The 133,955-nt window shown below is 47.0% G+C and overlaps 4 protein-coding genes and 1 non-coding gene across 22 annotated transcripts; 1 reads left to right on the top strand and 4 right to left on the bottom strand.

Annotated features, from left to right (window-relative positions):
• Positions 1-2,193: 2,193 nt before the first annotated feature.
• PNMA5 (PNMA family member 5) lies at positions 2,194-3,522 on the bottom strand. Its single transcript, XM_045820467.1, has one exon. It carries the CDS (start codon positions 3,520-3,522, stop codon positions 2,194-2,196), a length of 1,329 nt encoding a protein of 442 aa, XP_045676423.1.
• Positions 3,523-13,028: 9,506 nt separating this feature from the next.
• Positions 13,029-65,778, bottom strand: ZNF185 (zinc finger protein 185 with LIM domain). 16 transcript variants are annotated; one of them, XM_045820513.1, is made up of 25 exons: positions 65,592-65,777; positions 62,196-62,377; positions 50,823-50,984; positions 50,502-50,625; positions 50,026-50,091; positions 48,852-48,893; positions 48,670-48,747; positions 47,931-48,020; positions 46,928-47,014; positions 45,859-45,942; positions 45,508-45,549; positions 43,919-43,999; positions 43,403-43,492; positions 38,432-38,518; positions 35,070-35,174; positions 33,968-34,066; positions 31,586-31,681; positions 30,625-30,714; positions 25,197-25,391; positions 22,683-22,787; positions 21,512-21,592; positions 19,092-19,163; positions 17,874-17,976; positions 16,265-16,363; positions 13,029-15,263 (listed from the first exon to the last, which is right to left on the bottom strand). In XM_045820513.1, exons 3-24 carry the CDS (start codon positions 50,854-50,856, stop codon positions 16,265-16,267), a joined length of 1,950 nt encoding a protein of 649 aa, XP_045676469.1. In that variant the 5' UTR covers positions 50,857-50,984; positions 62,196-62,377; positions 65,592-65,777; the 3' UTR covers positions 13,029-15,263. The 16 variants fall into 16 exon arrangements, with proteins under 16 accessions (XP_045676469.1, XP_045676470.1, XP_045676472.1 ...); XM_045820514.1 differs by having other exon boundaries at positions 50,823-50,901; XM_045820516.1 differs by lacking the exon at positions 62,196-62,377 and having other exon boundaries at positions 45,508-45,546; positions 50,823-50,901; positions 65,592-65,778.
• Positions 65,779-79,010: 13,232 nt separating this feature from the next.
• On the bottom strand, positions 79,011-79,132 carry LOC123807077. The gene has a single exon (XR_006783591.1). It is a non-coding gene; the product is annotated as a small nucleolar RNA SNORA27 (small nucleolar RNA).
• A 20,256-nt stretch (positions 79,133-99,388) lies between these two features.
• On the bottom strand, positions 99,389-120,213 carry NSDHL (NAD(P) dependent steroid dehydrogenase-like). Of its 3 annotated transcripts, XM_045820505.1 has the most exons (8): positions 120,057-120,213; positions 116,206-116,320; positions 112,111-112,269; positions 109,368-109,514; positions 105,909-106,037; positions 102,620-102,762; positions 101,228-101,330; positions 99,389-100,062 (listed from the first exon to the last, which is right to left on the bottom strand). In XM_045820505.1, the coding sequence occupies exons 2-8, from the start codon at positions 116,305-116,307 to the stop codon at positions 99,730-99,732; spliced, it is 1,116 nt and encodes a 371-aa protein (XP_045676461.1). In that variant the 5' UTR covers positions 116,308-116,320; positions 120,057-120,213; the 3' UTR covers positions 99,389-99,729. The 3 variants fall into 3 exon arrangements, with proteins under 3 accessions (XP_045676461.1, XP_045676462.1, XP_045676460.1); XM_045820506.1 differs by lacking the exon at positions 105,909-106,037; XM_045820504.1 differs by lacking the exon at positions 120,057-120,213 and having other exon boundaries at positions 116,206-116,331.
• Positions 120,214-120,339: 126 nt separating this feature from the next.
• On the top strand, positions 120,340-124,310 carry CETN2 (centrin 2). Its single transcript, XM_045820509.1, has 5 exons — positions 120,340-120,469; positions 121,388-121,546; positions 121,871-121,999; positions 123,144-123,281; positions 123,710-124,310. The coding sequence occupies exons 1-5, from the start codon at positions 120,467-120,469 to the stop codon at positions 123,797-123,799; spliced, it is 519 nt and encodes a 172-aa protein (XP_045676465.1). The 5' UTR covers positions 120,340-120,466; the 3' UTR covers positions 123,800-124,310.
• Positions 124,311-133,955: the final 9,645 nt, after the last annotated feature.

Below are 133,955 nucleotides of genomic sequence, written 5' to 3'. Positions count from 1 at the left end.
ATCAATTGCCCAAAGCAGAAGGTAAACTCAGCTGGAACATTCAACAAAATTTATTGAAGAGAAACATTTACTGACATATTTGAAGAAAGGGAATGACAACAGAGAGGAACTTCTAATGGCCACTAGAGCCCATAGGTCTCACACCTCCCTCCTCCTTCTGGGGTCCCTAATTAGTGCCTCAGCTGCCCCCCACACCACAGCCCTCCCACCCTAGTCCCCCTTCCTGAGGGCCCCACCACGGGCCTTTGCAGGGCCGTGGACGCTGGCGATGTCCACTCACTGCAGGGCTCCCCTCCCCCTCTGGCCAACATGCTGGGGCCTGGCCCTGCCCTGTGGCCTGCACAGGACAGTCACAGGATGCTGGACAACACAGCAGGGGGGCACTCCTCCAAGCCGAGGAAGCCGAGTCACAAGGAACAACAGGGTGGCACATCAGAGCAGTCCCCGTGGAGCCTCGGGCAGCCCCTTTGGTCCCTGGTCCAGTTCTTCCTTCCGAGGTCACTGGATAAGGCCCAGCCTCGCCTTCGTTGGCCCTTCCTTCCATCTCCTGGGACTGGGCACAGGGTCGCCGGGGTGGGAGTGGAGGTACAGGAACTGCTCAGAGAAGCACACACACATCCCCACAAGAACAAGCAGTGCTTGACCGAAATCAACACCGAGAAAGCAGAGGTTGAGCTCAGGACACTGGACAAGAGTGAGCAGAGCCATGGCCGACAGTGGAGCTCACAACATGTGCCAGGGCCGAGAGGTGGCTACCCTGGTAGGCAGGCCAGGACACCCACCCACCCAGGTTCATGCACACCTGGCAGCTCTGCACAGGAAGCATGTCTTGTGTGTGGTAGGAGAGGAGCCAAGTACTTGGCACATGGGTCACTACAGAGCCTACAGTGAAGTGGTGGGGATTCCCTAGTTCAGGGAGCAGCCTGCCCCAGGGCATGGAGAATGGGGTTTCCCACAACTGGCACCTAGGAGATGGCCGCTAACATCTCCCAGTTCTGTGCAGGTGGCAGACACCTTCAGGCACCCCTAGTAGTAGACGCCTACTAGGCCAGGGAAGGCTGCCCAGGGATGCTCCCAGGCTGGCTGCCAGAATTGGCAGGGTTTGGGGCTGGTGTTGGACTTGGTTGGCACTGGCTGTTACTGAGTGGTGGTTTGCCAGGCCAGTGCCATTTCTCCTGTCTGCTCTCCTGAGATCTCCAGTGGCCCTACACAAACAAACAGAACAAAACACTGCCCCCCAATAACTGCCCCCTTCTCCCCTGCTCACCTTCTCCTTGTTATCCTCCTCCTCTTCCTCCCCTTTTTCTCCTCTTCCTCCTCCTCCTTCTCTCCTCCTGCTCTTCCCCTTCTCCTCCTGCTTTAGAAAAATTGTCCCTGCACACCCACTGCCCCCAAAACCAGCTGTGGGGTCCTAACCCCACAGTACTAACCCCACTAACCCAAGTACTCAGCAACCCCACACACAGTCTGAGCCTAGGCTCTCACCCAAGGCTCTTCTCCTCTCATTCTTTGCTCTCTTTGCCCCCACAGCCCTTCCAGGATGCAGAGGAAAGTGCCTGCAGGCTGGCACTGGGCTCTCCTGGCCTCACTTGCGCAGGGGCTCATGGGTGCTGCCTTCCTGGGGCTCCCCTAGAGCAGTGTAGATAATTCTGAAGACGGGCTGGACCCTGCGGCCTCCCTTCCAAGGGCGCACCGCCTCTCTGCCGCACAGCTCTTCCTCACTGGTGCTGCCTTCCTTTAGCAGGGGTGGCCCTGGGGAAGGCTCCTCCGGGCACCATGTAGCCTGGGAGCCTGTTGACATTCTTGGCTCCAAGTCCACAGGGTGGACATTTGGAGGTGGCGAGATGATGGGGCCGATGCCAGAGCCTCCAGCTGCAACTCCTTCAGCCTCTGCAATAGCAGGGTCTCTGCTGGTGGCTGGAGCATCCCATGTGCTGGGTCTTGTGGCCCCCTGCTTGTGTCGCTGGTACCTCTTCAGGGCCCTGTTCTTGACTCTCCCTGAAGTGTGTTTGACTTCGTGGGTGGAGTCTCCTTCAGCTGGTGGAGGATGAGGGGGCTTGGCCTGGGCCTCACTGCCTTGCCTCTCTGCCTCATTCAAGTCCTTTATTCCTTTTGACTGTCCCTTCTCCTTGTTAAACTCTTTCTGATGCCTGCTAGGAGAAAGGGTGCCTAGATCTTTTGAGCCTATGTTTCCTAGGGCTTGGGATGGCTCACGGCCCCAGCCCCTGCCTCGTTTCCCGACTCTTCTGCTTCAAGGTAAGAGTTCTGCTTTGGTGGTGTTATGTTTTCAACCTTAGGGCATGTGGCCTGGTTGAGGTCTTCCTCTCCATTAGAGTGGCAGGACAGTTGCTTGCGCTTCAATGACGAGGCAATTCCTTTCTGAATGGTCTGAGTGCTGCTCTCACAAAACGCTGGTGCGATGACCTGAGGTGTGATAGGATCACTGGTTTCTTCTAATACTTGTCTGCTGGAGACCTTGCGGCCCCTTCCTACAGGTCTTTGCATCTGCTTTGTCACTGCCATGCTGGTCTCCCACTCCTCTTCATCTCGAATGAGCTTCATTAATTCCAGAAAAGTGGGAGGACATCCTCGCTGATCCAGGAGCTCGAGCTTGCCCCGGAGGCTGTTGGTCACGTTGGCCCGAGCTAGGACATGTTTCAGGCGAATTATATCCACACTTCTCATTGACAAGGGACTGTGCTGCACGGCTTTCTGCAGCAGGGGCTCTAACCGCACCAAAAACACAGGCATTTTCTCTCCACTCTTCTGACAGGTCTGGAGGAACTTAAACTGTGAGGTTCTATAGTCCTCTTTATTCCCAAAGATCTGCTTCAGGGCATCCAGGCATTGCTCCACAGTCAGAGAGTCATTATTGACCCAGAGCACCCGCATGATGGACAGAGCTGGGCCGTGCAGACTCTCCAGCAAACGCCTTCTCTTCTCCACTTCAGACACTTGCCACATTTGCATCATCTCAGTGACATGCTCCAGCCAGACTTCAAAGTCCTCTTCACCTGGGCTTGGGAGGGCAGTTCCTGAAAACATTTTGAGTTTTCGGTACCACATGTTTTCTTTCAGAGGCTGCAAAACTATTGGTTCAACTGGGGAAATATTCTGTGGTTCCTTGGTCTCAGTGGGAGGGCTATACCCCAGGGCTTTGGCCACATCTACCATCCTCCGGCCCTCATCCTTCAGGAAGTAGCTCAATCTATTGATGAATTCCTCATCTGGGTTACGGGGTTTTACCACCACTTCCCAGGCACCTCCCTTTCCTGGTATCTGACTGGGTATTGTAGCATAATTGATGGTGTCACCCAATTCAATGAAGACTGCCTTAGCATTGTCTTCCCGTCTAAACATTATGCCCAGAACCCTGTATGGGTAAAAGGGCTGTAAGCCTGCCTTCACAGTATCTTTAATTTCATCCTCAGTACACTCCACAGGGATCCCCACAATCAGTAGGGCTTTCTGGGGGTCCAGGTCCATCCCCTTGCACCAATCCTCTAACAGTGTCACGGCCATTGCTCCTACTTTCTATGGACTGATCTAATACTAGGAGTAGTAATTTGCTCACAGAGTTTGACCAACACTCAGTCAATTCTGAGCCAATGCCAAGTACAAAAGCAGAAGAGTTCCAGGTATCCACAGCCTGTAATGCAAAAGGGGTGAAAGCATCATTATTGCCCACCTCCCACCCTCACCAAGTGCCCCCTTCTACCCCAACCTCCACTCATGGGGATTCAGTTCCTGCCTCCCAGGGCTCCCCTAATCATTTGGTAGAGTGTAGAATGTAGAGATGTCTCCCCAGTCCAAACTCCCCCTATTCATCCCTTCCCTGCTGACCTCCTGCCGCGGGTTTCTCTTCAAAGTCTGAGGACTCTGCTGCATGTACTTCTGATGCCTGTGGTGAAAAGGTCAGCATCAGGAGGCAGAGCCTAATGCCTGGGGGCACTGACAAAGCCCCCAAGCAGTAGAAACCAGGAGCATATGCCAATCCCCTGTACAAGGCTATGCAGGCCCAGGGCACCTGCACCCTCTTTGCCAGGGCAAAGGTGGGGGAATGGCAACACAGAGTTCCCCTCTTTCTCAGAAAATGACTGATTGATGAGAAAGATGCTGGAGTTTTGCACAATGTAATTAAACTGGTGGGTATGGAGAGCTTCAGTGTTGTCATGGATGCCAAGAACAGCAGGGACCATGGGTTTCTATCACAGATGTGGTAAGGTTAAGGCCCCCCAAGAGCAACAGGTAATGTCATTGGCTTCCAAGCAATGAAGTGTCATAGCAACAAAGGGGGTTGGAGGATGTGAGATAAGGGCTGGACAACAAGGATTAAGTGTTCGAAGATCAAGAGCTTGAGCTTCCGGCTAAGATGGAGGTGTAGATAGATATGCTTTGCTTCCCTGCACAACCAATACAAAAATAACAACCAGTTTAAAAACAAAAAACAACCAGAACTGCCAGAAAATCTAACTGTATGGAAGTCTGACAACAAAGGAGTTAATGAAGAAACAACCATCTAGACTAGTAGGAGGGGTGGAGATGGGCAGCCGGGGCAGACAGGATGCACAGCAAGGTGGCAGCTGGCAGACCTCGAGGTCCCACATTTGCATGCGGATAAAATGGGAGGAACAACTAGGGAGTGAGACAGACCATGCAACCCAGGGTTCCAGTGTGGGAAAAGAAAGCCTCAAAACCTCTGGCTGTAAAAATCTGTGGGGGTTGCGGCAGTGGGAGAAACTGCCAGTCTCACATGAGAGTCCATTTAAGAAACCCATGGGGTCCTAGAACGTACATAAGCTCACACACCTGGGAATCAGCACCAGGGCAGAACCTGAAAGGGCAGAATTCGATTGTGGATAGTGGAGGAAGTGCCTGAAAGAGGGGCAAAAGCCTAGCAAACACCATTGTTCCTTCCCTGACCCCTCCCTCATGTACAGCACCACAACGTGGTTAAGTGGGCTGCCCAGCCCTGGTGAATTCATAAAGTCCCACCCCTTACAACATAACAGGTGCACCAAGACAAAGACAGCCCAAATGAAAGGACAGATCAAAACTCAAAAAAAAAAAAAAAAAAGGAACTAAGCAATGAGGAGATAGCCAACCTTTCAGGTGCAGAGTTCAAGACACTGGTAATCAGGATGCTCACAGAAATGATTGAGGATGGCCACAAATAAAGGAAGAAGTGAAGGCTACACAAAGTGAAATAAAGGAAAATATACAGGGAACCAACAGTGAAGGAAAGGAAACCAGGATTCAAGTCAATGATTTGGAACAGGAGGAAGAAATAAACATTCAACTGGAACAGAATGAAGAAACAAGAATTCCAAAAATGAGGAGACGCTTAGGGACCTCTGGGACAACTTTAAATGTTCCAACATCTAAATCAGCGGTACCAGAATGAGAAGAGGAATAGCAAGAAATTGAAAACTTATTTGAAAAAGGAATGAAGGAGAACTTCCCCAATCTGGTGAAGGAACTAGACATGCAAGTCTAGGAAGCTCAGAGAGTCCTAAAGAAGTTGGACCCAAGGAGGAACACACCAAGGCACATCATAATTACATTACTCAAGATTAAAGATAAGGAGAGAATCTTTAAAGCAGCAAGAGAAAAGGAGACAGTTACCTACAAAGGAGTTCCCATAAGACTATCAGCTGATTTATCAAAGGAAACCTTGCAGGCAAGAAGGGGCTGGAAAGAAGGTATTCCAAGTCATGAAAGGCAAGGACCTGCATCCCAGATTGCTCTATCCAGCAAAGCTGTCATTTAGAATGGAAGGGTAGATAAAGTGCTTCCCAGATAAGGTCAAGTTAAAGGAGTTCAGCATCACCAAGACCTCATTATATGAAATGTTAAAGGGACTTATCTAAGAAATAGAAGATCAAAACTATGAACAGTAAAATGACAACAAACTCACAACTATCAACAAATGAACCTTAAAAAAAAACCCAAAACCCTAAGCAAACAACTAGAACAGGAACAGAATCACAGAAATGGAGATCACATGGAAGGTTATCAGTAGGGAGGGGGAGGGAGGAGAATGGGGGAAAAGGTACAGGGAATGAGAAGGATAAATGGTAGGTACAAAATAGACAGGGGGAGGTTAAGCACAGTATAGAAAATGGAAAAGACAAAGAACTTATATGTACAACCCATGGACATAAACTAAGGTGGGGGGAATGCTGGGAGGGGGTGCAGGGTCAAAGGGGATAAAGGGGAGTAAAAATGGGACAACAGTAATAGCATAATCAATAAAATATATTTCAGAAAATCAAGAGCTTATGATTTCAAGTTGTATAGGAGCTGGAATCAAGAACAGAAAAAGGAACTAGAAAAGGTCTCCAGTGCCACACTGCAGGAGACAGACAACTCTCCCTCTAATTGGTATCCTGCCCTGCATCCTGTACACCTCGACAGGCAGCCCATCCCTCTTCTGCTCTTTGTCAGGGTTTACAGAAGCTCCTCCCAACTTAGGCCCACCTTACAGCTGCTCACCAAGTTGAGTAGTGCCCTCTGGCGGTGCAGATGCAGCGATTCTACGGGTACTCAATAGTCAGCTCTCTAGCTCTGTCCACAGTTGGGCAGTTCGTGGCCCCAGGGTAGGTGGTACTGCTCCATTGGACCTGTTCCCAGAAAACGCAGAGGTATTTTGCTAGGGTTCTGACCCACATGCTTCTGCTCCGGCTGTACCAATTCTGAATCTGCGGAGCTGTGCATTAAGTACCCTGGTGCAGGGCTACAAAAAACTGCTCCCTGAGTATTATTGCTACAGCAAAAGGAATCCTACCTTAAGATTATTATCTCACCCCCATTTCTACACCCTTACCCTCGCCCTCATACCCACCCAGTGCCATAACCCACCCCCCACTGAAGCGCAGCCTCTAACCCAAGGCCCACACACCAAGCCCCGCCCCCATCCAAACCTGAGCTCTGACACAAAGCTCTAGCCCCACAGAAGCTCTAGCCCTGCCCCCACCGAATAACCACCCCTGATACATTCCACCCCTCCCAAACTCTGCCCCCACAAAGTCTCACCCCTTCCCAAGCCTCGCCTCCACCAAACCCCACCCCACGCAAGCGCAAGCCCCATGCCAAGTTCCACCTCAAAAGAAGTTCAATCCCTGCCCCCACCCAAGTCCTAACACTGCCACTGGTGTTCCATTCCTCCCAAACCCTGCCCCCACCTAAGCCCAACTCCCACCCAGGCAGCTTCCCATTCCCATTACGCTGGGCTCCCCACCCTAAGACCCACACCCCTTACACACCCCCTACCTCAAGCACCCCCCATTCTGGTCCGTTGATGTTGGCAGAGGAAGGCCAAAGCCATTTTCCCTAAGGGCTCTGGGCAGGGTTAGGTGTGGACTAGATTCCTCTGCAGTACTTAAACTGATCATTGTGCATGGAAAAGACAGGGAGCTGGTGGGGTGCCTGGCTCAGTTTAGTGGTATCCCACTTCAGGAGAAACCATATAGGTTTCTAGGGGCTCACTGGCCTCTGAGATGCCAAGGAACATGGCAAGGGCCACTGGGAGGTGGCGGAGGAAATTTCTGAGGTTTGGGTTGCTCTCTGTGCCCTGGGCTCTACTCCATACCTGCTGGGTATCCACGCAGGCCAGAGCGCTAGAGCACCGCAGCCACCACACATCTGCCGCCGCTGCAGCCGAAATGCAGACTGGGTAGGGAGTTGTTGGCGGGAAAAGGTTATTGGGTGCACACGGCCCGCTGGCGGCTGCGCCCTTGCAGTATGACACCTACCTCCCCCCTCGGAAGGCGGTCTCCTTGCCTCAGTCCCTGATATGTGTGGGTGGACAGACTATTCAAATCAAGCTGGGGGCAGTGTACATTCAGTCTCGGTTTAGCTACAAGCTAACCACCAGACACATCGCATGGCACGCCAGGCCTAAGAACCATTTACGGCGCTTGTTGCGCTCTTTCCCATTGGAAGAGAGCTAGGTATTACAGTCTCCATTGGCTCCTCCTATTTGAATATTACAAGAAGTCAGCGCAGGGCCGAGTGCAAAGGTAAATCCCCCGAGAGTGCGTTCTAAAGAAAAGTCCTGCTCCCCATTTTTTTTTCACTGTGTTCTAGGGGAGCATGGCAAAAGTACAGCTGCTTCCTGCATTTTACAAAGGCATGAAAATTTTAAGAGTTCACTAAGAGACTGAAAACTATCAAGTTCCGTTTTCCCATTATTCTACTGATTTCAGGAGCAAGTATTATCCACATAACATCCGAATTGCTTCCCGCTCTTTTTGGAAGAAGGTTTCTTCCACTGAGAGGAGACTGGAGGGTTTGCCCTTGGCCCCCGCAGGACCCAAACGCACTGTTCAGAGATGGGCGTGACTGGGGCACAGGTATCACAATGGAAAGTGTGCACAAATTTCCAGAAGATCTTGATAAAAATGGAAGCCCCAGTCAGAAGGATGGGGTGAAACTAAAAGGCTGCTGTTTCTCGAAAGCTGGGTGAATCCAATGCTGCAGATTTCTGACTAGGCTTTGAGTACCAAGGCTCTGAAGCCTGCAATTACTTTTCAGGACCAGAAACTGTGGGCCTTTGGTGACAGAATAGATTTCTTTTGCTTTATTGGGGATACAAAAGAACATGCTTTTCTATAATGTTTTAATAAAAATATTTAAAACAAAATGTAATTTATTTTTTAGTTTTAATTTTTCAATTATGGTTGACATTCAGTATTATATTAGTTTATTAGTTTCATGTGTACAGCATAGTGGTTAGGCATTTATATAATTTACAAAATGATCCCCCAACAAGTCTAGTAACTATCTGGCACCATACATGGTTATTGAAATATAATTGACTATATTCCCTATGCTGTGCTTTACATCCCTGGGACTATTTTGTAACTACCAATTTGTACCCAGAGGATATTATGCTAAGTGAAATATGTCAGAAAGGGTAAGACAAATGCCCTTTCAAATATAGACAAAAAAGACAAGTATAATTTCACTTACATGTGAACCCTAAAGAACAAAATACATGTACAAACAAAACAAAAACATTCAGATACAGAGAACAAAATGATGGTTGCCAGATTGGGGGGTGGGGTTGGGATCCTGGGTAAAAAAGGTGAAAGAATCAAAAAATATAAAAGTGAACAAAGTTTTAAATGAAAGGTTATTGAGCAAGATATTTGCAGGCATCACTTTATTTCTCTTTAACTGCAGATGTTTGTTATGTCTGAGAAGGGGAACACAGATCTCAATAGGCCCCACTTAATAAGAACACACCATTAAGAGTCTGTTAAATCAATCTACTTCCCATGCCAAGAACAGGCAGTTACCTGGTGCTGTCAGAGCGTTGAAGACCCTAGGTGGAACATTTTACCTGAGAGTTCTCAGAACACAAAGTCATTGTGGCTCTATGAAACCACCACTCAAACACATGGTATTACAGGTATTATAAGGTGTCACAAAGGGTAATGCCATGGAAAGAGCTATTCTGGCCCTGTGATCCTGGAAAACAGAGAAGGTTAAGAAGTACCCCTGAAAACATATAACATTATATTAGTTTCAGGTGTACAACATGATGATTCCATATTTGTATATATTACAAAATGATCACCACAATAAGTCTATAGTTAATATCCATTGCCACATATAGTTACAATTTTTGTTCTTGTGATGAGAAATTTTATGCAGTACAGTATTGTTGACTACAGCCATCATGCTGTACATCACACTCCCAGGATTTATTTATTTTATATGCATGTTTTTCTGTATATGCATGCATGTATGTAATATTTTTAAGTGAACTTATTCTGACAAAACTTTATTTCAACAATAATTGTGATTTATATGTAGTATGTCAACTCTAAAGGTTTCAAAATCTTTTGGTAACTTACCTTACACTTACACTAAATTAAGTATGTAATGTATGCAGGATGTGTTTTTGTTAAGAAAAAACAGTAGTATCTTATCCTAAAGTGAAATGGTTGTTCCAGAATGACAAAAATGAAAGTGTAGGAGTGTGGATGGAAAAAAGGAGTTCTGTGTAAAGTAACCTCGCTGGGTGATCTGATCATTAATTCCTGTGTAGGTCATGGTGGGTAGTCATGCCCTATAACTTTTAAGCAAACCTTGTTTGTTGTTCTTGTGCATCTAGGTTAACACCTTTGAGATGCCAGAAGTAATGCCCTTTGAAGGCATAACCATGCTTAAGAAAGCACATAATCTTGCTAACTCTCTGGTGTTTCAATCCTGGCCTTGCTTTCCCTCATGCTCAAGTAATCTTCCTGTGTTCCTGCCTTAATTTCAAATGCATAAAAGAAGCTTCAAAACTGTTTGTTATTCTCAGGAGCATTTTAGATCTTGCTCCAACATATATGTGGTCAGTTTGGTTCAAATAAACTCTTATTAAAAATCCCTACAGGTTTGGGCATTTTTTTTTTACACCAAAAGTACAAAACCTGAATGAGTATGGAAAGTTGTAGAAGCTTCGTGGAATAGAAATTTTATCTCTTGTGTTTAGAGCTCGCTAAAGGTCAATGGGTTTATTTATGAGATACTTAAAATGAGTTATAATATCAAATAGTACACTGATGCAAAAGTAGAATTAGATTTTATCCATTAAAATGGATTTTTTTCTAAGACTACTGGTCTGCTCTTCATAGGAGGTTGTAAAAGGGTTTCTTTTGCTTTTAAAGTAATCCACATAGAAAGCAGAGGTTCAGTGTCTTAGAATAATTTACTTTGTTGACTTTTTCATGTCCTTAGTTACTTGAGAACCAAGCCTTCTCACGTTTGAAAGAGCTAAGATTCTTTACCATTGCATTACTTCCTATATTTAATTTTAAAATATTTTGTCACTTTAAATAGAAAGCCATGTAGTGTGTCTCATTAACACATGATCTTATTTAAGCAAGAATTCAAACCTCCTGACAATTTTGACATTTTGCTTTTCTAAACTCAAATATAATCTTGATCTCAACCTTCTTTGAGGGACCCTGGAAAACAACAAAGGATCTTGTAAAAACACAGGTGGTAGAAATAATTAGGTTTATTTGATGTATCGAGTTGGGAGGCTTTGTCAATCAGAAAAGATGCCTAACCTTCCCTAGGTTAAATTTGTGTGGGCAAAATGTTAGTAATATAAATATTTCAGAAATTGTATGAAGTTCCTTCCCTAGAGATTTTCCAATGCCTTCACTGTCTACAATATGTCCTGGTTCTGCTTTGCCTGACATTAAACAAGAGTATAGCATTATCAGTCATAATTTCAGTTATTTTTTAAAAAATGTTTCATGCCAAAGAAACAACCAAATTTCTTTGTCAAGGCAGGAGTTTTGTAAGTAATTTGTCATGCACAGATAGTTTTTTATTTTACACTGAGGCTTCCCTGAAATCACTTGTAATCAGCTACAGGCTAGAATGCCCCACCTTCAAGAAAAAGGGACTGTCTCATGCCCCCATGTAAAGGACTATGACAGGTGCTCTGGGGGCACAAGCTACTGATGATGTTGGTTAAATAGCTTTGAGATCCTAACACTAGACTGAATCAGAATTTCCAGAACTCTAGTGAAGAAGTTGATTGATTCATGAGATTGCTAACCCAAGACTGAGAATTGAGAATTAATTACATAGGGCTAAATGAACTCATGAAGGATGATTATGGGTTTTGTTTGGAATGTTACTGATGTTTAATACTGTATTTTCTGGATATAAGGAACTCCCTTCTCATTTCTTATAAGCTATCCATAATTTGTAACAATTTAGTAGACTATACTTTTATAACAGAAATTAAACACGTCTTTTTCTCCCTGCCCAATCCCTCTAGAACTTGTAATTTCTTTTTGAGCATTTTTATTTTCATGGTGATACAATTACCTGCCTAGGTTCAGTAAGAACCTGCCCTCCTTCTTAACAAGGTATAATTTGAAACATTGGTCATAAAGCCAAGGCTCTGACTGGAATGTTCTATTTGAGAAAGATTCTCATAGAATGAGATATGACCTGACAAAGTAACTAATACTACCCTATTTTTTTTAGGTTTTAGGTTTTTAGCGGGGCATACCGTCACCAACAAGTCCTGGAAATACCTGTTTAGGAGCTGCAGCTGTAGTCCTTATCTTCTGAAGTAGGAAAACCTCTTCACCCTTTCCCAGTTGTGCTCATGTAGCCCAGATGGTGGCTGTGGCTGGGGTGAGAAAGTAGCTACACGGATACTAGTTCAGTAGCTATTGAACACTGGGTCCTTCTGCTCAGTAGTGAAGGGAATTCTGTCATGTCTTCTTTGGACTGATTTCTTGATCATCCTTTCCTTTGTCCCTTGGCTGGATGGCAGGCAAATTGTACTTTCAGATATAAAACTCAGAGGCATGGATCACTTGATAGAAAGAACAATGATTCAACATGACTCTGACAGCCTGGGACACTGGCCTTAATGAAAAAGATGAAACTGTCTTGCCCATTGGTACACATCTGGAGGAATGAGTTCAGATGTCTGTGGGAGGGCACATCTGAGGAGGGTGTTTGAAAATGCATATTCAGAATTACTGTCAAAGAGGTGATAGATGAGACAAGGGGTGTTTAAATGGGAGAAGAGTTCACAAAGGGAGAACTTAATAAGCACCTTTTTCTATTTTAGGTGTTGGCACATGAGAGGGATTATAGATCATCAAGGGAGAAAGAACTTCATTGAAGACTGTTCTTTTCTAAAGCTGGGTCTGCTCACAGACAGAATGGGCTTATAAGGGACTATGCTCCTGGTCACTGCAAGTGAGCAATAAGGAATAGAAGGCCATTTGTCTGCAATGATAATGAAGGGCAGGATGAACCCAAAACAATAAAATGTTTTTCATTACGATCTGACAAGTTTAAAAGTCCTGCTTTTGTGCATGAATAGTTTCTAGATCTTGCTGTTTTTTTTTCTTTTTAAATTTGATGCTTTTTAAAGTATTTCCACTTTAAAGTAGCTTTTGTAGAGAGAATGGCTTCAGGTAATAGGAGAAATCACACAACCAAATACACCAAGTTATTACACTTAAAAAAGGAAACCTTAATATTGACAATGTAGTATCTTAACATTTATTACAATTGTGTGTATTGATACAGGTTAAGCAAGTATGATTAAAAACATTAGGCAATTAAAAAGAAGCAAAAGTGTAAAGCAACCACCACTCTTCCTTGAGTCTGCAGAATTCCTGCCTTTTTAGATTGAAAAGGTTATTTTTGATTGAAATCAACATTGATTTTGCAAGGTTTCTGTCAATCTCTTGCATGTTGGTTCTAAAACTCCCTTTAAAGGCAGAGTGTAACTTGAAGGTAGGGAAGCCAGACTATCTTGGACCTCTTTATCCTGCTCTCCATTAGCTGGTCCTGTACCAAGACTCAGGGATGGAATGTCCCACCCCAAGGAGTGATCTTACCCTTGCTTTCACTCATTTACTCAGCATCTATGTGTCAGTGTCTACCATGTGCAAAGTCTCATGCTGCAGGCTAGACTTCAGAGAGACTAGCTTATATTTAGTGTTGGTAATTGTGCCACTTGTTTTCTCCAGAGCAAATCTGATGCCCATCTATGAAAATAAATGGAATGTTCCACTCTGATCATTTGGCGGGAAGAACAAGTCCACCAGTCAGTGTGCACAGGGCGCAGAAACTTAAGAGAGATGGAGAAACTTTTTGTAATAAAGAGAATAGGCTCTCATTTCTCATTAGAAATACTCCCAGGTTGTTCCTCCCCTTGAGGAGCTTACAGTGTTGCTGGTCCCAAAGGCAGAGGAGCACAATTGAATCTGAGCAGAGCATCACTGACTACATGGATAGGCCTGCAGCTGTCCAGCCAGCCAATAGGTTTCTACTAGCTTGGAAAAGAGTCTGGATTGGACAATAGAAGGCCACTGAAGGCCCTGTGTTCAGATCAGCTAGCCCACTGAAACTTTCCGTGGGGTGACAAACTCCTCTTTAGGAAGGTCTGTGAGTCATATCTCTTCCCGTCTGAGAGCATTTCAGTTCAAAACTGTTTTTACAGAAAGAGGAGGAGAGGGAAGGGGGACAGTTTGGTCCTTGTGGTACTTCATGGGGTGACCCAGGATACCCAGAGGAGGAGTGTGATTTCATACCTTCCCCACGGTGTTAGAGTTTGTCAGGGGGAACTGTGTTACCTGATAAGATTAGGTAACCTCTGCACAGTACTTGGCACATACTCAGCACTAAATCAGTGCTTGCTGTTGTGGTTAGTATTACTGAAGAGACAGCAATGGTTCTGCATAATACAATGACCACCTCTCCAAGCTTCAATATCCTCATAGGTAAACTGGGGACAAGAATACCCTCCACAAAGAATTAGAATGGGCATTAACACCATCACTTTGTGATAATGTGTGGCATGTCGTAAGGCTTCAAGAAACATTAACTGCTTTTCTTCCTGCTTAATCCTGCTGGAGTGTATGCACTCTATATCTACTTTAGAAGATTTCTGTGTAAAGCTTCGGGATTGGGAATTGAGGGCAAAGGTATTAATCAGCTATCAAGATCAGACACAGATGTTCCTTTGGTCAGTAGCCTCCTAACAATCACATCCCATAGAATTTAAACAAAATTGTGTACACTTTCGAATACGTGCCCACATGCCTGCAGGAAAGATAACCTCTACTATATAGTGAAAGGGGGTAGAGGAGGTAATTAAAATCTGCTATATAACTCAATCAAAAGCAACTAACTACTTTTCAAAGTATATGGAAAGTTTAAAATGTATATATGGCAAATAGAGAAATTAAACATTGGCCTATGTCAATCCCTAGCATTCAATGTCTGCAATTTACCCATCAGGGATTGTCAGTAGTCTTCAACCTAGTCCCTCAAAAGCTTCAGGGGTCCCCTTGTATTCTAAAGTATCAAAGGTACACTCAGACCTACAAACCAAAGTGTGATTTGCTCTCTGTCCCAAGTCAGTACACATTGAACCTAATGCCCCTGCCTAAGCCTATCATACCAGGCCACCTAAACTCATCAGGCAGCCGACATGCCTTAGGGAAGCAAAGATGGAATTCTTGTTCAATCTTCTTTGCTTGATCTTGAAATAAGTCATGGATGTGAAGTACTTTCTGAGCTATAAAAAGCTACACACATAAGTAATTACCATAGCATCATTAGCATATGTTATTGGATGTAAGCAAGTTCAACTTGAGAAGGGCAAAGGATGAAGAAACCAAGTGATAAGGGAAGAGCAGCCAGCAAGTTGGGATAACTGGGGATGGCTAGACTTGTGCAGAAGTCATCAGCTTCTTCTTAGCCTGGAGAGCCTAAAAGAAAATAGAAGTAGCCATGAGATTAGAAATACAAATTCAATCCAACAACCAGTCAGAGGCTCTTGGAGTGGGTGACTGCGCCAGGCATCAGGATTAATAGTGCAGGTCAACATGCCTTCTGGAGAGAAGGCAAAACAGGCTTGTTGTTGGTAGAATACTTGGTTGCCACCCATTTCCACAGTCTTCAAGGGAGATATTCTGCTCTGTGCTTCTAGCTGAGGAGGTGCTAAAGAGGAGGGGTTACCAGGATCTGAAAAGGCAGTGTCCTATGGGCACTGGGTTTCATGAAGCTCAGACACTGGGGTTGATTCTGCTGGCTTTTAGCATACAGACTTGTCTGCAGGCAGTATTGACCACGTGGCTCAGAGGCTGACCAAGCAGTTCCTTCTGGTCGGGCCAGCCCCAGAATGGCATCATCCTCTGATACACATGCCTGCTTACCCTGGCCTTTAGCTGCTGCCGCCCGCCCCCTCTGCAGTTGTATCTTATTTTACTAAACACCTTGGCTGTCCAGTTCTTATCATATGCTATACAAGCAATGGTAAAGGTGGCCTAAGGGCCTATAGTAGAGAGCCCTCAACCTGAATCTGAAGTCCAGGGTTGAAGTCCTGATTCTGCCATTGACAAGCTAGGTGTTTCTCCAGGCCCTTTTCCTTTCTAGGTCTTTACTTCCTTGTCCCCCAACAATGGTAACAACACAGGCCTGGCTGGCCTCCCAGAGCAGCTAGAAGGCTCAACTGAGGTGCTGCGGGGAAGGCAGTTCTTGAGAAGAAGAGACTACAACCTCTGCAAATTAGAAGTGTTCCTGAGGAGAGTCTTTCCACCTAAGACTTCAAAGTATCATAGGGCATAGGAACAGAGGACTCAGGGCCCCTGAACATAATAAATGCTAAGAGGGATATCAGTGTCCTATGTTGAGACTCAGAGGGAGACCAGGGCACATTTCTTCCCTCTAATAATCCTGGCTGCTTGGCTTTTGGGGTGACAGCACCCACCTAGAAGAGCTTCTCATAGCATTTTCCACAGTGGATGGTGTCACTGTGAATGAAGATCTGATCCAGGAGCTCACCCATTGGTTTACTGCAAATCCCACACTGTAAGAGAAAACAAGTTACAGGTCAGTACACAAGTGAGACACAGTAAACGAGTGCAGTTGGGGAGGGAGCATCTACCTGACTGAGGTGGGCAGACACTGAGCAGAAGGCACACCCTAGACTTTGAAGTAGATAATTTAAAAATTGCAGAAAACAGATACAAAACCCAAACTGGAAATGAAACAATAAAACCAGACCCCACAAAAACTAGCAGGCGGGATGACTGCATAGTGGTTAAGAGCACAGGTTTCAGAATTGGGCCTGGGTTTGAGCCCTGAATCCACTAAGCAGATCACATCGTTAACGTTAATGAGATGCCAAAGAGACTTAACTTGTTTATATCAATTAGCCAGTACTAAAATTGGTCTTGTACACATTAAAACTGGTTTCAGCATGTAACGTTATATGCTTAAAGTCACAGAACCTATCAATGATGTTAAGTGAGGACTCACTGTACTACACTTCTGTCATTTTAGCTATTGTGGACCAGTTCTTGCACCTCAACCTAGCCAATCGATGGTGCTGATCATTTAGGTGGTAATCTTTAGGAACACAGAAAAAAAAATCAATAATCTTGGCTTGCAATGTGCTTCACACTGTGGAGAACAGGGGCCCTGAAGAGCTGTTATGATGCTGTGGACATGGGTGTCCTCTCTTTTTTCATAATGTAACAATACCAGCTGTTAGGTTTAAAATGTTATATCAACCTAATAAAAGTAAGAAAAACCTACAATTATGGACATTGTCAGACTAATTTACACGAATGAGCTTGAGCAATGGGGTGACCTTTCCTGGGAGGAAGCAGAGTGTCGGCTCTGATGTCAGGACCAGGATTGCAATCCTTGGTTCCGAGCAGCTCTGGAATCCTAGAAAAACAACTCACTTTCTACATCTGTGCTCATGGTCTATAGGATAGCTCTTAGGCAGCCAGTCTGCCTTCCAAGAATCTTCCAAGAATATCAGGCCTCACTGTTTTGTCACAACTCTAACTTCCTGAGCCACAATCAGGCAAGTTTAAAATCCCTGCCCCTCCATGTCTCCTTCTCTGCATCTCCTCCCCAACCTGTGGACCTGCTTTCCTACTCCTATTCCCTCTGTGCCATGGGTGAGGAGGCAGCTGCCTTTGTTCATGTTCAGCCACCTGGAAAATACCTGCATGCCCCTTCAGGTCAGACTCCAGACCCATCTCCCTCACAAAGCCCTCCATCAGTGCTGCCTCTGCTATCTGCTTGCCCTGCTCCCCTGCAAAGCCAACCAAATAAGATAGTCCTCCAGACTCACTTTCTCCATGTCTATATGTCCTGTTCTCCTATTAGTCCCCTCTAATCAGGTTCCTGTCCCCACCACTCATTCACCTCCTTTGACTTGGAAGCTCATTCAACTCCCAATTTTGCAAAGCCTCTCAGATGGAGCTCAATCATACTGAGTTCAAGCCCTCTCCACAGTCTCTGAACCCATAGGAACCCTAACTCTGGACAATGTTCTCAATGGCACCACCTTTCTTCCTTACCTTAAAGCAATAGTCATGGCAGCAAATGCCAAGATGTTCAAGGGTAATCTTTGGACAGTCTAGGATCTCTCTGTTGCAGTAAGTACAGATCCCTCCAGTTGTTCTGTGTGATGAAAAACAAGAACCTGGCGGTCAGGCTGGCATACAGACTACTGATGTTACTAGTCAGACCCTCTGGTTTGACATAGCTAGGCCCAGGTTTGTTGCCACTATTCCTAGCCTGCCATCTTTTTCTGTGGTATGCAATTAGGTACATTGTCATAGGCCAGATTGGGCCTCTGTAGACCCTCACATTATTTCCAGAAAGTGGTCATGTATCTTTATCTTACTTGCTATTGTACGTGTAGACACCCTGATGAGATTCTTATTCCAGGCAGCTTGCCCGTCTCTGCCCCCAGCCTAACATATCTACTCCCCTCTAGAACAGGAAGACCCATGTCTTCCCCTACAGGAGACATGTCCTTGTACATCCTACCTTGCCACCTGTTTTGCTGGCACTTATGTTCACACCCTGGGGCCACTGAGCCCTGACTCTTGGCCCATATACTTTTGGACCCCTGTGATACTCACTGTGTAACTCAGATATCTCAAGACACATTATTTATTCTTCCAGAGCTGTCTCCTTCACTATGACCTGAGTAAACTGCATGTCTAAGAACCTTGCTCCCTTATTCCAAGAACTGAAAAATGGAACTTCTTCATCATTAAGACCATCCTGTGAACTGCTGTCATCTAGTGACAGATTTTGAAACTGCAGAGTAAGGCACTCTCCCCACCTTCACTCATTGCAAATGAATGGTTCCCTCTGGCTCTTTTCTGGCTTTTCCATGATAGTAACCTACTTTTCTTTTCTTCACTTCCCACACACCACTTTCTATTGTAGTTTTTTTCCATCAGATTTGTAAGTTTATAAAGTGATCAAATAGGTTCTAATCCCAAGGACCTTTCCTGCTGACATGAGTCCCTTAGGCTTTCAGACACCACCATCTCCTTTCTCAGTGGCCCTTTGCATTCACTCTGCTCTTAGCTGGGTTCAAAGGCTTTACTTAGTTCACACAAGTGTAACATCTGATAAGGGATACACAGTGGTGTGACATATCTGAAACTGGATCAGAAGCAGCAAAACAGCAGACAAAAACAAGTGAACAGAGTGGCAATCTCCCTCTGCTGTTTCCCCTCTGTAGACCTGCAACCTTCCTGGTAAGACAGCAGACTTACCTCTCAAAGTATGGTGTGCTGGCATATGGGGGTTTCTTCTCCATGTTGAAGGAGTCCTCAGTGCTGCTGATGCTGCAGGGATGTGGTGGGGAAAGAGGAGGGCAGAAAACGAGAGCGAGGTCACTACCACAGTCATAAGTGAGGATGCTTTTCTCATTAATACTGTGGTCACAAACTGAGGCATGACTGCACCGCCAGCCATTATCTGTTATGCTAAATGGTAGGGGAAGTGTTAAACTTGGTGCCAAGGATGCATAATTCTCTTGGAGAAGAGCCCTTGCATGGGAGTCAAAGAGGATCTGCCATGGTGAACCATGTCTAGGATTTTTGAGGGTGTGTATACCATGAGGACCCCCCATTTTACTGCCCAGTGGGAAAAAGAACAGGGCTTTTTCTCCTCACCTATATGTCTGTACTGTAATGTGCCAGTCACCAGGAGCCACTCATAGCAGAAATTAGATAGTAGAAATGGGGACAAAGAAAACATTCCAGTGTAATACAGGGTGAGAATAGGAGTGTCAGGTTTTTCTTCTTCATCATTTGTCAACAATATGACTTTATAATAAAAAGTAATGGTTTAAAAAATTAAACTATTGCCAGGAAAGGGTGATTAAGTACACACCCTGTGGTAAACTTTAGTGAAGCTGCCATTCTCATGGGAAACATATGGTGACCCCCCTTAGGTAGTCAGGAAAACTGACTGAGAGGTTAAGCAACCTGCCTGTGGTCACACCCAAAGGAAGGGGTGGGTTAGAGTTTCAGCCCAGGCTCTGATTTCTTCTGAACATTATGCTTACCTCTAAGCCTCTTCAGGCAAAAGGGGAAAACACACTGGACTACACAATTTTCAGTATCCAATAAAGAAAGTCTACTGGTTTGGCACAAGATGTAACATTTTCGATGAATGTTAAATTCAGTTTTAAAGTAGACTTACTTGTCAGAGTATAAGAAATAAACTTAACAGTGGTGAGACTGGGAGAAGAAAAACCAGAAGATGGACAAAGTTCAGTCAAGTGACACTCATACAGGCAAATGCTAGATGGCTAGGGCAGTTCCCCTGGGGTGCTGGAAGTTTTTCAAACATTATTTCTGACCTCAAAACTTCTCTGAACAAAGCTATGGTGACAGAAAGTAGATCAGGGGCTGAGGCTGGTGGTGTAGAGAGTTGCTAATGGATACAGGGTTTCCTAAGAGTGATGAAAATGTTTATGGGGAAGTAGATAGTGGTAATGGTGGCACAACATTGTGAATGTACTAACAACTACTGGACTGTACACTTTTAAAATGAACTTTATGATAAGCAAATTATATCTAAGAAAAGTTGGCGAGGAAAAACCACCCTAAGGAGTTACAGATGAAGAGACTGAGTCTCAGAAAAGTTAACTATCTTGTCCAAAGTAATCCAGCCAATGGGGGCAAGGTGGGGCTTGAATATGACCCCCATCTTCATGCTCATCATTTCAGAGCACCAGTGAAAACTTGTCCAGAATCCCCAGAGGACCAATCCTGAAATAAAACCAGGATGCTTCTCTCTGTTACTAAAATCCTCACCCTAGCAGTGAGATGGTATCTCCTAAAAAAACATTCCCAGGGGGATGCTGTCTCAGTGTGTGTTTTTTGTTTAGCATCACCCAAGAACATGCCTATTGATTTTAGAGGTGGGGAAAGGAGGGGAAGAGAGAGGGGGAGAGAAACATTGACATGAGAGAGAGACATTGATCAGTTGCCTCTCACACACGCTCAACTGGGACTGAACCTGCAACCCAGGCATGTGCCCTGACCAGGAATAGAACTTTTGAGTCTTTGGTATATGGAATGACACTCCAACCAAATGACCCATACCGGCCATGGCTGTGTGGATTGTTTTCAATTGATGTGGTATGGAGGAACCCTTCCATATGGCTTCAGGAAGCAAACAAATGAAGACATGATAAGTGAAGAGTATGCATATATCAGGATCTGAAGTCAAATGTGTGTTCATATGAGGCAATCTGACATGCTGGAAAGGGTATGGGAACTGAAGAGAATAGTCTCATGTTCTGGAACAAGATTAAATTAACCATGTGGTCTCTAAGGGTCCCATTGCTTCTGTAAGCAGTTGTGTTCTCAGTAGTTCTCAAAAAAAAAAAAAGCTACTCTATAGAGAAACAAAGACAGGCGGAAAGGGATGGCACTGTAAGATGGGTGTAGAATGACTTAATGATACAGGGGGAACATGAATGCACTGAGATAGGCAGAACAGCTGGAAATGCATAGATCATGTCTGTAGGCAGTTACATTATTCATCCATTCAACAAATGATTACACAGAAGCTACTCTAGGCAAGTCCTGGATGAGGTACTGGGGATGCAGGAGTAAGGACAACACAGTGCCCTGCAGGAGAAGGCCACAACATGAACTATTCAGGGACTTGCTCTTACCTGCTATAGTGTGAAGACACCAGCTTCCTGGAAGATACCTCACTGGCATTCATATACTCCTTCATGAAGAGAATCCCTTTGCTGTAGATTGAGCACAGCAAAACAGAAAGAGGTATACTGAAAGATTCCAAGGGACTGGGCCTGGCTCAAAGGAGAGGTTCAGTGCTGGGAGGATCCCCCAGCTGGTTGAATGGAAGCAAGGGAGCTAATGGGAAGGCCCAGGGGCAGAGGTGCTGGTGTGCTCCAGCTGCTGCTGGGCAAGGACAACAGCAAAGGGAATCTGCCAGACTGCTGAGCCCACTGGGAACTCAGGCTGAAATCAGAGCCCATGGGTTCAGCTTGCTGTGTATGGAGGTGAGAGCCCTACCTAGAAAGAAGGTCCCTGCAGCAAGTGGTGATATGTTCTCCTCCTTCACACAGATATCAACACAACCAGAGGCCACCCCACCCCACTGACTTCAGTACAGTGGACTCTCCATCCTTCCTCTCTGACTGCATTTTGTTCCCCTTCTCCTGGGACCAGGAGAACCTCCAACTCTCAAACCTAGACTGTTGGTCCTCTCCAGTCTATGAATCTCCATCAGTAATCTAACCTCTCCCTTGTCATTCGTGGAGGTCCAGAAGCTCAGAAGGTATCTCATCTTGGCCAGGCCCCTGGTGACATTAGAACCAAGAAATGTCTCATGCTCAGCTGACCACATTCCCAAATTTACCCATTTCTGTGCCTGATGTCAGCAGAGGCACCTCTGAGCCTCCCCCAACACAAATCTCACTCAGCCCCCCCATAATGGTTCCCTTCCTACACTCTAAAATAGTAGGTGAGGCCAAGAATGCAGGTGAGGGAGTGGGTATGTGCCTTTCCTTACAATGGGTAACAAGAGGGAGACAGACATACGTCTGATCCTCAGAGGGGTTTCTTTGGCCTTTCCAACAATGTTCCCTAAAAGTTATTACCAATGTCCTATGGATGGCAGAGCCCTAGGAAGTATCACGTCAACTTATTGGGATAGGGACTCAGGCTGCGCTATGTTGCCCCTTAACCAATGGGCTGCTGGGAGTTGAGGGAGTCACTAAAGTTAATATCAGGAAAATGACATGAGACAGAAGCCTAGTCCTTTAGCTCTAGGGAGGAAACAGCCCAGAGAACATGTCCCAGGTTGTTCTTTCTTACCTGGTTGAGCTGGGGTCCAATTCACTTGGGGAGGCTGGGATGTAAATGTGAGACTGCTCAGTGGCAGCAGTGACTGTAACAGTGACCACACAGCTTGAGGGGTTTCTCACCATGAAAGAAGTAGAGGAAAGGGTGAGTGTACTCATACAGAAAGTTGACCTCAAACAGGGTCAAACAGGGCTTTCGAACCCTAATCTTCAGATGGCCTTTCAAAGAGTTTTTCTAAAAATGCCAATGTTTTTGAAATAGCCCTTGCAAATCATTGAGCTTTTGCTGTTCAAGACTCCTGAGGTCAATAGGTGGTACTACCCACTTTACAGATGAGAAAACCTAAGCTACGTGAGCCAGGTCACCCTGTGGGTCAGTGGCAAGACCCTAATCTTCCAGTATCTACCAGAACTTCCCATTGCAGCCAAGAACCTTGGCCTGTGACTTACTTGCTTAGAGCACAACCATGGAGCTACTAGGGACTTGACAGACACAGCCCAGCTCAACCCCTCAAGGGACAGGACAGCCCCTTCCTAGGATCAGCTTCCCCTCCTCCAACCTGCCAGTGAACTCTTTGGAGAATACAAGGCTGAGGGAGAGAGGGACAAATGAATTTAAGCATCGCAAAGCAAGAGACTTGGATGCAGTTCATTCTGGAAGGCATCACCCAAGAGTAGAGGCAAGAAACGGACAGGTATAATGGTTTTTATGAATCTCCATCTTTGACTATAACATATATAGCCGTTGCCCTGGAATCTGACCTAGACAGATTACAAGGTTTTTCTCTGGCCAGGCCCCTACTTACTCTCACTTTTCTTGCTCCCAGGTTACCCGTCCCATGCTAAAGCTGCTGCAGCTGCCCAGTGCAATTAAGGGCATCCTGCTTGGCACCACCACTGCCACTCCTGCCACCCCTGTCCCATTTTTGCTATCCATATCACATCTGTCCACTGTGCAGGAGCCTCAGGCCAACTCTATGGGTGTACACTGCCCTGGGCTGATTTTAGTTTCTCTCCAACATGCTGCTGTTCAGATCATGCTCTGGACGTGGTCTGCCTCCACCTTGACTAGTCTCTGGGGTATCATTCCCTTGCCAGAGAATCCAGTGCCCAAGACCTCAACGAGTTTAAGAGTGGGGATCAAGGTATTTGGCACCCTTTTATCCACACCCAGTACAACAGTCAGGTAGATAGCAGAGCTGAGGGAGCAAGGTAAAACATAATACCATGGGGATCCCTCCAGGACTGCCATATGAGCAATGGGAAACCTCCAATTACTGAAAACCTCCACCTCCCTCCTGTAGCCTCTTGTCCCACTAGCCTGCAAGGTACAGCTCTGGCCCCACCCACCTGATCTCCTGTCCCTTCCTCACTTCACTTCCTGCCCTCCAACCACAGTGACCTCCTTTCAGTCCCTTGTTATAGGTGGCCTCTCATTGTGACCTCTGTACATGCTGTTTCCTCTACCCATGTTTTGTTTTTCCAGGTTCTTTGCCAGGCTAGCTCTTCCTTGTGGGTTAGGTCTCAATTGAACTGTCCCTTTCTCAGCAGGAAAAGTTTTCAAAGACCATCCTAGCTACAACAGCCCCTACCCTAGCCTCTCTCTACCAGAGCATTTAGTTTCTTTCTCTTCTGGGCTTATCACAAATAGAGAGGCAGCAGATTAGCAGCACAGCAATTAGTAGTACAGGCTCTGGGCTCTGACTGGGTTCTAATCCCTGTTAGGCTCCTGGGTTGGATGAATGTTTGCAAGCTATTTAACTTCCCTCTGCCTCAGTTTCTGATCTGTAGAACAGAGATAACAGTACCTCCCCATAAGGTTGGTATGAGAACTGAGTATGCATAAAGCACAAGAATGGTGCCTGCACATTCTCAGCACATGGCAAGTACTAATAGGTATCATTATAATGTTTTTGTTATTATATTTATTCATGGGTATGCTGTGTGCCCTTTGAGGGCAGGTGAGCAGGGCCCTGGCCATCTTGTTCAACATGTTTATGGCTACTGCCTACAACTGGCTCACATGAAGCTATTCCCAAATTCATGGCCACATTGGGAAAAGATCTCTGGGGAGCAATGGGAGCACCTAAATGCTGTCATGCAAGGCAAAACTGGTGGTGGGAGCAGTAGAAGACTTCATTGGACTTCCTTTATCTTTGGCAGGGAGTCCCATACACACCAGGGCACACATTCCTCAGAGATCTTCCATCTCCATGAATGGCAAAGGCACTCCACATCTCTCTCTAGAGCCAGGTATTCGTGGTTCAGATAGCTGCCAGACAACATGGTTCTCTGTGCCAGACTTGGTCTAACAGACTTGATGCTGTGGTTCAAAACTAAAGTCCATGTACACCTATCCCTTGGATGCTAATTGCTGGTCAGCTTCCCACTGGCTCCTAACCACTCACACCTGCAGAAGGTAAATGGCATGCTCAGTGTGTCAGGGTTTGTTCTGGGCTGTGAACCATGAGAAAACCCTGCCTGTAGGAGCAGGAGCCCAGCAGAATATAGCACAGAGAACTCTTACCTGCTGGCCTGGCTCTCCAAATCCATGAGCTGCTGGGGTTTTCTGGGGCTGCCCTTCCCCTCTGCAGTGCTGGGGTCTTCAGGCTTCTGGGAAAATGCAGCTGGGTCTTCCTGGCCACCACACAGGGCTCCAGGCTTCTGCCAGTTCTCCCCCAGCTTGCTGACCACATTTGTCTCCTCAAAACCAGCCAACGATCTGAGGAAAAATGAGTGTCCTTATGGAGCAAGTATTGTGGGACTGGTGCCTGCTCACCCACTGCAAGCTGATGTCACCACCCATGGGCACGGCAGCTCCTCTCCTGGAGGGTGGTACAGAAAAGAATGCAGCATGTCCCCCATATCGGGTAGCAGTCTATTTCTTCCTCAGGAGGACCTCAGTACTCCTACTCCCTTCCCACTGACAAAGGCCATCCCCACATGTGGTAGGTGAAGCCAAAGTCTTTTATGCTTTTGCCAGCCCATTAATTCAGCAGGGAGGGAGTGGCTTCCTGACTGCCCCAGGCATCAAGGTCTTTGGGAGGTCTTCTTTCTTCCCTGGCCTCATATCACACCAACATCTATACACCCCTCCTAACACCATCCCCTTCCTAAGTAGCTTCCAAGGGCTTTGCTCTCTCTGCTGGTCCCTCCTCCAGAACCTGTATCCTATGTGATGGTGCTGTTGCCTGGTGGCCTCAGACACTAAAAATGTCATGCCCACTAGGCCACAGGCAAAGAGTAAGTCAGGTTATTGAGAGCATAAGCCCAGCATTCCGTAAAATGAAAACCGAGTTCACCATCACCTTGACTCTGGCTCATCCTGAACTCAAACCTCCCACGATCAGCAGCCTGCCTTCAATTGATGGCAGGTTTACCCAGGGACAAGAAGACCACACCAACACCTACATCCAGCCCTGGGACTCGTTATTTATGAAAGTTAATCCCATAACAGGAAGACTCCCTGCCTTCAAGCAGGAATAAGAGGGAAGCAATTATCATATTGGCCCATTTTTTAACAGTATGCCCTGAAAGCCCCTGAATGTGACTCTTCAGCCTCGGGTGGAGGGAACCAAAATACCTTAGCAAGGAGAAGCCAAATACCATTTCCAGCTATACCTGGCCAATCTGCAGGCAAGTGGGTACTGTGCCTTGTTGTGCTGCTTTTACTGACAGTTTGCTGCAGCCCAGCCAGTTACCAAAAGTGTTCTGCTTAGATAATGCCAGTCCTTTAGCAGCAGGATACCCTGACATACCATCTTCAGCTCTGCCTATGACACACAAAGATAAACCTGGAAGGCCTAAAGAGTTTGTCTGCTGACTGGGAACTCTGAGGCAGCTTTACTGTGGACTTAAGAGTCCTGTTGTATCCCATGTCCTGTATAGAATTATGGTAACAGAGGTTATCCTCACCAAATTTGTGAATAAAGCCAAAATTGTCTTCAAAGAGCAATTTGGGGGCCTACTGCAACACAGGGACAAGTATGAATAATGGTTTTTCACTCTCGGCCTACAATTGTAAGAGGTGTAACCCATCTGACATATAAAAAGAAATCTTAGTAAAATGTCACAGGAAATCTTGCTGAGCAATGTCACAGCCTAGAGGTCTTCCAGGCCCATAATGAATTATCTGGAAGTCAGGCATTTAGAGATAGGCAAGGTAATACTTCTAGCTTTAACTAGATCAAAGATCTAGTGGCCCAACACAGCTACCACCAATTCTCAACACAATCACAATCACTGCATGGAAAAGAACACCACCTTCCACTCTTGTACCACCTCCAACAGACTCCTCTACTGGTTGACAGTAGTTGTTCACAGTGAGTACATTTGCTTCAAGTTCACCTGTTCTTCATGCAGAAAGACAATAACCCAGAATGCCCAGATTGAAAAAAAATAAAAGAAAAACAGCTTATGTGTTAGATTAAAGCCTAATAATACAAGTTTTGTGGAAATAATATGAGCTACTCTGTGTCTTAAGTGAAATCAGGCCAATACAGCTGGTAAAGGGGAGCAGAAGCCAGCTTTCCAAGTGTCCTTGAATAGTTACGTTGGAAGAAAATATTCCTCTGGACTGCTTATTTATCTCTAAGTTTGTGCCAGGAAATGCTTTACACATACAAATCCATTAACTCTATCAGCAACCCTGTGTGACAGGAACTATTATGTCTATTCTAAAGGTGAGGAAATTGAAGCACAGAGTTGATAATATACTCAAGGCCACAGGACAAGTCACAGAGTTTAGATTTAAAATCAAGCACTGGAGTCCAGGCTCTTAATCACTGTACCATATCACCTCTTTCTAATGCGTGCTGAAGCAAAACTAAGTTAGAAAGGGTAGAATTCCTTAAGTTTAAGACAGTTCCACTGCCCTACAGAATCTCGCCACCCACCTCCATCACCCTTCCTCACCCAACTCTTGGGAACTAAGCCCCTCCCCACGGAGCCCCAGAACCCAGAGAAGGTAGGTCCGCTCTGGGGTCCCTTGTGAGTGGGTGGTCCATCTGCCCTCCCTATGTGTCACAGCCCATAACCCCAGACAGCTCTGAAGACCAGGGTCCAGGAACGACTGTCTCCAGGGCACCCTGCCAAACACGATCGGACCACAGATCCCCTTTCGGCTGCTTGCAGGTCTTCAGCTCCCTTCCTCTCTCCCATCTCCGCATGGACTACGGTGGTACAAGAGGCTTTAACACCAAAGACAGGGGCCAGGCCAACGGGGGGGGGGCAGCTGGAGTTCACGGAGTCCCAACCCATCTGTGATCCTCGCGCGCCATCTGTTGGCCGATGCGGGCACAACTATAAGAGAAGCTCTGAGGAAACCATTTTCTGGGTGGTCAGCCATTTCACTTTGTGGATGGTCACATTTCCCGACAGGCACTGCGTCCAGAATTTGCGGCTGCAGGGAAATGGCGGCTTGCGCGCGTGCACGCACACACACGCGCGCGCGCACACACACACACGGGGTCAAACCCACACGCCGGGGCGCAGGCTGGGAGCAGGCGCATGCATGCACAGACGCACGCAGAAAGGTTTCATGCTTGTGCGCAGGCGCACGCATGCACGAAGGCTAGAAGCAGGCGCACTCACAAGTTCAAGCCACGCACACACAGGCGCACGAAGGTTTCATGGTGGTGCGCAAGCCCGCGCACGCACGCAGGCTGGGAGCAGGCGCACACACGCACGAGCTCAAGCCACGCACGCACAGGCGCAGTAGAAAGGTTTTATGCTTGTGCGCAGGTGCGCACACACACGCAGGCTAGAAGCAGGCGCACGCAGGAGCTCAAGCCACACACGCACAGGCTCAGGAAAGTTTCATGCTGGTGCGCAGGCGCGCGCACGCACACAGGCTGGGAGCAGGCACGCGCGCGAGCTCAAGCTACGCACGCACAGGTGCACGCAAAAAGGTTTCTTGCTGGTGCGCAGGTGTGCACACGCACGCAGGCTGGGCACTGGGCCCAGGCCGGGCGCAAGGCATGCACACACAAGCGCGTACAGGGTCTCACGCCCCACTAGATGCAAACGTGCAGGCGCGCATCTTCTCTCGCTACTCAGACCCCCGGAAGATTCAAAGTTGCTCTCTGTGTCCACCCTTTTTTCTTCGCAGTCCAGAATCTCCTGGCTTTCCATTAAGGTCGTGAAAGCTCTAGACAGGGTTTGTCAACTCCGTCTCTGTTGACATTTTGTAATGGATAACTCTGTGGTGGGGTTACCCTGTGCACTGTACGACTTTGGGCAGCATTCCTGGTTTTCGCCTACTATTTTTCAGTAGCACCTCCCTTCCAGCTGTTAGAATCAGTAGTGTCTCCAGAGATTGCTAAGTGACCCCTGGAGGGTGGGAAGGTTCTGAACCACTATTCTACAACAATGGTTCTTAATGAGAACCATTGAGAATAAACTGGGAGCTTTTAAAAAGATATTGATGGCCCTGGCTGGTGTGGCTCAGTGGATTGCGCTGGCCTGCAAACCAAAGGGTCGCAGGTTTGATTTCCAGGTGGGGCACATGCCTGGATTGTAGGGGGCACATGAGAGGCAACCACCTATTGATGCTTCTCTCCCTCTTTCTCCCTTTGGTCCACTCTGTCTAAAATATAAATAAATATTTTTTAAAAAGAAAAAGACATTGATGGCGGAGCCCCACCCCAGAACAATTAAATCTAATCTCTGCGTAGAGCTCGGGAAGCTTTTTTTTAATGTTTAAAAACACTTCCTCAGTGATTCCCAAGTGCAGCTACAGTTGTAAAACACTGTTCAACAAAGTTTGTATTGATTTTTCAAACTTTTATGCATCAGAGGAAAATGTCGTTTCCAGCCTGGTCACATGTAAAGTAGTAACTGCAATGTGGTGTGAAAATGCAAAAATGCACTCACCTTTTAAACATCTAAATTACATCATGTTTCTCTTTGGCTTAAATTTGAAATAAGATCCAACCTCCCTTTCATGTCTTACCAAGGCTTTGCTCCATCTATGGTTCCCCTCACTGGCAAGGCTCCATCCAGCCACTGTGCTTTGGTAAATGCTGAGGAGGTTCCCACTGCAGGGTTTTTAGGTTTTTGGTTACCTGCATGCAGCTCTTTTCTGCTTACTCTTCCTAGAGTTAGTTCCTTCTCATTAGGGAAGCTTTGAGCCACCTCCCTCTCCCTATCCACCTAAGCAGTAGCCCCCCTCACTGCCATTGTTCTTTCTCAACTCTGACTATTTCCTTCAGGGCACCGTTCTTCCCAGGAGGCACAGAGACCTGGGTTCCAAGTCTTTGTTCTTCATTCTAATTAGGTGCAAATATTGCAGGATTGCGGGGAGGACTGTATGAGACATTGTGAGCACAGGGTTGTGCACAAAGCATGTGCCCCCAAACTCAGTAACTGTTGTGATCTTTAACAAACTTCCTGTTCCATCATTCCCTCATAAGAACCCTCAGTGCCAGTCACACAGTCACACTCAGCTACATAGAGTGCCTAGGAAGCACCAGGTTTATTGGAGTCCTTTGCATATACTGTTCCCTTTGCTTAGAGGACTCCTATTCACTTTTCAAGATTCACTTCAAAACCCACCTTCTCCATGAAGCCACTATGCTTGCCTTTCTTCCTGTGCTCCAGCATGATATGTTGTTCCTCTCTGGGCCAGGCTTTGCTCCCCATCAGCCATGTCTGATTTGTCTGTGTACTTCAATCTTTAGCACAGGGCAGTTGCTGTCTGAGTGGTTGCTGACTGAAAGAGTGGGTGACTTCCTGATTGTGGAGGACTTCCTGGCTAAAGGCAACACGATGTATTGGAAGGCTCCATGGACACAGAGGCAGAGGCTACAGGGTTCCAACTGGGGTTTCGGCCCTTGCCATGTGCCTTGGGCTGACTCATAGGCCTTGCTGGCCTCACCTTTCCAGCCAAAGGCTAATGTAAACCTGAGCTGCCTCTCTCCACCACAGAAGCTCAGCACTGCTGGCTGATGTCTTACCCCTTCAAGTTTGCTTCCATGTTCTCCAGGTCTGCTAGGCTGTCACTCTTTATGTCAGCTGGTACAGAAGAGGCCAAAGTGGCAACACAGCTGAGGGAGGAAGCACATAGAACCATTGAGACCACAGATCAAAGGAGACTGGGGGCCCAGGCCTTCCCCTTCCCAGCTGCCTTCTCACATGAAGGGGCACCTATATCTCTGTCAGTAAATGCTGACCTCTCAGCTTTGCCATTAGTGTGGGACAGACACTACTATGGGCGATAAAATTTTGTGAGCCCTGGCTGTGGTCTCAGCACCTGAGTTCAAAACGAAGTATAACCTGACCAGCGTGAGGGTTCTGGAGAGAAGTCTCTTGATTTTAGATTTCAGTGTCTTTGTCTTACCAACACCACTTGGGAATCCAGAAAGATCGTCCCTCACTAAATGTTCTACACACTCACAGCAAAATGGCCACTCTCACTGGTGGACTGGTAGATGAAATAAAGCAGAAGCCTGCAATGTGGGAATGCATAACTTCTTCCCATCGTACCTTTGTGCCCCTGGAGCCATGTGCCCTCCCCAGCTGCCTCCATGTGCCCTGGGATTCCTCTCCCTGGCTCCTGCTTGCTGGGCCAGGTTGCAGTCCCCACAGGACTGAGACCTCCTAGCAGGGTGTCTTTCCAGCTTCTGCCTCCTGATGTGCCCTTTCTGCCACCTCAACTTGGGTCCCTGTGGGTAGGTGCTGGGCTATCTGGGTCCCCTGACTTATCATTTGTCTTCCCTCCCCTACTGCCCCTAGTGTGTGTTGAGCTGCAGGTCAGGGACCCTCCCAACCTTCTTTTTCCTGTGGTGATCACCTGATAGGAAGGTGGTGTGGACCTGAGAAGTGTGAGGGGTATTCTGGGGCACTGGAGCTGAGGTTGAACCCTTAAGGCTGTATCTGGCAATGGGAATGATCACCAGATAGTTGCCCAACCCTTACCTGGTGACCGCTGATCCAGATTTACGAGGATGAGAGTTGGCACTAAGCACATCCTCATCATCCAGGAGAGGGGTGAAGCCAACAGTTGAGCACACCCTGTGAAAGGAGGCCAAGCTCAGTCTGGGTTCAGGACTTCATGTCTGTATGTCTGCTCCTTTCTGAGAGGGTAGCTTCTCATTTTGACAGATAATGGGAACTGAGGAGCCTCTCAAATGGATTCTCAGGGCATAATACTCATAATTCACAGCCACCTGACACCAGGGCAGTGTTGTCTAGTGGTTAAGTCCATTCTCCCTGGAGGCACATTGCCTGGATTCAAATCACAGCTTTGCTATTTCACATCACCTGACCTTGTGACCTCATGTGACCTTGGACACATCACCTAAGTTCTTTGGGCCTCAGTTTTATCTTCAGTGAAACAGGGACGATAATTGTGTCTGCCTCATAAGTGTTCTGAGAAGAGTAAATGAGTTAATAGATGCCAAGTACTTGGCATCTATTATGCCAAGGTACTAGCATGGGCCCTAGCACGTGCTAAAGTGTTCCTGTTATTAATACTGAGCCCCATGACCATTTACAGTTCATCTGTACCCATAAAACTGATACAGATTGGGTAGGTGCTCTGTTACTCAGCCTTCCCAGGGCCAGGCCACATTCTCCACCTCTCAGTCAAACTGACCCTCACAGAACGCCAAGCAATCACAGATCACAGGATATCACCTATGCAATGCAAGCCTTCACCATTCATTTACATAGCACACTCACTAAGAGTTTCTGGTGTTTGTTCCTAAACCTGTTCACGCCAATTGTACTTGCAACCATAATCATTAAATTATTAAGTAAACTCATGAAAAGTAATGGAAAAGAGAGGTTGTTTCTTCCATGAGAAACAACCTTTTCTTTGGAAAGACAGTAAAGGCAAATTTCTTAAAAATCATTGTCAAAATCAGTGTAGGTAAGACAACATAAAAAATTGGGTTAAAAAATCATAGAAATCTAGATGTTTCAGCTTATTTTGCATTAATTTGAAGTTTGGCTTCATTTTAAAGAAACTGAAAGCAGCAAGCAAAAGCTTCATTTTGTGAGGGTATGTAAACAGGAAGGATGACCTGGATGAATATTAAAAAATGAAGCAGTGAAGAACCAGACCCCATGACATTGGACCAGAGGTCCTCCATGACAGCCGTCAGCCAGCTGAGTCAATCTGCACAACTTGCTGGCTGGCACACAGTGATGCAGGCTGCAGGTGTTGGCTCTCACACAGTCCTCTCCATAAGTGACAGCTCAAAGAACTGAGGCCCTGGCCCAGTGTCCTTTCCTGCAGCCTGATGAGGCAGAGTAGTCAGAGGCTGGGGCTTGCTGTCCCCTTCCCATATTGGATTGGGCTTCTGGATTTAGAAGTTGGGGTTCTGGGTCCAAACATCGGTTGCAAAGTAGTCAAGTTAGTGAGGGTAAGGGTGCCCCAGTGGGCCTGGGGAAGCAGGACCAGCTGGGAGGGCCAGTGGGGAAAGCAGTTGGCAGGGCATCCTCCTCAGGATGCCCTTGGAGGCCTGACTGCCCTAGGGCAGGGTGCTGGCAGGCAGTGTGCAGGCAGGCTCTCTGCAGGCACTGGGTTTGCCATTCTTCTCTGGCCACGTGTTCTGAACCATAAGGGTTCTAGCACAGCATGAAGCTGAACTACCTGTGCCAACATCTACATACCTAACCTTTGTCACCAGGATGACTCATGTTTGGTTTGGAACCACTTGGGGATAGTTGGGACCTTGTTACTTCCCAAATCACCTGAGAAAGTGGCCCTAACTCTACCCAGGTCCAAGAACTTAGGGTCCAGCTTGTCTCCTAGCTTGTCTTACTGGGTCCACTGCTTTTCCTCTTATGAAAACTCAGTGAAGAGCTGGCCAGAGAGAAGGGTGGGGTGGGAAAAGAAGGCTTTGGGGCTTTTGGACGAGAAGGGAGAAAGCAGATCCTAGCTTGTTCTCAGAGCTCAGCGAAGAAGCAAGAAGGCACCAATTCATTCATCATTTGGTCATTCATTTGTTAGTTTGTCCTTTCACTCATTCTATCTACCCAGTGCCTGCCCAGGCAGGGGCTGGCCCTCCAGCTGCAAGTGGGTCCTTTGCCTGCTCTGGAGGAGCTTGAGAGCCAGTGGCATAGGGGAGGAGGAGGAGTAAGATTCAAGTGTCGATAATTGCCAGAAGTGGTAATCCTAGGCACAGAGGATGTGGTGGGTGCTGAAGTACTGGAGATGGAGATGGAGTATGGAAATGGCCAGTGCTCTGCCCCCAGCAGCCCAAGCAGTTTGAGCTGCTTGACCCTGGCCTGTCACCAGGGACATGAGAGAATCAACAACTTGGGGCCACCTGCTTTCTCTGGGCAGCTCACCCTCCTCTTCCCGGACTGATGTCTGCTCCAGTCAGGCCTTCAGGTAGGCAGCCCGTGGCTCTGGATTCCACGATGCCATCCCTTGATAGTGCATGTGACCTGTTGTGGAAAGAGAGGCATGTGCCAATTCTGATTGGATTTTGATTTAATCCAACTCACATGTCCTGAGAGTGGGCCTCAAGGACCAGAAACCTGGACCTGGGCTGTCACCCTGCACTGCTTCAACTGGAACCAAGATAATATCAGCAAGTATTTCTGATTTTCTTCCAAACCTTTTGGGCTGGGAGCAGGAGTGGAATCAAGAAACAGAGCAAGGTAGCAACTCAGGAGGAGGGTAGCACAATGTTGGGGCAATAGCCAACACAACATGGCACAGGCATTTGGGGCCACTAGTAATTAAACCATAGATCCTAGAGCAGAGACAAGTCTCCCCCACCCATCCTGGGTCCCCCTTCCCTCATTCCCATTGCTGAGTCTCAGCTAGAGTATGAGGATCCATACTAGAAGATGGTGGGCACTTATCCACTACTGGCTACTAGCTTCATGCTGAGGAAATGCCCAACTTTCAGCCACTGATCACCACACCGAGGCTCCTCTGGTCAGTGGGATGGTTGTAGGATGGCTGGGCACAACTACCCGCTTTGGACTCATCATTCCTCACCATGCCTATATCTCCCATCCTTGCCCTCCCCATGCTTCCCTTTGTCCACAGATCATCCCGGAAGTCCCTGTTAGATGCTCTGCTGGGGCCTACGCATACTTTGGTCACTGACTTTCCCATATTGATAGCTTGGCAGTCTTGCTTGCCCTGGACACTGGCAGGGCTACTTTCAATGGAGTAAAAGCACAGTGAGGTTGGGCCACGGGCTGGAGTAGGGGTGGCCTGGCCCTGAGTTTTATCTTCCTCTGCAACTGGTTCCCTGAGGGACCTTGACAGGAGTCTTCCCCCTCTCCAGTCCTCATGTATTCCTTCATTCATTTTTCCAACAGATATTGACTGAGAACACAGTGAGTAGAACAGTCCTGATCCCAGTTCCATCCATAGATCTTGGACTGGAGGCCACATGGGCTCTATGTGTCTCTACTGGATCCCACTAGTTACCTTTCAGAGTCTGGATTGGGGGCCTTAAAGGCCTCCTCAGCAGCCAAGTCTCTCTTAGGCTCTCTGGGACTGAGGGTTTCCTTATCTTTGGAATCTGGGGGAGATCTAACAGAGGAAAGAAACATACGTTAACAAACCAGCAGCCACCCACACTCAGGTAGAGGCAGTTACCTCATCCCCAAATGTCAGCTGTCTCCATGGAGCTTAAAACCTCATATTTCAGGATTGACCAATTCTCAAATCTCATTACTAATAACTACTGTTGATTGAGGACCAGACCATGGCTCTGCATATATTAACTCTCCACATCACTCCAAAGACAGGGGTATCGTTATTATCCATGTCTACTTTCCAGATGAGCAAAATGAGGCAGAGAGCCCAAGTGACTAATCCCAAGTTCCACAGATAACAAAGGGGAAGAGCAAGGAATCGAACCCAGGCAATCTGACTTCAGAGTTCTGAACTATATATAATCTTCTGTGGTGTAAGACTGATCCTGACCTCCTAAATTCAACCTCTTTCTATTCTGAGGTTATCAAGGAGCTTCATGGTGTCAAACAGAACAGAGACGCTTCTATTATTATTGCCATTCAGGACCACTGACCCAGTGGAACATTACCACCTTCTCTCCTCCACCCATCCATCATGGCTCTGTGACATCACACTCTGCCTCCTTTGCCACACCTTCCAAGTCTACTTTGCCTTTTTCTCTTCAGCCCCTTAAACTTTGATGTTTCTAGTGTTCATCTCGATCTGCATGCTCTGTCACCTTGGCCACCTCCTCTGTTCCCATGCCATCAACAGGCCCCCTCTCTTGTTCCCACCTCTCCTCATGTTCCTGACCTATACCCCCACTGTCTCCCAGATATACCTTCTGGAAGCTAATGCTAAACCTGGCCAGACCTGACTACTGCCCCCAGCTTCCCTCAGGGAGGATGACCAGGCAGCTGCCTCCTCCCTACTGTGGCCCCTGTCTCCTTGATTACCTTGACATTGTACCCCATGTAAACATGAACATTAAGCCCCATTATTTCAGCTCTCATCTGTCTGCATGTAACATGGAAATATCCTGAGCCTTGACCTCTCTCCCATACCTCAGCCACAAACCCTCGAATTCCTCCTAGTAATGTGCATCTAGATGCCTACAAATAGTCTCACCATATATTCATGCAAAAAATACTAAGTATTTGTATCACTCCTTCCCTCAGTTCCCACTACTGTAGTGAGTTATGAAACAAAAAGTGCAGGGTGGAAGCCAGGCAGTCTGGGTGGGAGTCTTGGATATGCCTGCTCTTGGCTGTGTGTCTCTTCAGGGTCTGTTTCCTCACCTGTAAAATGGACACAGTGACTGCACCTACTTGGGACAGTGCAGGGTGTGGAGAGTTCTAGCTTTCCTTCTTTCTAACTTAATTTTCCTGCTGGAAAATGGGAGAAGGGTGCTCCAGGAGCTCTCAATGGGCTGTTGTAGCTTGGCCACACCCAGACCAAGTGTAAGAAGCCTTATGACTTCTTTGGAGGCAGCCTGGCTTCTGCCTACATTTCTGGGGGTCACTTTGCCTGTTTCTCAGAGACTGATCACCTTAGGAAAACCAATGAAGTAGCTTCCAATGTTGCCTTATTAAAGACATTGTCACACTGGATGATTCTCGATCATTCCAGTAACAAACACTCCTGCACTCCTGTTCTGGGCCACACCCTGTGCTAAGGTTTAAAGGGAATGGAGTCTCTGCCCTCCAGGCACGTATGGGTATTGGAGCATGGGAGGACAACTGAGTAGAAGATTCTCTGGAGGAGGTATGAACACAGCACTGTGAGAGCTCAGTGGGGGAAGCCCGTCACAGATGCTACCTTAGAAAGAAATGCAGTGAGGGAGGTGCCCCAAGAGGGAGATGCCCCAAGAGGGAGATGCCCCAAGAGGGAGACATCTATGATGGGACCTAAAATTGCAGAGAGGAAAGGGCATCCCAGGCAGAGCCTACAGCCTGCACAGAGGAATAGTGCTGGGGGACACATGGAGGCCTGGAAGACTGGAGTGGAGGGCCCAGGGAAGGAGGGTATGTGAGGGGAGCTAGGGAAGAGGATAAGGGGAAGGGCCAGGTACAGTATCGGATTCAGGCTACAGAACCTAAACAGGGAGCTCCATTGTAGGGTTTTTATTCAGTGGGCTGGCATGACTATTTCTGCCTTTTAGAAATGTTACTCAGGTAAAGATGTACAGGAGAGTCTGGAGATAGGGCCCTAAAAGATCATTGTAGACAGCTGGGTGAGTAATTGTTGAGGCCTGGACCCAAGGGAGGGCAGTAGGGACAAAAATGTCTCTAAAATAGAATGGACAGGAGTCAGTGCCTGACTGGGGCAGGGCTGTAGAGAGGGAGGAGCCAAGGGGGAGAGTAAAGGGACATAGAGATCCATGAGGACTCATCTTGGGTGTCACTTCCTCCCAGGAGCCTTCCCTAACAACCACCATCCCCATGCTGATGACAGGCCCCTGCTCCGAGCTCCCAGTGTCTCAGAGATTATCTTGGGCATACACTCTGGCCTCCCTCTGCAGACCCTAGGCTTCATAAGACAGGGTCCCATTCTTGTGCTTTATGGCTGCCTCCCAGCTCCTAGTATCAGGGTCAGACGTTCCGCAGGGGCTCAGTAAAGGCTACTTGGGCAAATAGCTAGATGGGCAGGAGAGAGAATGCTACATAGAAGCAGGGGGGCATCCCTTCCTTGGCCTGTCATTCCAGAGAGAAGTGGCCCCTCCCTGCTCAGATCTCCTCTTGCTCAGCTCCCAACCCCCTGAATTCTGCCTGCCTGTTACTTAGCCATATGCCTATTCCCCTGGGACAGGGGTTGGGCCTGCCATGCTCCTTGCTGGTTGTGTCCCCCACCCCGTCTCTCACCCTCCCCAGCACTGGGCATGGTGGCATCAAGAGCTCTCAAGGGTGACCCAGTGACTCCATCCCATTCCCAGTAGCTCTCCTCACATAGGCAAGGCAACTGCTCCAGTGATGTTATAGGGCTTCACAGACCCTGTGACCCACCCAGCACAGTAGGCTAGTCCTGTGCTTGGGGCTTGGCAGGGTTGAACCCTCACAGCTGGTTCATGTCTACATCTGCCTCTCCTACCAGGCAGATAGTCAGCAGCTCTGGCCAAGGGGTCTGCTGGATCTCTGCTGGGTCCCCAGAGTAGAGCCTGGCCTTCCACAAGTGCTTGCTCTGCAATAGTTGTGGAGTGAAAGAACAAGATGTGGGCACAGAGCCTAGGTTGACCATGCTTCCCCGCAACCAAACCCTAGCCCTCATCATTTGCCTGCTGATCCCGTCTCTAGAATGGTGTGGAAGGAGCCCAGACAGCAGCAGGGCCTTGGTACCTCATTCCTTCCAGGTCTGGGGCCATCTGGCGGAGTCCTGCCACAGGCGTCGTGATCTGCAGGCAGACAATCTCCTCACCTCTTGCACTGTAGCCAAGGGAAAGAGCCATAGAGTTGCTGCTAAGAAAAGTCCACTCATCTGTTCTGGGCATCCAAGGGCATACGCCCTCAGGAACCTCCTGGCTAGTGCAGTGGGACACCCAGACCCATTGTCTTCCCCCCTTCTTGTCTCCTCTTTCACTTTGAGCATTCTTGGTGCTGCAGCAGAGCTTGGGCCACTGACCTCCAGGCCCCAGAGGAAGGGGAGTGAAGGACCCTTTCACCAGTCTTCCACTCTCAATTCCAGCCCCATTCATGTACAGACAAGGGACCTCTTGAAAATGGAAGCACCCAGCCCCAACATCCTGTTTGTAGCTGCTGCTATGAACCCTGCTTATGGCCCTACTGGAGTGTCCAAAGTGGCTATTTGTGAGGTCAGTAGGAATTCTGAGTTTATTGGTTAATGTGGACTGATGATGAATAAGATGTCTAGGAAACCTACAAACCAAATTTTAAGTGAGAGCCAGAGAGAGAGGGATGGCAGAAACTGATGGGTGAAGGGAAGTGACCAGGCCCTGTGAACCCACAGAGGAGCAGGCATTCTGAGAAGGGCCCTTTGAGGGTTCTGGTGTTCAGAGCCTAGTCTGCAGGTGATAGCCACATCCCTTCAAATCTGATGAGTTTTTTGGACCCACTGTAGGGCCTGACACCCAGCAGACTTGGGTCATGGTGATGGCCAGGGATGGAGAGAATCTAGAGCTCCCTGAACTTGATGGGAGTACCCTTCACCCCAAAGCACACCTCTCCAGGTCCACAGAGTAAGGCTAAGCCATGCTTTAAGACCCAGTCAAGGTTACATTACAGCCAATCACTCCTTCCTTTGTTTTCTCCTGGGCACTGGGCTGGGCACTGTGGTACAAATGAGATGAGCCTCAGCTCTGCCCTGGTGAAGGCCCCAACGCAGTTGGAGGGAGATGGGAAAGGAGGAGGTGGAGGCTGGCAAGTATCTTAAATGCCAAAACCAGACATGGTGTAGCAAAGGGGAGCCACAGGATGAGCTTAAATTGGGGGCTGAGGGGCTTGATATGATCAGACTGGAATTTTAGAAAGGCCACTCCAGGGTACCCAGGAGGAGAAGGGATCGGAGGAGCCAAGGTGAAGGCAAGGTGGTGGGTGAGCCTAGGTGTTGACCCTAGTGCTTGACTCCAACCTAGACTGGGAGCCCATGGAGAACCAGTTCAGTGGGTTGCTAATCTCTGTCCTTCCTGGGGACAGTAGGGATGACCAGAATGAAGCAGCAGAGCTACCAGGGACAAGGCCTCTCACCATGTGAAAGCCAGGAGAGGGCCCAGTCCACAAAGGCAGCTCTGATGTCCACCCATCTCCTCCCATGACAATGATGATAGCATACAGCCCCTGGCTGCCAGCCCTATTCTGCCCCATCTAAAGCACATGGTGCCAGAGAGCAGCAACACACTCCAGTTGGGGATGTCATAGGCAAGTAAAATTTTTTTTTCTCACTGATGTTTCTTGTTATGTCAGAGAGGAAATAGCAACAAAGTGTTGTTGTCTCAGCCTGCCCAAGCTGGCCCTTTCTCCCTCAACACCTTCTTTCTCCTTTGTCACTCCCCTGAGCAACTGCTTCTAAAAGACCCAGATCAAACAGGAGCTCTTCTGGAGGGGCTGTTATGAGTTGCATTGTGTCACTCCCAAAAGATATGCTGAAGTCCTAACCCTTGATATCTGTGAATGTGACCTGATTTGGAAATAGGGTCACTTCAGATATAATTAGTTAAGATAAGGTCATGTTGGAGTATGGTGGGCGCTAACCCAATATGACTGGTGTCCTTATAAAAAGGAGGCATTTAAATACAGGAACACAGAGGAAAGACAGCCACGTGAAGGCAGAGGCAGAGACTGGAGTGATGCATCTGCATGCTAGGAAGCACCAAGGATTGCTGACAATAGCAGAAGTCAAGAGAAAATTTTAGAAAAATGCTCCCTCAGAGTCTTCAGAGGGAACATAGAGGCCTGCCCACACCTTGTATTGGGACTTCTGGCTTCCAGAACTGTGAAGATAAATCTCTGTTGTTCAATCCACTCAGTTTCTGACACCTTGTCATGGCAGCCCCAGCAAGTTCATACAAGAGCTTTCCAGCCTCTCCTCCCCTGAAGCCCTCCAAAAGCCCCACCCCCTCCCCAGACCCCCAAACACAGATGGCTCTAGTCCAATGTGAAGTTCTCAGCTCAGCTAAGAGCTGCTAAAAACCAGGAACACTCATCCAGTGTAGCCCCAGTTGCCCGTGGGAACATGACTGACAGTGGCCTGTGCCAAAGAGTTTGCAATTCATCCAGCCAGAAGAGGGAGAGAGGCAGGGGAGGGAGGAAGAAGTACAGGTTTCACCAGCTATCCAAAAGAAGAGCGTTCCTATGAAAACTTTCATAAGCTGAAATGGAATAAAGGGGAGAAGCAATGAGCTGAACGCTATTTTTGCTTTTTGCCTTTTTAAATAAAAGCAAAAATCCTCTTCTTATTTCTTTTGGTTAGTGAAAACAGATACTAACGTAGTTCTCTCTGATCCTTTTAAAAGCGAAGTGGCAGAAGGAGAACTTTGGAAAAGTGGGGGATACCTGTACCTCCTTCTCCAGAGCCCACAGCCGTATTTTCCTCAGAGGCCAGCAGGTGGCGATATTGGCGTCTTTCGTCATTGGAAGAAGAGCCCGGCAAATTAACAAGCCTCTAGTGGGGACCACCTGACAATACAAGCACTAAGGCACCACACAAAGGACTTCATAAGCATTATCCTATCTAATATTTGGGACAGCCTCAGACGGTAGTTATCACTGCTCCCTATTTTACACATGAAGAAACTGAGGAACAGAGACTTAAAGGGACTTTCGTGAGGTCACACAATCAGTAAGGGGCAATGTCAGGATTTTGTCTTTTGCTGGAATGCTGGAATCTGTGCACTTACTCGCTGCTTCCTAGCTATTCTACCAAGCAACATGCTGGGACACAGACTGCAGGCCCTGCCCTAGTTCGGTGAGGCAGAGTGCCAAGGAAGCTGGATCAGTGCTGTGATGGGGCAGCAGCCAGACCAGGGGCCCTCATGGAGGTCTGTCTCTCTGGGAGAGGGTGTCCAAATGAGCTCAGTTCAAAAGGTGGGCAGGAGTTATCCCAAAGCAAGAGAAGAAAAACTAGATTAACCCAAGAAACCAGGTCTGGGGTGTGTGAAGGGAGGGCTCCCTTCCAACACGTTAGCAGTGTGTGTGGGGGTGATGGTGGACACAAGTAGAGTGGATGTGGACACTAGAGTTGAGGGGCCTTGGGATACCCAGGCAGGTCTTCAATCTAGAGCAAAACTGGAGTTCCAGTGGAAGGAAAGAGATAGCTGGAGAGCCTTGAGGACAGAGCCTGTGCATGTCCTCATGTGGCAGTTCCTGTCTCAAACTTTCAGCCTTCCCTGAAGTCCATAAAGGGTTTGGAACCTAAGACAGGGGCACTCCTCCTGGTTGTCCTGCTGCATAAGATGAGGAGCTGACCTTCAGACTTGAGCCAAAGTGCTCAGAATATGGGTAGACTTGTGCAGGGGGCCTCAGCAGGGCCATGCCTAAAGACAAGGCTGTGATATTCTTCTATTCTACTGTGTCATAAACCAGCTTCTTCTGAGATGCTATGAGACCCAGGGTTTGGTTGAGTCACTGCTCCCCACAGGGCTGGGATTCTTCAAGGGCATAGCCAGTCCTAGAATTCTCAGATAGCCAGACAGACAGGAGCTGAGTGTGATCATCAGTTGATGATGGCTGCCTGGCCCAGTGCAAGGCCTGATTTAGTCTGGTCAGAGAGGGTGGGTGCTCAGGACTGGCCAGCAGGTCACCTGGAACCTATCCAGTGGGTTTTGACATTTCATGATTGTGGAATCTGAGAGAAGCAACATTCTGAGAAGTATCATGCCTGCCTTACCAACCATCCTTCTGGAAGGAGGTTCCCTCATTGTGAGATACCTCTGGTGTCTGGAACATTCCATAATCTGAGTCTAGTTCTGTTTCCTGTGCTTTACAAGCAAGTTTTATCTGAGACATCCAGACTCCAGAAATGGGAGACAATACATTTCAGTTGTTTGATTCACCCAGTTTGTGGACCTTTGATACAGCAGCTCTAGCAAACTAAGACAGCCCCCATATGCTATCGGTCACCAAGTCTCATCAGTGCTACTTTGTGAAGCGTTCTCAAATATTTCCACTTGTTCAAAAGTTCTTATGGACAAAAGTTCAGACAAACATCAAACATCAAAAGAGGGGCTGAGTAAAGAGGAGGGGCTTTCCAGCAGAGGGGCCCCTATTGCCACCTCCCCTCTCCTCCTAGCCCCAGCTCAGCAGTCCTGCTGCTCCCTCTGGGCAGAGGTCTGCAGCCTGGCTCTCCATCACCAGTGCTATGGCAGGTGGTCCATCTTTCTCCTGGCACAGAGGAGGTGACCCTGAAGACTGTGATACAAATGGTTGAAGGGCTCGAGTTGGGGATGGGAGTAGGCTTGGAGTGGCATTATGAATGCTAGAACAGTTCTTGGAGTCTCCAAGGGTGACCTGTAAGGACAAGTGCTCTGCCTATCTGGCCTCAATGTCTCCCAAAGGTATCATGGAGGCATAGCTTTTAGCACACCTGGATTTGGGCAAAGCTTCCAATCCAGGCAGGTGCTTTAAGCAGTAGTGATAATATGGTGCCAGCACTCTCAATAGGACTTAGCAGGATTCATCACAAAATACAAAGAGGTATTGATTGCTTTTCATCTGCAGACAAGAGAGTGCCATTGTCTGCTTGGACACTCAGGGTTCAGAAATCAGAGCAAATCAGGACTCTGACTGGAGAGAGATCACCAACACCTTGTCACCCCACTGCCAGATCCTCCAATCTGACCAGCTCACAGCACACACCTGGGCTCCAGGCTCCCAGCAGGGCTTGGCAGACTCGGCATGCATTCAATCCAAATTGCATGAGACACTTTTCCTCGGCCTCTATTCGAACTGGCAAAAAAGGCATCTGTAAGCAGTGCTGGGGACTGCGGAGTCTCCTTCCCCAGCAGGCGCGGGAAGACAGGGTTGGCAGGTTGAACTTAGCCAACTTTTAGGAGAGCCATGAACAAATCTGAGAATGGCAGGGCTGGTACCCTGGCAGTGGACCCGCTGCAACCCTGTGACACAGTTAACCACTAACCACATAAAAGTTCAGTGCTCTCTTCTTGGAGGCCAGGCTGTTTTGCTCCTTTCAGCCCTAGGACATCCAGCCAGATAGGCCCTCACTGATTTTTGTGCCCCATCCTGTTACTGGGCACATGGGGATACTGACTCTGAGGCTCTTCAAAGAAGTAACCTGGCAGAGATTCCACAGGGACTAAGTGACAGGCAGGCCTGGTAGTCACCATCCCCAGACAAAAATGAGTGATTGATTACCTGCTGGAGCCAGGAGATCTTGCCAGAGCAGGTGGGTCCTGATTCTTCTCAGAAGGCCCATCCTCATCCACCACATCCACCCTTTGGGCAAGAAGAGAAACAGTTGAGCCACATTCTCAGCTGCCCTTGAAGGGCATGCGTTCTTTCAGTGGAGTCTATAGCCATAAGGTGGCCCAGGCTAGGGGCTCAGCAACTCTCCTTTGGGATAAGGACAGCATACTGTTTTGAATAGTGTCCCCCCAAAATGCATGTCTGCTTGTAACGTGTGAATGTGACCTTATTTGGAAATAGGATTTTTGCAGATGTGATTGGGTTAAGATGAGTCAATACTGGATTAGGGTGGACCCTCATCCAATGACTTGTGTCCTTATTAGAAGAGGGACATTTGCACACAGACACACAAAAGCCATGTGTAGGTGCAGGCAGAGACTGGAGTGATGCACCTACAAGCCAAGGATAACTAAGTGTTGCCTGTGGCCACCAGAAGGTAGAAAAAATGCATGGGACAGTCTCTCCCTCAGAGCCTCCAGAAGGAATCAAACCGGCCAGCACCTTGATCTTAAACTTCTGGCCTCCAGAACTGGGAGACAATACATTTCTGGTGTTTATGCCACACAGTTTATGGTACTTTGATACAGCAGTCCTAGGAACCTGATACAGCCACCAAGAGTAAACCACTTTCTGTCACTTCCTTCGTGCTGCCACCACCCTCTACTGGGTGTATTCCAATCAGTCTTTCTGGTATTCCAGCATAGCAAGCTGTTTGCACCTCTGGGCCATTATACCAGTGGGGCTCTCTACCTGGAACACTTGACACACTGGGTTTTCCTTGTTTTTTTTTTTTTTCAGTCCTCAGCCCATTATGAAGGTCTTACCTGTCTAACCAATGGAATATCCCTAAAATTCAACTTTCCAGAAGTTTCCTACTGGTCTTCCCTAAATATTATCCTCTCTTAGAAGATGTCCTTTTCACCTAATGGTGACACCTCTCCCTCACGCAGCTGGAGTGTCCCGATGTCCTGATCATTCCTTGTTAAACCCTCTTCATCCTTTAGGGCCCATCTCCAATGTCATGGTCACTTTGAAAGGCCTGTACAACCAGGCAGGAGATCCCAATGACAAGCCTCTGGACCTCATCCCAGTGATCGTTCCTGTGAAGACATTGTTTAGCCTATCCTTGGAAGGAAGGGAGGGAGGGCAAGGGAACAACTCCTATGTACCCCCATAACTACTTATGCTTCAAAACCCCAGAGGCCCTCGGAAATACTATGGCTCTATCTTTGGTCAGGGGCCCAGCCCTGTTAGCTACTGGCAAATGGGAGTATCCAACCACAAGCTGTGGTCTCTCAGCCAGGCTCCTGCCTACATAGAACTGGATGTTGGGGCCATATGTGCCACCATAGCCACCCTGGTGCTCACCCAGCCTTCAGACAGAAGCCACCAGACCTTTACAACTACCCCTGACCAGGGACGGTGGCCCCGCCCCATCCCATGACCCTCTCCTCAGTGGCCACACTACACCATTGCCAAAAGGAGGCCTTCTCCATGGCCAGCAGCAGGCTTCTAAGGCTTCACTTGCTGACACTTACCTCTTCGCAATAAACGGGGCCTGCATCTCCTGGGCAGGGCTGCTGGAAAGGAGGTAGAAAGGCAATGTGTTGAGCATAATCCATGCAGTAGGCAGATGACATGACCACTCTGTCCCAGGGGGTCCTGGGCCTCTCTCCCATTCCTAGCATCTTACCTGTCCTATTGGCAGCCACCAGACCCCTCAGTTTTCCAGAAAGTGCATCTGAGAATCACAGAAGGTCCAGCTAAGAGGGCCCACTCACCACCCCCTTCACCAGGCACAGTAATACTGGAGCCCTGAAGGGACAGGAAGTGTTCCAGAGCAAGGAGCCAGCTGGTGGCTGAGCTGTGTACCTTGCTGTGCAACTTACCTGGTGCTCTTCTTGGCTGCTGACAGGACGTAGGAGCGCTCCCAGGCAGCTGTCTTCCTTACCACACTGCTGGCAGCTTCTGACCTGTGGTAGTAAGGGGACATCTGATAGACAGGTACTCAGGGTGCCTTGGGCCACCATAACAATGCAAGGGGGCAAAGCTAGCTTTGCCTCTGCTCTGAGGACCATTCAAAAGAAAGTAGAGGCCAAGGGAAGGGCAGCCCTTGTTTACTGAGCAATGGATACTGCCAATCCAGGTTGGCTCATTCCTTATACCCCGGGGAGGCTGGTGCTAGTATCACCCACAGATGAGGAAACTGAAGTATGGGTAGTTGTAGTGCCTTGCCCAATATCAGACATTTAGCTGGTGGCAGAGTGGGCAGTCGATGCCAGGTGGCTTTCCAGGCCTGGGGATCCCTGCCATTGTGGACTCTGTCCTTAGGATGGTCCAGGTACCAGGCCCTCAGCGGGGGGCTTTGCTCTATTTCCTGAGCTACAGAGGGGCCAGCAGACATTGGGATTGGGGGTGGTGGCAGGCTGAGCCTGGGAAGCTCTATCTCCTTGGGTTCTAGCTGCTTCCTAAGCAACCAGCCTCGGTTTGGGGTGAGGGGCATTGAAACTTCTGGCCCTGGCCCTGTCCCCTAGACATGCAGGCCCTACCCTGACTCTGCACACACAGTACATACACAAAGGGCTCTTGTGAGGGGACCCTGTGCTACCTATTTTGGTCCAATTTGCTCAGGACTCTTTTTAACAACCTGATATAAAGTCCTAAAGCACAACCCTTCCTACCCTCTGTCCACAGATGAGGCTTTCCTTTGACCCTTGTTACATAGGTTCTGCCTCATAGAATGTTCATAAAAGGGTCTCCTGAGCTGGCACAGCTATGTGGGTGGTTTGGGGAATCAAGGGGTGACACCTATTGCTAGCAGCCATTCTTCTAGCCCACAGGCCAGCAACAATATCCTAAATATTATGTACGTCATCACCCCAATTGGCACAATTCCTATTTTACCAGTGTGTGTAGACCTGGGCCCCTGCCCATGGGATGCCCGATGGGTATTGTTACCTCCGTTTCTGCTCATCAGAAGAGAAGGGCACATCTTCTTCTTCAGCAGCCCCTGATGCTGAGCTGCGCCTGATGTTATAAGGTGCCCTGAAGGATGCAGAGTGGGAGAGGTTGAGGATGTTGGCAATTATGGCTCCCCTTCCCCAACCTCTACCCCTGTTCCCTCTCATAGGCTGCTATTCCAAGCAGCTTGGCTTCCTGACTTCCAACAATACCAACATAAGTTAATGACACTGCCTCTGGGCTTTTGCTCATGCCACTTCTTCCTCCTTGAGAGCCAGCCCTCCCCTCTCTCCCTGGTCCAACCCTAACTGTCCTCTAAGACCCAGTTCAAACCTCACTCCTTCTCCAGAAAGACACCCTGGCCACTCCATGTCACTGGATGATGGTGACAAGGAACAAACAATATGAAGATATGGGGCCCCTGGGAACAACCTACAACTCTGTCCAAAGCTCTCCTCCCTTGTCACATAGGAAGGAACCTTTGACACAGGCTACGAGGTGAACTCCAGAGGGAACTCCAAAAATTTATATCCAAGAAGCAGCTCAGATTTGGGCACGAAATGCCCATAACTAATAGATTATCATGGCCAGCAGCATGCTGAGGATCATCAGGCACTAGCCTGGCCCAGCCTAGCCCATGCCGAAAGCCCAGTCCAGAGGGGTATAGAGGCATGTTCAGGAAAAAGTCAGCCAGAAGCAGCTCCAGGGCCATGACCCATGACTCCTTCTCTAAATCCACCAGCCCCTTCTACAAACTTCCTACAGATCCTGCTTTGCCTTAGATCAGAAGTGCAGTGTGCATAGACATCCAACTTTCTGGGGCTTGTCACCCTCTGGTGGGTTCCAGATCATCACATGAACTTGCAGTGATGTCAGACAAATAGAACTAGCACTCCTGAACTGTGCTCAGAGGCAACAAGCCTGCTGCCCTCAGAGGGCCAGTGTTAGGATTCACCTCTTGCAATAAGGAACTGAGCTGGGTTTGCAATGGCATACTCACAGCTTCTTGTAGTCCTCAGTGGTCATCCTGTAGCCAGAGGAGGAGGGACGGAGAGGTCCAGCAGGAGCTGCTCTTACCACACTGGCAGTGCTAAAGAGGCAAGGAGTTTTCATATGTTCACCCTCAGGCCCCCTTTTGCCTCCAGATTTTCCCATACAACCCAGAAGGCACGTGGTAGGTGGATGAGAGAATGTTGATGGCCTTTCTTCTCTGCTCTCAGCCCTGCCAGATACCCAGAACATCTGTAGCACCCTGAGCAGGCTGGCCCTCCTGCCAAGGGCAGACTCAGCCCCCTTGACCCTGCCTTTCTGATGGAATCTGAGTTTAGCCTAACACCAAGGTGCTTTGACAATATGCCACCTAAGCCTGCCAGGAAAGTGGCTTAAAGCACACAACACACTGCAGTCAATCAGCAAGTCAAAGTTTCCTGCAAGTCAGGACTAGCTCAAAGGCAAGGAGACCAGTAGTATCCCAGGTACTCCAAGAAGCCAGTGGGTCCAAATTGGGCCGTGCACCCACCTGAGGGCTTCCAGTACCTGTGGTGCAGCTGCCTCCTACCCCAACCCATCTCCTCTGGTTGCCCCTATGTTGCTATCCAGGTTCCTACCCTAGAGAAGAACAAAGCAGCCACCCTCTACCCCCTCAGTGATAGGCAGAGTACTCTCTCTACCATGAGCCTAGCCCAGGCCTTCACAACTCCCCATTGGCTGGCTGGCTGGCCAGAGTCCCATGGACACACCTTTTTGGAGCTCCATTGGCTTTAGGAAAGTGCTTCTGGGGCTGGGACGAGCTGTCTACAGGCTTGGTGAACACTCCCCTAAAAGAGAGTCCAGAAGAAGTAGCCCATTAAGCTCCCAGGGAGAAGCTAGGGGGAAGTGCTGGTGGGTGCAGGGAGGCAGGCAGGGTCTTGCCATCACCTACCGGATGATATAGCCAGTGGAAGCCCTTGTGCTCGTAGGCCTGCTAAGGAAAAAGAAGGCATGAAGTGAATTGAAGCCTTGATAGAGGGCCCTACTTTCTCCTGTCCCCAATGACAGCAAAGCGAGTTACTGGGTTACCCATACTCTGGGCCCTGAGTCACAGGATGTGCTTTCCAAATGTACACACAAACCAAAGCCCAGGGTGAGAACTGCACCCCTAAGTAAACAAGCCCACCCAACCCTACGAGTAAACTATCTTTGAACTGTCCTCAGGTCCTTGCCAACCTCGCCAATTGCAATTCTCTTTTGTACATTCATCTCTCTACTTAGGTTGTACCCATGGTTCCTGCTAGGATGTCAGTTCTCTGAGGAGCAGGCTGTCTCCTCTGGGCTCAATATAGGACCTGGCAGGTAGCAGGCACTAAGTCATTGAGGGTGATGGGCAAGGCCACAGTTACCAAAGGTAGGTTCTAGGACTGGTAGTGAATTTGGACCACTCCCTTCCAGCCACTGCCACTGTCTCTACTGCCACCTGAGAAAGGCCATGGCAATGTAACTATCTGCCAAATACCAGCTGTGTGGAACAAGGGTCAAGCCTGAATTTTTGGGCCCCCCACCCTCTTACGTCTCAGGAACAGTTCCTGCAGATCTGGGTGGATGTTCCCATGCTTCAGAGCCTCCCTGGACACCTCTTTGCAAAAGTCCTTGAAATAGAGAGAGGACTATTCCCTTGGCCAGCTGGCAACATAGGTCATCCTGAACTTAGGAGACAGTTGTCACAAACATGTGAGTCTTCCCTGGAATGCCAATTAAATTACCAGGTGTACTTAGCAATCAGGGCTACCTACAGAGGGAGTCATTTGTGACTCTCAAAGCACCTCACAGACATTGTCTTACTTCCTGAAGGGGCTTCTAATGACAATTTTTGATCACAGTTGACAGGTGGAACCATAGAGGCCCAGGAGGGGAGGAGGCAGTTGTCCCAAAGGCCACACGGAAAGCTAAGGAAATGGACTCAGTGACTTTTGCTTTCCCTTTCCCAAGATGGAGCAGAGAAGACAAGCTTACCTTTCTTGTGAATTTGATATGACTTGCTCCAGACCCTGACATGCCTTCTCAGTTTGGGCTTCATCCCTGTCCCCTAAGGTACCAGCCGTCTGGGTACCAACTCTTACCTGGGCTTCAGCACTTCTCCAGCTGATGAAAAGGATGTGGCACGACTCCGACCAGAGGGCAGCTCTCTGGAGAAAGAGGGGTCCTAAAATAGTGGCTCCCAGGCCTCCTCCCATCAGCCTCTCTGTGACCTCCATCCTAGAGGCAGCTGAGAAAGGTGTAGTACATGCACCCAGGAACTTGGCCCACCATTTCCATCTTACCTTCTCCTTCTATGATTGTCTCCATATTCCACAGGCACTTGCCCACATGCACCGCAGTATCCAGGGCTTTCCTGCCCTGTGACTTTGGTTAAGTCTTGCCCTCAGCTGGATTTATTTTCCCTGTTCCAATTTCCCCAGCTGGCCAGTGGCCACATTGCCTGGCTGAGCTCTGAATAGTGGAAGCCCCTCAGCATCTCCACGTGTGGATGAGACTCATGAATCACAACCCCAGCTCCACCCTGTTGCTGCTGGCCCCTCCAGCCTCCTTGACTTACAGGGTGTGGCCCTCCGATTCATCCTGCTTGGTGATCCAGCTCTTGTCCCCCTTCAGAGTGGTCCGCACCTTCATCTGCTTGAGTACATTACTGCGCTCCTCTTCACCTGCTGTGAGAGGCTTCCCTGGCAGGGGCAAGGCCACACAGCTTCAGAAGGGGAACCCAGCCCCAGGACCCTGGGTTTCCTTTCCAGCCCTCCCAATATGCCTCTCTCACTCTGCTGCCCAGGCAGCAGTCAAGGTCCTGGCAGGGCCAGCCTGGAAAGAGGCAGCTATATACAAAGCCCGGGACTAGGACAAGAGGGAGCCTGGGCCTCCTCACCTTTGGTGCTGCTTCCAAGAGCTGAGATGCTCATGGTGCCTGCTCTGCAAATCACTTCTCAGTTGATTCAACAGGGCTCCTGGGCCAAAGGCAAGCATATGGCTGTCACTTCATGAATTTATCATGTCCTTTGGGCATTGGGAAGCAAGAGCTGGTGGAGTCCTGGGTGGCAGATAGAGGCCAGAGAGTGAGCACTTACTGGATCTGCCACCACTAGGTGGCACACCCACATGTCTGCTCAGGGTCACTTACCTGGGAAACAAGGCATAGGCTGCTACAGGCTGTTTGCGACATGGCTGATGCGGGAATACCACAAGCCCTCCTAGAGAGCTCTGATGGCCAGAACCCACACCCCGTCAAGTGTTGGGGAGGGAGTGGCACAGAGGGAGCCTTCACATTGCCACACAGACAGCAACTCCCTGGGGGCCAGCACTATTGGACTCACAAGGAGGGACAGAAGGAAGGGCTGGGGCTGGGGGCAACAGTCATTTTCATGTTGGACTATCTTTCTCAGTACTTAGTAGTTGCCTGACAGACCTTGGCTGGTTGGCTAAACTTGCAGGGCTGCCTCAGTGTTCTTCTCTGTAAAATGGGGGTTTAAAAAGTCTACCCTTCATGACTGCTCTGGGGACAGAATGAGGATCAATGTCTTGCAAGTGCCTGGCACCACATGACACAGGAAAGATTGCAAAGCAGTTGAATAGAAGCAGTAACTCTCAACCTGTCTTCTCTAGGACAAGGGACTGTAGGTAGTCCTCAATCAGTACAAGCATGGCCTGGGGATAGGCAGCCCTTTGTGGTTCAGAACTTGGCTCCATATCCAGTGAGGAAAGCCTGGGGCCCCACTGCCAACTCCTAGTGACCCTTAAGGACCAGGCAAGGATGGCGATCTGGTAAGGGTTTGCGGCTATGCCTGGGAGGTAGGGATGTCCTATGCTCTGCTTTCTCTATCTCTGTCTTCTATACCTATTCTCCCTCTTTGCCTTCAATTTGCCCTTTAGCCACATGTTGTCTTCCTGTGGCCAGTGGGAAATGGGCTGTGGTGGCCTCTCAGACCTTCATAGCACCATGAAATCTATTTGCCTCAGGAGGGCCTGGGGTAATGAAGCCATATCTCCAGGATGGGACTGGCCCGGTGCTGCAGGGACGTGGAAAGCCCATGTCATGGGTCTAGTCACAACCCTGAACTGCCACAGCCAGCCTCTTGTGCCTCAAGAGAAGAGTTGGAGGCTCAGGCAAGTGGGCACAATGAGAAGCAAGGGCCTGGCTCTGCCATCACAATCCTGAGGCAGAGCAGCCTTCCTTTTAGGGGTCTGCCACCCTCTGGGAGGCTCCAGGGCCAGGCCTGAGCAGCTGGGCCCTGCCACCATCTGGCAAGGCCTGCATATGCTTCTGTGGAGGTCAGGGGCACACAGAAATGGGCTGGGCAGGGGGCCAAGAGTGAACCAAATTTACCATGTCAGCAAGAGCTGGAATTGCCATAAACTGCACCAAGTACGCAGCCCAGGAGACCTGAGCACACTGTGTTCCAGGAATAGCACCTCATCATTGTGAATGGGCACCCTGCATGCCCAGTCCCTGAACCAAGGAGGCCACATCAAAGTTCTACTGAGAAGAACACATTCCACAGATGATTCTCATAGGCCCAACTGCCATCCCAGTAACCCATGCACTGGTCCCACTGGGTGGGGCACACAGACAGAATCACCTCTTGAGATCTTGGCCCTTTGGTGTCCTTGCGCTGCTGTCTGACTGTGAAACCTTAGGTAAGTACCTCACCTCCTCTGGGCCTCAGCTCAGGAATTCATACTACTCAGTCTTTGGATTCCTCTAGGAACTCATCAGTCTCATCTTGACAAACCTGTTGGCCATGTTGCCTAGAAGTTTTCTGCCTAATCAGGACCAAATAAACCACTGCCAAAATCAGGAGGGACTCATACACATGTACAATAACAGAGGCACAGGGGCCACTGGAGACTCCCAAGCCAAAGGGCAGAGATATGCACATGAGCCCCCAGTCAGGGAGGGCAGAGCTGGGATGGTGCCCACACTACCTGAGGCCTTGTCTTTACAGCTAAGACCCCAGTCAGAAAACTCAGGCAAAGACTAGAGCCAATTACTCATATCAGAAGTCAAATGTCATTTTTTGATGGCACAATCTCTCTGAAAAAGTCAGAAAGTAAAGCCATTCCATGGAAATGAAGAGGAAGGCAGCTCTTTGGCCAACAGGTTTTTAAAGTGATGAGTGCCAGCCAGACAGATGGACACATAAAGTTTGAATTTAGGTCTCTGGGGGAGATCTGGCTTCTCCCTCCACTTCATCAGCCCCTCTGTGCCCCATACTCCACCCCACTCCAACCCTCATTCAGGCCATAGTCACTTCTGACCTCCTCCCTAGTCCATGTGGTTTTGTCTGTGCCTCCTTTCAGGGGTGCTCATTGGCCTCTAATCTCAGTTGGCCTGGCTTCTCTCTCAACTTCTGTGGGCTTCCCTGTGTCTAAGGCTGGGGGCAAACTTTCCAGTCTAGTGTCCTGATCCAGCCACTTTTCTCTCCACTCTGCACCCCAATGTTGACACTGCTCCAAAGAGATCATGTAGCTCAGCATCTCTAGAAGGTGGCCCTTTAGCTCCCACTTTTCCTGCCTTCCCTTCTTCCTAGGGACCTCTCCCTTCCTCTGACCCTAGTGCCATGGTACTGTGGACCCAAGTCCTCCTAGGTAAGACCTACCCCCTCCACCAACCTCAATGAGGTCAGAGTCCAGTACCCCTCAACCCTCACACACAGCCTGCACTGACGATCCCTGCTGCTGACCTGGAGGCTGGCAGGGGCCATGCTTCTGACTTACCATGCTTCTCACTACCCTTTATTGAACCCAGGTCTCCGCTCAGACCCACCATCCCCTCCCCTCTCAGAGAGCAAGGCAGAGTGGCCATCCAATCAAATGGAAGCCGGGAAAATCCTCACTGTAGACAGAAGCAGTTTTGGAGAATGGGGGGTGGGGATGACCACTCAGAAGGGCGTTTCCTGGGAAGCTCTCATGCACTGTTGGTGGGCAGATTAATAAAAGTATCTTCTGGAGCACAGATCGCCATATGTTTTGAAAGCCTTAGAAAGGGCAAGCCTATTGATTTAGTAGTTTTCCTCACAGCCATATCTCCTAAGGAAACAGTTTGCATAAGTGAACCAAGTATATAAGAACAGCACCATCCCTATGTTGAATGTGATGAAAATATGGTAATAACCTGAAAATTGCCAACAGTCATATTTAAACATATAATTATCCATCATTCAAGTACATCCTATGCAGTCATTACAAATGATACTGATATATATGATATTTGACAAGCTTTCATGTGTATGGAAAGGCAGCTTTTAAAATGAGATGTGTAGGGTGGTGCTGTTATATTTACACAAAAATGCACATGAAAAAAAATACACCTGAAAGGATATATACCAAAATATTTTGCTCTGCTGTATTTCCAATTTTTCTATCATGAGTGTGTAAATACTAAAGAAACAGTGGTTTAAGCAAATGAAATGGGACTTGAGGCTGGTTGGATAGCTAAGGCTGGGTGTCAAAAGCTGCTAAAAGGATGGGATGTGAGCAGAATGTATAGATGCAGCAGTTCTGGGAATTCTCTGCCTCTGGTGGACATCCTAGGGCACAGAGGGATGACATCCTGGGACTCTAGGAGCCTGCTGTGCCTTGCCAACCCTTGCCTCGGGTACACACACGTGGGGCATCCTTCTGGAGACTCCACCCTCTTTGCTTAGAAGCTTGGAGTAGGGGGAGAGCAGGTGGTATGTTTAGAGTCTGACCTCAGCCTGATCTCAGTCAGGAGGTCACAGCAGCAGCTGCCCCAGCAGCACAATGCAGAAACACCCCAGGGAGCAGGAGGTTAGCTTCCTTCACAAAGGCAAGGGGCACAGTAGGACAGAAGGAATGCACTTTGCAGGTGCTGAAGACAACTCCCCATCCTCAGGCGTCTTACCTTCCAACCTCCTCGCCTCACCTCCCTCCCCACCCCACACCTAGGCTATCTAGCACTGTTGCCAGGAAGAAGGAGACTGTGGGGAAGGGGGTGCTCTGAGCTTGGATATTGGCAGTGATGGTCCAAGAAGACCCAAGTACTAGGACGGGGGCCTTGGCCTTACCTTTCCATGGGGCCCCAGGATGTGCATCACAAGCATGCTAACAAGGCAGGCACCCAGTCCAGGGATCAGGACATGCAAGCGCAGCAGCAGGTCAGCAACTAGCAGGCAGTAGTGTACTGTCATCCCTGCTTCACCATGAACAAAGGAGCCCAGAGAGGTTGGGTAGCTAGCCCCAGGCCACATTTCCAACACTTCTAGAGGGTGGAGGGTTCAGCCAGAATCTGAGCCGCAGACACACAGTAGCCCTGCTGACCCCTATGCTCCATGGCTTGGAGTGCTCCTTGGAGCAAAGTGCTGGGGTGCAGGTGGCCCAGGCACACCCCCACTGGCACCTCTACACTTCCTACAAAGTTGGACACTTGACCTCAGTGGCTGACTTGCACCAGCTAGAAGGAGGGGACACTGGGACTCAGGCCAGCCATATACACAGTGTCTGGCCTCTCAGCCTGGTCCCTCCACTACTGACTCCATGAACCAGACTCTAGAATCCCCTCCAAGGAGGACAGCCCACAATCCATGTGAGCTTTCCTTCCTCTCTGCACCTGAGATGCAAGATGTTGACCAAGTTCAGGAAGACACAGAAGAGATAAACTGCTCTGACTGGAGCCCCTGCACCTCCCCACTCACCCCACAGAGAAGGGGGAAAGCAAAGTGAGATGGACACTGGATCTCTGGATTGTTACATCCCCAGCTGCCTTTGAAAGTAGGGCAGGAGACTTCATGCCTGCTTTGAGCTTCCAGTCTTACACTTTTCTTGGCACCAAGGACACTGCCATGCATAAGGGCCACCTGACCTTAGAGCAAAGACATCTCTGATCCTTGTCTCTAAGTGGCCTCACATGGTGTGATGCTGTCCCACTCTCTAAGCCTCGGTCTTCTCATATGTAAAGAGGTGTCAAACACCTAGCTTGTGGACCTGCTGTCTAGTTCTCCTCCTGGCAATGTGCCCTCAAGGCAGAACATGTGCTACTTCCTCGAATTTGGATGTCTTCATGCTAGTGGCTGTCCTTATCTCCCAAATGGCCTGTGGGAGCACATTTCTGGTCAGCACAGCCACTCTGTGCACCCTGTTTCTGCCTTGATAGGGAGAGAAGCCTTCTGGTTCCTTAGAAATCACCATATTGTCCAGCATAGGGGGCTGGCCTGGGCTACCAAAGGGACAGGCAGCTTATCTACCACCTTCTACTCCAGCTGTCCATCATGACACACTTTTGGAACCTTACTACATGTAGTCCCACTAGGCAGTACCCCTTTCCATGCCAACTCTGAACAAGACCTTACACTGAGACTACACCAGCCTGTTACAGGGCAGGCCAGGCCACCTCAGACACCAGGTGGATACCCCCAATCCACTTTCCTGGCCCTTCACCCTATTTGTCATCCCTCTTTCACTGGCCTTATTAGCCTGCAGATGTCTCTTGGGGCAGGCAGGGGGAGATGGAGACAGGTCCTCCCTGATGCAGATGGCTTCAGAATGCCAATAGGCATGCTCCCAGTGCACCTTCCCCTCTGCTGAGCAGTCTCTCAAGGCTGCCTGGCAACCTCCCAGGAAAGCGGCCTCTGGCCTTGATTGGACAGACGGAAGCAAGGAACCAATGAGGGAGAGTGAGGAGCCATAGCAAACCTGGTGTCGTCAATGAGTTGGAGTTGATGCAGCAGCTGATGCTGGCAGATTAGCAGGAGGGTGGGGAAAGGGGTGGTAGGAGAAGGGAGAGTTGTAGACAGTGACGAAAATGCTTGGCTGATGAGTGAGGAGACAAAGATGGAGAGAGAAGCAGCAGGAGGAGGCGGCACCCTGCAGCCCACAAGGACGTGCTCTGAAAGACCAACTTGGAGAAAGTTTTCTAGAATAGTCACCTTGCTTGACTCCCCAAGCTGTGCACACCTCCTTTTCCAAGCAGGCTTCTGTGTCTTTGACCTTGTCAAATGATTATGAGCTTCAGCCTAGAAGGCATTTCCCAGAGAAGCCTTCAAGTCCCATAGCCCCCTACCTCAGGGACCCAGCCTGGTCCCATTCTTGGTCACACTACACTAAAAATGCCTGCATTTCCCACTAACCTGGAAGAAAAAAGGATCCACAGGAGACAAGGGAGGTGTAGAGGTGCAGAGCCCACCTCGGAGAGAGACTGTAGCAGTGGTGGGCATAAGTGTGGGCATGGAGGGCCACAGACCTGATAGTTCTCTCTGACCTCTGAGTCTCACCCCATCCTGGGTCCCTCGTGCCAGTCCACCCCAGGATTAAAATGATTTCTCTGCTTCCCCTGCACAGCTGGGAAGGGTTCACTTCTTCCAGACAACTGGATGCACACTGGGGAAGGGGCAAGGCAGGTGGGCTTGCCAGTACAGGCAGGTTGGCCAGAGGCCTGGGATCTTTGTGGCAAGAGTTTGTGTGAAAAGAGACAGCAGGTCGAGTGACTGCCCTTCTCTCATCCTGAGTGGCAGAGGAATAGGGCAGTGTTGTATGCCAGGCAAGGACCCCCTAGCTATACTGGGGGGAAGAGGAACAAAAACTCATTTAGCCTTGTTTCCTAGGAGCATGGGACATTGTTGCACACACAGGAGCCAAAGCCAGAGGGCATGGGTGTTGGGGCTTGTCAGAATGTGTGTGCTGGGCGCTGGCCACTGTGAGTGAGCATGAATGCACATACTCTGGGCAGATGAGCAAGGGGAAGGGCTTCCCCAGTGGTGAGTTGTGACATTCTGCACCCAGGAGGCTGAGAGGAAACTTGACTATATTTCCCCATGTGTACTGGCCACCTGAGGGTCCCTATTCCTGACTGGTAGGGATTCAGGGATCGACACAATTCTGCCTCTTGGAACCAGAGCCCACTGCTCAGCTCTGGGTGGATCCCTTAGGTATGGGTGGAATCAGCATGAAGAAGCAGTGGGATGGGCTCTTCCCATGCAGCCAAGAGCACAGCCCAGTGACCACATATGGATGTGGCAAGTGACATCTGCATGAAGCCATCAAGGCCTTGGGCCATCCAGTGCAGGGGCTGATTGCTAGGCCAACCTCAGGCCACATTTTAGTGAACCTCTGTCTGTGAGCACTTTCAAGGGGCTCTGGGGCAGGGAGGGAGTTCTCACAGAGGCAGAACCCCAGGATATGGCCTCCTGCATCACTTCAGCAGAAACCTAAGTGCTTCCATCTGGATCATGAGGGGAGAAGTGAGGTGATGAAAAGTCCCTTGTCTTCCAGCTACTTGTTCCTTAGAGGAGTGCACCAGCTAGTTCTGATCCTTTCAGCTGGTCATTGCCAGTAGGCAGGTGGCCTGGTGGAAGGAGACTCCTTTGTCCCACAGGGCCTTGGCTCTCCACCATTAGATGAGGGTGTCAAAGACTAAGTCATGGAAAAGCAAAGCCTGCAAAGGGGACTCCAGCCATCACACCTATCCTTTCTGGTCCTCCTATGAGAGCCTGAGATGGTCTCTACAACCCTGAAGCTCCAGGCTGCCAGAGCTACTCTCTGAGGCCATGCTCCTCCTCACCTGTGTGACAACCTGACTTGCTAGGACCTACCCCGGTGATGGGGGATTCTGGGCATGGGGGAGGCTCCTACCCATTTGCACTGGAAATGTTACCTTTGGACAAAGAGCCCCCACTGGCCCCAGCACTGGGGAAAAGACTAACAACAAAACTCCTTGTGCCTTAGAGCCACCTTCCAGAATAGACACTCAGGTCCTTTTTGGGTATGTTTCAAGCAAAAGCCTTTATCTTCAAAGCATGTAAATGCCCGTGAGGGGCCCATCTCAAGCTCTTTCATGGAAATGAACTGTCCCAGGATTGGGGTGGTCTGTGTTACCAAGGGAAGGTGATACTGAAGTAGTCAGAGCCCACCTGCTGGAGAGCCCCTCCTACCATCCCAGGGGTAGCAGGTGTCTTCTCTCAGACTGTCCTTCCTTAGTGAAGTCTCCTTCTGCAGCCAGCCTGGCAGCCTCCAACCATGAAGCGGGCAGCAGTAACAGAAGCTGAGAAGGCAGTGGGGACTGCTTGTTTAGAAGGCCTCAGAGACAAGCCAGCCGGGCCCATCAACTGTCATTGCATAGGAAAGGTACACTGGTCCCATCAGAGATCTGGAGGATTTGGTCTAGGCCACAGAGTCGCACGTCCATACTATCTCTTCCAACTCAGCTGCAAAGGAAAGAGCACTAGACAAGGGGTCCAAGTCCTGGTTCTGTCAGAACAAGTCACTATAAATGTCATTTACTCTCTTTGGCTAAAGATGAAGCCCTTTTCTCAAAGTTCTCCCTGACCCCTGTACCTGGTCGTGGGAGAAAGGTGAGGGCTTCAGTATGCCCCTTCTGCTCATCACCAGGGACACTGGATGACATGCAGTGCTGTTTTTCAGAGCCTCAGCTCTGTCCTGTCTTCCCTTTGGAACATCCCCTGGAGGTCAAAGGCTCAGCATCATAGGGAGAGCCCAGGATGTGGGGCAGGGATCCCCAAGAAGGCTGCAGCAGGAATTGCAAGGATAAGCTAGTATGCACACCACAGGCCAGGCTGAGAAAGATCTGAATCCGAAGATGAAAGGTGCCGAGGCCTAAGGAAGGACATGGTGTGGAGTGTGAGAGGACTGGGGATACTACAAGTTGGGGAGTGTGACCTCCACCCCTTACTTGGGTGCCCTCATCCAGTCCTTTCTCAAGGTACACACTTGGCAAACTGTTTCAGTTTGCACTCAGGCAGACCTAAGCCAGCACTCAGGCAGCTGACCTGATTCCCCGGGCCAACAGGGTTGGAATGATCCAATGTCCCATTTTATGAAGGTCTTGTGAATGAGGGCATCCCAGTTCCTGCTCTCAGCACCTGGCAAGAAGACAGTCAGCAGCATGTTGCTTTCCTCTAAGAGTGGTGGTGGTGTGTGTACTGCTGCTATTGTTCCAGGGGTTCCCGGGACTCAGGGAGTCTCGGCAGCAGTCTGGTGGAAGGGGCCCTTCAGAGGCCTGTTGGAGCGATGACTGAGCAGCTGGGTCTCTAACACCCAGCAATCTCAGCACATAGCTCCCAGGGACTGGGGTGAGCAGCTGAGCAGGGAACCTTGACCTGCCCTGATGCTCCAGTCCCAGGGGTCTTGCCTGGAGGCCAACCAACAGGGCAGCAGGAAGGAAGTGCACCACATGGAAAAAAGAGCTATAAGAGACTTGGGTTGCAGAGGGAAAAATGTAATATGGAAAAAAACGCCTGGGGGGAGTATTTGTAAATGTGCTTTACAGGTAAATGACTTCTGCATGAAAGTCTGGAATTCTACCTCCCCCCATCACACTCCCAATACCTCAGAATCTAGACTTCTTGGTGTCAGTGCTGGAGGGGCCCTAGGAGGCAGATGTCTGAGGTGGATTAGCTCCCTATTGAGGCAGTGGGGAGCTTGAGCCCTGACAGGGCAAAGGGAGCCATGGCCACCTGGCCATTGTCACTCTTGAGGGGCTGGGATTTTCTCCTGGCTCTCCTGTGCCCATTTTCTAGCTCTTGGCAGGCAGAATACAAGTGACTGCTTGGGGTGACAGGACCATTTCAGAGGTGGTAGGACCTCAAAGGCCAGTAAGGGCTTCTGGGCACAGCTCTCTGAGATGTCTCTATGGAAGCCCAGGGCTGGGCAGGGCCAACATGCTGGACCCAACAGGACCCAGGAGCCCTTGCTCCAAAATGAATTATTTGCCAAAGTCATCTACATGAGCTATTTTTATTGTTCCCATGGCTTCCACCTCCCCTGCTATACCAGGAGATGGGGCCCTGAGGTACCCTGGGAGCCCTGCTATGGGCCCTGGGCTGGCTCTGTTCCCCTACCCCCAACACCCTAGTTGTCTCTGTAGTTTGGGAACCAAGGCAGTTTTAAGCCTGTCCTAGCGGGACACAGATGTTATCCCCATCTGCACACAGACAGCCAAGGGGGTTGAAAGGGACTCAAGGATCATGAAGCCCACCCTTACCCCAACCAACTCTCCCCCTCCAGGTATATCCCTGTACCCTCACTGCTATGACCCATTCATCCTCTGCCAGAGCAGGCCTAGTGACAGGAAAGTTCCCCCACATTTGCCCCTAACTACCATTGGCCAAAGCTAATTCTTTTTGTCCTAGTTATGGGTGATTGCAAGTGAGGCTCTAGAGGAAAAGCAGTGCCCAGCCCCCTTTCCCCACCCACATCTCCCACCACAGCTGGCTTTGGGAAGGCCTCCTTCTACTCCTGGCAGCTTTCTCCCACTCCCTTCACTCCCAATCCCCTCCTTTCTCACCTTCCTGTCCAAGCTAGGCCCAGATTCCTCTGAGCTCCACTCTTACTTCTTATCATTGTCCCCATTTTTTGGATAAGACTATGGAGACCCAGGGAGGAGAAAGCATCTGTCCAAGACCACATTTTCATTATTCAACAAGCATTTATGGAAAGTTGATGCTGGGCTGGTTGCTGCTCAGACAGACAGACAGATAGCTTAGAGAAGCCTTTCAAGGGTACTGCCAGAGCACTGAATTTCCCAAGGTGGTGGTGCCCTGGGCTTGGATGCTCCTGAAAGATGAAAGAGTGAATAGGAGCTCACTGAGCAGAAGTGGTGAGGCAAGTCCTAGTTTTTGGTTTTCAGATTTTTTGTTTTTGTTTTCAGTCTAAAGGTACTGCTCAATATGAGTATTTTCACCAGGGATACTCATTCTTGTGATTAGAATCCTTGAGCCTGTTTCCATAGCTGACCTAGTCATCAGAAAGTGGCATTCTGAGCCAACGTCACAGGTACCAGACCAACGGGGTTAGATGAATGCCTGAGGTATGCCCTCGGATGGGGCCAAGGCCAGGGACCACCTTCAACAACCAGCAGCAGTATGGGGACTGTCCACCACTGGCCCCAGAGGTCAGGTCTCCTCTCTGACCCAGGCTGTGGCCACAGAGCTCCACAGTCACCTCAGTGGCTACCACCAGCAGCTCCAGTTCTCCACTCCCTCTTGAAATGGGAAGTGAGTACACTTTCCATGGGAAGAGCACAGACAGTGTTTCTGAAGGTGGTCTCCGGATCCTTCTGGGACGTGTGCTTCAGCTGCAGATTCCTGCCTACGCACATTAGAGTTTGAGAATGACACCCACAGGGCCTCTTTTCCTCTCATCTTCCAGTCCCTTCTCCACCCAGGCCTGCTCCTCCCACTTCCCCATCCCTGCTCTTCTCAGTTCTTAGTCTTCCCTGTAGCCCAGTGCCCAACACAGACAAGGGATCAGAAAATACTCTCCAAATACATACGTGTATATCTGAGAGATATGATAATGTGTTTCCATTCTTAATCCTCAAATGAGTGTTGATTGAGTTCTTCTTTGTGCCTCAGTTTCCCTTTGGGAAAATGAACTGACACAAGTACTGTCCACCTCTTGACCCTAGCGGAAGGTTACTGTCACACCAGTGTCTCCATGTCAACTTTCCCCTTCCTGAAGAAAACCACCAGAAATATTAACAGTGAGGAACCCAGATAAGACTTCAAGGGAGTGCTTTGTACCATTCTTACAACTGTTCTGTGACCTTTAAATTAACCAAAAATAAAAACTTAAAAATTAAAAAGTAAAAACTTTAAAGGAAAGCAAATCAGATTTTAATAGGCATCCAGAAATGACCGAAGAATTAAGTTTTCTGTGGCAAATCATTTAAGTGTGAGTTTGACTGCCATATGCATCAGCAGCAGACTAGCAGTGATTTTTAAACAACTGTTTTTCTTCAAGTGGGGAGCCTACATCCCTCCCAACCTGGCCCCAACCGAACTCCTGGCCATCACGACCTCTGGAGGTAGACACTGTTGTCCTGGCTTAACCGACATCCCTGATAGAGGACTTCCTGTGTGTCAGGTGCCAGCTTCTTGTTGCTGTATAGCACATGCTCCTGGCTTCAGCCTCTGTTCTGTACAGGTGACAAAACTCAGGTCTCCAAAGGCTGTGTGATGTGCTTAGGTTTACACAACTAGATGGTGGATGTGTTGGGGTTTGAACTCAGTCTGAGCTCCCAGCCGTACTCATCCCTAGGCCATAAGTGCGCCACCCTGCCCCACCATTCCCTTCCCCACTGCACTTCATGAGTCCTCTGCCAGCTCTCCGACCCTTGGAAGCAGTGATGCCAACTGCTCTTGAGCATAAGTCTCAAGTGCATGGGTCCCCTGGTTGTGCTGTCCTTGTCTTGACATTAGCCAGCCAGCTCTCTGTGGGCACAGTGGAAATGAATGCAGGGTCCTTGGTGGATCCCAACTATAAAAACCCAAAGGCCAGGCACACCATGTGGGCTGCAGCTCTCCTCTTCCTGGGCCATGGTCTTGTCCCATGCCATGAGGGCCTGACAGTGGGGGCAGCAAGCAGAAAACAAACTGGTATTACACATAAACTGGCACCCGATAGGCTACAGCTTGAAGCAAGATTCAGACCAAAGAGCCAAAGAGATAAGCCACCCATGGAGGCTGAGTGAGGAAGAGAGGAGGGCTTCCAGCTTACTGAGTGCATTGAGCCAGATTGGGGACTTTTCTTGGCAAGTGACTGAGGAAAGTTCAGGGACCAGGTAACAAAGCTTAGGGTGGTCAAGTCCTGGGCCCACTGCTGAAGATGCAGAGACTCTGCCCTGCTAGATCTCAGGAAGCCAGAGGGACATTAAGCAGAAACACAAGAATCACAGGGAAGGCTAAAGGAGGCCAAGGTGAAGCGATGGCTGCCCCTGGGGTCACTGCCCTCAGGTGGGAGGCTCTGTCTGGAGTCGACTCAAGTTGAGAAGGAACTGAGGTACACAATTTCAATGTAGATGGTAGCTCCTTACTGAGTGGTGTCTCTCTCCCCAACTGGACTGTCACACCCTGGGCAGGTCTGCATATGATTTCTTTTGAGGTTCCCACTGCTTAGCTCTGGGTGGAACATACAGGACCTTAGAAAGAACTGGTTTTGGTCTTTTGGGTGCAAGGTCAGTCTCAAGTCATCCCAAAGGAGGTGAGGGCCTTGACCTGGTAACCACTGAGCTCCTCCTCCTGCTTCCAAGCCCTCCTCCTCTAGGAAGCCTTCCCTGATCCCTGCTGCCAGAGCTGCTCCCTTGCTCCAGGCACCCACAGCCCCTTGTGCTTATGCCACTCAGAGCTGCAGCACACAATGTGGCCATTGGCCACCTCTGTTGTTGTCTTGTGACTGGCTAGAAAGTTAAAATGAACAAATGTGGAGCATCTGCTGTGTGTCTGGCCTTGTGCTGGGTGTCTTCCATCAGCTCTCTACAGCTGAGTATGGAGCCGCCAGCCAGACCAAAACTTCCAAAAGCCAAGCCAGCAAGGCACAGGGCTGGGGCTGGAAATTGATGGAAGGAGGAGGTAGGGCAAGTGACACCTCACCCATCCTGGGGTGGTCCACAGGTGATGAGGCAAACAGCACAAGCACCAAGACCAGCCTTCAAGCTGGCCCTTGGTCTGTGTGCATCTATGTCTTGGCCACTTGCTTCTACGTGGCAAGCAGGGTCTCTGAGCTGTCCCTGATTTTTCAGATGAGGCAGTGGAGGCCCTGGGAATGTAGGACCACACCCTCCCCCCAGACTTCCTCCACACCTTTATGTGAGCTGGTGAGGAGGGAGTGGGAACCCAGACACCCGCCCCACTGTCCAGGCCTATCAGCTCATGGGACCCTGTTCCCTGTCCCCAGCCAGGTACCAAAATCAGAAGTCTGAAGGACCATGAAACCAAGGCAAGACTGGGTCTGGCTACCAGAGGCCTCAAACTCTGCTGGGTATGAGGGGCTCTTTCTCAAGGTTCACAGATTGTTGCCTGAGATGTAGCTGCACAGCCTTCCGTGATGCCAAGGCTAAGTGCAAATGGCTGAGTGAGAACACAATTCCTACTGCACTTTGGGTGTTGCAAAATCCAGGCACACCCACCTCTGACCTTATCTGAGCCCCCAGCAACCCTGGGTGGCAGGTGACCTGGCAAGTTACCTCCTTGGACTGACAGCTGCTCAGATGACCCCAGCTTGGAAGTAGCAAGGAGGATGGATAGAGGGAGGAGCTGAGCTTTCCGTCTCTTTTTGAGGCAAGGTATCACTCTGTCTTTCCAAAGAGGACAGACTCTTGGCTTCCCCTGCCCCCATCAAAACAATCCAGCCACAGAGTCCACTGGCTGCAGATCCCATCGATAACACCCAGTGACACTTGATTCGGCGCCTTCTGTCTGAGTAGCTACCTTCCCCGTGGCCCTCCAGAAGATTGTCTGGTGCCCAGCACACGCCCATCACAAGTAGCCTGTGAGCCCCCTACTCTGGGTCTCAGTTTTCTCATCTATAAAATAGACACAGGGTGAACTAGCTGATCTGAGATTCCTTAATAGGCCTGCAATAATCCCTCAGAGCACCCTGGACCCAGGCCATTTCCTAGCAATCAAACCCTCTCTCACAGAAAAAGCGAGGGCAGAGGAAACAGGCCAGTCTTCTTTGCCTCTGTCAGTGTCCTTGCTCACAATGAGAAACAGAAAACCAGGTGCACTGTCTCCCCAGCAAAAGCCCAGAAGGTATGCTTGGGGCGGGTGAAGATTATGGATGGGGAAACTGAGGCCCGGAGTTATCCCTGTCACCGGGCTGCCCAAGGAGCCCATTTTCCCCCGCCGCCTCTCTGCCAGCCGCGCCGACAGCGCCTCGACAGCCTTACCTGGCACAGGTGCACGGCTCGCGTGGCGAGCGGAGGGTCGGGTGGAGGCGGGGCTCCGGCTCTCTCCACCAGGCCGGGCCGGGGACGAGCGCTGGGCGCCGGGCGCGGGGCGCTGGGCAAGGTGGCGAACTTGCAGGGCGGCGAGGAAGCTCGCACTGGGCTCCACCCGCGGGAGAACAAACAGGTTTTCTCCGGCGCCCGGAGCCTCTCCCCTCGCCCCTCCCCTAAGCCAGCCCCCTTCCTCTGCCCTCTCCTGGGGTAGGTAGATGGGCCTGGCACATTCCGCACATTCTCCGGCCAGTGTCCTGGCTCGCCCGCCCCTTCCCGGCCCCACCCTCGGGGCTGCAGGAGAAATCAAGTCCCTGGCTCCTAGCACCAAGTCCGGAGCAAGCTCCAGAAGGCTCTGCTGCGGTGGGAAAACTTCCAGGCAAATGCGGCCGCGGGCTGGGAGGCCTCCGCCACGTGAAGTGCTTCAGCTGCCTAGTTGCGCCCCTGCCCGCTGCGATCTGGCCCCCGCTTGAGGCCAATGACTTCCACAGATGCTGCGGGTTAATTCTGCCGAGAACTACTGTTCCTAGATCCATTTTACAGATGGAGATCCCAGACAGGGGCGGGAAGAGGGGCAGAGGAGGGTTGCTGGCGGCTGAGATCATGCAGGAAGTCCCAGAGGCTGGGAAGAAGAAGAAAGTGAGGCCACAGTGGGGAAGTTATTGTCCTAGCAGGCCATCCTGGGTGGATTCGGGGTTCCCAAGGCATAGCAGCAGCAGTGAGCACCCTGTCAGCAAGCAGGGCCACCTCACAGGCTGAGCAGGGAGACTCATTCAAACACCAAGGGCTAGTGCAGTTTGATCAGTGTCATCCGTTCCTGTTTTTCAGCATGTGTGTCATTCAGTCAGGTATACTGAGTGCTAGGATGGATGGAGCATCAAAAGAAACCCCTAACCCTACCTGTGTGTGTGTGTTGGGGGTGGAGGGCCTGGGAAGCCTTCCAGTCAAGAGATAGTTAAGCCAGTCTAAGAGACAGCAGAGTTGGTCAAGAGTTGCCCTATCAGAATGGCAGAATCAAAAGGATGGACCAACAGGTTCTCCTTCATGCAGCCCTGCCAAGTCTATGTCCCAAATGGTCGTCCAATCCATCCATTTCTCTCCACACCCACTGCCACCACCCTTGCTGGTCTCCCTCCTACTGGTGTCACCTGCCTTGGAATGTAGTCTTCACACAGAAGTCTCTAATTGTTTCACATTGCTCCCTGCTTGCAGCTCTTTGTTGACTTTCCATTACTCTCAGGATAAAAAAGAAACTCTTTAAGGGGCCCAAGGATTCTGCTGCACCCAGCTCTTTGCAGGTTCAGCCACTCGCCTCTTGGATTGACTACATTCTGGCCACGCTTGCCTCCTTCTTCCTTTAGAATACATCAGAAGTCCTGTTTCCTCGAGTCATTTGCTCCTGGCACTGACACTCCCTAAAATGTCCTTTGTCCCATTGTCTGACTAGTGAACTCTTAGTCACTCTACAAAACTTCCCTCAAGTGTCCTCTAAATCCTTCCCTGACTGCACAGACCACTCAGTTATGTCAATCACTTCCTTCTGTGTGTTCCCCTAGTTTGTTCTGATTACATTGATCTAGCACAGTGGCCAAAATCTTTTCTTGTTCTAGATGGCGAGCTCTGGGAGGGGAGGACCCTGTCTGAGTCATCACTAGGGCATGGAGACCAGCACAGGGTGTCTGAGGGGATATACAGAAGAAGATTGAGGGGTGATTGAGATTCTGGAAGCTGCCCTCATCCTTCACTTCCTGGGCTTTATCAGGTAGGGAGGAAGTGACCCTGTGTCTGTGTGAATATGTATGCGGAGTAAAGCTGGGGGGATTGTACATGGTCACTTCAGTTCATCTCTGTCTCTTGCTAATAAGCATTTTTCTGCTTCCAGTCTGGTGGCCAACATCAGACTCTTTCCTGCCCCTCCCCTGACATTGGACTTCTGGTGGCTGTGATGTATTTGGCTTGGCATCCTAGGCCCTAAACATACTTACTGTAGGACCTATGGTGTGTCACATCTCTCTGGGCCCTCTTCCCCTTCAAGAATACAGAGGACAAGTGATGGATTTGATGTAGGGGTGAGGAACGAGGTGGCCCTTCCCTCCCAAGGCCACCACTGGGAAGGAGCAACCTCACTCTAGAGCCCTAAGTCTAGGTAGGCCAGCTAGAGAGCACAAGCAAGAGTGGTATCCAAAGTCCATCAATGGCCAGTCAGCACAGGGGGCCCATCAGCTGGGCTGTTCTAGGGTCTTGAGCTCTTCCCACATTCCAGGTGATTCAGCCCTGTCTAGGCCAGATCTGCCACAATAGCACCAGCCAAAGGGACCAGGCTTTCTTCAACTCCTCCTTCTCTGCCAGGCTGCCAGGGCCTGCGCTGATCTCACTTGCAAACAGGTTTGACTCGAACAGTAACTGCCCTGCCCTACTCTGACCTGCCTTGCCCACCTGTTCACTGCTCCAGAAGAATGCCCCCACCCTGCCAGAGCTACCCCGGCCACCTCATCCAGGCTTCAGGGACCCTGCCAACTTTATCAGCCTCCTCTTTGACTCCTTGACCTCAGGTACCTGGACCCAGACACTCCCACTACTCTCTCTTATACCACCAGGCCCATGCACAAGATGTTCACTTGGTGGTGACCTGCTACCCACTCTCAGCTGCAACACTGACTCCTTCATAAACTTCCTCTTGGTCTAGATCTTGAGGGCCAAGCCCCTAGTGTTTGCTAGCTGCTCCCAGCCTGGGCTATACCCTTGACTGGCCTGAGCTTGGCTCCATCCCTCTCCACTCTCAGCTCTCCTTGTGCCTTGGCCCCTATCTTCAGCTCTAAGGCTGGCCAGGCTCTTGCAGAGTCCTCCTGAAGCCCACAGCTCAGGAAGCCTCCCCACCAATAAGCAGGCCCTCAGCAAGGCTCTGGTTTGAGGGTACAGATGCTGCCTCTAAGTAGGGTGGGCTTGAGGGTGAAGCCAGGCTGGGCTGCCTGGTTAGGCAAGAGGTCTGGAAGGCAGAGGCAGGAGTAGAGAGATCCACTATGCCAAGTGGGGCCACAGCCCATGAGCAGACAGTGGAGACAGATTCTTCAGGAGGCCAGGTTGAAGCAAGCAGATATATACAGGGATAGGTGGCTGTTTGGAAAGAACTCACCAGCAGGGCTCATAAGCTCCAGAGAGACCCCTCTGATCTCCAGGGCTGGGAACAAAACTTGTATGCCAGTCTAGCTGAAGCATTCCCAGGCTATGGAGGGGGATGATGGTTGGGGCTCTGAAAGCTATCAGGCCCCAAAGCCAACCCCAGTAGAATGTTCCCACACCAGAAGGAACTGGAGACAATCAATTGACCCGAACTCTACCATTGTACAAATTATGAAACAGAGGTCCAGAGAGGGATGGCATCAAGCTTGGGCCACAAAGCCAGTTTGAGGCACAGCTGAGACTAAAACCAGGCTCCAATTGTACTGAATGGAGGCCTCACCCAGTCTGGGTGCTCAGGTTCCTGTGTGTAGAGGGCTGGGCTCCTGTTTGCACCTTAATCCCCTCCTTCCCTCCCTTCCAGGGCCTGCCCTGCTGTCTCATCCTTCTAAGCTTTTCAACCAGTTTCCACTTGCTGGTTGACTCTGTTGGCTCCAAGGAGGGTGAGACCCCTGGGTACACCAGTCCCCATGTGTGACTGTACCCACAGCAGCTTGTACAGGGACCTGAACCTGTAGGGCTAGTACATGGAGTGAGATTCCCCCCTTGTCCTACCCTCAGCCTGTGCTTCTGGCTAAGGGGCTGGCCCCCACCTCCACACACCTGCATGCTCTCAGTCACCAAATGCCCCCTTTGGGACTCCTTCTCTCACCACACTGTCACCCCCAGTCTTGGCTTGGAGCAGCACCCAGTCTGGTGGAGAAGGCAGACCAGTTCAGCTCCAAGGGGAAGAATCCATACTCTGTGCACAGTGGCTCCACCAGGAGCAGAAAGGTCATGTAGGCAGGCATCCTTGGCTATTGGGACATCTCCCATCCCTGCAGCATGAAATCCTTGCTGCCTTTTGAATCCATTACTTTGAATAAGCTGAGAAAACACTCCACCATAAGTCTTGGCCGGTGTGACCTGATGCCCCAGAATTCAGACTGCCTTTTATTTTTGGCTGTGAAGCACCCCCAGGCCAAACCTTCACGGACAAGTGCAAAAGCTGAGCCAAAGCCCCGCTGGCAGATAATCCCCACATGCCCTGAAGAATGGCTTTTTGCTGCTTTAAGAATCATCCACAGATTGGAAAAAGAATGTTCTAATTGGAAAACCTCCCCGCCATGGTTTTCCGGAGTTTTAGTACAGTTGGCCGGCATGGAGGCTCCTGAGATGAGGAGGAAGGGAAGTAATGAGGAGGAGACAGTGGGCTCCCTGCCCAGCGCCCCCTCATGCCCGGAGCTCAGCCAGTCCCACAAAGGGGCCATACTGAGGATGTAGCAAGTCAGCAGCCTGGGGAATCCAAGGCTGGCTGGCCCTACTGGGAGCCATGTCCCCTAGCCGGGATGAAGCCCTGGCCCCAGAGGCTCTGCTGCTGTCTCAGAAGCAGCCTGGGCTCCAGGACCCTCTGGTAGGCCTGATGCCCACTGGGCATTGTGAGCCCCAGTCCAGAATAAGAAAGGTATGAAAGCCAGCACCTGCTAAAAAAAGTGGCAACCCAGAGTCAGTATTGGGGTCTGCATGGAACCCCCAGACTTGACTGGGGCCCTGGGTTGGGAGACCTGGCAGGGGGATGAAGGTTGCATGGAAAAATGGACTTCTGAACAGTTAGATCTATCTGGAGAGGAAGGGAACTTCCACTCAGGGGCCCTGCTAAGCCTGGCCTGACAAAACTGCTGGCTGGCAAAGGTGAAGGCACAGCAACCTGAGGGTCTGTCCAACTTCAAGAGTTGCTGATTTGTTCCTTATGGTCAAGCATTGCCCTTGCACTGGGAAATGCCCACTTGGGAATGGGAAATGCAGTGGATACCTGAAACTACTTCACACAGGAGAGCCAAGTTACTGTGATTTACCTCTCGCAGGATGTATGCTTCTCTATTAGTCTTTTCTGGAAACCTCCTTCCCTGGGTGCTCAGCTGCCTTGATCTCCTCAAAGACAGCAGCCTTTGCAAGACCAGAGGGGAAAACAGTTCAGAGGCTGCACCCTTGTCCATATGTGCAGGATAAAGGGGCTGCTGGCCAAAGTCCCCCTTAGTGGAAATTCAAATCTCAGCATAGAGGAAAGGGCTGGGTCTCATCACCTGGCCCCTGTCCATTTCTCTTGGCCTCAGTAACCTGTTTTTGGGGGCTATGAACTCGACCAAGTAGCTCTAGGCTCACTGGCATTGTGCCCCAAATCCCTTCCCTGTCCTCCCTGACCTGCCCTGTTGTGACCTTGAGAGCTGCGGCTTCCTAACCAGCGCACATCTCTAGAGCTCTACTTGCCATTTCAGTCACTACTGGCCACATGTGACTATTTACATTTAAATGATTCACAACTAAATAAAATTGAAAATTTAGTGCCTCAGTCACAATAACCACAGATGGAGAACATTTTCATCATCACAGAAAGTTCTGGCAGAGGCACTTCAGGTGTTCCACTTCTCCTTACAGGGAAACTCTTCACTTTTCCTTTAACTGAAGCTGGGCTCCTTCCACTAAGCAAGGCATACCTGCAGCCTCACCCCAGATAGACTAGCCTGCATTTGTATGAAAACCTCTCCTTTGGGGCTCACGCTAATTGGCTAACACACCCGGCATTCAGGCAAATCTTTGCACCTGGCTCATTCTTCCTTTACATCCATATCTCACTGGATGTGAGAAAGTGACTGGGTGTGGGGGATGGGGCAGGATAGCAATGAAGTGGAGTGATGAGTGTGTGACTTCAGCATCCATACCTGTGAACTATTGATCCCAACCCTCAGGCCTCCCAGTTCTTTGACCTTGACATGTCTGAAGTCCTTGTAAACTCCACTGCAGCCACCTCTTCCCACAGGTACAGCCTGTACCTGTTATCATTTCTGGAATGTCTATTGCAGGCTTTCCATTTTCTGACCTCTACCTCCTCTTTTTCCTGGTGGGCTTGTTCAACTACTTCCCAATGAAAGGTAGTGACAACTGTCTTTCAAGCTCATGGGGACCTCCTATCCTCTCTCTCCTCTTCTTTTTACCCCCATCCATTACCCCTTTCTTCTCTTCACTTCCCTCCTTATCTAGCTTGAGTCAATGGACCATCACTTCAACAGCTCTCTTGTCTACATCCTAATCTCCCTTTTCTATTGTCCCTTGGTCACCTGCACCTGACACAGCACCAAATCTGACAAATCTAAAGGTCTGCTTTCTTCATGCCTGCCCCAAGTCAATGATGGTCCTGGCAAAGGTTACACAACCATGCAGGATGGTGCCAGTGTAAATTCCTGGATTTCACCCCTTCTTACCTTCACAAGGAGTTGCCTCTTTGTAATTATCCTTTTCTCTTATGCATCATAAGAGGTGCAGAAGAAGCATTTCTTCTGAAGCATTCATTCATTTGAAGCATTCCTGTCAACATTAAAAAAAGAGAGTCTCACTTAACCAAACTCCCATCTCCAGTTAGTGCTTCATTACTCTGTTCTTCTACTGAGCAAAACTCCATGAAAGAGTTGTCTAGGTTCACTGCCTCTACTTCTCTTATCCTCATAAACCCATTCCATTTTTTTCAATCCTAACATTCTCTTAAAATTGTTCTTGTCAAAGTTACCAATACTCTTCATGTTGCCAAACCCAATAACCCAATGCTCACATCTCTGTCCTCTTAACCACAGTTGGTCAGTCACTTGTCCATTCTAGAAAAGCATGCTTCTCTTGGCTTCCCTGACACTCCACTTATCCAGACATTGAACATTAGTAACTCAGACTCTGTAATTGAGCTACCTGGGTGCAAATCCTGGCTGTGCCAATTAATAGCTGTGTGACCTTGGGAAAGTTACTCCCCTTCTCTGGGTTCCCATTTCTCACCTGTACAATAGAGATGAGACTAGCAGCATTTATCTCCTGGGGCTGTCATTAAGGTTACATGAGATAACACACAGAAAGTACTTAGAATAGAGCTTATTATATGAAGAGATTCTGAATGAAATCACTATAGATGTTTATGGGGTTCAGGACATGCTACCACAAAACATGGCACCTTGGCATATTGAATATTTTTTAAGATGAAGGGGTTTGAGAAAACAGCAGAAGCAGGAACGTCTCTCTGACCTCCCCCAACCCCACTATTTTCCCTAACAGTTCATAGATCCTCATGTGAGAAGTGTCCTCCCTATACCTAGAGGAAAGGGACATCCTTATTTCCAAGAGGCAATAAGGGAAACCCAAAAGGACCTGAACAAACAGGCCTTGCCAAGTTCCCCTAGCTTGCTGCGCTTAGCTCAAACTCTTTGTCCTATTATATTTTCCACAACTTTATACTCCTCATCAAACCTGGTATAAAAACACTCACATTTAATCATTTTTGGGGGGTGGCCTTTATTTTCTTATGAAAGTTTCCATGTCATGTAAAACTTACAATAAATGTGCATGATGTAGCATATATCATACACATTTCTCCTGTTAATTTGTCTTTGTCAGTCTAATTTTCAGACTCAGCCAGAGACCCTATGAGGGTCAAGGAAACTTTTTTCCTCCCCTGCAATGTCTAAGGGTCAACTCAAAGTAAACATATTCAAGCAAAGCTCTTGTTCCCTACCCCACACCCTCCAAACCTCTCTCTTCTAAGTCTTCCTTATCTCCATCAGTAGTACCTCCCAGGTGTACAGGCCAAAGGCTTAGGTTGTTCATTTGATTTTCTCCTCTTCCCTCATCTCTCACATCCAGTTATCAAGCAAGTCCTGATTGTAGCTCTACCTCCAAAATACATCCTGCCTACTTCTACTCTCACCACCATCCTAGTCCAAGCCAGTATCCTCTCTGACCTCCTCCCTCATCCCCCAGCTTCCATTCCTGCCTGCTGCATCTACTCTCTACAAATCAGCTGGAGCAGCCCTCCCTTGTGTTCTCTGTCTGAGCAATAAGGTGGCTGCATTCACCCAGCTGTCCAAGCTGGAAACTGGGGTGCCATCTGAGACTCCTCTTTCCCTCTTCCTGTCCAGGTCTGGTGCCTGCTGTAGCCATCATCTCTTCTCCCAATTCTCAAGCTCCAAGCTCTCAGCACACTGAAGCCACACTGGAGTTTTTGCTGGCTCCCACATAAGCCTTGTTTTCTGTCTCCAAATCTTACTTTTGACTGAGGTTCTCTCACATTGGTTAACTCCTACTGTACTCATGCATCCAGCAGAAAGTCATCCCTAACCATCAAGACCCAGTTAAGTGTCTCTTTCTGGGCTGCACTTCTGCCCCCATACTCATAAGCCTACACAGTCACTGTTCCTATCTCTGTCCTCCCTTCCTCCTGTATATAGGAAACACATCTCATGTTTGTCCACTCACCCAAGTACCTGGTGTGTGCCTGAGTGGACACAGAAGGAATATTTGCAAGGTGAATAAAGGAAGGAATAAAAGTTAATTTCAAATGCAGTTTATGATCAAGGTAACATGTCAAATCAGTTGATTAAAAGTATTTTGTTCAATAGATGATGTTGGAATGACTGGTCTTGTGGGGAAAATTGAATTTCCTACACTATACTCCACACAGAAATAAACTGCAGATGGCTCAGAAATTTAATGTAAAAAAATAAAACCATAAAAGTACTAGAAGGAATCTTGGGTGGGGACAGCCTTTCTAAGTAAGTCATGAAAACCAGAAACTATAAAAAAACAGAGAAATTAAAAACTTCTGCCCCTGGCTGGCATAGCTCAGTGGATCGAGCTCGGGCTGCAAACCAAAGTGTCACAGGTTCGATTCCCAGTCAGGGTACATGCCTGGGTTGCAGGCCATGACCCCCAGCAACCGCACATTGATGTTTCTCTCTCTCTCTCTCTCTCTCTCTCCCCCTCCCTCCCTCCCTTCCTTCCCTCTCTAAATAAATAAATAAAATCTTTAAAACAAAACAAAACAAAAAAAACTTCTGTATGGCACCATAACTGTTATTAGGCAAATGACAAATGAGGAGTTATCTGTACCACATATGACAGCCAAAGGCTTAATCTTCCTAAAATAAAAAAGGGCTCCTATCAAAGCAAGCAATAGGAAAATGGGGGCAAAGAAGGGATCAGACAATTCACAAAGGAAGACTTGCTGAAGTCCATTAACATATGAAGGAAATGCTATTATTCCCACCCCTCCATCAGATATGCAACAATTAAAATGGATTTGCAAAACCTGGGTTACTTGGGGTGTGGGAAAATGGTTACTCCCATGCCCCAGGAGCCATAGAGGTGCGAGTTGACCTTTCTGGGATGGGGAAATAAGTAACAAAATGAACAATGAGGACTTCTTTTGATTCAGCAATACTGACACTTAAAATTATTTTATTATCTGATATATAAATGATACATGTGTATAGTATGTAAAATGTAATGCACATAAACATCTACCCACCAGTCAGCACCATTATCTATGCCTTCCAGCTTCAGTCCTGGTTCTCCAGATGAGCTGTACTGGCTTGGAATGAAAGGTCAACTTCTTTGCTTGTGCCCTTGATCCCATTTCTTGCCATCTACTCAGGGACATCAGGCTAATATTTCTCCCTTTACCTTGAGTCATCAAGGATTTCCTCTTGGCTAGATCCTTCTATAATTCTTCCCACCATAAAAAGCTTTTTCTTGATCCCATTTTCCCTTCCAGCTACTCTCCATTTATTTCCCTTCTACCCTTCCCCGTAATGATCCTGAAGAAAATTATCTACACTCCGTGTCTCTGATTTCTCTTCTTTCTTTCTATCTCTTCCAGCACTCCACAGAAATGGCTCTTGCCAATGCCACCAGTGCTCTGCATGTTGTTAAATCCAATGATTAGTTTTCAGGACATGTCAGCAGCATTTCACATAAGAAACACTCCTGGAAACACTTTGCCCTTGGCTTCCAGGACACCTCACTCTTCTGCCTTCCCTCCTACCTCACTGGCTCCTTTTAAGTCTCCTTTGGCCTCTTCTCATTGTCTCTACCTCATACAACCTCTTAGGACCTGGGAGTACCTCCTAGGACCTGGGACTCAGCCTTTGGAACTCTTTGCCATGATACTTATTTCCATGGTGATTTCTAGCCATCTCACATCTTTAAATACCATCTGAAGGCTGGTGACTCCCAAATTACATCTCCAACTCAGGCCTTTCCCCTGAATTCCAGATTCCTATATCCCAAGGCCTATTCAATATCTACATTTGCATACCTACTAGGCATTATACTAGGTGTCCCAAACCAAAGTCCTTATCATTCCCTTCTAAACCCATTCTTCCTGTAGCTGTCCCCACCAAAGTTGATAGCCACATATCCTTCTAAGTGCTTGGGCCAAAAACCTTGGTGTGATCCCTGACTCTACTTTTTCTCACTCCTCACATCCTACTGTTAGGAAACCCTCTAGCCCCACCTTCCCAATAGATCCAGAAATCTCCCCATTTCTCCCCAGCTCCACTATTTGGTGAATTTGTAGTTGTTTTGTTGTTAACAACGCTGCTTTGAAAATTCTTGTACACATCTCCTGGCCACATAGGCAAATAATTCTCTAGACAAATTGTTCTCCAATTTTGGTGGGCATCAGAATCCTCTGGAGGGCTTGTTATACTGCTGGACCTTACTCACAGAGTTCATGACTTGTTTAGGAATCATTTGCATTTCTAACAAGATCCCAGCTGATGCTGATGCTACTCATGGGGAAATAACTCTTGGAAATCCACAGGTCTAGCGGTAGGTTATACCCAGAAGCAGAAAAATGGGCTTATAGGATATGTGCATGTTCAACCTGATAACAGAACATTGATTTTCTTCCCTGTCAGCAATGTGTGAGAATGCCCAGTGCTCCTCATCCTTGTCAATATTTGATGTTGTCAGATGTGCTACTCTTGCCAATGCAGTGGATACAAAGTGTTAGCTCATTGCAGTTTTGAGTTGTATTATTAGAATTTATGCTTAGGTGGCAACAGCATTCGGTGGGTGAGAAACATAAGTAGTGGTATGCTCATTGCAATGATTTTTTTTTGTTAGAAATAGGTAATAGTCTGTGTTTTTATCAATTGGTATGTTCAAAATTTACAACAGGGTAATATGCAGCTGATCAAGATGATAATTATAGGTCTCTAGTTATGAACATTAAAAATGCCTGTAATATATTGTTAAACAAGAGGGGGAAGTAATGTACATAAGATGGGGTTTGAGTTACCTTTACTTTCTGTTTTTAATATTTTCTATGTTTCATTTTTTTAATGTATGTAGCTCTTTTTGTGAAAAAAAAGTGATTTTCAAACAAATACAACCTTATATTTGTGTTTGTATATGCTAGAAAGTATCTGAAGGGTTTCATATGATACTGACTTGAGCAACTGAGGCTAGGCAGTGGGTTTGTGTGGGCTGAGTGGAAAGGCACTTGGAGTTTTCTCTTTATTCCATTCTGTACTCTTTGAATTTTTTTTATAAAGTCTTTTTTTAAGATTTTATTTATTTACTTTTAGAGAGGGAAGGGAGGGAGAAAGCGAGAGAGAGAGAAACATCAATGTGCAGTTGCTGAGGGCTGTGGCCTGCAACCCAGGCATGTGCCCTGACTGGGAATCGAACCTGCGATGCTTTGGTTCGCAGCCCATGCTCAATCCACTGAGCTACGCCAGCCAGGGCTACTCTTTGAATTTTTATGACAATATCACTTTCATAATAAAAAAACACACACTAAAAAAAAAGAGCTATTCTTAACGCCCAAGCCAACCCTGTCAACCCTTGACAGCCCCTACCACTGCTGGCCCAGCTCGACCCACCAACTCATGCTGAGGCCCCTGCTGACTTCACAAGCAGCCCACTCAAGTCGTGCCAGACCACCTCTGGCTGAGGAGCTTTGGAGCTACAGAGCCAGGGCCAGTAGTTGGGCTGCCCAGGAAGGAGCTCTTTCTGTTTCTGGGTGCTGTCTTGAGCCCAAGGGTAATGTGTCACCCCCATAGAGCCTGCAGCTGTGGGCTCCCCCACATTATGTGCTGGAAGGAGAGGTCAGGCCCCCCAAGGGGCCCAGAGAGAAGTCACTAACACTGGCAAGGAGAGGACTGACTATCAGAGGCAGCAAACTCCAATAACAAACCTGTGTTTCTAACAAAGCAGTTGAAGTCTGTAAAGGTCAGATCTAAGAAGTAATGTCTGCAAAATGTAGAGATGAAACATAGAGGTGAATGTGAACTCATCTACAATATACTTGTATAGCAGAATCTGGGGTCACCTCAAATTGAGAAAGAATTAATTTGATCTAAAACAGAGACTTTATGCCCTGGCTGGTGTGGCTCAGTGGACTTAGTGCCAGCCTGAACCAAAGAAAGGGCCATTGATTCCATTCCCAGTCAGGGCACATGCCTGGGTTGCAGGCCAGGTCCCCAGTAGGGGGCACATGAGAGGCAACCACATATTGATGTTTCCCTTTCTTTCTCCCTCCCTTCCCCTCTAAAAATAAATAAATAATGTCTTTAAAAATAAAAAAAAAATAAATAAAACAGAGACTTTACACAGCAGGGACTGGATGCACATGGAACTGTCTACAGTTGTACTCTTTTTTGAAGGCTATCTTCCTTGAAGGTGAGCTTTCTCTTCACTGTAGCCCCTCTGAGGTATTGGTGACTGCCACGTCAACATATGTGCTCCCTTCACAGAGTACATCATGTGGTCATCATGTGGTTTTCCTCTGTCTGCCTCACAGCCTGTGACCTCTAGAATGCAGAAACCAGCTCCCATTTCTGCCCTGCCTCTTTGTAACAGGCATGGATCCTGGCACATTCTTTGCACTCAGTAAATACTGAAGTAATGGAATGGGATAATCCCCAGTATAGAAGGAAAACAGAGATGACATTTTCAAATGTCAAGGTTTCATAACTCAAAACAGAGGGCGACAAATGGGTGTCCCCCAGCATCACTGTCCTCTCTGCATTGGCCCAGCATGTCCATCAAGGAGGTGGCACACAGGGCTCACATTGCTTGCTGGGTTCTAGTCCAAGACAACATCCATGGACAAATGAGTCCCTCCTCAAAGAGAAACTTGGAGGTGACAATCTCTTGAATATATACTTCCTCTTCAATAAAACAACTACACAAAACACAAACTGAAACCTGGTGGTGGGACTTCATAGTACAACCCCACCCCTCACACAGAACTCATTACACCATGGATGGCAGGGGAACCAGCCATTAGCTGTCCTTGCATAATTACTGTATTTGGGCTGTCAACATTTGTGTGAAAATAATATTTATTCACAAGTAGAAACCCAGTAAATACATGGTGTTTTCTTTTTTTCAATTTGTTTCCCCTGACAGAATACAAGACACTCAGTTTGCTTGAGTTTTAAAAGGATATTTCCTTTGCCCCACTTGAATCACCATAAAGACCTAAGTCCAATTGGCAAAGTAAAAGGGCGGGGGGATGTGCTGTTTTTTAAAAAAAGGTTAAACTGTGCTTTTTAAATTTACATTTTAAAAGTCAAAATTATCCCCAAACCCAAATTATATAAAATTGTATGAAGTCACCCAGAAGGTATTCCCTGAACTTCAGACTTTGTCCCTCTTCTTATGATATAGGACAGAGAGAAATGACACTTGGAGGCAGGCTTCAGGTAGCTCGCGTGCATGCCCCAGATGCCTGTCTTGTGCCAGGCTCAAGTCCTAGGTGGCTATGTTTGGTAGGGGAGACAAAAATGCCCAAGAGACTTAACAAGTCACTGAGTCCTGAGGGGAGAACTAGTGTCACAGGGAGGAGGAGCCACTGAGATGGAGTGGGAGCCAGTGGGGATAGGGTAGAGGGAAATTGGGAGAAGATTGAAAGAGATAGTCTGCAAAGAATAAACTGGAGGGGAACCTGGATATGGCAGAGACTATACCCATTTAGAGGGGATTTCCATTCTTCCTTGAGCTTCAGGTCTAAAGGAAGGAGGAGGCAAAAGTGTAAGGCAAATCATGTTCTCCTGGGGTGGTTGAGCACTTGTTCAGGTCACAGATCTTGGCCCCCGGCTGTGGCCACAGGGGACATGAACTGCTCTGTCAATGACTGCAAAAAGGAGGGAGAGAAGAAGAGAGGGAAGGAAGGAGGAAATTTGTTGTCATGGAAAAACCACCATCAGATCAATGCTTTTTGTAGCTTATCCCTACATGTAAAAGTTGAGCTCACAGTTTTTAACCCAAGACAAATGTCTTTATTTCTTTTTTTTTTAAAGATTGTATTTATTTATGTTTAGAGAGAAGGTGGGAGGGAGAAATAGAGGGAGAAAAACATCAATGTGTGGTTGCCTCTCACATGCACCCTACTGGGGACCTGGCCCACAACCCAGGCATGTGCCCTGACTGGGAATCGAACCTGCAACCCTTTGGTTCTCGGGCCAGCACTCAATCCACTGAGCCACACCAGCCAGGGCAAATGTCTTTATTTCTTTATTATATTTCCCCAGGGAAAAAGGTAGAGGTGGAGGGGAGAGGGTCAGCATGTGCTTTAAAATATGCTTTAAAATGGAGATAAGAAGCTCAAATGCCGTAAGCCAACTATAAAAGAGGGGGCCTCCTACTCCATGAGCTTGGGAAGGAGGGGAAGAGGTCAGGAAAATGGCATGGGTGGGGTCCTTCTCTATGAAGTCAAGATTCCACATCAAGCTAAGTAAACATGGAGTCACATTTGTCCATCTTCTATTAGCTCATCTTGTGGCCACTTTGATGTAGGTTGGGTTATACTTTCATCTCCTTTTTCCCTGGCTTCCATTCCCAGCTTCAACAAGAGAGGCCTCCACCAGCCCTTTCCTCCCTCAGTTTGAAGGGGTTAAAATATTTCACCCATCCAAAGAAAGAAGGTGGCAATTCAGACTTCAAAGCAGCCTTATAAGGTAAATACTATGATGATTCCCACTTTACAGATAAGGAGACTGAAGCTCACAATAACACAGCCAGCAAGTGATACATTTGACCCTGGCTGTCTCACTCCAGAGCCTGAACTCCTAACTTCCATGTCTATTACCTCACTGGATTCAGCATGCTCAATTAGCCATTTACATGCAGAATCAGGAACCAAGGGGCATTTATGAGAGTCATGCTATTCATACAAATAGTAAGGCTAATATTTATTGATGGGTTACTGTGTGCCAGGCACAATACCAAGTGCCTCAGTTAGTGAATATCTTAGGAAAACCCTCTGGGTGTTTAGCCCCCTTTTTGTTCTGTAACATTTCTTCTTTTGGTCAAAATTAAATTATTGGAATCCTGTAGGCTTTAAATATAAGAGACATTGATGCAACTTGCCATTTATGCCAGAGTTTAAACATCTGTGCAAGATGCCACATTTCAAAAAGAAATATGTGATTGGCTTTTATCAGCATATTTCTAAACAAATCAGGGGACAACTTGCATTTGGGTAGTCTGACTTTGAATATCTGACTGCTCACAAAGACAGTGAACACTATAGCTCACCAGACCCTGCAGGAAATGCTCCATGGCTCTCTGTTTTTGATGAGGGGGCAGGAGGAGATTATGGCTTAGCTTCCACCGAGCCCCCCTGACAGAAGTGTTGCATCTTCTGGGAACGATTAAGGCACAGCTGGCCCCCTGGACTCCAGACTGCCCAAATAAATCCACCATTGTTTCCCAGAGGTCATCAACACATTTGGGGCCCTACCTGGAAGACATAAAAGCAGTGACCCTTTCCTCCTCTATAGGCCAGAATTCTACAGTGGTCAAGATGATGACATTGAATCTCAGAGCCATGAGGTCAGTTGCCCAAGGCAACACAGTTGAGGAGTGGCTGAGCTGGGACAGCCATCCAAAGCAGCCAGAGCCTTTCAGGAAAGTAACTAGCTTGTGCCTGGGAGACACAGCTACTTGGCTCTCAAAGCCCTAGAAGGGAGGAGAGTCTGGGATAACCTTTGAAACATACACATGCTCAGGTTCCTCCTGCAGAACTCCTGATTCTCAGCTTAGCAATGAGGTCCAATGATTCACATCTTTAACAGATGTCCCCAGAAACTCAGGTTTGCTGCAGATTGAGGACTGTGACTCCTGAGTGAGGTGGGGATTTTCAGGGGACGAATGCAGGGATGGAGTTGAAACAGTCATGAGGCCAAAAATCTTCCTCAGCTCAGATTCTCAGCCTTGGGTCCTGTAGCATGAAAGTGTCAAAGATACCCAGGATATAAAGATAACCAAAGGATGTACACATTGACTAAAAATGTGTCTCACTAGAGAGTTTGACTGTCAGTGTGCTGCTGTTATCAAATTGAATTTCACCATTTACATTAATACCATTAGCCTTGTGAGACTGGGTTTGCGATTGCACACCTGCACCTATACCCTTGATCCTGATATCAGATCCTTTGCTTATGGTCACTTGGCTAATATTTTGTTAATTTTTTTGTTTTGCTTCTTTTTGCATTTATGCTTATCAGTGGGATTAGTCTGTCATTTTTCTTTTCCATTCTGTTCCTATTAGGGAGCCTTCCTTATTTTCCTATTCTCTACAGAGCATTCTTTTTGTAAGATTGGAATCTTTTCCTTGAATGTTGGTGGAATTTACTTCTGAAATCATCTAGGCCCGTAAGTTTTATTTGGGGTGAGGAGTATCAGTCAGAGTTCAACCAGAGAAACAGAATCAGTAGGAGATATATAAAGAGATTTATTGCCAGGAGCTGGATTACATGATGGTGGGGGCTGGCTAGGAAACCCAAAATATATAGCACTGGCTGTGAGGAAGGGCAGGCTGGAACCCTCTGTCAGGAGCTGAAGCTGCTGTCCACAGGAAGAATTTCTTCATCAAGAAAGCCTCAGCTACACTGTTAAGTCCTTTCAATGAATTGAATCAGGCCCAGCTAAATTATCCAGGATAATTTCCCTTAAAGTCAAATTATTATGTGCTTTAACCCCATCTATAAAATAGCTTCATTGCCACACCTAGAGGAGTGTTTCACGGAGTAACTGGGAACTGTAGCCTAGTGAAGTTGGCAGATAAAATTGACCATCATGAGGTGGTGGGGAGGACTTTTAATTGCTGATTGAATTTTTACTTTGTATTTACTAATTTTTAAAAATACTTTATTTTTAAAAAGATTATATTTATTAATTTTTAGAGAGAGGGGAAGGGAAGGAGAAAGAGAGGGAGAGAAACATCAATATGTGGTTGCCTCTCACGTACCCCCTACTGGGGACCTGGCCTGCAACCCAGGCATGTGCCCTGACTAGGAATCGAACTAGTGACCCTTTGGTTTGCAGTCTGGCTCTCAATCCACTGAACCACACCAGCCAGGGATAATTTTAAAGTGTTCTTGTCAAACAATAAATAGTATTTTCTCTTTTTCATTAATTTCTGTCCTTACCTTCATTCATTCATTCTTTCTTTGGGTTTATTACTCCTTTTTTTTTCTAAGTTCTTGAGAGGGATATACTTAGCTCATTAATTTTAGCCTTTTCTCTTTTTTGACCACACACATTTATGGCTAAAATTTCCCTCTAAGCATGATCTTGAGTGTATCCTACAAGTTTTGATATGTAGTATTTTCCTTATTAAAATATTCAAAATATTTTTTACTCTCCATTATGATTTTTGACATAGAGTTATTTGGAAGCATGTTGCTTAATTTCCAACATGCCAAGATTCTCCAGCTATCTTGTTGCTATCAATTTATAGCTTAATTTCATTGTTGTCAGAGGGTATCCTCTAATATGGGTGTCCAAACTGTGGCCTGTGGGCTGCATGTGGCTCAGGATGGCTGTGAATGCAGCCCAACACAAAATTGTAAATTTACTTAAAACATTATGAGACTTTTTTGTGATCATGTGTTGCAATGCATTTAATGTGTGGCACAAGACAACTCTTCTTCTTCCAGTGTGGCCCAGAGACACCAAAAGGTTAGACACCCCTGCATGATTTCAGTCCTGTTCTCTGTCAATATTTTTGAATTTTTCATTCATTTTCTTGAACATTGCAAATGTACCTCTTTTATAATATGTGTCTGATAGGGAATGATGTTTAGGAGGCACCTGCCATGGGTGAGCTTTGGAATGTGGGTGAGAACTGAACTGGGGAAGATATTACATGTCTCTCTAAAGAGCTAGGCCATGTTGTTGGAGGTCAGTATTTCCTGCTCTTTAGTCACTGGCATTCTATTTACCCCATTTTTTCCCATGTCCAAGTACTACATATACAATGTGTTACTTAAATTGACTCTTTAAAATTCACATACTTTTACATAAAAGGTAAGCTTGATGTTACTATTATAAATGGAAAACTAGTGTCACTTGTCATAGATAGAAGGTAGCCATAAAAACATTACTATAAGAAGGAAATAATATGACATATTATTTAAAATATTGTTGCCTAATGAATGCTTTAAAGCTCAGGCCTGCTCTCTTACTGTTAAAGTAGAAGGTTTAACAAGCAAGTATTTGAGAATCTAATGAAATGCTAGCACCACAGTGCAGGGCAGTAAATATCTGTAACATGACATTAAAAACACTTTTCTTATCAATTTGCAATCATTGCAAAAACATCAATGGATACTAAATCTAGGGGAGGGGGCAAGTTTTATACAAATTATTTGTGTGGTTTTGAATGATCTCCTGAAGATTGTTTATTAATTGTAAGGAGAAAAATATAACTATACAGGGAAGAAATTGGCCATTACTTAGGACAATCAAAGTTAATACAACCTAGATGACACCTGTACAGGGATGCATTACTTAGTTGGGTATCCATATGAAAAATAATGTGTGTGGATCCCTACTATATATCATAGTATATTTAAAAATAGTTTCAGACAGACTGGAGAGACAGATTTAAATGCAAAAGGTAAAACAACAAACATTTTTGAAGAAAAACATACAGGGAAGTGGGAGGGCTGCCCAACATGGCACCATGGAAGTCCTCCACCCGGGCCTTGGGCAGATCTGCAGGGTGTTTCCCTCTGCCTATTAGCGCCAGGGCTCACACACCTTGATGGGTCAGACCCAAACTGCTGGCAATCCCTCTGAAGCCCAAACACTGACAATGGGGCACCACTCTCCTCAACAGGCTGGAGGCAACTAGGTCCCCATGAGGGCACCAAGCCTTGTGCACACGCAGCCCACACGGGCCAGGCATGTCCTTCACTGGCCCAGTGCAGTGTGCACTGTGCCCTTGGCTTGTCTCAGCCACCCTGTGAACCAGGTAGAGCCCTTCCACTCTACGATTGAGGAAACTGAGGTTAGGGTGCCTTGCCAAGGTCATTCAGCCAGTGGAGGGGCTTCCAACAGACTCTGGAACAAGAGTCTAACTTGCCAGATTTCTCAAAGGCAAGGTGTGTGATAGGAAACCAGTCCCATTAAGACAATTCCCACAACTTCCCTTCTTCATCTCCTGCTTATACCTAGAAGCAAATCCTTAAATGATATTCAAAGCCTTTAGGATCTGACCCTACAGGGACTGTACTCCCACATCCAGCCAAGCCACTCTGATCCCCAGGCATGGAAGCCCCTTCCTTTACCTAAATCCTCTTTTTGTCTCAGCTCAAAGATCACCACCTCCCACAGGTGTCTTCCTGTTACTTTACATCACCTTACATACCTATCTTTGCTTGTACTTGCTCAGGTGCATCATGGCCATGTCCTGCTCTGGTTTTGTCAATTATATGTCTGCCCCACTTGAATTTTTCAGTTTTTCCAGAGTTTCTTGATCAACTCACCCTGGCCAGCTGCCCCCAGAGGCTGGGTACAGCCAGTAGTCTGCTTCACACAGTTCAGGGCAGACAGTAAGAAAGTGACTGCATCACAAATAGTGGTGAGAATAGGGCTTGTCTCTCATTCTGTATTGCATCCCTGAGCCAGGACCAAGGCCCAACCCAGGCCTGGCTCAGCAAATGCCTGGCAGTGAGTTATTGGTGCAGGTGTGCCTGTAGTGCCACATGAACACACCACTGTGTATACCTGCTACTTTGAATCTGTGGTTCCACTGAACCCCTCATGTAGAAACTAGCACTAAATGTGGGGAGGGGACCCTATAGAGTGAAGGCATCACAGTTCAGGAAGGTCCAGCTGCTAAGACCTGCTTTATAGTTGCCAATGTCCTTTATAGCTACAGGCAACTCGTATAAACCCTTCAATACTCATCTTCCCCAGAACTAACTTGTAACCCAGCCTGGGTGAATGGCACCTCCTAGGGTACCAGAGCTCATGTTCCTACCATTGTTCTGAGGTGCTCAAGGCACCTATTACACAGCACTGACATTAAAACAAAAAGAAAAAAAAACATAGGGGGATATCTTTGGAAACTTGGAGTAGTCAAAGATTTCTTAAATATGACATAAAAACTGTTAAGTATAAAATACAAATTTGATAAGTTGAACTATATGAAAATAAAGAGCTGCATCAATCGAAACACAATGCTAAGAAAATGAGAGGCCACCCAAAATGTGGGAGGAAATCTTCACAATACAGAATTCCAACAAAACTCTCATCCAGAATATAGCAAACAAGCAAAGAAAGAAATGAACAGCTTGTATAAATCAACAATAAAGATGGACAATAGACAATCCAATAGGAGAGTGGGTAAAAGATCTGAACAGGTACTGCACCGGAGAACATAACCAAATGGTTCAGCATGTGAAAAGGTGCTCAGTCTCATTAGTTCTCAGGAAAATGAAAATTAAAATCATGAGATCTAAAGTTAAAAAGACAGAATACCAACTGTTGGCAAGGATGTGGGGGCGACTAGAACCCTCATACATTACTGGAAGGAGAGTACAACCACTTAGTGGTACAACCACTCTGGACCTTCTCTATTAAAATAGAATATATATGTTTTGTCACCTAGCAATCCACTTTCATGTATTGTTAGGAGTTGATTGTGTCCCCTACAAAATTCATATAATGAAGTATTCAGCCATCTTATATCTCAGAAACTATCTGTATTTGGAGATAGGGTATTTACAGAGCTAATTAAGGTGAAGTGAAGTGAAGTCACAGGAGTGGGCCCTAATTCAATATAGTTTTTTATAAGAAGAGATCAGGACACAGACACAAAGAGGGAAGACCATGTGAAAACACAAGGAGGAAATGACTATCAACAATGTAAGCAGAGAGGCCTCAGAAGAAACTGAAACTTCCAATACCTTGATCTCGGACTTCCAGCCTCTAGAACTAGAAGGTGATACATTTTGTTATATAAGCCACCCAAACTGTGGTAGTTTGTCATGGCAGCCCCAGTAAACTCACGCAGGTATACACTCAAGACAATTGCATATATATGTTCAACAAAAGCATACACAGAAATAGCCATAGCAGCACTATTTATAATAGCCTAAGGGAGCCCCAATGCCTGTTAGAATAGAAAGAACAAGTAAGTTGTGGTGTCTCCATGTACTGTAATACTCCACAGCAGGGAGGATAAACTACAACTACAAGAATTTGAATGTTAATCCAATGTTAATGTTGATGGGGAGAAGCCAGATGTGTAAGAGCACATACTGTGTGATTCCATTTATGTAAAATACAAAGGTGGGCAAACCTAATCTCCACTGCTAGATATCAGGATAGTGGTTACTCTTGGGAAGGTAGTGGCCAGGAGGGGACCTGGCCAGAAGGCTTCTGGGGTGCTTTTACACAGATGTGTTCTCTTTGTGAGCTATCATCAAAGTGTATACTTATGTATAGTGTGGACATTCTTTTTAGTGTCTATTTTGCTTCAATACAAAGTTAAATACACACAAGAACACCAGATTCAGAGTTTTGTTTTCCATGATCTGAAAGACTGGAAGAGAATTGAGCAGGGATGGCCTTCCTTTCTTTGTTATTGAACAATGATGGCCTTTGCACCACCAATGGTGTTCCAGTCCACCTGCTGGGGCACACAGGTGAGGGCAAAAGCAGACCTGCCTGGTGCTCAGAGCTCCCAGGTGTTAGGTAAAGGATGAAGGGGAGCCTGAATGGAGTTGGAGATCTGGGACAGGGCTGTTGCTGTCATCCAGGTTCACCCATGGCAGAGTCAAAGTCAGGACTGCATGCAACCCAGGTGCCCTGACTCCAAGCATCAAAGCCTGTGCACTGTCTATCTACTGCGGACCTCAGTGCAGTAAGGACAGCTCCAGCCCTTCCCCTCCCTGCCATGACCTACAAGCCTCAGTCTGAATCTCTACCCCCTCTGACTTGGCCTACTTCCAGGCCTGTAAGCAGCTACTTTTCCACTTCAAGTCCTGCTCACCTGCTGGGGTCCTGAACATTAAGGGGAGAGGAATTCTTCTTCTGGGTTCTACAAAACAGGAGATGCATAGGCCCTGAGGGTCACAGAGCCCCAGAGGGTCATTGTCTGGAATGTTGGAAGGCACATCTCAGTTTTTGTAGGTTGTTTAGAGCTGCCTGTAAGACCATTTCGGTGATATGGGACAGTGCAGAGGTATGTGGCATACACACACACACACACACACACACACACACACACACACACACTTAATCACGGAAACCACTTGGGTCATGTGTGCTTGATTGGCTAGGAGTCCCCTATAGCAGGCCATTCTGAAGCCTGTGGAGCTGAGAGGAGTAGGGGGCCTTCCTGACCAGTGTTCCATGGAACATTTGTGAAAGGCACAACATGTTACCACAAGATGAGGCTCATAGCCCAGCAGTCACCAGACTTAGCTTGTGGCTAGATCTGGGCACAGAATTGAGATGATGTCACTAGTTTCATGTTATTTCATCCAATTAACCAAGAGTTAATTAGTATGTCCAAAGTGCTTTGAAGCTGAGGAGTTCTTTTTATTCATGACTGGGTGGAAGCAGCAGGTCAGGAATGGAAACACAGGGGCACTGACATTGGAATGGGAAGATGGTTAGGCCTCTGCCTCTGACTTGCTGTGAGCCTTCTAGGAGATGCTTATGAAACTGTCTCAGAGTGTCCTGGGGAGGCCACAAAAAAGCACCATACACTGAGGGGATTAAAGCAACAGACATTTCCTAGTTCTGGAGGCCAGAAGTCTGAAATCAAGATGTCAGCAGGGCCATTCTTTCAGAAGCCTCTAAGGGAGAATCCTTCCTGCATTGTCTGGATTCTGGTGGCCACAGGCATTCCTTGGCTCGTGGCCACATCACTCCAATCTGTGCCTCCAAGTCCACATGGCTTTCTCATGTGTCTGTGTCTCTATTTTCTCTTCTCACAACAGCACCATCATATTGCATTAGGGCCCACCTGAATTACCTAATCTTAACTTGATTACATCTATGAAGACCCCATTTCCAAATCAGCTTACATTCACAGGTACTGCAGGTCATGACATTAATATAATCTTTTGGGGGGACACAATGCAACCCAACCCATAACAGTACACATCTTATATCCAGTGGCCGAGTGTTCATTCTTGTCAGTGTCCCTCCCTCACTCCTTTCCTCAGCACAGGAACCTGGCAGTGACCGTGAGGGCCAAAGTCTTTTGGAACGAACTGGACAGAAAAGTCCAGGAAGGGATTGTCATTGTAATAGCTCTTGTTTCATGAATGGGCTTTTGTTCTTATTTTTTAAAGTATATTTTATTGATTGTGCTATTACAATTGCCCTATTTTGCTCCCCTTAATTCCCCACCACCCTGCACCCCCACCCTCACCAGCATTTCCTCCCCCTTAGTTCATGTCTGTGGGTCATACGTATAAGTTCTTTGGCTTCTCCCATACTATTCTTAACCTCTCCCTATTTTGTACCTACCATTTATGCGTCTTATTTTCTGTACCTTTTCCCCCACTCTTCACCCTCTCCCTCCCTACTGATAACCCTCCATGTGGTCTCCATTTCTGTGATTCTGTTCCTCTTCTAGTTGGTTTCCTTGTTTGTTTTGTTTTTGTTTCTGTTGTTGAGAGTTGTGAGTTAGTTGTCATTTTACTGTTCATATTTTTTATCATTTTTCTTAGATAAGTCCCTTTAACATTTCATATAATAAGGGCTTGGTGATGGTGAACTCCTTTAACTTGACCTTATCTGGGAAGCACTTTATCTGCCCTTCCATTCTAAATGATAATTTTGGTGGATAAAGTAATCTTGGATGTAGGTGCTTGCCCTTCATGACTTTTAAGAGTCTCTCCTTGTCTTTAGTCTTGGATAATGCTATTATGATGTGCCTTGGTGTGTGCTTCCTTGGATACAACTTTATTGGGACTCTCTGAGCTTTCTGGACTTCCTGGAAGTCTAATTCCTTTGCCAGCTTAGGGAAGTTCTCCTTCATTATTTTTTTTCAAATAAGTTTTCCATTTCTTGCACTTCCTCTTCTCCTTTTGGCACCCCTATGATTTGGATGTTGGAGCAGTTAAATTTGCCCTGGAGGTTCCTAAGCTTCTCTTTATTTTTTTTGAATTCTTGTTTCTTCATTCTGTTCTGGTTGAATGTTTCTTCCTTCTGCTCCAAATCATTGATTTGGATCCTGGTTCCCTTCCCTTCACTGTTGCTTTCCTGTACATTTTGCACAGCTTGCACTTCTTCCTCTATTTTGCAACCATACTCAACTTTTCTGTGAGCATCCTGCTTACCAGTGATTTGAATTCTGCATCTGATAGGTTGTCTATCTCCTCATCACTTAGTTCCTTTTCTGGAGTTTTGATCTGTTCTTTTATTTGGGCCATATTTCTTTGTCTCAGTGTGCCTGTTATATTGTAAGTGGTGGCACCTTAGGTATTTGCCAGGGTAGAGCAATGCACATGGCTGCATTGTGGTGCTGCATGTGGGGGAGGGGTCTGAGAGGGAACGATGCTTCTTATTTGCCTCTCCACCAGCTTTTAGTCACTTCCCCTGCTTCCCACAAGCAAATTGGGCCCTTGTGGTGCTAATTCCCAGTTGGGTGGGTTTGTGTACATTCTAAGACCCTGTGGGTCTCTCCAACAAACTCTCTGGTGAGGCTGGAAGTTTCTCCCACCACCACCACAACCCCCACAGATTTTTACAGCCAGAGGTTTTGAAGTTTTATTTCCCCACACTGGAACCCTGGGTTGCATGGTCTGTCTCATTCCCCAGTTGTTCCTTCCAGTTTATCTGCACACAAATGTGGGACCACCTGGTCTGCCAGCTGCCACCTTGCCTCTAGTCCTCTTTGCTCCCGCTGCTCATCTTTGCCCCTATCAGTTTGAATGAATGTTTCTTCATTAACTCCTTGGTTGTTGGACCTCCACAGTTTGATTTTCTGGAAGTTCTGGTTATTTTTTGTTTTTAAATTTGTTGTTGGTTGTGTGAGGAGGCAAAGTGTATCTACCTATGACTCCATCTTGGCTGGAAGTTGGGCTTTTGTTCTTGAATGAATCTCAGCCCTCCCTGAGTCTTGGCCCTCTGATCTGAACTATGAGGGGACTGGCCTATGTGCCCTCATTCAGTTCAAATACTGGAGTAGGAAGGTTAGGCTGAGAGGGTAGTAGATTTTGGCTCCAGAAGGCTAGTAGGTAGAGCCTGACTATTCCCAGACCATGAACTTGGATCCTGGAGGATTCCTTCAGCCCTGGGTCATTACAGTTTTCTCATTGCTAGGTTCTCATGTGCCAGTGGCTTATCACAGCAGAGGACTCCTCTGGTTAACCCCCAAGGCAGCTTCTGCCTTCCCTTTAATTGCCTTCAGCTTGGCTCTGTGGAGCACTCATGCTGAATAGGGAAAGGTAGTCTCCAAGGTGCCAGTGCCTATGCTGGTACTGCAGGGGTCACAGGGAGGTTGTGAGCAAGCCCTGCTTTGGAGGACTCCTCCATCTGGAGGGAAGCAGATATAGGAGCCAGGCATCTTGGGCTAGTGTCAGTAGTGGAGGAATCCCTGAGCAGGTATGGTGAGAGCCTGGGGGAGAGCACAATGGGGGCTTCACCTGGCCTTGCTACCAGTCAAGTAGAGGCTTGTGGGAGTCAGCCAGGCAGAGGACAGGAGGCATTCCAGGGAGAGTCCCCAACATGCTGCCATTAGCAATGGGCCTCCCAATGTATAGTTGTCTGTCAAAAGGTCCTGAGCAGACTGCCCATGGAGCCCCCATCCAGAGAGGCTACAGATGTCAAAGGTTACCTTGGCTGCTCCACACTGCGAAGCCGCCTCTCAGTATCCAGAGATGTCTGAGCCAGAGCTGGCTGTGGAAACCCCTGAAGCCCTTAGCTCTGCAGTGGCCTGGCATGCTTTCTGCTGAACCGCCAGCAGTGACGTGGAGCCTTGGGTCTTGACACTGCCTTTCTTGCAGAGCTCAGTCTCTTCAGACTTGGTCTTGGTTCCACCTGGGCCCATATTTGGAGCTCCTTTGGTTGGCTTTGAGTAGATGGACTTAGCTAAGCAGCCTTCACTTAGCTTCTGAGCTTCACTCTTCCAAATGCTAATTCCTGCCCCAAACAAGACACAAAGAGGCATGTCCAAATCCTAGTGTCTCCTCTACCAGGACCCAAGGCTCGTTTCCAGGATTACAAGTCTCAGTCTTGGGCCTGGAGACAATGCTGGGACAGACACTGCCTTACCTGGCCCACAGGCTTCTCGGGCCTTTCCAAACCCACCCTGCAGACCTACCCACATTTCTCAGTACCTTATAAGCCAGCACCATTCTATTAGTGATCTCTATACAAGTTTTACAATCATTAGTTGCTATGAAACTAGCCCAGAGAATGATTATAATAGTGTCTGGCAGACAGCTGTAGGGATCCAGCAGTTTGCTCAAAGCACTTGGTCTGTCAGGGGTGGGATGGAGCACTAGGTTGGCAGCCCTTTGCCACTCTACCTAGGGGCTTGCCTCCCCCAACCAGCTTGGCAGGGGCTACCACACCCTGGATTCATGGCTGTGGAGCCTGTTGGGACTTACCTTGTGTTTGGTCCCCCTTTCAGCTAGAAGCCTGCCTCATACCTGGACCCCAGTAATTTTTTTCCATGCCTCAGCATCTTGCTCAGCACCCTCTTATGGTGCATCAGCCCATATTGAGCAGGCTTCAGATATGACTCTACCTGGCCACCTCCTAAGCTAGTTGCCTCAGTACCTTGTACTCAGTTTCAGATAGAACTTTGTGCTTGACTGGTTTTGCCAGGACACTCCCACCCTGCTGACTACTGGCCCAGAGGGGTCCCTTATCATGCACCTCATTAGCCATTGTGGCAGATTGAATAATAACCCCCAGAAATGTCCACATCTTGAGTAAAAGGAGATGTGACAATGAAAGCAGAGATTGGACTGATGCACTGTAAAGATTGAGGAAGGGACCACAAGTCAAGGCTCATAGGCAGGTACTTGAAGCTGAAAAAGGCAAGAAAATGGGTTTTCCCATCAGAGTTTCCAGAAGCAACAAGTCCTGTTAACACTTTGACTTTATCTCAGTGAAACTGATTTTGGACTTCTGACCCCCAGAACTGTAAGAGAATAAATTTGCATTGTTTTAAGCTTCTAAATTTGTAGTAATTTTTTATAGTCACCACAGGAAACTCATATATCCAGTGTTTCCACCCAGTGCAGACATTAAAAAGGGGCTTAGGCCACTCAGGATTATCCTGGGAGAGTGAACCACTGGGGAAAACAATGTTGGGCCACAGGGATGCCAGCCTGGGGTTGAGGTCTAGCTCTGGCCCAACAAGCTGTATGTTGTGAGAAAACCCTACCTCTACAGGCTTTGGGCTTCCCTGTACAAAGTGGAGATCATAATGAACAAGCTTGTTGTGAAGATCAAAGGAAAGAACACTGGTCCATGTGTCTCTCCATCTGTATATTTGGGGATGTGATAACTGAGGAGGTGCTGAACAAAAGCCAGCCATCTGCCAGCCTACCCTTAACACTGCTCCTGTCATCTCGCTCAGCATTCATCTTTGGTCTTTTCTCTAATCTCCTCCTACCAAAACCATTCAACAAAACTGGAGTGTCTACAGTGTGACTAGCATCATCTGGGGTGGGAGCTGGAGAGGTCCACAAAGTCTAAGAAAATGCCCTTGAGAAGACCACCATCAAAGAAAAAATTGGAGGGGAAGATAAAGAATACAAGTTTTATTACTAGAAATCTGCCTTGAGAACAAGCGTACCACCAGTTGGGATGGCACTCACTGCCTCATGCTGCAGCCTCCCTGTGACCACATAGCCCAGTTGTAATGAACTGTAATTCTTCCATTAATGGCTACCTCCCCTTCCCTTGCTGGACCATGAGCTCCACAAGGACTCTTGTCTAGACTGTTCACTGTGGATCCCCTGCCCTTAGCACAAGGCCAGTTACACAGGAGGTGCTCAAACATATTTGTGAGTGTTAGACCTTAGGGACACTTCCCTATTCACGGTCTGGGCATCTACTCTTGGCCTTCAGCCTCCTCATCTTTTCTGCATTGGCTGACACTGCTGACCACTCTTCCAATTTTTCACGCTCTCCTCTCTAGCTTTTCTTGATGCCTTAGTTTTGAGTTTACCTTTTAATCCTCAAGGTCCCATCCTTCATCCTCCTGTGTTCCTATGACTTCAAGTAGCAGCAATATGCCAAAACCCTTCCAATATCAATCTCTTGACTTCTAGAATTCTGAGGTTCCTCAGACTCACCATGGTCAGAATGCAAGCTTTCTAGTTATCTTTAATCGCTCCCAGTCTCTTAGCTCCACATCTAATCAATTGCCAAGTATTGTCCATTCTAGCCTAGAACCATCTCCAGACTATTTCTTGTCTGTATCCCCATAACCAGTTCTCTGAGACAGACACACACTCACCCTTTCTCCTAGTCTGCAGAAGCAGCTTGCCATTGGTATCTGCCTGTGGTCTCTCAGCTTGCACTCTCTGCTCACTGTTTAAACACAAATGTCACCATGTTGCTCTCTAGGGGGTGATTAAGTCCAAGCTCCTTGACCCCTGCAACTTCATCTCCTAGCATTTTTAGTCACAGTCCATGGTCGTTTCCTCAGCCTGAAAGCTAGAATGCCATTCCTCCTCTTCTTAGGCTGACCAAATTGGTCTCATCCTGTTTTATTTTTTAGTTTTTGGTTTGGTTCATTTTTTGTTAGTAGGCATCCTAATGGGTGTGATGTGGTATCTCACTGCAGTTTTAATTTGCATTTCTCTAATGACTACTGATGTTGAGCATCTGTTCACTTGCCTGTTGGCCTATCAGTCACTCTTAAGTAGAGGTTGGGAAACTTTCTTTGTAAAGGGGAAGACAGTATTTTAGGCATTGTGGGTCACACAATAACTGATCAACTCTGCTGTTGTAGCATGAGTACAACCATAGACAATATGCAAATGAATGGATGTGGCTGAGTGACAATAAAACTTTGTTGACTGAAGTGGAGAGTGAGTAGTATTTGACCTTGAGTTCAGCTTGTAGATCTCACTCTTAAGGCAAGGGGAACTTGAGTTATTGCTTCCTCTGTGGGAGTCTGAGAATAAGGGCTCTATCTTGGTCACTTCTGCATCCCTTTGGACTCAGCAGGTACTCAGTTAACATTTCCTGAATTGATGATCTCTGCCCACCCCCTTACCCAGTGGGGAACAAAGCCAGTGGTATATGTCTCCCAGAACTTGATAGAAAGGTATCTTGCAGGAGTTGCTGGGAGACAGGATACAGTACAGGACAAAGGCTGATAGGCCTTCACTGTGTTCTCTCTTCCTTTATCCCCTACTCAGGTCACCCTAGAAAGTTCTCTAGACCAAAGGAGCAAATGGGGTTCAGTGGGTGAGAGGCAGATCTGACAGAAGGAAGGCTCTAATTTGGGCCCAGCATCATTTGGAGTCTTCCATGATCAATAACTAGGCAGTGTTGGTAAGGGAAGGTTGTAGTGCCTCCCAACATGCCTTTTCTCTTTCTGCATTCCTAACTATTTATTTATACTCTTTAAGCCTTTCATGTTGGACAGCCTCAGATCAGAGGCCATGTCCCTTCCTCCCCACATGGGCACTTTTGCTGCATTAAACTACCTGAATCAAATGGGTAACGTGAGGTGCACTGGCCTGGGGGATCAGGAGCCCTTGGCCTATCCCTGGCTCTGCTAACTGCCCGAGTACCCTTGGCTTCTTCTCCCTAGGGCTCCCCCAGCTGGTCAATGTGGGTGTTGGTGGCTTTCTCCTCTAAATGTCCTTCCAGTCTGGTTACACTTATTGGGCACCTTCCCAGGAGGAGGCATTGCACATGACTTCAGGGACAGAGAAATGAATTAAAGGCCCCTACAGGGCCCTTGGGAAGTGTGGCTCATGGGAGATCCAGGCAGCTAAGTCGATGATTACCTTATAACTGAGGAGGTGCTTTGACGGTGAGCAGGCTTTGGAGGAAGCCAGAAAAGAGAGACCTTTTGGAGAGGAAGCTGGGAGGATGAACTGCTGTTGGAGATAAGGTTTGAAATGAAGAGGCTGCAGGCCTAGCAGGACCACAGGAAGAGCTTATAAGCTAGCTTGCTGGGCTTGGATAGAGGGAGGGAAGGCAAAGGAAATCACATGAAGAGGTATTTCAGTTCAGCAGAAGAGAAAACTTTCTACCAGCAAGGGCTAGACCACACACCAAGGAGAGAGGAAGCCTAGAGCTACTTGTCAATGAATAGAAATGCACACTAGAGCTTGGAGGGCTGTGGCCAGATGCCGCAACCATTCCTGTCCTGTTGGCCAAGCCAGTCTACACCTTGGTTCCAGTCCTCCTTGTTTTAGAGTCACAGACCCCACAGCTGGCCACAGGTACCCTCTGGTCCAGCAGCACATGCAGATGGGGATGCTGATAAGACCTGAGGGCTCCACTCTGGCCTCTGCCCCTCAGCTTGTTTTTCCTGCACCTTCTCTCCAAAGTGGGCTTCTCCACAGATGCAGGCCCCCACCCCACTGGCTCAAATTTTGACTAGGTTATAATCATGTTTGAAAAGAAGATGACAAGTATGTACCCTTTCTTGCCAAAAGATGTAGACTCACAGGTGACTCAAAGGCTGGGTCCAATTTGTGTGGTTCACAGACCTCCTGAACCACACATGAATGCTAGGCCCAGACTCTGCTCCAACTAGTCCTATAGGATGCTCAAATCCCCAGTGCTTGGACTGTTTCCTTTTGTTGCTGTTGTTACTCTAGGATTCTAGGCCAGGAAAATGGTTACATGTTTCCTGGGTGCCCACTGTGCTGAGAGGACACTGGTTGGCTCTGCCCTTGAAAGAGCTCCTGGCCTAGTGGGAGTGGGAGAAAGCGCACAGTGGGAATATACTAAATGAGGCAAAAGCTTGAGAGCCACAGGCTGGGAGCCCAGAGAAGTTTCCAATTGGGAGGATGGGAGTAGGGAGCTGGCCACTCTGGACCTGGGAATATATGGGGGAGAGGACATTGCAGGGAGCCAGGACAACCTTAGCAAGGGGATGTATGACGGGGTATAAGCAGTTTGCCTGGAGCACAGCAAGTGTGAAGCCCAGTGGAAGAACCTGGAAAGGTGGGCTGAGCACAGGCCATGATGGACTGGCCATGCAATATGTTTGGGAGAAAATCAGGACCCATTTAAGTGTTTTTGTTGGAAGAGAGAGAAGATCTAAGTCTCTTTTAGGAAGGACTCCCTGGATGTACAGAGTAGGCTGGATCAGAGGAGGCACACAAATCAGCTCAGCTGTCCCAGTATACCTGACCAAGGTGCAGACAGAGCCAGGTGCTGAATGAACTAGGTCGGCATCAATGGGGCAGGAAGACAACTGAAATAAGAGATTTCCCCAATGAACATGCAGAACTGGGCATGGACTTTCAGCTGTCCCCTTTCCCTTGGCCCTGATTCTACAGATGGAGGTACTACAGGAGGGGCACAGGTACTGGTAGGACTCCAGGAAGTCATTTTAGGGAGGTGTGCTGCAAGGCTATCAGCCTTCAGAAAAGAAACAGATTGGGGTGGCCCAGGGCCTTGGGCTTGTGAGGGGGCAAGTTCAGTCTTATTGTGGCTGAGGTGAAGTGCTGGCTAGATTCAGCGACCTGGTGGGAGGGCACTTCAGTGGTTTAGAACCATCAGCAGGGTTTGTGAACAGTGTGCCAGGCCCACCCCGAGTCTCAGCTCAGTAGGTGTGGGGTGGGGCCCAGAGTTTCTAACAAGCTTTTGAGAGAGAGCTCAGAGGTTATGGTTTCCTGGCAGTCAGACTTTCTCCAAACAGGTGGCAAGAGATGGTTTATATAGATCTAGGTCAGGACTGTAGGGCAGAGCAAGGAAGGGTGGTGAAAGCTCTCACCAGGCAGGGCTCAGGCTCTGTCTGGAGGGCCCCCCCAACCACCTACTGATCTCAGTCTCACCTTTCTGATTTGCACAGACATTGCTTCCTCGGGAAGCCTTCGATGGCCCCATTTCCAACTGGGCCAGGTTCACTTTCAGCCCAATGTCACTCCCACACTTTTCCATTTTGGAACTTTTGTTTCCAATTATGTATTGATTCCCATGACCCCACTAGAATATCAGCTGAGGACTATTCACCACTGAAGCCTGCACATGGCCCAATAAACATGTGGAAACATGTACAGTTGAATTTGATGAGGGATATCTTTGGTCAAGGCAGATGCTAGCATTTTCCCAGGGAAGCTGGGACGACAAAGCTGACAGCAATTTGGCCCTTGATGCTCCTCAACAAGGTCTGTCAGCCTCAGTCTTCCAAACAGAGACCCTCCTCCAGGCAGCTCAGGAGTCTTCCTGTTCTGTGCCCTGGCCTCCTCCCGCCCTCCCTCCCATTCCCCCAGTGAAATCAGGCAGCGAGCTGTGACTCTTTTCTAGGTGCTCCAACTCTTCAGCCTGACGGACCCCCCACTGCTCCACACCTCCCAGCCCGAGCTGGCTGGTCAGTTTTGTACTTCAATGAATCTGAGGAAGGCAACATACTACTGATGAAACTACTATAAGCCATTGACTGTGAACCTGACCTTTTAGCCTGAATTGCCACCTAGGGGCCTTCAAGGTCCAACTCAATGCTGTCACTTCCTTCACAAAGGTCTTAGAAGCCATGTCTCCTTCTTCTGAATTTACACCATCTGAAGTGCATGTATCATTTCCTGCTCAGTATTATAGGGGGCTGTGAACATATCTTAACTCTGCTGTTCTTAGTGCCTTCAGGGCAAAGACCTTGTCTTATTTCTCTTTATAACCCCTGGCCCATCAGTTTGGCAGTCTCCCCACAGCTCAGGGTCATGCTCATATTACACAAACCAAATGGCACATACAATGTCTTTATTCTAGCCTCCCCAACTTTGGACAAAAGCACAGAAGAAAACAGAAGTCTTTAAGATTACATGTCAGTTAGTCTAAGAAGAAACCAGGTTCTATAACCAGAGCATTACCAGGGAATAGAGAATGCTAAATCATTGTATGTGCTAGGCCTTCTGGAAACTGGCCAGAAGGGTTCTGAGTGTGAAGGGTTCTATGAGGGAAGTTGCCCTTTCTGCACCAGCTTATGGAGTTTCTGCCCAACCTCCAAGCAGATAAAGGCAGCTCTCCTCTGTCCGACCTTTCTGTCAAGCAGCCAGATGTTCTACATCAGGAGAGTAGCTAAACAGCTGAAATAGCATGCCACAGGGACAGAACACCACCGTGCCACTCAGGACAATGGGACTCTGTTGATAACAAGAAATTTGCCCATGACAGAAAGTTTTAAGCTTTTAGAAGGGTTTTCTCCAAACTCTGTGTCTACTTAAAATGTACACACAATGTCTCACCGTGTGGTTCTAACTTGTTTTTCTTCTAGGATATTTGTAGTATGTGGCTCCTTGAACAGTCTGCAGCTTCTCCTCTTGTATTGGTTTGCATGGAAACAAATCGACTTCTCCATCTTCCATTAGAAAGGGGTTGTTTATTCCTTACAGCTTCCTCGATTATGTGCAAGGACAGTGGAATGATAAGGAACCCAGGAGAGAGGGGTTATGGAAGAGAACACAAAACAATAGAATACAAAGCTGCCTGCTACAAGAAGACCAAATCTGATCCTACATAGAGAGAAGTGTCTGCTGTTTTTGCCCCAGTTGTGGTCATGGAAAGGATGAGTGTGCTCCCACCCAACTGGCAAGAGGGACCTGAGCTCAGAATAAACTTACTTGAAGGAGGTTAGTTTATTGATCCACAGAGGAGAGCTACTGGTGAGGGAATGTGACCAGAGGATCCAGTCTTGGGGGCCTCACTTGACCTTTCGCAGGTGGTGGAAGCTCTGCACAGTTCTTTCTACGGCGTCGTCCATGGTGACCAGTGGCTGGTAGCCCAGGACCTTTTTGGCTTTCTCACAGCTGTAGTAGTGGAAGGTTCCAGCCAGCGCGACCCGCATTGGTGTGAAAGTGGGCTGAAGCTGGATGACAGGACTGGCCACCATCACCAGGAGGGACAGCAGGATGGCCAGACAGTAGGCTACCCAGTAGGGAATGTGGTACTTGGGGGCCTCATAATTGAGGCCTGTCAGGATGCGGGACAGAAATGTCCAGAAAGGAATGGGTTCATCATTGGTGATGTGGAATGCCTGAAGACAGAACAAGAAGTTAGAGACTGTTCCCCTGCTGGAGGGATGAGCAGGCCACGTTCAGAACTTGGGGCTCAGGTGCAGCTGCTGGCTCAGCCCAGGACTGATGTTTTTGGGAAACCAGTGGCCACTCCCTGCCCACCCACCTGTCCCAGCTTCTTTACAGAGCACCTCCAAAGTAAGGCAGACATTAAGCCCATGCAGACTGCAGCATTTCTGTGGTCCTCCAATCTGCAAGTGTCAGCTGCTGGCAGAGACAATGTTTCGACTTGCAGCTAGGGCAGCTTTAGATGTAGAGAGGGAAGGCGATGAAAATTTTTTCTATATGCCAGGGTTTTAAGTGAAGCTTAGATTGCATTGAGGAAGGCATGCCTGTTAATTTAATTTAGCAATTGTGTTAATCACAGTAAAACTCATCTCATCTTCAGATGCAATGAACAGGTCATGACATTTCTCAAATGTGCTGTATTTGGTGTAAAGCCACACCCACCCTAAGAGTTATATGAGTGGAAAAATGGTAGAGGTCCAGGAGAGAATAATGAGGCCCAGATAGAGGGGATGCCAAAGGCAGGAGTGTAAAACAAGGAAGAGAGGGCTCTCGGAATGAGAGGAAAGGGCAATGGGCCCACATGTGCTCTCCTATTTCTGGGTGAGTGCTCACCTCCCCCACATGGCCACCCTGCACACTGGGTGTCAAATGCCAGGAGATACAGCTACACCTGCTCCTCAGGAGGGGTGAGAGGCATGAGAATGGACAGGTGAATGGGGAAAAATGGAGATATCTAGAATGAGTGGGAGAAAGGGTAAATAGCAAACACTCTGTCCAATGTTCACAAGACCCTGTCCAGAGTAGCCATGTCTATGGGGCAGCCAGGTTACATTTATGGGAAACGAGGTCCTGAATCCCTATTCAATCCCAGCTTGTTCCTCTGGATTTTGGCTGCCCTGTGCGATGTGGTACTGCTATTACACCATGATCCTAACCACAGGGGCTCAACCTTGACCAAACAGGATCCTAAATGAGGTCTTACAAGGATGCAGAATCATGCAGGGCATGTGCCAGTGCATCCAATCACACAGAGAAGAAATCTGCAGATGGGCAAATGTGCAGGAGGAGGATGTGGTGGGTCAGCCATAGCAAAGCTGGGAGAAGTAGGCGCCTTACCTTCCCACCCAAGGCCGTGTCTTGAGAGAGGTGTTCTGCAGCCAGAATGTGTCCATGGACCACGTTCTCCACAAAGGTGAAGTCCACCAAGTTCTCCCCATTTCTGTGGGAATACAGATATGGTTCCACTGGGTTGGGAGCACACAGCTGCATGTGGAGACTGCACGTGGACCCAGGGTTGCTCCCAAGTCTCAGTGTTTAAAAGACTGCTACCGGCACAACAGCTGCTACCTGCCTTGGCAATGCTAGCCCCTGGCACACCTGGATATCTGTAACAGTTAAAGATGTACAGGTGTCCAGGGCTCCTGGGGCCCTCAGGGGTAGTGGGATATTTTTGGGCCAACTAATGAATCTGAAAGACTGGTGCCCTGCCTGCACCATCCAGCATAGGCACCACTGGTGTAGTCTGCTCTGAGATCCAATTTGGGCAGCAACTCTTAACTCCTTCCAGGACACTCTGGGTTGATGCCTTGCTCTGGCCTCACATGTTTCTACCATGTCCTTCAAAGCAAAGGGATGGGACAGCAGGGAGGCCAAGTGAGAGGCATGTAGGCAGACCAGGTAGAAAGATTAAGGGGAAAAGGGAGAAAATGGAATAAAGGAAGGAAGGAAGAGTAAATGTATTGGGAAGACAGCCACACTGTCAGCACCTGCACAGGCTCCTTCACCTGCACTCTCCTCAAGGGGGAATGTTAACACCTCCACCTAGCTTCATAGATGCAAGGAGAGTTTAGTGTCTGCCCCTTGACCTCGGGTCAGTGTTCCCTCTCTGAGCCTGTTCCCTCAATTTCCAAACCAGGACACACATATTTTCCCAGCTTGCCTGGAAGGCTCCTATAGTAGGTTGAATAGTGCCTTCCCCAAATTCATGTCCTCCTGGAACTTGTGGATGTGCCCTTATTTGGAAATAGGGTCATTGCAGATGTAATCAAAGTTAAGTGAGGTCATACCGGAGTAGAATGGGCCCTAAATCCAATGGCTGCTGTCCTTACAAAACAATATACATGTAAATAGAGACGCACAAACAAAAGAAGGTCATGTGAACATGGAGGCAGAGATTGGAGTGAGGCATCAATAAGCCAAGAAATTCTAAGGACTGCCAGCCACTACCACAAGCTGGGAGAGAGGACTGGAAGAGATTCCCCTCAGAATCTTCTGAAGGAACCAACCCTCTCACAGTAGGATTTCAGACTTCTGACTTCCAGAACTGCGAGAGAATTTATTTGTTGTTTTAAGCTACCCCCAACCCAGTATGGGGCATCTGCTATAGCAGCTCCAGGAAAGAAATAAAGAGGGCAACAGAGAAGGCCACATAAGAAGAGAGCTGAATGTGACCAATCCTTGTTACAGAGGGTTCAGGGGGTCTTGAAGAGCAAGCATGGGCCAACTTACCCAATCATGAACTTCATCTTGCCTTTTCTGGCTGCCTCGATAAGAATGGGGACCAGCTGGGGGTCCCTTGGACCAAAAATGCCATGGGGGCGGATGGCTGTGGTTAAGAAATTCCTCTCAGGATCATTGGCACCCAGGACTTCCTGTAGGAGAGCAGAAGGAGCGTGTCTATGGTGGACATGCTGCTTCGGCTAAGCAGTACCTCCCACAGGGGATGCAGACGTCACCCACTGCCCTGGGCTGAAAATCTGCATTGGTTATGGTATAATTCTGGTTACTTCTTTGCCCCACCCACCCCCAACACCCACAATGGAAAATACAGGAGAGACAGCTGGGTCAAAATCAGTAAGACCAAAGGCTAGGGTTTGGGTTCGAGACTAAAAGTAGAAATGCAGCCAGGGGATGATGAGCCTTGGAAGCAGTTTATGGAAAAGGTCTGGGGACTGTAGTGAGCCAGTTAGCTGTGAGCCTCCCACAAGGCTGTTACCAATGAAGGGGCTTCTGCCTTAAGCTTTATGTGCTGCTGCACGTTTCTACCAGTCATGGGCTGTTCTGGTCAGTTCTGAGTACCACCTCCCAGGAAGGGACTCTGATGAACCCAAGTGGGCCAGGAAGAAGGGACGGTGAAGGGTCTGGAAGAAACAAGGCAGCCAATACCAATGAAGTCCTCAAAGCAGTGTCTAGTACCTATGAAGCGTTCAAGGAGAGGCAGCCACTATTCCTGTCATCTACCATCAGGAAAAGAGAAAAGTTGTGTTCTGTGTAGCTTAATGGACAAACTAGAACTTAAGGGCTTAAAGTACAGAGAAACAGGTTTGTCTCAAAAGTAACAAAACTTCCTAAATGATTTGTTACATTATTGGTAACACTGGGGACCATGTCAGTGCCTACCCTGACAGGGCTGCGTGCTGATTAAATGGGATGGTCTAAGCCAACCATTTCAGTAAGTGCATCCTTAATAAGGATAGTTATCTAAAAAGTCTTTTTAAATAAAAATAAATAAAAAATAAATAAAATAAAATAAATTTAAAAAATTAAAAAAGGACAGTTATCACTTCACCTAGGATATCTATCTACTCTATGGTGGAAAAAGTTTTGTACCTATTTGGGTCCTAGAGAGTTTACATTACTTGTTGACTGAGTTTACAAGCACTATAGCTGCCCAACAGTAGAGAAGTGGTCTCACAACAGATTCCCATGGCTGTCTCGCCTCTCCCACCACACCTCTGGTCCCATGGCAATGGGGTAAATGAAAAAAATAAGCCTTCCAATGCCTTCTACCAAGGCTCATCTCTGTTAATAAAATGAAGAGAGGTGAAGGGATCCTAGATTAATACCACATTCCATCTTTTTATGTTTGGAGGTCTGAAAGCCAACAGTGAATTACTGTGTGCCAACTGTGCTGACAGCAGGCTCCAGGTTACTGCTGGAGGCTTTCATAAGCTTTGCTTTTTTCCAGTTGGGCACTGAAAGTCAATGCAAATGACTCACTGATGGTCTGAGCTTTAGCTGCCAATTGCAGCTCCTCAACACAATGGGTGGGAATCCCAGGCACCTTGGATGAGAGTGCACAGGGCCCAGTGGAAGCTTCAGTGATCTTTGGGTCAAGTCCAGGCAGGTGTGCTCCAAGGAGCAGGGTGGCAGAGATAGGACTCCAGCTTGCAAAAGGCTAGGCCTCCATACCCTGGACTGGGGAGGACCTCATGTCTCTCTGAAAATGAGCTCCTCTGAAACTTTCTGAGCTGGAATAATAGCAAACAGGCAGCAGACTCTCAGGCAGTGCAAGGGGACCCATGCCAATTCGGCATTACACTCTGGTTCCATATGTACTGGCTGAGAAAGAACCCTCAGTAGCTGTGATGTGCTACAAACACCTGAGAGAGGTAAACTCACAGCTACCCAGCTAAGGCAAGCTGTCTGTGGCCTATGAGCATTCATGGCCTACAGCTGAGGCTGTCCTCAGGGTAGTGTCCTCCCTGGACATTAATCCTGGAGCTAGCTGCTGTCAGGGTTCCTGGAATCCAGAAGTCTGAAGGGCTGGTGCCTTCTACTTAACTCAGATGGCTGCTAAAACCAGGTGCTCCCAGGAGAAGCCAGATTGTCAAGTAGAAAAGTGATTTTCCTTTCAATAAAGCAAGATCCTTCCACTGTTTAATTTTTAAAAAGGAGGGAAACAAGAATGCCACTAGGAAGGTATTTTGAATGAAAACACACTCCTTGTGTGTTAAGCCCAAGTTCTGCCTGCACACTTTGAATCATCACAGATTCCCTGATTTCTGATTTTTTTTAAAAATTTGTTGTTCAAAAGTACAGTTGCCTCCATTTTCCCCCTACACTCCCCCCCACTCCAGCCATCCCCACCTCCCTCCCCTGATTCCACTCCCCCTTGGTTTTGTCCATGTGTCAGATTTCTGATGTCTATAGCAACTGAGTAACCCTACCCTGCATAGCATGAGTTCGAGTGTAGGCTCTGGAGCTAAACTGCCTTGGTTCAGCCACCTAGTAGTTGCATGGCCTCAGGAAGGCATTAAATCTCTGGGAATCAACTGTCCTTGTCTGTAATCTGGTGACAACAGTAGTACCCACCTTAGGGGGTCATTGTGGAGTTTAAATGAGGCAGTTTCTGTAAAAGACTCAGCAGTATCTGGCCACATTAAGCTATTTTTAAATGATTTTTTATTGATGGTTTTTAAAATTTTCTACAGATTTGGGCATTTTTAAAAAGATTATTTATTTTTAGAGAGAGGGGAAGGGAGGGAGAAAGAGAAAGAGAGAAACATCAGTGTGTGGTTGCCTCTTGTGTCCCCCCTACTGGGGACCTGGCCGGCAACCCAAGCAGGTGCCCTGACTGGGAATTGAACCAGTGACTCTTTGGTTTGCAGTGTGATGCTCAGTCCACTGAGCCACACCAGCCAGGGATGATTTATTTTTTGGAGAGGGGAAAGGGGAGAGGGGGGAGGGGGGAGGGAGAAACATCAATTGGTTGCCTCCCGTATGTGCCCCAATTGGGAATCAAACCCGCAACCTAGCTATACATCCTGATTGGGAATCAAACCCATAGCTTTTTGGTGCAAGGGATGACACTCCAAACAAATAAGCCAAACAGCCAGGGCTTTTTATGATTTTTTAAAACTGAATTTCACCCACAAATTTTACTTCCCACATTAGGTACTTAGGCCTCAGAATACCAGCTTCATTATATTTACAAATATTTTTCTTAAGAACCTAAGCCCTTCAGATGTTCATGGAATTCACTTGTCACTCATTCAACCAGTTCTCAGGTACATACTCTTTCCTGTAAGATCTTTGTCTCTGTGTAGTAGTCAATGGGTTTTGTGGCATAAGGGAGGTCCTCAGTTCCATTCTTGATGTCAGTGCCCTCAAAGATGACACTAGCACTGCTGGTTAAAATGAGTTTCTGGCAGAGGAGAAAGGAAGATTAAAAAAAAGTCAGGAATGATCACTATTTGAGCACTACAACGGTCATTTATGAAAGAGAATCAAAAGGTACTTGTTCATGACCTTCACATGCAAGGCACCGTACAAATTATTTACTGCAATGCCTTTGCTTTTCAAGCCTTCTTAAAATAATCCAAAGATCACCATCTTTTGCAACTATGTGGATTCTACACCTATTATGGCATTCCATTCTAAAACAACAGATTTTACTTTTTCTCTCCTATCACCACCGAGGGGTACGACAGACTTCCATTACTCAAGGTACCTCACTATGGTAGTGATTCTGTGTAGGGGAAGAACAGCCAACAAACTTTGAGAGACGTCTGTCTGAAAAAGACCTCTGGTGATTCTGATATCAACCTTGGCATGTCAGCACATGCAGACAAATGCCCATGCCCATTTGAAAAATATTACTCAAAAGGAAGATGCTCTCTTATGAGGGTCCCTAGCTCCTAGCCCTCTGGTTAAAGGTACCTCATCCAACACTGAACATCATTAGCTTGAATTATATCTTAACCACTTTTATTCAACATTGCCCTGGAGTTCTAGCCAGCATGGTAGGATAAGACAAAGAATGATGTGTAATGACTTAAAAAGAAGAAATAAAACTATCACCATTCACAGATATGGGATATGTGTACACAGAAAACACTATGAATATACAGAAAATATTAAAGTTAGAGTTCAGCAAAGTTGCTGAGAACAAAATTAATATACAAAAATTAACTGTGTTCCTATGCACTAGCAATTGACAATGTGATATGAAAGACATTTCGATAACCATAAATGAGATACAGAGTGACAAATTTGACAAAAGAGGTACAAAACCACCGTGAAGTAGAAAACTCGGTTGAAAGGAATTAAAGAGATAAACAGAGATCTTATGTATTTATGGATAAGGAAGACTCAATATTGGAAAGATGTTGATTCTCTCCCAAATGATCTTTAAGTTTGAAGCAATTATAATAATAATTCCAGCAGGCTTTATCAACTAACAAGCTGATCCTAAAAAGTATATGGATGAGCAAAGAGCTAAGAACAGCCAAGTGAATTCTGAAGAACGTGGTTGGGGGTGACTTGTACTACCAGACACTGAGATTCATCCTTAGGCTCAATGAATTAAGGCAGAGCACAGTGGCCTGGGCACAGACAGAGGCCAATGGAGTGGGAGAGAGAGCCAGGCACAGACCCACGCAGAGCACCAACATGCGAGGTGTGCCGGATGGGGCACTGAAAGTGGGGAAAGGATGGCTCACACAAGAAATGGTGCTGAACAACAAAGCATGTGGCCTCTACCTCAGACCCAATATAAGCATAAATTCCTGATAGATTAAAATTTTAAATATGGGAAGTAACACTTAAAACCTTCAAGGGGAAAAAAAACCACATTAAACAATCTTTGGATATCAGTGTTATGAAACATTCCCTAAATACAACACCAAAAATCCTTCCCTGCGTTGTTATCCACTAACCTATTTCTGCCACTTTAGTGAATATACTGGAGCTACATTATCAAGATGGATACATTTCAAGAATGTAACATTAAGGGGGAAAAAAGCAAGTTACAGGATGACCTATTCAACATACCATTTTATAAAGTTTTATAACATGCAATCAATACCTTATATTGGCTGCACATGGAGCAAATAAATAATAACCCCCAACTCACAGCAGCGGCTCCTCATAGCTAGGGAAGAACAACAAAGGCATCGAGTAAGGATATACACAGGACCTCGACTCTACCGCTGATAGTATTTCTCAAATGCTGTGACGAGTGCATGGCCGCTATATTATTCAAGAATCTTTTTTTGGATGCCTGGGCTATTCCACTTAAAACCAGCAGCAGTGTGCTTTGTGCTGTGTTATTCAAGCACAGCAGAGTAAGGAGTCTGGGCTTTGGCAATGGAGGGTCTGATTCGAATCCCATGTCTTTTACTTGCTAGCATAGATAACATTTAGTCCTCAAAATCTGCTTCCTCACCTGTTAAGTGATACTAGTAGTTCCTGGCTACCTAGCGAGGAGCAAGTCAGATGACAATTGCAGGGCAAAGTTTATTGTCATTTGCCAAGTGTAAGGGGTCACTATTATTATAACTGATCCTTCCCAGGGTGCAGGGTTCAGAAGAGCTCCTGTTCTTGCTGGTGCCAGGAGCCAGCAGACAGTAGCAGGACTATTGGGAGAGAACCCCCTGGCTTACTTCAGTCTTTTTTTCTCATTTACACAGCATCTAGGGCATATGACACTTGTGAAGGTGGAGTGCTTGGGTGACAGGGGGCTGCTCTGTCCAGCAGCTGGTACCCCATAAAGGGGATCCTGAGAACCAGGATTTATAACACTGCAACAAGCTATGACACAGTAAAAATTCATATCCCCTTTGGGTCTGCATTTTAACAGGTTTATCCTGTATAAAAGTAAATAGTTTTTCTTTGAAAATATTAGCAAAGTCTGGCAAATAGTATGGTAGTTCCTTAAAAGGTTAAAGAAAGAATTACTATATGATCCAGGAATTCCACTTCTTGGTATTTATCCAAAAGAATCAATAGCAGAGACAGGAACAGATATTTATAATAACCGTATTCATGACAACACGATTCACAATAGTCAAAAGGTAGAAACAACTCAAGTCATTTCCAATTCACTGATGGGTGAGTGAAGAAACAAAATGTAGTCTTGTTTACAATGGAATGTTATTCAGCCTTAAAAAAGAAGGAAATTCTGACACATGCTAAGTGAAGAAAGCCAGACACAAAGGGACAAATAGTGTATGATTCCATTTGTATGAGGTTCCAAGAGTGATCAAATTCAGAGACAGAAAATGGAAAGGTGGGGGCCAGGGGCTGTGGGAGGGAGAATAGGGAGCTGTTGTTTAATGGAGACAGACTTCAGTTTGGGAAGATAAAAGAAGTTCAGGAGACAAATGGTGGGGATGGTTGCACAACAATGTGAACGCACTTAATGCTGCTGAACTGTACGCTTAAAATGGTTAAAATGGTAACTTTTCTGTTATATATATATATATTGTCACAATAAAACTATAAGCAATATCTACATTTTGTAACTCTTTAACCAATGACTAATAAGCCTTAGGGTCCCCAGATAGTCTATTCCAATGCAGTTAGAATATTACAGCTCAAATTGGCCCAGCTGTTCCAGGGCTTAATTTCTAGGGTCTTCCCAATATCCCAATACTTTTGGAAGCAAGTCTTGCTAACCCAGGAGGAGAGCAAGAACCCTTTCCCCTGCACATTTAGAAATTTGTGACAGCACTCACTTCAACCTTCCCCTTACCTGAACCCCAGCCTCTTTGCAAGTTTCAATGACATTCTTGGTGCCAATGTAATTCACTCTATAAAAGACTTCCTTGTTGTTACTGGATGGTGGGGGTGATGCACAGTGGAAAACTGTGCTTACACCTTTCACAGCTGGGTACAGGTCCTGGAAAAGCAAACAAAGACAACACCAATCACTCCTGCCTTACACAAGTAAACAGCCTCCTCACATTCCCACTCCCCGATCTGTCGCGCATAGGTGTCTTGCCCTTTTATAATTCTATAATTAACAAAGAAATACATCCTCATTGTAAAAGATTCAAACTATAGGAGTACATGGGAAAGAAACAATGTTGTCCCTTTAGCTGCCCCCTCCCCATTAACTTGTCTCTAAAGAAAACTGGTTGGGGGCATCAGAAGCCTGTGGGATCCAGAAAGAGGTGACATCTGTGCCATTATGCCCTACAGAGTGAGGCATAATTCAGGACACCTGGTGGTAAAATTCCTGGGGAAGATGAGTTCAGAGACACAAATTATGAATCATATGAAAAAGCCCCACACCATGAAACATAGTGTAAACAGCCAATACATAGGAGTATTCTTTTCTGTGAAACTAGACATAAAACAGCAACCTGAAAGGAACTGAAAACAGGTATGTTTAATTTACTGCTAAGAGGAACCAGAGTTCCCCAGAGCAATAGTTGATTGCAGATCTGGGACAGGAAATAGATGAGATAAGCCAGGAATACCTTGTCATACCAGAAAGCAAGAAAGCTAGCCAAGACTCCTGGGGTCCTGTTAAAAGGACTTAAGAGGCAACTTACAGAGGCTCCCACTAGCCAAAGAGGGAACAATTTGATCACCAGTAAGAATAACAATACATTCTGCAAATTAGTAAATAAAGAGGAAGAGTCAAGCATTTAATCTGCATAAGGTACAAAGATTTGAGGTAAGAAACAAAGAGAATAATGATAGCATGTCAGCATTTGGCAAAACCTGAATTAAATAATAAGATCTGGGAAGGATCATCAGTAGATACTAACATCACCAAAAGAACGACAACCATAAATTAAGTATCTAGAGTCACTATTAATACTTTGTCACTACTCCCTCTATTTAGATACACAGACATATGATTTTTTTCTGAAACCATTAGAGACTAATTTGCAGACATTGTGCTACTTTGCCTCTAAGCTCTTCACCCAGCATCTCCTAAGAAAAAAGCCACCCTCCTAAAAAAACCATAAAACCACCATCATACCTGGTAATTAACACAGGGGGCACTCTTACTCAATAATTAGTCTATCCAAATTTCCCCAATGGTCCCAAGAATGTGTTTTAGTGCCATTTTTATGTTTCAATCTAGGATCCACTCATGGGTTGATCACGCATCTTATTTAGTCCTCGTACTTCTCCCATCTCATTGAATCTGGAAAAAATCTCCCTATCTTTTTTTTTTCTTTTTGTCTTTTGGAGCAATGCTGCTCTTCAAGTCAGTTATTTTGGTGTGTCCCTCAATTTGGATTAATTTGTTTCCTCATGATTAGATTCAGGTTTAATACTTTCGGCATGTTGACTTTTGATCACTGGTTAAGGTGATGGCTGCCAGATTCTAGCCATCAAAAAGATACCTTTCCATTTCTATAATTAAAAAGAAATCTGTGGGGTGATCACTTGAAACTGTTTGAATATCATCCCCAGCAACCTTCTACCAACTGATTTTAGCAGTCAGTGATGACCTAATTATCACTCCCAAACAGGGAGGACATGTGACTGTAACCACTGCTGAACAGGAATGCCAAAAAAGTGTAGCTATACCAAGTGTTGGCAAGAGTGTGGAGCAATGGGGATACTACCACACTGCTGGTGGGGATGAAAAGATGACATAGCAGCTTGTTGAGCAACTTGGCAACATCTAATAAAATTCCAAATATTAATACTCTTATGACATGGGTAAAGTTTATGGGTAAATGGGTAAACATTATGTCGAATGAAAGAAGCTAGTCATAAAAGGGTAAACACCATATGATTACACTTGTAGACAATGTCCAGAACAGGCACATCCACAGAGACAGAAGATGAGTGGCTGGGAGAGTAGGAGAGGATATTGGAAGCAACTGCTAACCACCTGGGGTTTTCTTATGGAGTGATGGAGGAAATGTTCTGGAATTAGGCAGTGGTGATGGCTGCACAACTTTGTAAATATACTAACAACCACTGAATTGTGCACTTTAAGAATGTGAAATTTAGCCCTGACCCGTGTGGCTCAGTTGGTTGGGAACTGTCCTGCAAAGTGAAAGGTCACTGGTTTCACTGCCAGTCAGGTCTCAGGCCTGGGTTGCAGGTTCAGTCCCTGGTTGACCTGACAAATGTTTCTTCTCTCTCTCTCCCTTTCTTCCTCCCATCCCCTCTTTCTAAAAATAAATAAAGTCTTAAAAAATTAAAATGTGAAATTTATGGAATGTGTATTATATGACAATAAAAATTAAAATAAAACCAGCAATTGTACTTTTGAGTATACACTTTGGAGTAGCTGGTACATTACAGTCCATGGATAACTATATTTATAAATAAAGTTTAACTGGCACACAGTCATGCCCATTCATTTATGTACTGACCAGGCAGCTTTTGCACTACTTTTATATTTTTCAAAATAAAATTCTTTTTTGAGACAACAATTTGGTTGGCCTTTGAGTAGGGGAAGTCCACTAGTTTCCATCTGGGGGCCTAAGGGAAATCAGTAAGGCTGTATGGCCCATTACCTGTTGGCTGCAGAGGTCACCCAGAAAGAACTGCACCTGGGGATTGTCGAAACCCTGCCTCATGTCAAATACATTGACGGTGTAGCCTCTTGCCAGCAACTGCTCCACCATGTGCTGCCCCAGGAATCCAGAGCCTCCAATCACTGTGCACTTCTTGGTCTGCAGAGAGAGACGGGTGGTGGGGGACACCGGTGTGATGAGAACTGTAACCTATAAAGAACATGGACTCACATGTCATGAGCCACTAGAATGACAGGTCCATTTTTTGTTTGAAACCCCCCCTGGCTGGTGTAGCTCAGTGGACTGAGTGTGGGCTACAAACCAAGAAGTCACCAGTTCGATTTCCAGCCAGGGCACATGCCTGGGTCGTGGCCCAGGTCCCCAGTAGGGGGCGTATGAGAGGCAACCATACATTGTTTTTCTCTCCCTCTCAATCTACTTCCCTTCCCCTTTCTCTAAAAATAAATAAATAAAAGTCTTAAAAAAAAAGAAACCCTTCTTGAGCCAAGTTGGAAGCTTTATACCATTCTGGTATTCTATCACCAGTGGCAACCTCCTGTCCTGGGATCAGTAAGGAGGGGAGAGATAGCCTTTACATTTCAGAGCAGGGAAGGGGGAAGAAGGGGCACAGAGAGAGGGGGGGGAGGGATGGAGGAGAGAGAGGGGGAGGGAGAGAGCGCATGCAAATGAGACTGAAAAAGACTTTGGCTACATTAGATGATCCAATATCTGCTGTGTGTTTAGTGAAAGGAAAAGGAGGTGTCTCAGAAAGAACTTAAACCACCTATGATCAAAACTGAACAATCTAAAAAAAAGTGATGTCTTCCTGCTACTGATAGCTGATCACTGGTCACCTATAAGGCAAAACAAAAATGGAAGACACCCCTACTCAACTAGAGTATGCATATAAAACATCAGAAAGAAGGAAGCCCAGGCTCCACACCTTCAGGAGAAAGACAGGCCCTTTTTCTTTCTGACCCTATGAGGCTGAGCCGGGTGGCCTTGGACTCACTGCCTAACCCCTGCTTGCCTTAGTATATCCAAGACTATTACAGTGCAGTGGAATCTGCTGGCAGGGCTGCAGTGAGGATGGGGGAGCTGTTAGCCAGGGCTTTGTTTTGCCTTCTTTGAACTCTGAGGAGGTTGATGAATTTGGGAGATCTCTAGCCTTTATATTTCAGCTTCTGCAACACATTCACTTTCCTGGCTAAATTCCAACTCTGATAAATAACATAAGTGCAAGCACTTAAATATTCTCACTCCAGGGAGTTAATGCAAAATTGTGGCTGTTGCATGCTGATTAAGCTGGCTAGGAGTGTCCCCAAATGAGGACCTGTGATATCCGTATACCCTCGGGTCTTTCTAAAACTGTATCTGGACTTCCTTAAGAAGACATACACCCATTTTTTCCTAGGCTTGTCTATAGCAAATCTGAGTTGGGGGGTTAGAAACTAAGAGTCTTACAGAAATTCTGTTTCTGATTAAAAACGAACTCACTCACTCATTCCCCGACTTATTCCTTACATACCTATGTAATTGAGATAAACAGGAGACTTGAGGGGTGCCAGGGCCCCTTCTACAGATCTACTCTTGCCATCCTGGTGTCCCACCTGAAATGACATTTTCATACTGGAGTCCACTGGGCATCTGGAGATGGCTCTGGAGCTTTAGCATCATTTGTTCAGGCCTCACATGCCAGTCCCATGAAATGATCTTTTCAACCCATTCTTGTTTACAGTTTTCATTACTCCTGTGTGCATGTAATCACATCATACTTAGTAATTTGTATCTTGACTGAAATTTCTCAGATATCCCGGGATGTGGGCAAATTAAACATACAAATCCTATTCAGTTCTGTTTTTGGCAAATCCTTCTCATCCCTTCCTTCCAAGTTAGTTGTATAGACAAATTCAGGGTTTTTTTTTTCCCTAATAACTCTGAAGCTCCCTGCTTCCCAAACTTATTTTTCTTGGTTTCCACAAAGTATGCCTGGGCCTAAAGAGGGGCCAATGTCTTTAATCACAACTACAATGCTATGTGGTTAGAAATATAATGCTATGCTATGTGAAATAACCAATTTTCATGGTCATGAAAGACAATGCAGGGGAAGTGGACACAATGGGTAAGGAATATGTATTAGAAACTAAGAATAGAACTCCAGACTGAAAACAGGTAATGAAACTCAAGAATGGGTTACTGAGGGAAGTTATAAAATCAATTATCTCAGAGTTTTTTTCTGATTCACTATTATTTATATTCTCAAACATTCTTGAAAAACATAAGCAAATCCAGGGATACATCTGTTAAATTTACAAAAAGAAAGACTAAATGTAATAAGGCAAACCAAGAAGTGACCAATTTTATACATATTACCACATCTTCTTCATCTATTTATCTATTGAGGGACACTTAGTTTGCTTCCATATCTTGGTTATCATAGATAATGCTGGGTACAACATATGGAATACGTGTATAGCCAACAACACTGCAAACTCTGCATGGTGCCAGATGGGCACTAGACTAATTGGGGTGAACCATCCCACAATTCATGTAAATGTCCAATCAGTATGCCGTATACCCGAAACCAATAGAATACTGTATGTCAAATGTAATTGAAAAAAATTCTTAAAAAGTGACCAATTTTTACTTTATCTAGCTATCTATTTATATATCTATATCCATCTATCTACTGCTCCCAACTATTTTAGTGTAAATTTGTTTCACATTTCAAAAGATATTCCTATGCTAAAGTTACATCATCTTGTTCTTGATCACAAAAGCGATTTAAGGATTTCCAATTTCTTTTTCAAAAACAAAACTTGTGCTCTGGAGAGAGTTTTAAGTATAGGAAAGAAAGCCATCTAGATGACCTACTTTTAAAAAGATTTTATTTATTTTTAGAGAGAGAAGGGAGGGAGAAAGAGAGGGAGAGAAATATCAATGTCTGGTTGCCTCTAGCACACCCCTACTGGGGACCGGCCTGCAACCCGGGCATGTGCCCTGACTGGGAATTGAACCAGCGACCCTTTAGTTCGCAGGCTGGCACTTAATCCACTGAGCCACACTGGCCAGGGTTAGATGACCTATTTTAATAGCAGTATGGTCTTGAGATACGAGAATGGTCTAGGCCACTGGGTTTCTTCCAAACATTGATTTTCATTTTTTTCCAAAGATGTCTTGCACAGAATGTATAGATAAGATGAAAGTATTCTTTTGATTTTAGTAGTTTAAATGTATAGCTTCTACTTACTATAAAGTAAAGTTAATCAATGAGAAAGAACAACATTTGATACAACCATTGGAATCTAGACTTTTTTTTTTGGTTGCTGAATACCAGTAAAATCCTAATTTATACATACAAGAAACTGTAGCTGGCAAATGGCTCTGCTGGCTTGTCTGAACACTAGAATGCAAGATTAACCTTCAACTACAGGAGCACAAAGAAGGCTTTACTCTGAGTTCCACACCCAAACCAGGGTAATGCAGTGGCCCATGAGACCTTCCTGGGGAGTTTTCCTTTATTAACATTCGATATAAACACATTTTACCTTGGCATGATTACATTTCTGAAGTATTATCATTCATTAAAAGTGAACTGAAAAATCTCCAGGAGGCTTTGCTACTGCCCCTGTTGACCCTGGGTAAGGCTTCTGCCATTCCACTCAGAAGCCCAGTTTAGCATGCTGGGGCCATGTGATGGCAAACTGAGGCACCCGGCTGATAGCTAGCAGTTACTACCAGGCATGTTAGGCTACCTGGAACATATAACTCAGGGGGTCCCCATGGCTGCAGCTTTGGGAGTGAGTCCAGGGGAGACCAGCCATGGATCCCCCTAGCTGGGCCCAGCCCAAACCACAGAATCATGAACGAAGAAATGGGTGTTGTTTTAAACCACTGACACTGTTACAAAGCAGTACCTGATACCTTAAAGATATATATCTTATATAGAAAAACAATATTCAACATTAATTGATTTAATAAATGTACCAAATATAATGTTTAACCCACAGCTAACTATGAATAGCTTGCTGATACATATGTGCTTGACTTTCCCCTTCTCTGGTTTTGGCTAACCTTTTTTGTGTCAGTACTTACTTTTGGACTGTCTTCTGTCAAATGTGACCCTGTGACCTGGTCTCTCATTGGCTTGCCAAATGCTTCTTCCATTTCAGCTCCAAATATGGTCCTGTTTGCCATCAACCCTTCTTTTCTGAAAGACATAGTTAAACATAAACATGTTTTAGCTGTTAGTATTTTGTGTGTATGCCACCCCTCATTGAGTTTTCACAAAGAGCTGAACTTTAGAGTAGCTGTTGGCTGGAGCCCTCAGCTTCCATTCCTGTGATGCAGGCTGCTCTCTTAGAGAAGGTAATAACTGGGCTCATAACTCACTGTATACTTGAACTAGAGGCAGAATGGGAGGCCAGTTAAGTAACCTCATTCATCAGTCACATCAAAAAGAATGTCTTTGGCATTGTAGCTTTTCCCATGGCACTCACATACTTCAGCTACTCTCTATTTCTCTTGCGTTGATCATTATACTGTGTTGCAATTGTTAAGGTTCACTAATCAGAAGCCTTAAGTCTTTCTCCTTTAAAATAGTATATCTTCAAATCCATTAAAAACCAGTATGTATGCCCTGTTATGCACACTGGGACAAAGTCTTAGGCTGAAAAGAATCTAGGAAAAGAGAGCTACCTGCTCCTGGTGAAATACAAGAGCTTCACTCAACTTCTGGGCAAGAGGAGAAGGGCTGCTGACAGGATTTAATAAAGAGGGTAGTGAATGAACCTGGTTTCCTCCTTCCTGCTGGGGAAAGTTCCGCACTACTGAGCCCTGGAGAGAAAAGGAATGAATTGTCTGTCCATTTCAAACCAGATAGAGAAAGATGAGTGTTCTCTTCTTATTCTCTCACAGACCTAAGGTATCTGTATGTTACTGTCATTCGTCTCTTTGCTTATCTATTTACTTTTAGTACATACAAACGCCCTGGCTTTGAACTTGTGGTGGTCACTGAGAAACTCATCAGCATGCCTGTGAGCTTTAGTGTATGCTGTTTCCTCTCTGCTCCATGGTGAGTTCCTCCTCATCCTTCAAGGCCTAGCTCAACTATCTACTCTGTGAAACCCCTTCCTCCTCTCCCAGAAAGGTTAGCTGCTTCCTTAGCACTTGTGTCTGCTTCCATCTATCACTATGCACACTGGTTTATACTCCTCCGCCCACGTCTGTCTTGGCCAACTAGGCTGTGAGCCCCTGGAGGGCCAGCAAAGGGCCTGGAATGGAGTCTAGGTTGAACTGTGCTGCTGCAGCTGGTCTGAGACCTCACCTGTAGGGCAGCAATCTGCCTGCTGACCTCAGAGCTTCTGTGGGGCCCAAATAAGTCCCAGGTGTAAAAAGGGCATTGCAGCTTATAAGGGAGTAGCCAGGCGTGTCAGCTCACTCATCCCTACATTCCATCATTCACAAGGCACTATATGCTGGCTGCTGCCAGGCAAAACCTGCACAAGACAAAGAGCCCATTACTTTGTGTTGAGACAGACCTAGGAGAGCATTGTAGAAGTGCCTTTGAACTCTGCTGAGGGTAAAACCCAGAGCAGGGAGCCTGGTTTAGAAGGCAATCCCTGAGCTGAGTTCTCAAGGCCCTGGAGGAGTGAGTTAAGTGGAGAGGGAAAGTGTCCTAAAAGACATTTCAAGTCCCAGGGTGACAATGACGAGGTGACAGTACAGAGCCAGTATGTTCTGGAGACTATGACAAGTTGTGTCATGTTGAGTGTGAAGCAAGACTGGGAGCAAAACTGAGAGCACGCACAGGCTGTTTATCAAGTTAAAGAGTTACCCTAGGAGAAGATGGGGGAGTGAGCTCCTGGATGCTGTAAGCAAGGGTGAATGTTAACATCAGAAAGATCACTCTGGCTGCAGTGTGGAGAAATTTTAGCTAAGTCTATGGTTCCGAGTATGCCAGGTAGGTGGAATGACAAGAGCAAATCAGAGAGAAAAAAAAAAAAAACTAATATTACCCGAAGACCTGCTAAATGTCAGATCCTTTTACATATATTATACCAATAAGACCCAAAAAGCATCCAGTTAGGGAGACAGTACTGGTCTTATTCAACAGATGAGAAACTGAGGCTCAGAGAAGTCAAGTGACCTGCCCAAAGTCACACATCTGGTACACAATCAAGGCAGAACTTGTAGTTGTTGCTTCTACTCTGCCAGGCTGCCACCTACAGACTGACTGGGAAGGTGTGGAGGGACAGGAAGTAAGAAAGACTAGCAGATGCAGGGCAGGAGGCTCAGATGCCAGGCTGAGTTTGGACTTCACTCTGTAGTCAAGTGAACCATTGAGAGTTTAAAAGCATGGAGGTGATCTGGCCAGAGCTGTTCATGGGGAAAAATAACCTGGTAGAACAGGGTGGATTAAATAGGTAAGGAGCAGCAAACAGAAGGATTACTCACCAGTGTTTCAACCAAGATTTACTGAGCACCTAATATGGGTCCCTCACTGTTGCAGGCACTGGAGTGCCAGCAGTGAACAAAACAAAGACTTCTGCCCTCATAGAACTAACCTTCTGCTGGATGAGAAATAAAAAACCAAATAAGTAAAATATACTACAGGTTAGAAAGTGGAAGTACTATGGGGAAAAAAGTAGAGCCGGCTGCGGGGTTTGGGTGTGCTGGGGGCTGCAGTGCTAAACAGCGTACTTAGGGTGATTCATTAAGAAGGTAACAATAAAGCAAAGATGGGAGTGGGGAGAAGTGGACCAAGGAGGCAGAAAGAACAGCTACAGCAAAAGTTCTAAGGTAGGAGTGTGCCTGTGCTTTTGAGGCCCAGTAAGGAAACCAGTGTCCCAGGGCTGGAGGGTCTGGGGAGAGGAGAGGACATGTCATGCCAGGCCTTGCCTACCAAGGCGAGAACCTGGACTTGGACTATTTGGGAGGTTGGTGATGAAGGCTCACATTGGGAGTGGAGCACCAGAGGTGGAAAAGAAGAAAAGAAATGGCATCTAAGGGGGAGAACTGATAGAACTTGGAGGCTGGTTAATGCGGAGGGGACAGGAAAAAAAATGTATGACCCAAAGATTTGGACCTGGCTCATGCTCAGAGGGGAAGGGGGTAAAGGGCACAAGTTCGGTGAACACTTTCATTTAAGGAATGCTAATAAACCTCAGGCCTTTCTCAGCCTGAGAAACTTCTGCTCTAACCCCTGTCTCCCTAAAATCTACTCCAATGTGTCCAATGTCCAGAGGGGAAGCAGGTATGGGCTGAAAGTCACATAGAGCTCTTAACACGAGGCTGGTTGAGGAAGGCCGAGGTTGGACTTCCAGTTCCACTGCTGCAGCTCCTTTTCAGCCCAAACCCTTGCAGATGCCCCCTTATAATTCTCCAAGCATGCCTCACACTTCCAAAACTCCTCTGAGGCTTTATTTATGAGGGCGTCTAGGCTTGGAATGCTCCTCCCTATCCGCCTTTAAGTATTTGGATGTCAAAAAGAGTGTATTGTGATGACCTCTCCCTCTTATGCTCGCTCATATCTCCTTCACTCCCTTCAAAGTCCATTGCCAGGCCCGCAGCTAGCTTCCTGGGCTGCTTTTCACCAGGGATGAACTCAAGTGAGTCTCTCTTGGAACCTGGTGAGGGGAGGGAATGCTCTCAAAGGGACACCTTCGAAGAAAGCCTCAGCTGGATTCGGCTTCTAAATCCTAGGGGCCCGAACCTGTGCGACAATGCTCAGCATGTCCCTTACCTTCACTGGGTCTAAGTTTCCCTATGAGTGGTCTCCACTTCAACACTTAAGGTTCTCTAATCCGTTTGGGGCCCACCGACCCTAACTCAGTCTTAGGCCAGACCAAAAAGCTCCGACCCTGACCGCCCCACCCAGCCCCTCGCATTCCCGTCCAGTTGCCAACACAAGGCAGCCTCCAAGGGGGAGAGGTCGCGACCCTTACCTGTACGCAGATGTCCCCCTTGCCGGTTTCACCACGATTGCAGGTCGCACCCACTAAGCTCCAGTCGCTGGCCGCCAAGTTTTTCTTGAAGCCAGCAGCAAGCCCAGGCTCAGGGGAAGCTCCTCCAACACTCCGACGGGCAGGGTTTGGCGCGGGCTCAGCCAATCAGCGCTTGTGGCGTGATCCCGCCTGATGAGGCCAGAGCTCCTCAGGCAGCGTGCCGCCACCGGCCTTGGGCAGGGCCTTTGCTGGGTTAGTCCCACCCATTCTATCCCTGCGCCAGTGGCGAGAGGCGGTAGCGGCGAGCGGATCACCAATGAGGAGCAGGGCGGCGCGCTCTGGACCCTGGGAACTGCGCCGAGTTAGTATGTACAACGGTTGCCGTAACAACGGGTAGCTGAGTCTTTGCGATGGTGAGTGCCTGCCCTCTTGTTGCACCCCTTGCCCTGAGGCTGAGCCCTTCTCAATCCTCGACCTTCCCGAAGTCTTCCTCGCGCCGTTCTCGGCTTTGGCACGCCCCTCCTTTCTCTGACATTTTTCTCCCGTGGTCAAGGAAGAGACGACAGCCACTGTGCTGGGCCTGTGATTTGCGGCTGGCTCCCCTTAACCCACAGCCGGCTCCTACCCGCCCTTTGGCTCCCCAGGCCCTCTGGGTGACCTGTACCAGGGTAAAGAAGACTCGGGTTCCCCAAAGGCCCCATCCTTCTCAGACCTTGGCCTTCTGGCCGCCAAGCTCTATCAAAGTTTCTGCACAATGCTGGGGGAGGTTGATGACGTTTGTTAACGTGTATTTTAAAATTTAAATATAGGGCCATTCAGGAGACGCTTTGAGCTTCTTGGGGAAGGCACGGATGGATGTACCTAGGGAATTGCATTTTATTATTCAGTATTGACAGAATATACATCCTAACAACTGATTTATATTTGGCCAAATCGGAAGTAATCAGAAAGAGTACTTAGAGGGAAGTGGAGTACCGCGAGTGGGCATTGTAAGGACATCTCTAGAACTAGGATCCTCAAATTCAGGGAGAGCTTATTATCTACTCCTTAGCTAACTAGCTGTCTTTTGGGATGATTTCCAATAAGGGATGTCCAAAAGGACAAGGAATCTCCTTGCTTCTACAAACTAGTTTAAAAAGAGGGAGGGAAAGAGGTGCATGCAAAGATTCATTGTCCTTCCCAGTAAACTCTAATTATCTCTACAGTTAAGCAAAGCTCTGGGATAGGTTAGTATAAAGTATTTTAAAAACAGATATGGTTGTCTTTATTATATGTCAAATATGGACTATATTGCATAATATTGTGCTTATGTGTTTGTAAAACGTCTAAAGGCCTCTAACTTTAAGAAGGCAAACATGGCATCAAATGCCCAGCGAAAAAGAGTGAGTCCTAAGCCTGAGCTTACTGCGGAGCAGGTACAGGAAATCCGGCAAGCTTTTGATCTCTTCGATACTGATGCAACTGGGACTATCGATGTTAAGGAACTTAAGGCAAGCCCTGTACATTCCTACTCTGCTGCCTTGCCTTTCCTTTGCCTCTTTGTCTCCTCTTCCTGTCACCACTCCAGCCTTTTGTCCTCTCCTCCCTGGAAAATGTGACAAGGGAAGAAGGCACTGTGCTGTTTTCCTAGCTTTATTTACCGCACGTATTATTAAATAAAATGAGTGCAAATATCAATGTGTTTAATGTTATAGTGTTTCCCAATCATTTTAACATGACTATTTCAGATGCTGGCTTAATGTTCTCACTGTCATTTTTGCTCTTGCTCTACTTAGATGTGCACATTGAGATGACTGATCCTGTTTTTATTGTAGGTGGCAATGAGGGCACTGGGCTTTGAACCCAAGAAAGAAGAGATTAAGAAAATGATAACTGAAATTGATAAGGAAGGGACAGGAAAAATGAACTTTAATGACTTTTTGACTGTGATGACTCAGAAAATGGTAAGATAATCAGCATATTTTCTACCCAAAATGGACAAATTTGAATATGGATATGAATATGTCTTCATTGAAGAAACATTAATATAGACTGGAGAGTTCGGCTGATAAAGCATAATATTGGTGACAGAATTAGGGCGCTTAAGTTTTACTTGGCTTTCTTCAAGGCACAAAGTCACAGGAAGTCATTTTACCCTCTGTTAAGTAGTGAAAGTACTACTGTTATCACTTTTTAACTATTCTCCTTCTCTAACTGATATGTCAATGTGATAATCAAGAGCAGTAAAACCTATAAACACCATATAAACACCAACGATATTACAGTGTCTTGCATTTTGACAAGATGAATTCCCTATACTTTAAAGTTGGAAATTCTTCTTTCCCCAGTTGTTATTCTGGGTAGCCTTAGCCTGAGGATCTGTTGCTTTAGCAGTTGTGCTTTGCACTGGGGATTTGGCCTGTTAGCACTTCCAGGGCTTAACTCACCCATTTTCTAGTCTCTCAAATGTCACTCTTTTAAAGGGTCTGAAGGATCAAGGGAGACCATAATATGTCACCCCACCTCACTTCCCTGAGTGTCATCCCACTCAGGAAGTATGTTCCCATTGGACCATTGCTCTTTCTTTGGCATCCTTGCTCCTCCTTAGTGTGGCTCATCTGCACTCCACTGGTCTGTGGAACAGTATCTCCATTAGCATCTCAGGTGTGTGTTCCAAGGCATAGGTCTATTCATGCTCTAATAATCCTGTTGCTTTGAAATAATCTAATCATACCTATATTTTTCTTTGTGGACTAACACCAACTTAAGCAGCTATATTTCCCCTAATTTTAACTCCACCCCTCTCCTTCTATATTTTAAAAACAAGTCCAGTTTTTCTGGTTTGTACAGAAAAGATGTTTTAAGTGCAGTACTTTATCAAGTTCCTTTTTAGCCTTTGGGTTTGTATAATGTCATTGAGTTTGTTCTTTTTTTCTACACTGGATGATGCTTGATTCCCTGTGACCTAGGACCTATGTCATGAAGGCTATCACCGAGACCATGCAATGATGTAGGGACAGGGCAGAGGGGTTAGGCAATAGTGGGGCTATAGGACATGAGTAACTGCAGTGTTTCCCTACTTGTGTGTTTTATGTTCTACTTGTTAAGTCTGAGAAAGATACCAAAGAAGAAATCCTGAAGGCTTTCAAGCTCTTTGATGATGATGAAACTGGGACAATATCGTTCAACAATCTAAAACGTGTGGCCAAGGAGTTGGGTGAGAACCTCACTGATGAGGAGCTGCAGGTTTGTAATATATTATACTGAAACCCAGAATTCCTGCTTGGAGCCCTGGGTGACTTTTCTGTGTTACATTTTCTCTGATATGTACACAGCTTTGAAGGAAAACTAGTGCTTTTGTCCCTCTGCTAACCACTTAATTTCTTTTGGATAATGTGATAAAGCTATGAACCCTGATCCCAGAAAAATACAAACATGGACAGTTTTACCTACAATTTTAGGTTTTAGGCATCCCCCCTCAAGCTCCCTTGTAGGTGATGTGTGACAAAGTATGACTTAGATTTCAGATAACTTTTCAGGAATCAAGCAATTGTAAAAAGCAGCACATTTGCATTGGGTGGAGTACAATTGTCTATTTATGTAGCATATAAAAGCCTGTTGCTTGGTCACATTTTAGTTTCATTAATCTAACCTGAATCCTTACTATCATGCAGGAAATGATTGATGAAGCTGATCGAGATGGAGATGGAGAAGTCAATGAGCAAGAGTTCCTACGCATCATGAAAAAGACCAGCCTTTATTAAGATTATTCTCTTCTAGTGCAAGCACACATCACTAGATTTAGTGCCTGCCATTGTGTAAAACTTGGTTTTTGAGAACACAAACTATTTTTCCCCACTGACCTCCCTGTATGACTTTAGTAACAACCTCAAATCTGTTTAGACTTTTGCACGTGTTCTTTGATAGTAGAGTTCTTTGTGAGGTGACATGTTGCTTACTTTAACTCCTCAAGGCAGAACCAAAGAACATTAGAGTAAAGGGTCTGAAAGTTCTCACCCACTTGCTGTTCTGCCTTGTAGTGCTTCACTTGTCATGCATTCCCACATTTATGCCACCACAGAAGGACTTCCTAGACAAGCACATGTTGTACCTATGCTACCACAGCCGTGGGCATCTCTTGGATTGTTCTGGTTTTCACTGACACTTGAGGACAGCTTTCTGTTTTAAAAAAAAATCTAGTGAACTTTCTCACTTGCATTTGGATATGCTTTTATTATTTGTTTGGTCTTAAGAATAAAACATTTCTTATTTTGAGCTTTTTTCTAAGGATGAGTTCTTTAGACTTGACTATGAATTAATCTTATAAATCAGTGGTTCCCAAACCCCAGGCCATGGACCAGTAATTGTTTGGTCCATGGCCCATTAAGAACTGGGTTCCAGTGAAGCTTGCCTGAGCTTCACCTCCTGGCCCTCTTGCAGTTCTACCTCCTGTCTCTGCTATCAGCACCCTCTATAGCAGGAGGTGAGCAGCCAAACAAGCAAGGGAAGTTCCTCTGAGCTCAATCTCCTGACACAACCGGTCCCTGGTGCCAAAAAGATTGGAGACTGCTGTTGCAAACCATTGTATTGAAGGCAGCCTGGTAGATCCCAAACTCCTTACCAGCCTGTGGACAGAAAATGAAATAATCCTTTGTTATTGGCATGAATTTTTATTTTTTGCCTTGGGAACCTATCGGTGTGCAAACTAGAAGAATCCATTTCACATAAACCTAAATGATGCTCTAAATATAGTTTTGACAAAGTATAAGGCCAAAGAAGAGTCATTGGTAATTTGTGCTTGGATAAATAGGGGAAAGCCAGGTTATTATGACAGTTGGCTTATTTCAGCCAACCTCTTGTTTATTTGCTGGTTAGTGCCTCAGAATATTGGCATCAGATTGAGCTGGGTGACCTTGTTCAGCTCCTTCCTGGTCCTACACAGGATGATCTATAACAGAAGCCCTGGCAGATGCCAATAAGCTTTCTGCTCCAGGCTGAGGATGGGGAGCATGAATAGGCGGGGGTGATGGAAAACAGACAAGGATGTAATGCTCCTTTACTCATACAGCGTAGAGAGAGAATGGGTTTTAAACTGAGGTGGCATCCTAGTCCAAACTGAGGTAGGGTCACCTGGTTTAGCTAATTAAAAAAAAACTAAGTCAATTTGAATTTCAAATCAACAAAATTTTTTTAATACAAGTATATACCATTTGGACTTTTCTGTTGATTTATTCATTATTGATCTGAAATTCCACTTTACCTGGGTGTCCTATATTTCAGCCAGCAACCCTAGGTGGGGAGCATGTTAAAGGGGCATGACCCTGGGCCTCAGTCCCTGAACACTGGCATCCTGGAGGACTGCACTCCCCACCCCCCTCAGCCACGAGTCTCCTGCACAGGGACTGCTCTTTGAGAAACACTGGGGTATGTGGGAGGGAGAGCCCAGAGTAGCCTCAGAACTTGGTTCTCACACAGGCTCCACCATTTCCTGGCTGGGTAATTTGGAGCAAGCCACCTGTCTGGGTGGGTGCCTTGGGTTCCTTGTCTGTGCAATGGCGACAAGAGTTGTGCTTAATTTAGAATCACTGGGGGTCCAATGAAAATATGCATAAAGGACCTGGCTTCACAGTGTCTAAGAAGGAGGCATTTCAAAGTGTTTGTTTTCTCTATCGTTCCTTTGGTATGGTTGTCACCTAAGCTTTGTTGTTAAAGGTGTGTCCATGAAGCATTTATGATTACTGTCCCCAAAGTTGAGTTGACAGCATTTCTTGGGAGGATTTGACCTTTGTCACATTGCTATTTTCTACTAAGAGGCATACGATCTGATCAGACAGACAATATTGGAAAGGAGTGAAAAGACTGGGCCCTACTTCCCATTTTACTGTTGACTGTCACCCTGGAAACATGTTTTCTGGTTGATGTTTGCATAACTGAAAGCCAGGAATCACTTCAGAGAAGGGAGAGTGACAACTAACATCTTATCCCTGAGGATAAAAATTAGCAAGAGCTGATGGCCATATCTGTGCCCAGCAGCCATTCTAAGATAGGTTGGCAGTTGCTCAGTGTAGGGGATGGGGATACAGAATCAGTAGATGAGGGGAAGGAGCAGAGAGTCACAGTGGGTTCAGGAAGATGGAGACAGGAAGGAAGCCGGGGCCTGTTCATGTGGCGGCAGAAAAGAGAACTATGGCAAGATGGAGGCATAGGTGGACACACCGTACCTCCACGCACAACCAAGATTAGAACAGCAACATTTAGAGCCAGAATAACACCCAGAACTGATAAAGAGTTTATCTGAATGGAAGTTGGACAGCCAAGAAGTTGAAGTAGACCCATTCATCCAGACCGGTAGGAGGGGCTGAGAGGAGGTGTAGGCGCAGGTCGCAGCGTGCAGAGATCGGGGAGAACTGGGCGCATAAGGCAACCGGGAGTGAGTAAGCCTTCCAGGATGCAGCAGTGGACCCTGAGTACGCAAGCGGTGGCTGGCGGACCCAGTGAGGTGGCATTGTGGACCAGGGCAGAGCGCGCAACCCAGGATCCCAGAGAAGGGACTGATATCCCAGGAGAACGGAGCGACTACCATTGTCCCTCCCACTCCTGCCCCTGCCCCCACATACAATGTCATAATCTAGCGACTGGGGTGCCCAGCCCAGGTGAACACCTAAGGCTTCGCCCCTCACCATAACAAGAGCGACCAGACTGAAAAAAAGAAAAGGGAGAGAGAGAGAGAGACATGTCTCCAACAGAAGAACAGATCAGTCCCCCAGGACTCATCCTCTTGAGCAATGAAGAGATAGCCAATCTATCAGATGCACAGTTCAAAACACTGGTGATCAGGAAGCTCACAGAATTGGTTGATTTTGGGCGCAAATTAGATGATAAAATGCAGTTACCATAAAAGAGATGAAGGAAGATGCACAGAGAACCAATAGTGAAGAAGGGAAGGAAACTGGGACTCAAAACAATAGAGTGGACCAGAAGGAAGAAAAAAACAACCAAGCAGGAAAGAATGAAGAAATAAGAATTCAAAACAACGAGGATAAGCTTAGGAACCTCTAGGACATCTTTAAACATTCCAACAGCCGAATTATAGGGGTACCAGAAGGGGAAGAGGAAAAGCAACAGATTGAGCATGTAGTTGAACTAATAATAAAGGAGAACTTCCCCACTCTGGCAAAGGAAATAGACTTCCAAGAAATTCAGGAAACTCAGAGAGCCCCAAAGAAGTTGGACCCAAGAATAAACACACCAAGGCACATCATAATGACATTAGCCAAGGTAAAAATGAAGGAGAGAATCCTAGAAGCAGCAAGAGATAAGGGGACAGTAACCTACAAAGGAGTTCCCATCAGACTGTCAGCTGATTTCTCAAAAGAGACCTTACAGGCAAGAAGGGGCTGGAAAGAAATATTCCAAGTCATGAAAGACAAGGACCTACATCCCAGATTGCTCTATCCAGCAAAGCTCTCATTTAGAATGGAAGGGCAGATAAAGTGCTTCTCAGATAAGGTCAAGTTAAGGGAGCTCATCATCACCAAGTCCTTATTTTATGAAATGTTAAAGGGACTCATCTAAGAAAAGAAGATAAAGAAAAAACATGTATAGTAAAAGGACAGCAAACTCACAACTATTAACAACCACACCTAAAGCAAAACCAAAAGAAACTAAGCAAACAACTAGAACAGGAACAGAACCACAGAAATGGAGATCACATGGAGGGTTAGCAACAGGGGAGTGGGAGGAGGAGAGAGGGGAAAAAGGTACAGAGAATAAGTAGCATAGAATGTAGGTTGAAAATAGATAGGGGGAGGGTAAGAATAGTATGGGAAATGTAGAAGCTAAAGAAATTATAAGTATGACACATGGACATGACTAAAGGGGGGGATATGGGTGGGAGAGGGTGTACAGGATGGAGGGGAGTGAAGGGGGGGAAATGGGACAACTGTAATAGCATAATCAATAAAATATATTTAAAAAAAAGAAAAGAGAACTGCAAGGGGGTGTGAGTATGTAGATAGAGAGAAGGCTGGGGTCAGTTTGTGTGGGCCTAGACCAGATAGATGGAGGGGATGAGAGGGTTGGAAAAGGAATGGTAGGAGATGTCACTGCAGGTGAAGATGATTCAGAGAGTTGTAGAGTGAGTGGAGGGTGATGTGGGGAGTGGGGCAGAGGTTCTCTCTTGTGGGGCTGGACCAAGAGATGTTGGAGAGATTGGGGGTGGGAAGAGAAATATAAGAGGTTAGTTTCTATGGGACTGGACCAGGGAGATGTAGGTGGAGTGATTGGGTGAAATCTGGAGTGGGATGTGGGGATGGTTAGGGAGAAAAAGGCAGGTCAGATCAGCTTATGGGGATTATTTACAGTGCTGGAAGAGGTGGATGAGATGGTCAGAGAGAGAGAGAGAGAGGGAATAGGGAGCAGCATCTGTGGGTAGACCAGCGAGATGTAGGGGGTGTAGAGTGGGGAGGTAGAAGAGTTTAGTTCAATTGAGGATGGATCAGCAAGATACTTGGGAGTGAGATGGGACTGAGAGGTAGAGAGACTGAAGTCATTCATGTGGGCAGAAAAGAGTGATTGGGAGGAGGGGGAGAAAAGGGGAGGCAAAGGTTAGATCATGTGCAGGTGAACCAGAGCTGTAGGGGCTTTGGGCGTGATGGGGAAGAGGAAAGAGCAGGTGTTAGTTCATGTTCAGCCTGAGCAGAGAGCTGTTGTGGGATGGGGGTGGGATTTTGACACAGAGAACACAGACATCTGTTTAAGACAGGATGAACCAGAGATCTTCATGGGGGGAGGGGGAGGGTAAGGGAGAGGAAGAGGGATGAAAGTTACCTTCATATGGAGCTTGACCAGAGAGAAATATGCAGGTGTAGTTGAGGGGAAAGAGTGGAGGTTAGTTCCTGTGGGTATGGTAGAAAAGTATATGAGTGTGGGGAGATGGACAGTAAAAGGGGTCATTTCATGTTGGCTGAATGTTGAGAAGGAGAGGGAGCCATTATTAGTTGATGTAAGATGGACCAGAGAGTCATAGGCAGGTGGCAGGAATGTGGATGGAGAGGGAGCAGAAGTGCCTTTGTATAAAGCTGGAACAGGGAGGTGTAGGGGATAGAGGAGTAGGAATGGAGAGGAAGATGGAGTCAGTTCCTATGAGGATGTGAGGAGATATAGACATATGGAGGGAATGGGAGCTTTAGAGGAGGGAAGGTGAGAGAGATAGGGTGGGAGAAGAACTCAGTTCCTGTGGGGCCTTGTGTTCTTCCCTAGTAACTCAAGGACATTTCAAGTTTCCTTGAATGAACTCTCTGGCGCATTAGTATTTTTTTGTTGTTCCAAACTGTTTCAACTGCTAGGAACAGCTGGATTTATTGGTAGCCTACTCAGGCTTAAGATAAGTAGATTCTGTCTAAGGGAGTTGTCTAAGGCTCCTAAGGAAGCTTCCTCTCAGCTCAGATCCTGTCCTTTCAGACATGGAAGAGCATGTTGCTGACGGAACACTGAAGGGTGGAAATAAATGCACATTGATTGCCATAGGGGGCCCTCTTGAGGTCTTTTCACCCTCAGATTTTAAATTATTGTTTTCATCACACTTTCAAATACTAGGATTTTTGGCAGCACACTCAAAGGGAGTAATACACCCCAAACAATACTTTACTGATGATAACTTAGTCACTCCTCCATAGTAAACAGCCAGTAGTCATCCCACTATGCATTTAGTTACTCTTTGGTTTGATTAGAACTGCTTGCTCCTGGATGGCACTCCCACATGATGCCAAGTTCCCTGCAGTCCAAGAACTACCCTTTTTGAGCCTTTCATGGCCATTGTGATGTCTTACAGCAAGTGGCTCCCTCTTCCATTCTATGTCTTATGACCCACTGGGCTCCATATCCTATATTCTAGAAGCTGCTGGAATATTGTGTGTCTTTAATTGTAGCAAAACTAATCAGCCTGCATTGATCGCAGTTGTGAAGCAGTGACAGCATCCTAGTGATGATATCAGCAGTGCCTAAAACTCTCACAGGGACACTGGACTCATTTCTAAAATCATCACCATGGATACAAAGAACACATGGCTATAACAGGGGGCGGGGTGGAATCAGAGGAGGGAGGTGGGGATGGTTGGGGTGGGGGGAAAATGCAGACAAGTGTACTTGAACAACAATAAAATTAAAAAAATCACCACAGGAACTTGATATACCTGTAAGCCGAGTCACCCCTTCTCTAAATTTTCCCTGCTGACTCCAGTCTTCTCTTCTGAGTCTCCCCTTAACCTTTCCCCTTTTTCTTTCCGGTTGCTACAGTTTTGAGGCATGTCATTTTCATTTCCTTTCTCTTTGTTGTATTGAACATCTAGTTGCTCTGATTGATCCCTTCCTTTTTCATTTCTTAAGTCACCACCTCAAATCAAATTTGGATTGCTGTGATTTCTTCTTAGCTGCTTTCTCTGTCCTGTCTTTTCCCAAGATGATTTGTGGTGCTATCTTTCTCATGCCACTACATTGCTCAGGAAGGCTCAGAAAGGCCTTCATACCTGGTTCAAATCCCAACTGTTCTACTCAGCAGCTGTGGCCCTGGGGGACATAACAACTGCCTTGAGCCTCAGTTTCCTCATCTAGAAAACAGGGGTGCTATGAGGTCAAAGTGAGCTAACAAATGTACTTAGTGTAGTACCAGACACCTGCAAGATATGCAATAGGTGATGCTCCTGCCACAGCCTCATGTAGAGCCAGTTTACCACTCTTGATGACCAGTGCCCACTGTCCATTAGCTTGTTTTTCTTTTTTTTCTCTTAACTAGGACAGTTCTGTCCTTAGTAAGTGCCTATGTGTGTTACCCTTGGTATAGAGGTCATTTCTATACCTGTACTTATTATGCCTCTTCTATTGTCCCTAATAACATATTATGCCCATCTTTACTCCAAATCTGTGTTTTTCCCTTCTTATGAAAGTCCCCCACACATACACTCCAGAGCTCCCTCCCTCCAGAAGGAGCTTCGGTTTGAGAGTAGAAAGGACTTGTAGGCTGCTTCCCAGCTGGAATTCTGAGATATTAGCCTTGCAGATATGTTTCTTGCCAGTAGGTGGAGGGCCAGGACACAGAAGCTCCGAGGCATTGAATCATCTGGAATCCACCAGTAAGTTCAAACTGGAGCTTCTCAATGCCTCAAGGGAACTGTGATCCCAAACAGCCTTGGAATGTGATGGAAAGGATGCCATAATGGAGAGATTCCTTGTGGAGTTGTGGACCCCTTAGAAAAAGCCACCAGCTACGGATGATAATGGAATGACAGCTTGTCTGTTTGGATGCTCAATTAGGTCTAAATAAAAGAGAATGAAATGACATGTTTGCATTTCTCAGTGTGTACAGGGAAAATTGTTTACCTGCTAAATGGCCTCATTGAGACTCTCCAAGTACACTGAACATTTCTCAAGTCAAGAGCACAGATGTGCCTTTGATTCCTTCATAGCCATGCTTTATGCCTTGTATAATGCTCTGTTCACAATCAGGTTTATTCATTCACCAACTTTGTTGATCCACTAGGAAGGATTTATTAACTCATTAAAATATTCTAGTATTCTGTGGCTCTTTTTTTCTGGCCATTATCTCTTGTTACGTATGATTTGAATTGTGTTCCCTTGAAAGATATGTTGAAGTCCTAACCCCCAATTCCTCAGAATGTGATTGTATTTGGGGACAAGATCTTTATGAAGTCATTATGGGGTCATTTGGGTGGGCCTTGACTCAATATGACTGGTGTCCTTATTATAAAGGGGCAATTTGGACACAGAGGCATGTGTAGAAGGAAGACAACGTGAGGACACAGAGAGAAGACAGTCTTCTGCAAACCAAGGAAAGAGACCTGGAACAGATTCTCCCTCACAGCCACAGAAAGAACCTATCCTGCTGACACTTTGATCTTCGACTCCCAGCCTCCAGAACGAAGAGACAATATAACTCTGTTGTTTTAAGTCACCAGTTGGGGTACTGTGTTTTGGCAGCACCAGCAAACTTGTTCATCCTACTCTCTTACTGAAAACTTTCTTTGTTCCTTTAAGTGTCCTGACCAGAAGTGCATATGGTGATGTTGAAGAAACAAAGCCTGGCCTTGGAATCTGCACTGCAGAACTCCTTTTCCATGAATACTAGATGTAGCCTCTCTTGTGACATCTGTGAGCACATAGGGGTGTGAGGCATCACTGCCTGAAAGCTTGTACAATACATGGATGTGAGGCCATATCCTTGTGTGATGATGAGTGTGGGAAAATATTTGTGCAATTCCTCATACAAAGAGGTCCAACAGCTACACCAATGACTATAAACTGAGTCAGAAAACCATGGGAATGATGAGTGAGTAGATCCAGGTGACAGAGACTCGTGTGGGGTGGTGGTGGGGTTGTTTCTCCTCTATACAGTTGAAAAGAAATGCTTTGGGGATAAACCTCGCTATCTGAAAGAACTGACACCAACCTTGTGAAGAGCACCATGAGTAGCAGGGAAATTTCTTTGGAGCTGGATTAGTGAAGTTCCTTTACCTGACCTCTGACAAGTTACTTCATTGGTTTTATCTGCAGAGGGAGTTTATAAATAAAACTAACCTCAAGGATATCTCTGAGGATCAAATAAGCTAATATATCTGAAGAGCTTAGAATAGAACCTGACACGCGGTAGGCATTCAATAAACATTTGTTGAATGAATAAATTCAAAATTTGGCTGCAATCTCTGACTGTAGGGTTCAGGGGTTGCATCATTTATTCCAGTGGTGCAATTTAGGGATATACTGGCAGAACAGGGATCCCTCACCTGGGACACTTACACTTCAGGGGAGATTCTTTTTTTAGTATATTTTATTGATTATGCTATTACAGTTGTCCCATTTCCCCCCTTCACTCCCCTCTACCCTGTACACCCTCTCCCACCCATATCCCCCCTTTAGTCATGTCCATGTGTCATACTTATAATTTCTTTAGCTTCTACATTTCCCATACTATTCTTACCCTCCCCCTATCTATTTTCAACCTACATTCTATGCTACTTATTCTCTGTACCTTTTTCCCCTCTCTCCTCCTCCCACTCCCCCTGTTGCTAACCCTCCATGTGATCTCCATTTCTGTGGTTCTGTTCCTGTTCTAGTTGTTTGCTTAGTTTCTTTTGGTTTTGCTTTAGGTGTGGTTGTTAATAGTTGTGAGTTTGCTGTCCTTTTACTATACATGTTTTTTTTCTTTATCTTCTTTTCTTAGATGAGTCCCTTTAACATTTCATAAAATAAGGACTTGGTGATGATGAGCTCCCTTAACTTGACCTTATCTGAGAAGCACTTTATCTGCCCTTCCATTCTAAATGAGAGCTTTGCTGGATAGAGCAATCTGGGATGTAGGTCCTTGTCTTTCATGACTTGGAATATTTCTTTCCAGCCCCTTCTTGCCTGTAAGGTCTCTTTTGAGAAATCAGCTGACAGTCTGATGGGAACTCCTTTGTAGGTTACTGTCCCCTTATCTCTTGCTGCTTCTAGGATTCTTTCCTTCATTTTTACCTTGGCTAATGTCATTATGATGTGCCTTGGTGTGTTTATTCTTGGGTCCAACTTCTTTGGGGCTCTCTGAGCTTCCTGAATTTCTTGGAAGTCTATTTCCTTTGCCAGAGTGGGGAAGTTCTCCTTTATTATTAGTTCAACTACATGCTCAATCTGTTGCTTTTCCTCTTCCCCTTCTGGTACCCCTATAATTCGGCTGTTGGAATGTTTAAAGATGTCCTGGAGGTTCCTAACTTATCCTCGTTGTTTTGAATTCTTATTTCTTCATTCTTTCCTGCTTGGTTGTTTTTTTCTTCCTTCTGGTCCACTCTATTGTTTTGAGTCCCAGTTTCCTTCCCTTCTTCACTATTGGTTCTCCGTGCATCTTCCTTCATCTCTTTTATGGTAACCTGC

Source organism: Phyllostomus hastatus, unplaced genomic scaffold, assembly GCF_019186645.2.
Source record: "Phyllostomus hastatus isolate PE091 unplaced genomic scaffold, TTU_PhHast_1.1 phas_scaffold_397, whole genome shotgun sequence".
Taxonomy (NCBI): Eukaryota; Metazoa; Chordata; class Mammalia; order Chiroptera; family Phyllostomidae; genus Phyllostomus; species Phyllostomus hastatus.
The sequence above is the reverse complement of the archived record's forward strand: the minus strand, read 5'-3'. Positions and strand labels throughout refer to the sequence as shown.

Excerpts from the sequence above, each read along its gene's own strand:
- PNMA5 (XM_045820467.1), bottom strand. The coding sequence starts at position 3,522 with ATGGCCGTGACACTGTTAGAGGATTGGTGCAAGGGGATGGACCTGGAC.
- ZNF185 (XM_045820513.1), bottom strand. The coding sequence starts at position 50,856 with ATGAGCATCTCAGCTCTTGGAAGCAGCACCAAAG. Across the intron at positions 44,000-45,507 it reads GCCCCGTTTATTGCGAAGAG|GGTGGATGTGGTGGATGAGG; the intron begins GTAAGTGTCAGC and ends TCTTGCCCAAAG. Across the intron at positions 31,682-33,967 it reads ATCAGTCCGGGAAGAGGAGG|GGTGTGCTCAACTGTTGGCT; the intron begins GTGAGCTGCCCA and ends CTCCTTTCACAG.
- NSDHL (XM_045820504.1), bottom strand. The coding sequence starts at position 116,331 with ATGTCTTTCAGAAAAGAAGGGTTGATGGCAAACAGGACCATATTTGGA. Across the intron at positions 102,763-105,908 it reads CAAAGATCTTACAGGAAAGA|GAAGTCCTGGGTGCCAATGA; the intron begins GTATGTACCTGA and ends GCTCTCCTACAG. Across the intron at positions 100,063-101,227 it reads ACACGGCCTTGGGTGGGAAG|GCATTCCACATCACCAATGA; the intron begins GTAAGGCGCCTA and ends TTCTGTCTTCAG.
- CETN2 (XM_045820509.1), top strand. Across the intron at positions 122,000-123,143 it reads CTGTGATGACTCAGAAAATG|TCTGAGAAAGATACCAAAGA; the intron begins GTAAGATAATCA and ends CTACTTGTTAAG. Across the intron at positions 123,282-123,709 it reads TCACTGATGAGGAGCTGCAG|GAAATGATTGATGAAGCTGA; the intron begins GTTTGTAATATA and ends ACTATCATGCAG.